The 102,424-nt window shown below is 40.5% G+C and overlaps 2 protein-coding genes across 3 annotated transcripts; one reads left to right on the forward strand and one right to left on the reverse strand.

Moving 5' to 3' along the window:
* Positions 1-25,689: 25,689 nt before the first annotated feature.
* On the reverse strand, positions 25,690-97,143 carry LOC108889175 (ras-related protein Rab-26). Its single transcript, XM_018685542.2, is given in 10 exon segments — positions 25,690-27,973; positions 30,615-30,691; positions 31,393-31,449; positions 32,403-32,468; positions 56,225-56,277; positions 65,627-65,693; positions 67,498-67,506; positions 67,508-67,540; positions 94,609-94,719; positions 96,645-97,143. Coding segments are annotated over 10 exon segments (765 nt in total). The 5' UTR covers positions 96,834-97,143; the 3' UTR covers positions 25,690-27,870.
* LOC108889174 (putative protein TPRXL) lies at positions 37,786-41,443 on the forward strand. Of its 2 annotated transcripts, none has more exons than XM_018685541.2 (3): positions 37,786-37,888; positions 38,685-39,791; positions 40,726-41,443. In XM_018685541.2, exons 2-3 carry the CDS (start codon positions 38,723-38,725, stop codon positions 40,791-40,793), a joined length of 1,137 nt encoding a protein of 378 aa, XP_018541057.1. In that variant the 5' UTR covers positions 37,786-37,888; positions 38,685-38,722; the 3' UTR covers positions 40,794-41,443. The 2 variants fall into 2 exon arrangements, with proteins under 2 accessions (XP_018541057.1, XP_050922268.1); XM_051066311.1 differs by having other exon boundaries at positions 37,788-37,884.
* Positions 97,144-102,424: the final 5,281 nt, after the last annotated feature.

A 102,424-nucleotide genomic window follows, 5' to 3' on the forward strand; every position in this document is an offset into this window, starting at 1 on the left:
TTCATTGCCTAAGTCCAAAGTCTATTATCAAAGCAATAGGGACGATTGAGCTGTTGTTAGATGCTGTTGAGAGTAAACACCTGTTATTCAGTGCAACTTGTGTTCAGTTAATGATTCCACGTTAAAGGGGGAGTTTGTAAATCATGGGTTAACTATGAGGTGGGAGGACCTGCCTGCTTAGTCATATATACTGGTGTACAAATCCTGTCACCACTTCAGCAGCTTTGGCGTCAAATTGATCATCTTGGCAATGTGCAGAGGAAGGAGCAACACTGTGCTTTGGTCCCAATGTAGCATCAGAAAATGAAACACAAGAACTGCTCCATATTTGAAGAACTAAAGCATAACTTTGGGTAATCATCCACGTCACAGTATGTCCACTAAAGTGCTTGTTTAGTGCTTAACCAAGAGGTTGGTTTGGTCATACCATATACCACATGAGGTCAGTAGGTCCTCATAAGTGTAGTAAAACATGTTAAAACACTAAGCCACATTATGCACACAGTCACAGTCAGACACACATGCACACACACACACACGGCGTTCAGCGCAGGTAAACACTGTCTGTCAAAACAGCAGTTCAGCTACATCATTTCCTCCAGCTTCCTCTCCTGTTTACAGTCAGGCGCTTTCGAAGAAGACAAGAGCAGGCAGAGGCAGAGGGAATAACAAACAGCGGAAGGCTCTACGTTTGTACTCCCACAATCCCTCTGTCCCCAGTGGAAACACTGAACTGTCAGAGACAGATGAAAAATAAGCCTGATTTGATTCAAAAACACAGAGGGACACTATTCTCATGAAAACACAGGGGAGAGACAGACAGGTGAGTGGTGCTTGGTTACTGAACACTCATTCAGTGGACATGCAGACACACTTCACAGCCAATATGATGATTTTTTTTTCTGACAAATATTGCACTTTGTTACTATACTTGTTGAAATGCAGTGATTCACAGTGTCACTTTTGATTCTATAAGTCAGTGGATCCCCTCCTCATAGTTGAGACACCGCTCTGTCCAAAGATCAATCTGAAGGGTTGTAAGGTTATTTATCATTTTCTTACCTTTCCCAGTTTATCACCACCAAGCCTCTAAAAAGATTCAAATGAAGCTCTTTGAGAGCGGAACGTATCATGGTCCTAAACAGAATCACTGCCTGGATTATGTTCAGAGGCAAGGGTTGTTGGTTTTTTTTGTTTTTTGTTGCTAAATTTACAAACTGTACTGAACAGCGAGCATACAGGCTGCATGACCGTCACACCAGAAACCACATCCAAAATTCCAGTCTGTGGTTAGGTTTTGGCAACAAAAGCGCTTTGGTTAAAGTTAGGGAATGGTCATGATTTGGGTAAAATGTTAAAAAAACATGCTGTATTTCAAGTCACTGTGAACTTTTTGAACATGAGCTTTCGCTAAACTAAAATTAGGTCTATGTAAACTTTATTCCTTAGAGAAACTTATACCCATAAGAGTGTTGGTGAGTGACCAAAGCTTCATCTTAGCCACAAGCTAAAAAGAATGAGAGCTTCTACATGTAAATGTAAAAATGTGGCCAAGTGGAAAAGAAAAAGTAGCAAAGGATGCATTTTAAAAGTGCACTAGAAAAAATAGTGACAGCTGTAGCAATCATCTCATGACCTGACTGAAACATTCATGATCAGAGGATCCATTAGGTTCAGTGTGCTCTCGTAACTCATTCATTTGGTAAGTGTGTGGGTGTAGGACCTGAGGCACAAAGCCCTCACCTGTACTCTGATTTCACCTGCTGTCTTTTTAAAGTGTGAATTTCAGTTGGTCTGTCATACTGCAGACAGTCAACAGGTTCATGAAACTTCAGACAAGGAACAAAGCTGCTGTGCTGCCTGTGCTGCCTGTGCTGACAGCGGAGGGTATTAATGCACTCTCCCAGCAGACATCTTTGGCACAAAAGGTGAACAAGCTGTACTCAGTTAAGAGAATGAAGTATTATTGTTACACGTGTGTCACTAGGTGGATGGATGGACATAACCCAGCAAGCAAGTTCATGGAGACCCAAACACAGCTAACAGCACTACAGCACAACACACTGTGGAGACATGTTTCTAAACAACAATCAGGTGTCTCTACACAGCCCTGGCCCTAGAACTGGGATAGAAATTAAGTGGATCAGAGCGATTGATTCAAGACAATCACGGTGTTCGTGCTTGTGCACAGGAGGTGGGAAGGTATGAAGAGGGCAGGGGGCGTGAGATTGACAGAACTTCTGGTGCATGCTAATGTAGACATGGGATATTAGCAGGTAAACAGCCTAGGATGAAACGAACAAAGGAAAGTAAATTTAAAAAGAAGGCAGTGACAGAGCCACAAGGACAGCATTGTTTTTCCCTGTGTGTTCTCGGTGTAGTTAGACCAGGAGGAGAGTTGTGAGTACCGCTGTCTGCTAGCTCTGACAAAACCGTCTCATCCGTTCTGCATGTTAGCTTTGCTGCAGCTAACGTAACACAACCAAAGACCTCTGTTGTTTGTTTTGTACTGTGATATTTGTCCTTCCAATGTTTGCATTGGTCAGAATAAGAATCATTATACAGCACATGTGAAGTGAAATAAACTCATTATCTAAGAACTCATGATATGTGCAATGTTAAAGTTCCTCTTCATTTTGGTTTTCACCAGGCTTCAGTCTAATATATGAAATGAAAACTGTGTTTTTTTATTTTTGGCTCTGCCTGCAGTTTGACAAGGACCATGAGATTATTAACTCTATTTCCAAATCTGCACAGGAAGGACCTGTAACAGTAAAGTCAGTCCTTCCATTCATTCATCCACTGTGCTGTATTTAGCATCATAAATCTATTTTCCAGCTACTTATCCATCCACCCAATTACCCAGCTACCAATGATCCATTCATTCATCCATCTATCCATTCACCCTGTTCATCCATCCATCCTTCCATCTGCAGCAAGTTATGAGAGCTGATGTGAGCTGAGCACCATTAGCTCTGTTCACCCAGTGAAATTACGAGCTTTAGCCTGTTGAGCTGCTCTCTGCACAGTCAACTGCACAGCATCAGACCGACGGCACAATACATCTCAATAGTGAGGAATCAGATAACGCAGCACAGGAAATTGATAAACATGGCAAATTTATCAGAGGAAACAATGGAGATAATCGTCTTGTTTAAAAAGCTCATCACTGTCTGGTAGTGGACACCTCATCCATTGATTTGTTACATGTTATCACACTAACAGTAAGTTACGCAGTGCTCCCTACATACACGTACACACAACAGTTAGTTATATTTGCCAACGCAATATTTGTTCACAAGATGTACTGATAGACTATATGTGTTCAGGAGTTTCTTGTAATCCAGGAGGAAGGGCGTCATTAGGTTAAACATATCAGTCTTATGATGTGTAGTAACGGATGTTGTTGTTTTGGTACAGGAGGTGGTTTCACGTGCTGCCCACTCTTCCTCTTTCCTGTTGGCAAGTAAACAAACAGAGAGAGCTTCATTAGATTTAAGTTGCAACCTGCTGCTACAGTGATGCAGCGGAGGCTGAATGTATCTGTGTTATTTTTTACATAACTCGAATAAAAGAGCAAAAACACACGGAGATCACAGAAACACGAACATGGCAACTGCATTAACAGCACAATAAAGACAACAAAACATCATTTGCATAAAATACCTTTAATGGAGTGTTAAAATCATCATTTAAATAAAGAGCGAAAAAACATTTAAAGACATAATTAAAAGTGCAGTAATCACAACAGGCAGTGCACAATGGTCCACCTCTTCACATGCGTACATCAGCCTACGCAGCCACTGTCCATTTATAAGCAACAGGTAAATAAAGGTCACACAAATAAATGAATGATTTCCACTGCTCTTCTTGATTTGTAGCTAACGTCGTAGCTTGTGGTATAGTTAAAGTGGCAAAACAATGCACATTACTTCAAGATAGAAATGAAGAAAGAACAGTACAGTGTGTCTCCCTTTAAAAATGTACGTAATGTGTTTGTGGAGAATATAAAGCTTTAATGGCAGTGATGTCAGCTGGTCAGATCTGTGCCCAGTAGTGGACCAGTAAGCGACCAAAAATCAGTTAATGCAGGTTTTAAAAGACGCCTCAGGTTGTGGTTACTGCAGTTAGGAAGCTTGACTTAGATGCTAATTATTATGTAAGCTGTACAGATATTTGTACTGATTAAAACAGATGACTCCAATGCTTTTTGTTGCCTTTAGACATGGTAGGAATGACACACACTGGGCCTAGCCATTTACCACAATTTTGAGGACTTGTCCTCTACTTGACTCTCTCCATTTTCTGCTACTTTACACTTGTTCTCCACAACAGTTCAAAGGTAAATACTGCACTTTTTACTCCACTACATATTAGTAGCAACAAATATAAACATAAATTATGATGTGTCGTTATTAGTTAACATAGGATAAAAAATTAAAAGCTCCTCAGCAGTAGATTAATTAATTGAATCAAAGTGAGCTCCACCATTACCAGCTGCAACATTAAAGTAAGGTACACACTGATTCATTAATACAGTATATATTATTCTGAAATAATAAGTACATGGATTAAAAGTGCTGTTATTTTAAATACATTTTGATGCTAATATTTTTGGGTATTACAACCATTACTTTCCCACCACTGCCACTACCCACTGTCTCCCTCCTTCTCCCAGTCATTACAGTGTAAATGAGGCGAGCTGAACCCTGTATGTAAACAAAGAGTCACCTGTCACTGTGAATCGATACAGCTGATGGCTGCTGCATGATTGCAGCAGCAGATTGATGGGAAATGACAAAGGCAGGACGTCTGCACACAACCAGACTCATGTGGGATCATTAACTGTCACATGAGGAAAAAATAATGTCTGCATACGTCAGTTACAAGCTGGTCCCCATCAAATATGAGCATAAAGTCAAAGGAAAAGTTTGCTACATTTTTAATAAGGCATGATTCAGTCACAAATGAACTATAAATAGATTTCTGAGTGCAGTTATTTTTACTGCAGTCCTTAAAAAATGGCACCAGTTCAAGACATTTAACAGAGACAGTCCTCATTAAATATATTAAAGGTGACACCTTGTTACAGTTACACCCCATCAAATCCATTCTCCCATTAAGAATGAATGTGAGAGGAGAGTCCTTTACTTCCTAATCTTTTCCTACGTTGTCACCAGGAAACATGCGTCACCTCCCTGTGGGAGACTCTCTTCAGTCCGTGCAGGGAGGGAGATTAACGCTGTTTTCTAATTTGATCATAGTAATTTTATGAGCCTGTCAGCGAAAGGCCTATGTAGCGGTGACGGAGGCTGGTTGCAAAGTGGTCTTTAATTTTGGCTGCCAGTCTGAGAGGGAGGATGAGTCACACCGAGCACAGAGCAGCAGCGTTCGATCAGTTGGTTGGTCGGCCTTCGGTGGCAGATTTGACACAGACTCATTTATGCTGTTTATGCTGCTTCTCTCGCGCACTCTCTCTCTGTCTTTGACACACAGGCACATACCAGAATAAACACATACAGTTTGCATTTCCCTTTGCTGTTGTTACATCGTGATTTCATTACCCTCTGTCAGTCACTCGCACTCACTCACTGTTGCTACTTTAAAGGACCTTTACATTCACTCACTGACTTTTTAACTCTTTCACTTTTTCATTCACTCACTCCCTCATGCATTCCCTTGTTGCCTTTTTAACTAATTAACTCTCACTCACTCATTTTACTCACCCACCTGCCCTCCAATTCACTCGCTCACACCATTATTTAGTCCCTCACCCCACTGCTTCCTCCTTCCTCTTCTTTTCTAGCACACTTTGCAAAATATGCTTATTGGCTCCCATTGGCCTGAAAATGAACTGGGCATAACTCCTCTACACCCTATGCAGACACACACACATCCTTATCCACCAATCTTTGTGCGACTGTTCAATAATAGACCCTAGACCCTAATACAAGCCTTAACCTTCAAACAGCCATTTAAACTTGTGGGGTCCAGCATTTTGATCCTCACAAAGCTGTGGGACCCCACAAGTACAGTGGACCCACCCATGAATAGAATAAAACAAGGCCTTCCCCACACACACACACACACACACACACACACACACACACTTCTGGCCCTGGATCTGTCTTGTCAAGACACGCGAAGCCCACAGACAAACACTTTGTCCTGATTATGCAAACACATTACGCAGACTGTTTAAAATGCAACAACAGTGCTGATCCTCCATGTGAAATTAGTTTATAAACATATGACTGCTAAAAGCACAAATTGTTTGATACTTAGCTACGTCAGTTGTGGTTTAGTGAAGATGTGTGTGTGTGTGTGCTTTTTGTGCTTGGCAGAGGAGTGGCAGATATCCCTGTAAAACCGAGAGACCACATTTCTGCAGGACAGAGGAGTCATACACAGCTGCCACCACACTCTTGCACAGGGACTTACAATCATGAGCCACATGTAGAATGAAGCTCAGAAAGACAGTGCAATCATATAGGAGCACAAAGATCAACATACATGCTGCATGTTACTGTATATTACCAAGCACAGCTGGATTGAATCTCATGTCATTGTTATGTTTCTGTATATGTATGTGGACATTATGCACATGGCATGTACACATAGTATATTTTTTAGACATAATTATTTCTAATAAAGCTGCTATGGGATTTTAAAGACTTAAAAACAGTTCCAGGACTAATATATTCACATCACATTAACAAACTTTTTAACCTGTGGAATCTTTAACCACTTGTTTACTTATTTATTCTAGGGGTTTATTTATGTCTATTCAACATGAAAAAATGTAACATATATAAACATACAGCTGCATTGTGAGGGCAATAAATTAGGGCATACTGATGGACAGTAAAGACAGCTGAGGTCATCTGGGTACTTTTGTGAAACTGTCACAATGAGAATCAGTTACACCTGAATCTAAACTATAAAAGAGCAAGCTAAATATGTAAAAGGCCAGCAACCGTGTGTCTTAGATTAACAACAGGGTTAAGTTAGCCAAGAAAAGAAAACAAGAGAAGACAAGAGGAGGAAAAATGGTTTTATATAACCCGACATGGCGGATCAATCATCAAGCTGTCATTACTTAAAAGATGTCTGAATCACAAGGTGAAGACAAACACCACTGCAGATCAGGCCTTGAAGAGACACAAGATGATCACCCTGCCATCATTCTGTGAGTTCTTGTTGCATAACACAGAGTGAATCACAGTACTGTTGAGGATGCCCACAGCTGCAAGGTGAATGGTTGCGTCTGATGATTAATGATGCAGCACTCATTAATTGCAAAGTTCTGAGAGAACTTTCAACAAGGCTCTCAGTGTAGTCAAATCCTTTTTTTTAAATAAAATTTGTTTGAATATAAATCATGCACAGAGTGGTAAGACTAGCTAGCATCTCCTCTCTGTGAGGTGCGTGTGTGAGTCAGCACATCTTGAAATATAATGAATGTATGATGTAAATCAGTGTTAATGTTAGCAAGCTAGGCTAACTAGTTTCTACTTTCAGAGTGGAAGCTATTTGCCCTAGCATGCTAACTTCCTTTCACTTAGTGGAATACAAACTAAACAGTACAATAGGCATGCTAATGCTAGCATGCAAGACCGATGCTATGTGTGAAAAAAGGGGAAAAGCGTCACATATCAACGTTCCTCCAGGGCTCCAGTTACAGAGGCAAGGCAAAGCAAGGCCAGTTCATTTGTACTTTCAATCACAAGGCAATTCAAAGTGCTTTACACAAGCAGACAAGTTGCCAAAAAAGCCTGCACAAAGGCAAAGTTAAACGTATTAAAAGCGTTTTATAACAACATTAGAGTTTATATTTACTTTGACTGTAGAAAAAGAGAGGACAATTCAGGTATCTGTTCGACTTCAAATTACCTCTTCTGATTTATCATTAAATGCAATGTTTAATCATTATTGTCCATTTTATTGTCCATCAAACCAGGAAATGACGAGATTACATGGTTTCATATAATTTGAATTCACATGCTGAGCAAGAAACTGGTCATTTCCTCTTATAAACAGCGGAACAGATTACTGCAAACAAATTTGTTTTTGTGTTGTGATAACTGTTAACTAGATAAAAATCTCTGCTTTAATTTATACAGTGGTAGTCATGCATGCAATATTAGGTATGTTGAATTTATTTGGCTTCTCTATTTTAATTATTTTCACTGCTGGGGCAAACATTTGCAATAACCAGACCCTGTGAACTCATCCCTCATTTCCTTTGCAACTGTGATCTCATTTTCCCATGGCAGCCTCCAGGCTCAGAAAGACAACAAGAGCTCAAAGACAACAGAACAATTAGTAGTTTCTACCCTCTACAAACTGGGCCAGTCCTGTGTGTGTGGTGTGTTCATCATACGTGATGTGAGTGTTTGAGTATTTATGCATGTCTGTCTATCTTGAAACCATGCTTTGGATCAGAGCCATCAATTACTGTCTCTTACCATAATCTACTCCACCAGCAGCTCAGCATCTGTCCTGCTGTGAAGTCTGAGGACGAAGACAAACACCAAGTGAATCAATCTGTTTTCCATCCACAGGAGAAAAAAACACAAACACTGTGTAAGCCCTTGATGGGCCAGCTGACTTCCTGGTCTAGTCTCATCTAAACACTTTTTGTTTTTCAATAACAATGCAATGAAAAAGCCCTGAGCATAGTTAAAGCTAATGAAACTGACGTATCACATCAGGTTTTTGACATGAAGGATACAATGTTCAGCTTGAACTTTGGTAGGAAAATAAAGATTTACTCCCGGAAAATGATAAAAAAATAAAATGAAATCCAGCCAAAGTTTACATCCCACACAAGCTAAAGTGCGTCTCATGCCACAAAATGACACTGTAGAGTCCTACACAGGTCACATTTTGTAAACCCACGCCTGCCACAAACCTCAGTACTGGCAACATCCTGTTACCCATTACGTTAATTACTGGTCAATACTCAACAGCTGCTGACTCTGCTGCTGCTCTGCTACCACGCTGCTCACACTCACGCCTCATGTAGAAATGTCCTTGTTTTAAACAAGTTAGCTGTAAACTTTAAGGTCTTCCAACCAGCTCAAAGCAACGTCTGCTTTGAGCTGCAGCAACAGTTCTTATTTTCACAATTTATGGTTGTAGGTAAGAAATGAGAAGCCTCCTTTTATTTATTTCTGTGAGAATTCAAAAACCCATAGATGCATAAATTATCATGAATTTCTAGCAGCATAGCAACAGTGAGGACGGGGCAGCATAACTCAGGGTCAGCTTGCTCTTCAACAGTAATATTTCTCCCTGTTATTAGCGAAATAGAACACAGCAAATACAGCATCAGTACAGTCACATGAACGTTTTGTTCCAGTTGTGAACAGAGCAGAACACTTTTCATGTTATTACCAATTACACACATGCTATAATGGGGATGTGACCTATGTAGCCTTCACTTGAGTGTAGATACTGCATTCAGTAGGTTGTCATCAAAACTCTTATGTAGCTGAGGGCTTAATAGGTTACCAAATGACAGCACAACCTTTTCTCATTAATGTTGTTGTGTGACTTGAGTGCAGAAAACGGATCTCTTCATGATGTCGTGTCAATTCACGGTTTTCAAGAACTATGCCAAGGTTGTCCTGCTCATCCAACACAAACATCATGCTGTTACATTACTTTCAATGCCACAGAATGAAAGCATGAGGTTCCAAGGATGGTGATTTGAACTATTCTAGACATGAATTTGTATCAAATATCCAATAACTTGTAGTGTCCTCAAGGAAACTGACATACACTGTTCATGACTCACATTTCAAGGGGTCAAAGACATGTCATGAGCAATTCAGCTGTTGACATGATGAAAAAGGACAGGAAAGTGTGAGAGATGCAAAGAGTTCCTGAAACAGACTGAGGTTTCTCCTCTTTTCCAGCCAATGTAAGTAAGCTGTGACGTGGTTTAATGAGTCCGCTGCTCTGAATGGCTGTTACGCCATGTTTGAGTGACAGAGAGGGGATACACAGGGTGACGTCTAGATGAATCAAAGTGGAGTGGGAGTCACCTGGTGAGGCCTGGGACGTAGATGGAAGAGGCTGAACAAACAAGAAAAAGGGTGAAGATGATTTGGGGAAGGTAAATGTGGAGTGAGTGCAAATGATACAAGCGTTGGTTATGTTTATGATTATGTCCCATCCTTTGCTGCATCCTCTCCTTTGTTCAAAATTCAACACTGACAAAATAATTGTGGCACCACTGAGGAGCAGAGGGACCTTTGAAACCAGGTCATACTGCATGTTGAAGCAAAATGAAATCACCTACAGTACCTATAGACTGATCAGTCCTTATTTGAAGTGGTAGAATACTTCATGCTCAAACGTATGAATGTAGGGATCATTGAAGGCCAACTCACCTCGATCAAAAGGTGTAAATATTCCTACCTATACAGTACACAGTAATCTGATGTATTTAAGATTGAAGTACAATAAACTGGAGCTCAAAACTATTTTCAACATTTCTTTTCTCTGACCTCTTTATTGTGATCATTTCACAAATTTTACTCGAGCTTGTTTTGGTGAGAAGTGTAACTTTTAATTAGCTCATGATAAACTGAGATCAAATGAGAACTTAAAAGAGAAAAATGAAAAGGAGTCAAAGGAAGACTTCATATTTCATTCAGTTACAGAACTGATTCTTTAATCCTTCTTTGAGAACAGTGAGGTTCAGCAGACAGGCAACCAGGGTAGAGAGAAGGGGGGCGACACACAGTAACCGGTCTGACTGCCTGGGAGTCGAGCTGGGGACATGGTGTTCACCCTAACCACTCCAGCATCGGGTCAGCAGGGACCATGATACATACTTCACACACAGTATAATGTAGTAAGCATCTAAATACTGTGCGTCCTTACATCACGTAGTGAGAATTAAAAAGTAATGAATCAACATGGGTCACAGGATTTTACCATCACATTTTCAGATCTGTAAAGGAAACATCAGAGAGAAAATCAACATAAACTGCAGCAATATTTACTATTTCAATGAAAAATCTAAATCAACTAATACACATTAGACACAACTTGTTGAATAATGGAACAAAATCATTTAGGTTAAATGATTAATATATTACTTTGCTGTATTTGGTAAGCAGAAGTTCTGACGACTTTTGAAATAATTATCTACACCTCTCCCTACAAGCTCATATCTCTGTGGGAATCCTCCGTTTATTACAACTCACATACAGAACTTTCTACTTTGATATCTTCCTTCATTAACTATATTAATCTGGAGAATGAACTCATTCACTGTGTGGGTGTAGTTTTGTGTATATTTGTGTGTCTGGATATGTATCTTGTGTGTGTGGGTGTTTGGGATGTAATAATACTGTCTGTGAGAGTCTGTGTGCACGTGTAGTTCTATCTCTCACTGTTATTTTCTGCACGTGTACTCTCAGTTCGACGTCTTTGAACATTTGAGGCTCAATAACTTTTGCAATCTGTATCTCTCTGTATGTCAAACAAGAAATCCCACATTGAGACCGTAATGTGGCTATTGTTGCAGCAGGCATCCAAAAGAAAAGTTGAGGAAAAAGGTTGCATGTTAATGTGCAAAACACCAATTTTTCTCAAGAGCTCTTGTGCTCACTTTTTTGGATGTTTGTCCTCTTATCACTAAGCAGTTGCATTTGTGTGGAGGTGGGAAGACAGTTGTCCAAAACACAGTACAGACTTGAAAGTGAGTTTTGAAGGTTTACCATCTTTGAGAAAATTTTACATTTGATTGATAAAATTGCAGCAGCTTGATGTAGTGAACAAGTCTTGTAAGCTAAAGAGCAAAATAGCAGACTACCCTGGAGAAGCAGCACTGCTCAGAGGATGTGTTTATGTATTTTTGTCAGGTGAAGTCTCTGTCAGACATTCCCACAATCAAGGACACACCAAAGCAGAGAAACATTGTGTCACAACATTGTGGCTTTCGAGTGGACGCGATGTTCTCTGTCTCACCAACAAAGAGAGAACAGCACACAGTGGGGCTGAGGCTCCAGCTCATGTGGTGCCTGCATGTGTTTCAAGTACCACATATCCATGCTCCCCGGGGAGTCAGTCTAGACTGACTGAGCCGTGATACGGGGAACTTAAGTGTGGGGAAACATATAAGTCCTTACAGCAGACAACTATATCAGACTTTAAGAAACTTTAAGAAAGAATGAGGCCGAATGAGAGACAGAAAGTTAATGGGCACAGAGAGAGAATTAGATTTTAAGAAGAACTAGCTGCTTCCTATATCATTTCTTATCACACTTCCGAAAGCTACTGAGCTACAGTGTGCAATGGAAAGAGTGAGGTAAAAAGAGAAGGAGGTCAGCACAGATGCACACATTTAGTCATCACATGAATTGTAAGTAGCTCATGCTCACATCTAGTCTTCATCTTTAATGAGGTCGGACCATGCTGCTTTGGTGATATATACCCCGTTGCCATGGAAGCGGTGGCCGTAGCAATGACTCCACTGAGAACAGTGAGGCCTGGTTTTAAGGAATAAGTCCTGTTGTTTGGTCAGAGACTGCTACAGGAATTAGCTTTAGTTTATTCAGAAAGAATTAAGACCTGCAATGTATGAGAGTGACAGAATGTGCAGTCCGAAATAAAACAAAAACAATACACAGTACGTTATGATTAAAAGTCCATCATATCGAGCATATCAGTGTATTATTCTAAATAAATAAACAAATCTACAGTTACATGACATAAAGTCAGCTGTGTAGATGCTTTGTATACACTGCTGAACACTCTACTGTGTATATCAAATTGGAAAAGCACAATATATGCCTTTCATTGCAATTTGTCAAACAAACCTGGAGGCCACTGAAGCTTAGCTATCCATGTGTCTGTTCATTTTAATGAGTGTGTCCTCACCCTGACCTCCAATGACCAAACTACTGTTCATACTTAAAAAAATCTGCTGACAGGCAAAGGAGAAGAAAATATTGTTGTGCAGAATTCAGTGTCCTTTACAACGATAGATGCTCATCACTCTTATTGCAGTTTGCATGCAGACAAACCTGGATAGCTACACTTGAAAAGCTGTATGCTATCCGCTATGTGTCTGTTCATTTTTAATGGAGTGGTGTCCTCACGCTAGAAAGAGAAGAGTCCATAGATGATCTGTAAAGAAGTATTACACAAATCAAAAAAAATAAATAAATAAAAGCAAAATATTTAAAGGGACAAGTTCTTGAGTAAAAGAAACAACTTGAAAATCAAAAACAAACTTGATTATAAAAACATACCAGATTCCATTTTAGTCGTTATTTTCCTCACTCTGTCTGGTCTTTTGCATATAGATGAAAAGAACCTTAATTCCTACAATGAATCATCAATACAGAGAAGTGATATAACACTAACCTTCTGATATCGGCTCAACAAACATCCCCCCATTTCCTTTTACAGGAACATTTTTATACATACTACAATCAAACATGTACGTAGAACTTTGCACTATAGAAAACATGATGCTGACATCCTGACAACAGGTGTGTGCAGCTGTTTCATAAGAATAGGAAAAGGATGTGGAATACAGTAAATACATACAGCATACAAACAAGTTTACTTCTCTGCAGTCACCCTGGTTGTTCTATGTACAATAAGAAAAACCTCACACAGGTGAAGGTTAGGTGTGCTTAACATTAGTTCGTTATGGTCCATAATGCTAATGCTTCACAACCTCCGTGTATGTTCATTTAATCTTCAAGTTTTTCCCTGACATAAAATTCAGGCTGCAACAAAAGTGTATTTTCATTTTCAATTGTTGAGGTGATGTGATGATCAGTTAAAAGTGTCCACAAAGCCTCTAATTCTAGATGCTGAAACCAAAGAATGTGAAGCATTTTTCACTGTTTGTGCTGTTACTTGGCCTGCAGCATTGTTTGGGTGGGTGTATACGTGTCCAGATGCAGATGAATTCCAGGATCCAGCAGAACACTGTATTGTGACAAGATGATCAATGTTATTCACTTCACCTCTTTGTGGTTTTAATGTTGTGAGAAGAAGAATGTTCAAACACAAAAAATGAAAATGAAGCAATACAAGTTCAGCCAATTAGACAAAGCAACATTATGTAACTATTTTTCCTTAAAATAACAGCTTCAGAATCATTTTGATGGTTCACTGACTTGTACTGGGGAGAATGGTTCCTCTGTCATTCCACTGCCCTGAACGCCTGTTCTTGCATTATGTAACTTTGGTGAGTGGGTACAATCTCCCATGAAAGGTGCATAACTGAGTGATAGTCAGCTGCTTAAACTGCCAGAATCAGGCTCCAAAAGTTTAACAGTAATGCTGAACTGTGGATCAGCTAGAAAGACGTCTTGTTCTGAAAAGGCAGGGATCATGAGGAATAAACACTGTTCGGCCATGTTTCAGACTACGCAGTCAGAGCTTGTCAAGCGATTTAGGCTTTGTCTTCTGTACATGAAAACAGCTTAACTGCTCAGACTTGGAGGCCAACAGAACTAGTAACCACTGCAATGTCAACAGATCGATTATTGTCTCTGGGACCTTTGCTGCTCCTCTCTCTCGCCTTTCTTTTTTTTCCTGTCTCTCTGTACACTGTTAACCATCACATTAAAGAAAAAAGTGCAAAAAATGTTTAAAATAACACAGAGGATAATAACGTAGAATGTAAAATATAGGTCACTGAGGTCCAAAGGAAGTTCAGTTTGATTCAAATGTGTCCACAGTTTCCTGTCAGGCACAGTGGGCCAGCCAGGTTCATAATCACTATATTCAAAAGCACAGCAGATGCAGACTGAGAGCAGCAGCAGAAACGGATCGAGAAAATGGAGAAAACTTGTTACTTGTTTGAGTGTTCTGCTCTCAGCGATCTTTCGAAATGAGACTCTGCCATGATGCAATGGCTAACTGCTGGAAACTCTACAACAAACACGTGCTTTATATTCAGTGGAGTGATGAATACATGAATCACCACAATGTTGTTTTCTAGGTTAACAGGTTTACTGTGTTCTCACAGGGTAATCCCTCGCTGACTCAAGTTACTGGGGAGCACAGTGACAAATTCTCACTGTGTGTGTGTGTGTGTGTGTGTGTGTGTGTGTGTGCTCTGTACTGTAACTTAACACAACGTGTCATGTCATTCTTCTGATTTAATGACACTCCCCCACAAACAACAAAATCATTCTCATGTCATAAGGGACCCAAATGATTTTGTTGTTTGTGTTCTCATTATAGAAAAGACATAGTTGGGGTTTTGAGTGGTGTGTTGAATCTTAAGATTAGTAGTTTAGAAAACTCATTTAGGTAGTAACTCCTAGAGTAGACTAGACCAGATATTGACATAGGGATGGCAACGTCTGTTAGTTGCCTAATCACTTTGGTTCAAACTTAACAACATCAACAACTATTGTCTTGTTAAGAAATGTTGTCATCCATGACGTCCATGGTCTCCAAAGTCCTACCAGTTCTGGTGATCCCCTGACTTTTCCTGCAGCACCACCAGCAGATTAACCTTTGTGGTTTTCAATAGGGATGTCCCCTAAAATCTGATCAGTCGATGCATCAATCAGGGAGACCCTGACCGTGATGACGTGCACGTTATGAGTCGAGTTATAGTTGTGTGTATGTTGGCGTGCTGACGTTAGCATTTAGCTCAAAGCACCACAGACTAACCAGAACAACACAGTCCTGGCACATTAATAGCAGAATGTCTGGTGTTCACTGGCAAACATATTTATAGGTTCTCAGCATGATCATCACGAACAGTTGAAAACCGCACATGTCCACTGACAGAAGTGTGTTGGGAACAACGCAGCACGAACGCAATAAACAGACTTGTTCTGTCACAGCCTTACAGCTGAAGACGAAGGAAAAGAGGATGAAGAGAGAAAAGAAGGTGCTGAAAAATCACATGACAAAGGAGGGAAACACACGCCCATACCTTCAGCCTCTGTAATTACCATCTCCACTCATCTGATTGTTAGATTGACAGACATCGACATTGCTAGCCACCTGTACAGATGTTGCTATGACAACTGTCTATATTTACACCTGTGGCAGGAAGTTTGAAGAAGACAGCTAACTGTGTATCAGTGCCAGACATCTGAAGCTATACTGTGTGTCTGAGGTGATTCACTACATATGCCAGACCTTCTGTCACCTCAGATCATTCTCCACATGTTCTGACCTGCGCCCTGAGCTGGGAATCCAGCGGCTGACTCTCCCTTTGACTTCTGTTTATTCACAAAAGGTTATGAAACATAAAGTCCACCTTCTTGTTCAGCAGCACCCTGACTCACACTCATACAGTACATTGTATACAGAGAGTGCTTCCAATGAAAAAATGTTTGTCCAAAATGGATTCTTGAGAGCAAAGTTCCAGTATTATTTATTTTCTTATTGTTGAACATTTTTAATGAATCTTATTCTTATAAAAGAAAGTCTATTTAGGAAGCAGGAAAACAAGTAACCAAGAAGAGTATGGCTGATATTTACTAGTCTTAGGAACATATTAACACTTCTTCTTTGGTGATCTGGTTAATAGTTACTCAGCATTAGTTACAGTAGCGAAGCAGCAGGGAAGAATCTTCACTTTCTGCACTTAGATGTTCAAACTGGCAGCCTTCCATGCACAACACACTCGTCTAACAACTGGATTTTCAATGCTTTTGAACTTGTGTTGTTTATATTACTGCAACACAACTTCCCAGACGCTCCTCTGGGAATTCAGCCAGAGTTTATCATTGAAGTAAAAGGCCCCAGGGGACCATCATCGAACCCAGACTGATGAGATTCTTCTCTGCGTGCTGTGCATTTTGGTGAACAGCAGCTTCTTCCAGTCTGTGACTCATAGTCCAAAATCTAAATCTAATTTTAGCAGCGTTGTGAGTGATGAGTGTAACAAACTTCCCTGTACATGACTGCTCACTCCATACTGCATCTCTTGCAGTTGCACCTAACCTTGAAACAGGGTCATAGCTTTATTATTCTTGCAGTACTGAAGGAATCCACAGGGAATTTCGTTTCCATCCCAAAGCTAGAGAAAAAACAATAACACATCTATTTAGTTTTATCTTTTCTTAGTCATTCTTAGCCAAGTAGAACTCCCTGCAGCAATCACTCCTCCACCAGCTCACTCATCAGCTGCTGACAAAGATGCATCACATCTCCACAGACATCAAGGGACCATATCCATCTAAAAATGCATACAGTGCACTGTATACAGTCCTTATCAAAAGCAGAGCTAAAAATAGCGTCTTTGAAATCATGCCCCACTGGCACGGCACTGAGAGAATTCATTCTCCCCTCTGGAATTGCTGCAGGATTGAAGCCCCAGAGTAACACAATCAGTCCAGAACCTGCCCCACATTCAGACTGCTACCCTCATTTTAAAGCAGTAGGGAACAGTAAAAATAAATCCAAATGGTCCAAGCATCTACTGGGATCAGCAGGCCCGCCGAATCCCTCCTCCCAATGCAAACAGTTGTAAAACATATTGTATGACACACACACACACACACAACTTAGATGCACGCCGCACTCTGACATAGATTACAGAGTCAAGAGCCTGTCTTTGAGACCAAGTGCCCTTACTCACTTGACAGGATGACAACTAGCACCTCAGGCACGTCACACTGTAAAAGAAAAGTGGCCCAGACCTCTAAAGAAGAGAGGGAACATTTGGATCCAGTCACAATTTAAGCCAAATGGAGAAATCTAGGCTACACTTGTCTGCAGCAGTTTACGGGAATAGGTTTGCTCCAGTCCATCCACCTCCGCTTCCATGTCTCTCTGAGCTGTGCATTATATTGAAACACATAATGTACAACTCAAACCAATCAGCAAGGAGAGGATGCTGACAGGACAGTGGCCCAGAGCAGGATAAGTTCATTTTGAACCACTTACAGAAGCAAAGCAAAATCAGCCATGCTATTCATTTCTTAATTGTACAAACTGAATACCGGACTCAAACATAGCACTGATTCATTTATGTCCTGTCAACTATTTTCCAGACATCTCTCTTTGTTTTAATGGCAGTATGAAATGGTTTTTGGGTCCTAAGAGTTCTTTGTTGTGTGCTGGTGCAGTTTTGCTGAACTGTATCCAGCAACAGCATCCATGAAATCCATGTAATAACAACATACACCCAAAATAAATCAATCTGCAAGAACATAAGACGGCCATGTGAAGTACCTCCCCCTCATCATTTCACATTGTGTGTTGTTCCTGCCTCTTCCTCCTCTTCATTTGTTGTCTCATCTTATCAGGTAAATGTCAGCGAGGGTGGAATCGTGGATGAAAACACAGTACAGTAGATACACGTGGCCCGTCCTGACCACTCCACAGAGAAAGTAAACAAACAGAGTGTGTGTGTGTGTGTGTGTGTGTGTGTGTGTGTCACAGCAGGAGGTTTTCAGCAAGGTTTGTTGACGTTCTTTGGCGGAGTAGAGAGGACGCTTATCTTAATGGGACTGCATAGCTGGAAGGTCCAGTCGTCACCATAACACAAACCAGACGCACACTCACACGTGTGCGCGCACAAACACAAACACGGAAACTGATGTCGCTCCATTCACATGTGCCAGCAACAAGTAAATCACCCACATTACTGTCAGCCCGGTCACACACCCGTACAGATTAAGGAAGTGTTTATTTCCAGTATTGATAATCAGTCTATTTACATTTGATCATTAGGCTGCACTTACAAGAACTGAGGCACATCTCCCTCGTCACCAATAGCAACATTTAAAACAACCAGAGGGAGAGGTCAGGGGCCCTGCAGTGTGATAACTGAAGGGCCAGAATATTCCCATGATTCCACAGGAATCTCTCACGACAGAGGGAGCATTTGTTGTTCTATGCATTCAGCAGTGCTGCATCACAAAGCCAAGAAATTATTTCCCTATGGTCTCATTCCCCTTCCCTTTCTTTCTATTGGACAGTTTGAGATTCATGTCTCTTACATCACACTCAACTTACTGTTGTTACATGACCACACATGACATGACATAAAAAACACAATCCAGACAGGATCTGGATGATTTAATCCAGTCCAACGCAGTCTAGTTCCATCAGACAGCCAACACAGGCACAGGGAGAACATGCAAACCCAACACAGAAAAGCCCCGGGCTCAAACCCAGAACCTTCTTGCTGTGAAGCGACAGTGCTAACCACTGCACCACCATGCCACCCTGTATTTTGAAATGTATTAGGAAATTGAAAAGCACTTTATACTGAAAAGATCCAAACGCCTCCTGGTATAGTGTGTGAACATTCATACAGCATATAAATACAAACAGGGGACAACAATGAAGATGAACCTGGGCTTTAGTGTTTTTAATTCTCAACAGATGCAATGCCTTTTATTACTGTGACATCTGTAAGATGGTAATCATGTTGCTGAGTTCACTGAGAGTCATCACATCAAGGTCCAGTGACTCAAAAACAGAGACAGACAGACTGAAACAGACAAAAATACCACCGTCCTCCTCGATTCACTGTCACTGTCTGATCACCGTCTCACTTTAAAAATAACTCAGAGCTGCATACCTGGTGGTGTTAGTGTTACTGCTCCAGGCTGTTACAGTAACTGTGAACTAGGGTCATTCAAACTAGCACAGGTAGGCTGTGCTCTGTACACAGTCAATGTACACAGTTAGTGGGAAGACTTTGGATTTTCCAGAAACATAAGTGATGATGTCCTCTTAACAAGGTATTTCCATGCACGCACACACACACACACACAGCACACACAGACAGAGAGAGAGAGAGAGACCACATGGCTTTGTTTGGGGTTCCTGGTCACTTTAGCCCAGTGCTGTGGACTGCTTGGCAACTAGTGAGGGATGAGCACACAGACAATCAGACTCACACACACACACACATTGACCACTACTAAAGGGCCATCGGGGTTATGGTGCCCTCAGGTTGGACTAATGACACGGAGAGCAACCGGTGCAACAGATGGCCCTCGCTAAGTCATATGAGGGCCTCCGTTAGCATGTGTCATGACTGTGTACTATTTACTTATTCACATCATTGAGCACATTTACACACATGCAGGCAGCATGACCACTCCTGGACCCGGTCTTTGTATTCTGCCTCTCTCTTTTTCCATGGATGGAAATAAAAATTGTGGAGCAAACTGTTATCACAAGGAAGATTTGTATATGGATAAATATTTAATCATTTTACAATAAGCCAAGAGCATCAGCAGAAAGAGGGGCTGGGGCTGAGTTTGTGTGAGTGCTTTATGCATGGCCAAGATTTACCTGTTAGGTAATCTCGGGACAAATTTTTACTATTGGGTTCCTCTAATATACACTGCTTGCCCACTCGTCCAATGCTGAAATAAAACCACTCGTCTTAAACTAAAATAATCTAGAAATAAAATAATTTAGCCAATAGTTTGACATTTTTGGAGATACACTTATCTGCTTTCTTGCTAAGAGTTAGATGAGAGGGTAGGCATTACTTTAGCCCAGTGGAACACTAATACCATGTCTGGTAAATATAAGACTACAGCTAGCAGCTGGGTAGCTTAGCTTAGCATAAAGACTGGTAACAGCTACTTCAGGCATAGCCACGCTAGTTGTTTTCCCTACCTTCACTCTTTACACTGATCTTAGCTAACCCACTGATAGCTGTAGCTGTATATTTACCAGACAGATATGACAGTAGCATCTCCACCTGTAGCTCTTGGCAAGAAAGTAACTGTGAAGATTACTTCTTTAAGTTTGTAAAACTGCAGACCAAAAACCAATTGACATACAATGATCATGGAGCTTGTGGGGCCCCAGTATTCTGCTTTCCATAAACTCTGTAAAAAAAAAAAAAAAAGTATAGAATAAGTCATTGTAAAGCGATAATGTTGCTGAAAGGGAAATTCTGTCCAAACATGGAGTTAGATGAAATCTAGTTTCTGGTTTGAGCAGGAGTGAGCAGCAAGTGCTGCTCGGGGCTATGGAGCAGAACTGTGATACGAGTGTGACCCCTGCTGAGCATATGAGGCACTACAGTTTGCAACAGCTGATTCACAGAACGTCATTGTGTTTTTTTTTTTCTTTATCATGAGGCAACAAAGTGTGAAAACTAAAAAGATCTAAATGTAAATCTCCTGTATTATGACTTTGAACAGAATTACACAGAATGGAGCACAGTGAGTTCAGTCTTAGTAAAACGTAAGCCACAGAAAATCAGCCAAGCATGCTTATCAATTATATTTGATTAGGGTGACTTTGCCATGATACAGTATGTGACAAAACTCCTCTAGGTCATATTAGCAGGTCGATCTGTTCCTCATACTGCCCACTAATTAATAAAGAGACAGTGGGAAAATATTTCTGGGTGTCATTATCATAGTGTTCCAGACTGGGATGTTTTAAGGAGATTGGAATAACTATTAGTCAGAGTCTGAGTCACAGCCTGTCTGAACACATCGTGTTGATCACGTATACATGGAAACATATTTTCCACTCACAATGGACAGGACACAAAAACACTGAGACAGAACACTAGCTTGAACAAAAGTGGACAGGAACACTAATATCCTAATGCACAGATTTGGGCAAATTTAAAAGGATGTGCTGATTTCCTATTATTCAGAGTTCTCCAAAGAGAGAGGTAACTTATTCATGACAATAATATTTTCTGTATGATGTGCAAAACTTAAACAATACAGAAAAATCTGGGACTCTAGATGTCTCCTACTTCACTAGCTAGTATCAGTATGGACTGGAGGCTTCACGTCTCAACACCACACAAAATCATAGCAGTGCATCCATGTGTTAAACCTTCTCCCTCCAGCAGATGAAATGAGAATAACCTTCAAGCCTTTCAGGTATACACTCACTGCTGAATAATTACTTATTTTCAGCAGCTTGGTGATGAGACTGTGCAGAATAATGCAAACTTTTCATTTGAAAAGTCATTCATGTCAAATCTTTATTATTTCAGTGCTGAAACAGTGATAGTTTGCTTTTGTGCCCTCACTTCCTGCAGCAGGTCACAATTTTTTCTTTGTCCCCTCGTCCTCACACTGATTCTTCCATTCTCTTTCACTTTGTTCTACGCTGTTACAGAATGTCACGGCATCAGACACTGTCAGACTAATAAAAGCTCACTATTGACTGATAAAGAGAGGTACTCAGGTTAAAATGTCCCTGAACTTCTCCAGTGTTCCTCGCCCACACTCTTACGCAGCATTGTTCCAGGTTAGCCTGGCCTGGCAGTCACTCCTCACAGTCTCAGCTCTCCCTCCCACCTCCATGCAGAGTGAAGATTCAAATATCATAAACATTTTTGGAAGCAGAGATAATCTCGAAGAGGAAGAAATATGCTTACATAGCAGAGACTTACAGTAGTAGAACATTTTATCTAACACAAGATGACCTGCAGGTTTTGTCGTCTGTTTTATTACATTTTCCACAGACTTGCTCAGTCTTGTCTTGAGTTGCACGTGGAGCTGAATATTAGAGAAGATAAGGAGACCAGAGACTGCGGGGAAAGATGTTTTTTGTCTGGTTATGTTTGGCTGCATTAAACATGACTCTACAGCTCTCAGGTGTCCCCGTTGGCTGCTGTGGTTGGAAATCGGTAACTTCAAGACTTCTAAAGACTCAAAAGATATTAACTGAAACCTGGGTGCCTGCTCAAATAAGCTACATAATAATAATCACAATAAAAACTTTGTTTATGTTGCAAAGATACAAAGTGCCTTATACCGTTTAAAAACTAGTTTAAAAATACGTTTTTCAAGACAGAAACGAATGGTTCCTTTACATCAATCAAGGGCCGATTTACGGCGGTACAATCACGTGATCCGGGAGTAGACGCTTATTGGCCCACTCACTCGCGCGCAGTGTGTTTCGAACCTTTAGTTAGTATCAAGACCTGCTGCTGTCCTGAGACACAAAATATGGAAATGCGCGTGGAAAAGAAGAAATATAATGTGACACGTGTTTTAGACGTTATCTTTGACGACGAAGACCAAGAGGATAGAGACAGTGGCGATTCAGAACCTGACGGCTGGTCCACAGATGAGGAGTACGAGGAGAACTCGATCGAGTTGAGGACGAAAAGTTAGTGAAGTAACTTCAGGCTATGTTGTATCAATTGACTGACCTCGTTGTGCAGTAAAAACAACCACATCTTTTTACATTGTTTACTTATAATACTTTAATTCATTCACGTGTGTAATAGTGAGTTAGGTATTCAGTTATGATGGTTAAGAGTCGGCTAGGGAATGCATTATGCCAATGATGAGTCCCCAGGAAGATAGGTACAAGGTTGTGTCTGCCTGTATCTATCTTTGACAAAAAATACTCTACTGAAAGTTGATATCAGCTCTTTAGACGCAATGAAAATACAATTATGAATCAAAATAAATGAGAACTACAGATATTTTGTATTTTTGTTTTCAGTTTTGATGAGACTGCCCCACTATCCTCCACACCCCCTAGTACGCCATCTAGCCCACCTTCCACTCCAACAACACCAAAAGCAACACCAGGAAGGCGTCGGCGATGGCCTGGAAGACGGAGGAGACAGGGGTGCCTTCCATCACAAGTTGAAACTGAAGAAGGAAGAGGACGGAACAACGTTGAAGAGGGGGACACCCTACACAGGTTTCCCAATTTCTGTCCCAAAAGGACTCGTGGTCTGCAGACCTTGATCGGTGAGAACGATCCACCGGTCAGTATATTCAAACTGTTCTTTGATCTCAAGGATGTAACGACAATCTGCCAGGACACAAACCACAACGCTGCTAAAGGGAATGCAAAGGGGAGAAAGTTCAAATGGGCTGAACTGAAACCCGCAGAGTTTTTTCAGTTTGCAGGACTGTTGTTCTACATGGCCATCCTCAAACTGCCAAGAGTAGTGGATTACTGGACCCAACGTTCCATTTTCTCTGTTTCCTTTCCCCGCTCTGTAATGGCCAGAGACCGGTTCTTAGCCATTGCAAGGAATGTGCACATGAGTGACCCAGATAAAGATATTGTCAATGACAAGACAAAGAGCACCCCTGACCCTGACTATGACCTACTGCACCGTCTCAAGCCGCTCTATACATGTAAGGCTTTGTGTCAACCCAGGAAAAAATTTTCCATTGATGAGCACATCACCCAGTACTACTGTGTGCACAGGAAGACCAACAAGCGATACAGAACCCAGCTGTACCACTTTTTGGATATAGCTGCAACAAACAGCTATATACTGTACAGTGAGCAGTGTTCAACAGCAAACAAGAAGCCCATGTCTCACCAAGAGTTCATGGAGGAGCTGGCTGCTGGGCTGTGTGGTGTATCGCAGGATTGGCCAACCCCAAACAGAGGAGCAGATTGTCTACCAGTCTGCCTAAACACCAGTGTGATGCGGATGAGGAGGGGCCTGAGGGGACCCCCATAGGACGGGGCAGGTCAGCTGGTACGGCTTCAAAAGGACGCAGGCGATGTGCAAATTGTGGCAAATGTGCCTCCTGGAAGTGTCGTCACTGTGACGTTGTGTTGTGTCTGGTGGCGCACAGAAATTGCTTTACAGACTGGCATGACAAGAAGGGTGCTGAGGTAATGGAGCCTTCTGCAGAACCCTGAACACAAGTAATGTGTGCAAGTAATTAGTTAAATAGTTTACAGCTCTACAGCGGCCCTGTTTTCAGCCACAGCAGGCAACTGTTGTAGCTTTCAGAACTATTGTTATTGTTCATGCTGCTTCTTAGTCTAACCCTTGAGGCTTTTGTGTCCCCAGTGTGTGTACAAAGCATGCATCTTTTCAGGAGGTTATGTTATTGACAGATTGTTGAGGGCTGTTGGGGCCTATTGTTACTTTGTGTTTGGAAACTTGGATGCCTTTTTCTATTTCAGTACCATTACAGCCCCACTGTGTTACCTGCTCAGCGCCAAACAGGTGACAGAAAAAGTTAGCAACTATCTGGTGAACACAGTGAATTATTCAGCTGCTAAACAGACAGATACTTCCCCCAGTGAGAGGTGAAGACCATAAAGAGAAGGATAAAAAGAGAGTGAATATTAGACTTTATATTCATGAAATGGACAGAAACATGACTCTAATGGCCAAAAGTAATCCTGATGCCAACCCACTTTTCATACAATGGATGAACTGTGTGCCATGGCGAAGGTAACCACTAATATGATGTGAAACAGCCAAGAGGGAAATGAATACACACCCAATATCCAAATCCTGTGGGATGTCATAGTGAACATGAAGACTATGATTAAACCTCTAGGCTAAAATATCATTTTCAAAATACCCACGTATACCTGTATTCAAGCCACAAGATGGATTCCTGTCCCAGTGAAAAGTGCTGACCGCTCTTTCTTTTAACACAGATCATTCCAAGAGTTCTGATTCAATGCTTTTCCAGGCCTGAGAGCATGAGAGAGTCTGAGAGCTAGGATGAAAAACAAATAAGATGAAGGCAATAAAGCAGTAGCATGTGAGTTGTTATGTAAACTGCAAAAGCACCAAGACAAGTTTCAGTATATGTCACAGTTTTGTGCAAGAGCTATTTTGATGCAAGTTTCTATTTTTCAAGAAATTATAAATGGATTGTACTGTACCAGATAAACTAATTGTATGATACTGCAAAAGTTCATATTGTAATAACAAGTGACAGCCACATGATGGTGCTGCAGAGCTATATCACTGCTCATCCACAGGTAAGAACAAGTCATTTATTGTTGATTGATTCTTTAATGTCAATACTTGATTGATACAATACAAATAATTTCAGTTAAGAGACAATATACAGATTACAAGTTAACAATAAATTAATTACGTCTGATTTATTTTAAATTGTAGGCATTTCAAATCTGTATTTACAGTATTTCCAAATAAAATGTATAGTATTTTTAACATTAGCATAACTATTTTTGATAAAACATCTGAAAAAAATAGTCTTCCTACCACTGGGTAGAACCAGTGGAAAAAATGCCTGTGGCAGGTTATTGATTCAAAGCAGCTGTTGCTCCTCCTTGATACCAACACACAATAGCAGCATCTCTCTCCCACTATCAACGTTCCAATTACCTTTCCCTCTACCATCCTCTTGGGGATTGTGCAACATTAGTTCAGCAAAGACCCAGTAACAATGGCTACATCTCTGTGGAATGACAGGAACTACAAAACCTCAGGAGGTGAAAGCAAGTGACAAATAGATTCAACCAAACCTTCCTTTAGTTTGAACAAACTGCCAACACCTCTTCAAGGTCGAGTTTCCTCAATTCTGTGATCTTGGCTGGAAACTACCAGAATTGCACTCTGAATGTCTGCTGTGCTCATGTTTGCTTTTACACTACAGTTTATATTGTGTTGTTTCTAACATTTCTATGCACTGAAATAAAACCTGGCAAAGTATACAAAAGTTGACAATATACCATATAGTTTAAATTTCACTGTGATACTTACAAAAAGTGGAGAATAATCTATAATATCTCTCTCAACAACAGCAATACTCAATTTCAAAATAAATCTAAAGTCAAAGTCCAATTACTAGTTTAATTAGGAGCTTTCTGCCACATCTCATGGTCTTCACCCGAAGATGGAATTTATTTGGCGTAATCGTTAGTTAAGTCAATCTTGCTTAATTTTAAAGCTGATGGAGCTGATCCATCAGCTCAACCCACTGATGAAGACCATGGATTGTGATGGAAAAGATCCAGAAAATGCAAGTAAGTAGACCTTGAGTAAAGTTTTTTTTTCTTTTTTTTGTGTTAAAGTACTTATCTTCTAAACTCCAACTTATTTTTTTAAATCCAGGTTTAGACCAGATTTCACAACAAAGTCAAAAAAGATATTTGTCCTTTGCATGTTGGAGCTGTAAGCCAGAACTGTCTTCCTGTTATTTGCCATATAATACAACTGATTTCTCTCCAAATAATTAGAATGCAAAGTACAGTATCGATCAATGGACACCTACAGGTTGCTGATGATGTTTTTCTTACATTTAATATACTCTAACAATTACTGAGGGAGATTTATTAATGTTAAATGCTTCACATAGCAGCTTTAAACTCAAACTGAACAATCTGTGTACAAAATGTCAAGAGCTCAAATCATATTTCACAGACACATCAGTATGATGATAGTCATGATCACAAGTAAAAACAGTTTTCATATTTTATCCTGTACATAAACAGCACACAGTGCCATTCAACAGCTTACACTGGGTGCATCCGTACAAATGTGTTCATAGGATCTATTTCTATTACTTTAACAAGATTGATTGATGTAATATTTGTGTCGATATACTTTAGTTTCAACAAGACAAGCATTTACAAACTACAAAGATTTCAGAACACAAAAGTAAAATTACATTTAAAATATGTACATCACACTTATGGAAAACTGCACAGACTGAATTAAACAGGAAGTATACTTACAAACATAGCCGTGTACGTGTGTGTTTTACTACATTTGTGGGGTCCAAAAACCGGGGACCAAAATTCTGGGAGGGTTAAGCCTTGGGTTAGGTTTAGGTTAGGGTTGGGTTAGGGTTAGAGTTAGGGTTGAGGTTAGCCAGTTAAAGTTCGGGTGAGTGGATAGGTATTATGTTGATAAAGGTTCTTCACAAAGATAGGTGTGCAACAATGTGTGTGTGTGTCTGTGTGAACATGCACGTCTCTGTGCAAGCATGTAGATAGGAATTATATTACATTCACAGTTGCAGAGGAAAGGTGGGTTAGGAGAGAGAGCATATCAGCCAGATCACCACTAATAGAAATATTACAAACACTGAGAATTTCATGATTATTCCCAGACACACCAACTCAGATTTATTACATACTCTAACAGAATGTACCTGTTCTCTCTCTCCTCTCACACTCATGGGCAGACACGCACAGATAGGATGGGGTCTACGAGCGGCAGCAGCCAGCAGTCCTCACTTCTTTGTTGACGTACTCCTGCAGCTGAAACTTTGGCTCGTCGGGCTCCTTCATGGTCCTGTGCTTCAGTTCTCTGAGACAGAGGCAGAGACAGTAACGTGAGGCCATGCTAGCTCTGCTAACTGAGAGAGGTGACAACTTTCAAACTGTGCTGTGGTTTCTGAGATTTATCACAATTACCTTTTTGCCACGGTGATGAGGTTTGGCGTCAGTCACAAAGATGGTTTGTTACCGGCTGGCAGATTAATCTGATTTATGTGAAATTTGTTTTTGTAGGCACTAACATAGGCCTGCTTTGAAATTAATGATTACTGCAGAATATTTACCAAAATATATATTGTGTTGCTGTCCTTGTTGTAAGCTTCAGACAATTTCATCAATAACTGTTTTTTTGCCTCCTTATTGGGTTTTTACATTCATTTTGTCGTCTTTATTTCCTTGTGCAATCATTCAGTTTTGTAAAGGTCACAGTTTGGAATATAGCTAAATATGAAATATTGCTCTGTGCTAGTTGTCACTTTTGATGTGTGATTGACAAGTTATTAACTTTGACTCCACAGACTGACTGCTGGGCCCAAGGTCCTAGTTTGGAGATCCCAAACTTTCCAAAGAAGCCAAATTTGAATTGAATGGTTTGAATTGAATTTTAGGACAATGTGTATAAAATGAGATTCCAAGAATATTTCTGTTTGATGGAATGCACACAACAGCAAAAACATGTACATGTTTATATTATGAGACAGTGTAAAATATGATGATTTTTCACAGTCAAACTTATTCAGCATAATACACTTACTGGCTTTCTTGTCAAAAGCAAAATGAGAAGCTAGATACAAGAAGAAAAATAACATTTACATAGGACAACAGACATAGGTCGGCGGCTAAAGAACACAGTAATCACTGAAGTATAGATTAGTGCTGTTGTCACAATTAGTGTTGTTGTTTCCATGTGAATCATGTTGTTGCTTTTCCTTTCAGCACACGTGTGTTTTGCACTAAAGCACAAAATGAACTAAAACATGGGGTGAGGTGGAGTAGAAGAGGTGGGAAAATGGTAGAATGACAGATGAGAAGTGATGGAGAGATAAAAAAAAACAGAGACAAGAGATGTAAAAACTAAAAAGGCGTTAACATGAGCAAGAGGACAACAACAGGAGAAGATGTGGTTTCTATATTCTGTATCTGCAGGTTGTTATGTGCCAGACTGTCATGCTATTCTTGGCAACACCCAACCATGCCAGCTTGTTACCATAACAAGGCTATAAATGTAAAACAGCTCCCACACAAACTGTCCGACACTACACATTTGAGTCAAACACTCACTCAAAATAGAATTCTCAGCATTATTTTTGTTCTTATTAAAGACAAGTAGGACGATTTGGTCTTCTGTTATCAAGAGAACACATTTGTAATTTGGGTCCCTGTATCTGAGTGCTTGAGTTTGGCATTTTCTGTTATCATACCATGACCACAGGGAACAAATGCAAATGTACATCAATAACAATGCATTAATAACCCTGCTCTCCCCTATCATTACCAGACTGCTGCTGGTTTTTTTCCTGCTCTCTGCTTTTAAATTCAGTCCTCTCTCACCTGTCCTTCATCAGAAGTGCAGATTTCTCAAAACTGAATATGGACTCATGCAGCATCACACAAAATGTAATGCCTCTAGTTAAAACAAAGCATTTCTAATGTGTTTTAGTGTTACAGAAACATTTCAGGTACAGTTCATATGTGCAACACAATCTTTGACCACCACAGAGTAATTACTGCACAGCTAAACTGTTTAAAGTGTTTGGTGTCCAGCCAGACTCAACATGCCACAGTACATGCTGCTGCTGTTAATGGGCCTGTTTTTACTGCCTCTGTTGATTAAAAAGCACTTTTCAACACAGCATCATCAGTGAAACCTAATGAATGTTCCTTTTAGCGATTTTATAACTGAGTTATAAAGAGGGGGAAAGTAGATCCAGAAAAGTGCAATATATTAAATCAACACATTAACCTGTCAACAAAACAGTTAACATTACGTATGCATCATTCCAAACTACCGATGAGTTCCCTTTACTTCTTCTACAAGTCTTCACTTGGGGCAGTGGGTGGGTTTCCATCCACTTGATTTTTAGTGGAAATTTGAAAAAACCTTGAAAAATGTTTGGCAGTGGTGGAAAAGTCTGTGTATTGATAACAGCAAAATGTTATCAGACTTAGAGGATAAATCGTGACATACATGAAGCATGACAAAAATACTGTGGACCAATGAGGAGAATGTAATGTTGTGCCTATTTCCCGAGATTCTTTTGAGTCTTACTTTAAGACATCCTCCTGTCCTGCTGCAGCATTAGCTAACATTAGCTAACATAAGCTAGCAGTCATACCAGACCAAGTAGCAGAAAACCCCTCAGTGCACTGACTGGAGCCAGGGAGTGTTTTATTGAATTAATTCAACTTTGTATTTCATTTAAAATGACTGGGTTACTTTCTCAAAACACTGTGCAGTGTTATTTTCATGGAACACCAGACCTACCAGGGACAAATGGATGATTTTGATGTCCTACTTCTTTATCACTTAATAGGCAGAGCACACAAACTCTCAACTCAACATGTCTGTGTGTTCCTTCAAAGTAAAGTTATAGTTCAGTCTGAGGACACAGGGATCCTCACTGTGCTCCTCATACTGTGCTGTTGTGTGTGTTTGTGTGTGTGTGACTCACTTGGCCACAGCGGTGAAGGCCAGCTCCACATTCAGTCCAGATTTAGCGCTCGTCTCCATGAAGGGCACTCCAAACTCCTGCACAGAGAAACACATTTATTAGGGTTGTGTTTTTGTACATGTGTGTGAACTTAGCACTCTTATAGCATGTCTTTTCCTATGAGGAGAAAATGCCTTGACGCTGACAGAGAGATGAGGTTTATGAGTAGAATTAGGAGTTTAGATTTAGAGCTATGGTTTAAAGTACCTGGAGAGGGATGAGAGGGCTGCTGATCAATACCAATAATTCAACAATAATTCAGATGGGTGCTGAGATTTCTGGCTTTCAGATATAATTTTCTCCCCACTTTGTTGTAATTTAAAAGAAAGAGAAAGAGCACAGTATGCAGTCAATGAAAGATGCTCCCAGGTATAATAATCTCATTCTGTGTGTGTGTGTGTGCATGTCAATATTCTTGCTGTTCGTGTTACCTTGACAGCTGCAGTTCCTTTGCCACACCACTCCCTACCACTTGTGCTCATACTTTATCTAACATGCCTCTCAGAATTTATCTGAGCGAAACGGCCTGGAAAATTAAGTTAGCAAGCCCCCCCCCGCCCGTCATTTACTCCAAACAATAACAACATTATGTGCCTCCATGAATACATAATTGCACACACTAATCAAGATACTGCAGCTGCATGGGGGGAGTTGTTAGGTCCATGTGGGCAGAATGAGTAAAGCATGTCTGTTATCCCTGTCACATGTGTCACACTTGTGTGTGTATCATGAGGCTTACCTTTGCCAGCTTCTCTCCCTCCTCTCGTTTCACCACCCTGTCATGTGTGGAGTCAGCCTACAACACAATGGACACACAATATAAACCAACTCTGTCACACAGAGTTGAGAGTGACTAATGCTGACATATCCATGTACATTTCTCTGAAATTTTCCTTTTTTACAACATAAATTTCAATACCTGCCAGTTAGTTTCTCATCTTTGAGCAGCTTCTTCAACATTATGTCTTATGTCTATTTTTATGACCACGGCCAGGCAGGTGATGCACAGTTTATCATAGCTTTAATGGCTTGCTGTGGCTAGAAACAAGGCTGTTGAGCTAAAAAGCTATTCCCCACATTTTCTTACCTTTCATGTCATAAATGCAGAGATTAAAAAAAATAATAAAACAACTAGTAGTACTACTACTTTAATTTCTGGCCTCGTGAAATAACAGAAACATCACAACAACTAAGATAAATGTGTCTTTTTAACTTGTTAACATTAGATGTCTGACTTCATTTAGCAAGTCGCTAACTTTATTTGCTGCTGGGCAGATTATGTGCAGCAGAGCTTTTCTGTTGAATATGGCTTCCCTGTTTCCTGGCTGGAAACAATGCCGAGGGTTTCTGAGTTGTAAATCAAGACTAGTTAAAAGAAGGTACCTGACTTTAAGTTGAACATCCTGTGTTCAGTAGCTAGTTGCTATAACCTTCTGCCTAATTTCTGTGGGTTTATCACTATGTGTAGTCATTTGTTCAGTTGTTGATTTATAGTTAAACTTTAACAATACCTGTGGTCACTTAACCAACATGATGCTATAACCACTGAAATTATCATTAACCTCTAAAACGTGACATTTGAGAATCCTGTCTGTGATGCATAAAACAAAGTACTTCTCTCTCCCTGCTTCCAAGCACATCCATCTATTCATCCACACACTCCGTCTCCCACCATACCTCCCTCCATGATCCCACCCTCTATGAATCCATCTGTCCATCCATCTCCCAGTGTTGGCAACAAGGTCTCACCTTGTTGCCCAGCAGCATGACGACCACGTCCTGCTGAGCGTACTCATGGATCTCTGTCAACCACGCCTGGAGACGGAAAGAGAGCACAGAGTGGTGAAGAAATCCAAAAAAGGGGAAAGGAAAAGAAGGACAAGGAGAGAGAGTATAGGCAATAGGCATGATAGAGCCGAGGTATTAGAGACAAAGAGTGGTGCCAGAGGTTATGGATGGATTCACAGCAAAGGAGAGAGGGAGAAAGACAAAAGACTAATTTATTGGTCAGTGGCTGCAGTTCATCTTGCCCTGCCCTTCTCCTCCAGATCTTCTCCTCTTCACTCCTCCTGCCTCTCTATCCATCCATCTTCTTCCAATTATAGGTCAGTAGTCTCTTGGCTCTGTGTTACCTGTCTTGGTTAAAACGCACTTAGTGTCTCTTGAGGACTCCCATACTCTTTGATCCACACACTCAGACATTGTACGCCTGCGCACACACCAATTTCCTCAAGATATATTGTAGATCTCATTGTTAGTTTGCTAGAGCAGTACACATGAAAACAGAGGCTGAAACAAACGGTTTCCATCCCACAGTCAGGAGACTTTCAGGCAAAGTTTGTGTCCAGTGATCAGTGATGTCACCGAGCAGCTACGACAAAGACGACGAATGCAGCTTAAAAAAACAGTATCGGACAAGTCTGTCTTTACCGTCAGCTAATATTTCAGAATTTCTTCCACCAACAAAAACAAATAAATGCACTTGGCAATATTCCACTGATGCACTGATTGAAGGTAATACAACTTTAATGGGCTCTATACAGAAAACAGCAGAAGTGACATTTGTGAAAGGTTGTGATGCAGACAACATTTTATTACTGTTTGTCAAATGAATCATTGGTAGCAGTACATATACACAACATGTCTTTTATTCTGAATCTGGAATAATGAGGTACAGGATGCCTCAGGCAACCCTGTCTCCAAGAAATGACATTTATATGCAGCTAATTTACAACAGAAACTATGTTTAGAAGGAATTATAAAGTCGACAGGTTTACATATTAACATACTGAGGAAATACTATTAATCAATGTATTTGGCAAGTCACACAAATACTCATACTGAATGAATCAGATGTTTTTGGCCAAAATATTTGCTCTTGCATGACTATATCCATTTGTAGTGAATACAGCAATTTTATATGAAAGTTATAGAAAGACTGTGGTCTGGTTTAACACAGCAAATGTTCACTTCAGACACAATCTGTTTATTTACATTTAACCTAAGAAACTGCAAGATGCAGTTTGTTGCATCTAAACATGTACTGGTCTCCTTTCAGAGAAATGGGTCCTGTTGTTTATTTATTTACCTACACTCCCCTACAGTTGAACATATACATGTAGCTGAGCAGTGTACTTGGATGACGATAAGAATGCGTTAATAGTAAAATAGGATTATTAACGCAGGCTATCAATAACTTACATTACAGTCAGGTAGCTGGCCTACTTTCACGTTTCTAATTAGCCCATATGATTATGGACATAATTTCAGTTATGGTAATTACTGTCCCTTTACATTCTCTAAGCAGATACTATATGCCTGTGTGCTTTTGTGTGTATGATTAAATCTAAACCTTCAAACATTTTAAAAATCCTGAAAAGTCATAATTTTTGGCACCAAAAATACTAAAATAATGAGCCACAGAGGATCATTAGGATTTGTTGTTTGCTTTATTTTCTGTTGGTGGGATCACGAAGGACAGGTGAGGTATTCTGAGATTCTGCTGTTAAGCCTGGATAAGAATGAGAAGAAGATGGAGTTAGGTGTGATGAAATGGAGAGCTTATGCAACAGTGAAGTCAGTGTTTAGGAGCGGTTCAAGGTTGTGTCAAAACACCTCTACTGTTTGAGAGATGGAGAACAGGAAGATTATGCAGTATGAGAGTAAGAATGTACATTTCATCAGTACTGAGGTGAAAGAAAAAAATGTCCTCCGCCAAATGTCTACAAATGAAAAGCTCTCCTTATACAAGAACACATCTGACACTGAAAGTCATAGTATAGATTATAAAGGCAGGTAAAGTGGCCTAGGCTGTATATATACACTGATCAGCCACAATACTGAAACCACTTACAGCTGAAGTGAATAACACTGATCATTTCTTTACAACACAATGTTCTGCTGGGAAACCTTGGCTCCTGACATTCATCTGGATGTTTCTTTGACATGTACCAGCCACCTACACACTGTTGCTGACCAATCACAGCCCACCATATCAACTGCACTCAGCAGTCCAATGGGAGGGGCCCATCACAGCACAAAAACTGCTCAGAAATGTCTCGAGGAACACGTTGACGAGCCCAAGGTGTCGACCTGGCCTCCAAACTCCCCAGATCACAATCTGATCCAGCATCTGTGGGATGCACCACAACAAGCCAGATCCATGGAGACCCCACCCTGCAACCCACAGGACCCCGCTGCCAGACACCACAACACCACAGGTGGTTTTAAAGTTGTGGCTGATCAGTGAATATTGACTGAAAACATCTAAAAAAATCACATGTAATAATAATACTAATAATAATTTCACCAGATAAATCAGATGATTTGGGTTTATCATACTGATCAGTTTGTATTCAGAAAACTGTGTATTTTATTGCAGTATTTAGTGATGTTAGAAAATGTTAGCAATTCTACCCTTGCTATTAACAGCAGAGTATTTGTTACATTATTCTGCTTAACAAGTCCTACATGAAAACTGCAAACCTCCTGAAAGGCAGCTACCTTAAAAGATCTGGTTTTGAAAACTGCAGTGCACCATGGGGATTTTTTTGGGAGGGCCTAACAGACTTCCGTCGTGTTGAGTTAAGTGGAACAGATTCCTCAACAAGACATCACAACTCGAACGGTTCCACTCCTCTGCTTTACCAAACGGTTTGAAAACCATTAAAATCTGTGACATTTTATACTTGCAGGGGTCCAACCAAACCCTTCCAGTCTGGTGCACTGTCACACTCAGATCTCTGAGTCCTTCCTCGAAAAATCTGACAGGTTTCTTTAATCATTTTGCTGGCAAACCTGAGGGGATCAGCCTGCAAATCGCTCCATTTTCCACTGAGCTGTACAGTACATCTCCACTGAGCCTTTCTGTGCTTACACATTGTGAGAAATCTCTCTGTCAACTTCAGAAATAAAATAAAGAAACATCATAAAATACTCCTCTTGCTCTTTGGACATTATTCCCACTGGTTTTCTGAATGTTTCGCTTCATAGTATTGTACGTTAAATCCTGTCTATTCCGCTCCAGATTCACACAGTCCTGTTTCAAATTAACTTCTGTAGAAAAACAAATCTTTCCCAGACTTTTTTAATAGAACAAACTGAATTGAAAGTTCACAGCATGAGTTTTTACAGTGATGTGGTATAAAAAAGAAATATAAAATAAGTAGAGACGGGCAGCTGAGCAGAGGGCTGCTGTTACCATTTCAAGCATCAATAAGCAGATATTGACCACTTCTGACCGGTGGTGAGCAGAGGCAAATATATTTCATTGCTATTGAACGAAACAGCAAGAGAGAAAGGTCAGGTCTCCCTCTCTCACACACACATACATACTGTATGGTACACACACATTTCCTCCTGCATCCCCCCCACCTCCCTCTCTGTGTATCGTCAGATGAAAACCACTCAGATCAGCGGTAATCCCTCCCCCTCGTCTGCAGGTTTACAGTATTCTGCGCTGCCTCTCCAGGGGTTTACATCACTTCATTACACAGAGATTAATGTACCGAGCCCTCACCTAGCAGCCCCGACTCTCGACAACATGTGAACCTGCCAATTACTCACACAGCCTTGAAAGATCTCGGCGGCCTGTGGGTGGATTAGGAGGAAGGGAGAGAGGGAGAGCAGCCTCTGAGCAGATCAAACTTCAAAGGACTGACTGTAAACTCTGAGCGTTAGAGTTCATAAATGTGTAGGAGCATTGAGAGGAGGACACGTGTATGTGCTGGTCTACATGTGATAGCTTGTGACGTGCTGTTCAGATAGTTCTAAGCTTACATAAGCTTTCAGGTTGGCACTTTGGTTTTGTGTACAGCCACTGCATTTTGTACAAAGGTAAAAGTATCTTCAGCTGTCAAGAGATGCAAAAAAAAGGTGCAAACAACTTGTAACAAATGTGTGAGCGATGCAAAGAAAATAAATGTGACTAACCAATTAAACTGACCGCTGCAGAAGTCACCAGATAATGTCACAGTCTAATTTGCATATTGCTACAGCTCCCTGAACTTTGTGCATCTCTTCAAAACAGATAAGCAAAAAAATGTCATCACTAATGTTAAGTTATATCAAAATGCTCTGACACTGCTCCAGTGGATAGAATAAGTTGCAAGAAACAATATCACCAGAAAGACTTAAAACTCACAACTTTCTACGTTTTTTTTGTTTGTTTGTCAATAATAAAGTTGCTATATATAGAATTGTTATGTTTTGCGTTATCACACACATATGGGCTTTAAGGTCCTAAATTTTTTAATTCTATAAATCACTGAGACCAAAATAGCTGCACTTTAATGTTTTCCAGGATGTGAATGCAGTTACATTCTACTTGCAGGTTTCTGTGTAGTAACAAGACTAAAAATCTACAGCCATGCTGATCTGTGAAGTTGTATTTAGGCACAGTGGTACTAGGAGCTAAATGCTAAATGCATATTTAGCAGGTATAATGTTTACCATGTTGACTGTCTTAGTTTACCAAGTTAGCACGCTAACATTTTCTAATTAGCACTAAAACAAAGTATGCGTGGGATCTGTGAATGTCTGCACAAAATATGTCAATTCATTCAAAAGATGTCAACAAGTGATAATGTTTGACGTGTTGGTGGCACTAGGTGAAAAGTTAAGGGGTTAAGGAGGTAAACAGGGTTCATCCTCTGGTAACCATGGATGTCTGTACCAAATGTCATGGTAATTCATCTGATAGGAGTTGAGATATTTCAGTCTGGACCTACTGACTGACTGACATCCTTAAAGCAATGCTGCTAGCGAGGCTGAAAACATTCTTGCCTGCAGCTGCAGCTGAGTTTGTGAAGCAGAAAGCGATTCATTATGACACACTTGACTACAAATGCCAGTAAGTGGTCAGGCTGTTTATCTGTGATCCAACACAGACAATGGCCACACAATCAAAGCAAAAAATGTTATGTTCACTCAGACTTAAATATTACTGAAAATAGTTTAATATCAGTTTCTCATGAAGAAAATATACACTTTCTTATACTGTTTGTGTGTGTGTGTGTGTGTGTGTGTGTGTGTGTGTGTGTGCGTTTGCGCATGTGTGAGTGTGTGTGAAATGAGAACTCTGTGGGTTTCTGGGCGTTTATTTGAGGAAGCTGTGGTCATATTTTTGGGTGGGCTGCTGGGTGAGGAAACACACTGAGAGAGAGATATTTAGAAAGAGATACGAGAAAGAGATTAGTTCAGACTGAAGGAGGACTGAGATCAACACGGCACTGTAGGTAAACTGTTTTACACGATACATATTTACATCTTGGGCACAAATTATGCAGATAATAAACATGACCGTATTAATTCGCAAGTTCTTGTGTATGATCATTTGAGGCTGTCAAAGTAATACATTTTAAGTTATGTACTATTTTTGGAGAATGTTATGTTTGTTTAGTTAGCATGCCCAATATTGTAGTTTAATCAAACCAGCAACTTTATTTATATAATATATAAGTATAGTATAAGTATTACTGTGTAACTTTTAAAACGTAAAAAATAACACAGTCTTTCTCTTACAAATGAAAAGTATAATACCGGTAAGTCATAAAATTCAATGCACCCGGGGTTTTTGATGTGACAGCCTTACTTTCTGCCTTACTATTCTGGCATACTTTGCTTATGCTGGCTAATGCTATCTAACATCTGCAACACTTTAAGCTATTATATTGCTGTATGAAGGATATTACTGACTCAGTTTGCCAACTTTATGAGTTTTTCCCACTTGCACTACTGTTACAATAGCTTAGCCTTGTAACTAAAAGCTAAACAGTAGTTACACATTTATTTGTGTACTATAACAATGACAAAATTACCTTTTCAAATTAAAACTGGTGGTTTTCAGTTGATCAACAAAGTCCTTTTAAATACTGCTGGGTGTTGGCACAGCATCCAGCTTTATTGCGAAAGCGAACTGGTTCTGAAACATGTGAAACCCTGTGTGAGAAGTTGAGATGGGCGTCTCTTGTTCCTCTTTTCATCTTTTAGACATCCTGACCCTCCTCACTCCCTCTATGTTTCTCTTCACAGGGTTAGCAGCATACCTGCCAAACGCTGAGTCCCCCAAGATGAATAAGGGCTCCACTGCTATAAAGGGCACTGTTAGTCAAGCCTGTGTGAGTGGTGGCAATGCCAAGTGTGGCCAGATGAGTAAAAAAGTGTCTAATGGTAATTATGTGAGCCACAGAACACAGAATGGAGACTGCAAGGGCAGACAAAAGCCAGGACAAGTCGTATCACACAGCCAGGAGCCCAGAGAGCACTCTTTGTTAACTGTCTCCACCTCTACTGTGGCCCCCAGTTCTCACCAGCGGCGGTGGTCAGCTGACTTTGGTCAGTGTTTGACCTCATCTGTCATTACAGTGAGTAAGAACAAGAAGGAACCACGGCCTCCTCAGCGAGGAGTATCTCTCTGCACACCTCACACAGCACCCCATCCCTCATTCAAACGCTACTCCTGCCCCCCCATGGGGATGTATAGATCACCAAGTCAGTCCTCATCTTCCTCCTCCTCCTCCACCTCATCCTGCTCCTCTCCACCTCCCGTGAAGACATCTGTTATCACTGGCCATGACCCTCTAGGCTGGAAGTTGCAACCCAAGTCCAGCTCCACCTCCCCCCGGTCTCGCACTAACAGGCTGTCTCTGCAGATTCCCCTACCTGTTATCTTTCCTGATCCTGAATCTAGTCCTGACCCAACCTCTAAATTAGACAACACTCCTAATCAAGACCTCTCCCCTAAAACCAAACCCCCTCTCAAACCCAAACCATCCCGCCGGCGCCACTCTGACTCCTCAGCCTTCCTCAGATCTTCGGCGTCCCCTCTGCCTGTGGTGACGCTTGAGGAGCTCTGTGCCGTGCATCTTCGCCCGGTCACCCATTCAGATGAGTCCGATAATGTCTTCAGTGAGGAGAATGAAGAGGAGGTGAAGGTGACCACTCAGCCACGTAAAATACCACCACCTGTTCCAGAAAAAACCTCCATGGCCAGACAAATAGCACAACTGATTGCCCATTCGTTGCAACGCCATACGCCTGTTACCACCAAAACCAAAGACAAAGATATTTACTCCAGTGTGATGAAGCCAAAACCTAAACAGACTGTGAAGCACAGCAGCCTGCATGATAAAAAAATTGGTAAGTAAATCTCCCAATTACCATCGAGGAAGAATAATGTTATCAGTCTACAATGTGCAGATTTTGACATAGAAACTTGAACTCACATATTTTGGTGCTGCCCTCTAGTGGCACTGTTCAGGACCAAAATACAACCATGGCTAAGGGAGTGTGGTATAACAGCAGAAGTATTATAGGGTCAAGTGGGAGGAAAACAACAAGAATAAAGATATCTGTTGCAAGATTTGTCATTTTAACAGGTGAAAACAGCAGCTAGCGTTACATGCGTGAGAAGCTGCGACCTGACAGTTTCGTACACTGCTCTTCGTTAATGATAATTAGCAGAGAATCTGTGAATTTTGCCAACCTCAGTGTCTGAACTGAGTCACACTCTGGTACTTTCACATAATTTTCACTTAGATATGCAGCAGAATGTTGCACTGTAGAGCGCTGCTGTGGGAAAGGAGAGTAGCTCTGCAACACTAGCAGGCTGAGATGCATACAGTCATAACAAAGACAGGATCTGATAATTATCAGCTTTATTTTAGCTGATACCACGCCATTAAGATACATTCTGATCGGGCCCCTAACAGCAGTCCTTAGGGTCAGCTCAGGACATGTCTCTTCATAACTGATGCAGCAGAGACAGTAATATCTTTTCTTTTAGTTCCTAGTTTGGATCAAGCACCAGAAACACTGGATCCCATACTTAACATGATGTAACTTGAGTAAAAGTGTTGGTCCTCCCATTTACACAAACAGTAAAATTATTTTATTGTGTATGAAAATGATGGCACAACACTGTCTTTAAAGTTTGAAGAAGATCTCATTGCAGATGCTTGAGTGCCTTTCACCCTTGATTAGCTTTTGATTGATTTCCTATGTGATGTGCTGAGAGGAGAGGAGGGGCTTCACAGTGTCAGTCAATAGTAACAACATTTACTGTGTTCTGCAGGGCTGCGTCTGGATACCAGCTGTGACCGGGAGAGGTCCACTCCACGCTTCCCTGGCAGAGAGATCTGAGAGAGGACGACTGAACCTTCGGTCTTGATCTTTCAACCTCTGACACCATTTACTACAAGGCTGTTCAAAATATTTCACAGATTATTTTTTAATCAAAGTGTTTTAATTTTTAAAGTACATAATACACTTTCCAAGCTTCGCCCCACAGAGCATATGAGTGTTATCACACCAGTATTCTGTATTCTGTTGTTTTACCACTTTATGTACTACAGTCCTGTTGGACCTCTGCTGTAAATATCTGGCTGACTCCTCTCTGTTGTAGAGATGTGACTTTGTTCTTCCTGTCAGTCACAAACAAGTGTAGCTTTCAGGGGATGTGGAGCTTGTGTAGGAAGAAACACACCCTGTAGATACTGCAGTTCCTGCTGACTACTGATACAAATCATAAATCACTAAATTGCCATTTCAGTTACAGTTGTATATCTCCCTTTACAGTTACCCGTGATAGAAGATATATTCTTTGTAACAAAAATAGAAATAATATGTATAATATAGTAAATTTGAACTTATAAAGCAGACTGATATTAGTTGATAAGTTGATGGATTAGTTTATCAACAGCAATATTTTTTTTTCAGTTATGTTCTTGAAGCTGGGGGCTGTTAAATCCCCCTTAAGTCTGTTAATCAAATAAAAACCAAATACTGTTGAAGCTTCTCAAGTGTGATTATTTGCAAACTTTGCTGTTGTTTTTTTAAAATGATTGTTAGCTGAATATAATATTCTCAATAGAACTTAACTGAAGGTCAAACAAACCATTTTACTTTAACACATCACTTTGGTCTCTGGTAATGTATGAATGGTATTTGTCATTTTTTTTGGCATTTTACAGAAGTGAAACCTGTTAATAGACAGCCACAGCCCTAAAATTAGTGGTGCCAACTGAATGTGAGAATATGATTTATTTTTAATAAGTTCTGTGCAAAATTCACACTCTTTTGTTTGTTTTTATTCATGTTTCCCACAGTCTGATGTTTCTGCCTCCAGATGAATTTCTGCTGCTATGTTGCAGTTCAGCCTCGGCAGCCTCTTACTATACACTATAATACTTGGGTGAATTTAGTGTGTTTGCCTGACAGATGCACAAACTCACAATGCAGCAGCAAAATCTAACTTGCTTGTAATGCTACAATGTGATTGGAACAGTTTGTGAACTTTACACAGGTGGAAAATTCTGAGAATCTTTTCTTATCATTTAAATAAACAGGAAAATGGGCTCAAGACGGCAAAATGTATATAGATTGTCTAATCACAAAGAGACAGCTGCTCAGTGGGAAATCACTGGGAAAACAGATAGAAAAGCCAACTATATTATCACTGTGTATTTACGGACTTAAAACAATCTCAGAGTCTCACAGATACCCAGTAATGCTCATCAGACTGTTGACATGGTGTGCTTTTTCAGATATTCTACAACAACAGCGGGGACATTTTAGCAATTAGGGTGGACAACATGATAGTAGCAGCCAAAGACTAGGGCTTGTTTACCTTCTGTTATCTTTGCACGTTTGTATTGAAATTATCATCTTGTGCCACACTTGGCAGAGTCGGCTCAGACAGAATTAATGGTCACAGTGACCTTGACCTTTGACCTTGACACAAACATAATACCTCTAGCAACTACTGTCAATGATGCAGAGGCATAAATACAATGCCCTCAACAATAAGGCATCACCAGCCGAAGTCTCTTTTTGGGACATCATCTCTTCACGATTTTTGTGGCATATCAAAGATGCCGGTTCCAGCCTGATCCAGTGATTTTATCTGAATGTTTACAGGAATAAAAAGCTCTTCATAAAAAGTGCGAAGTATTGAAAACACCAGCATCCATCATTTTGGCCAATGTGAAGCTTAAATGTAAATTTCTTTTGTTTGTACACTTTTGTTTATTGCAACCTAATTAGACCTTAGATCTATACTAATCTACTACAAAAACACATCTTTCACAGTGAAATATTTGGAAATATTTCAGCAGAATATAATGTGAAAAAAAACCTCTTTAAGTGTATTAGTGTCAGTGTGAAGTAAAAAGATGAAGAAAGAGAAGGAGAACTAGATGGAGTAAGTTGTATGAATCTGGGTTTGGTCCGCTGAGATGAGCTGCTGTGTGTCAAACAGAGAGAGAGAGAACTGCAGTGTAGGCTGGAAGCAACGCTGCAGGCAGGTGAGTGGTGGGACTGCAGATCATTATACATATACACATGCAGAAACCCCACGCACACACACTCATCATATCATGTGATGTCCATGCAAATCTGAAGCTGACGCATCTCATATTCCTTCCTTGGTTTCATGTTTTCCATTTGCTAAACAACAAATAGAATAAGTAAATAAAAGAAGAAGTAAGAAAAGTTGTGCTTGCATGAATCACACTCACACAATCTTAATCCTAAATTGAAACTTTATACTAAATCCATCCCTTTAGGAAGTCAAGACCAGCCTGGAGGATTAAATCCACAAAAATATCCACATTCTTAAGAGGACCATTTATACATTTTCTTTGCTGCTTGAGTGTGATTTCTTGCCGATAGCAGGTGGTGGCGATGGTCGCTTGCCAAGAGCCTCAGCCATCTTTATATTTTCAAGAGGTTAGAATACACCCTCTGAACAGTGCTACTTCTTCAGAGCAGTCTGAACGCTACAGTGAATTGCTATCGGAAGATGGTGAGACAAGGCGACCGGGCCGGTGCTAGGTGGTTAGCAGTGCTAACTGACGTAGAAGAAAAGAAATGATAAAACTAGAAGTGAAACATTGTGGAGATAGCTCTTGTCGAGTAAAGGAATGACGTTTGACGCAGAACATTTCTACTACACCGATAAGCAAACAACTGTTAGTGCAAACAACGGCTATGTAGCAATCAGCAAAACTTACGAACAGCTCCTTTAAGGTCTAAAATTGGATAAAAGTACAAAAATACAAATCTTCATGCAAACTCAGTTAGATGAATAACACAAGGAGGAGGCTGGTTACCATTCACACTTGGATTGAGAGGTAACTTTTTTAGCATTTTTGTATTGGCTTAATAATGTTTCCTAAGAGTGAAGTCAAGGACCTCAAAGTTGAGTACATGAGTAAATGTAAAATGTTGGCCTGAATACAGGACGAGGTATAAGATGACCTCCCTTTTGTAAAAAGAAAAATACTTTTTGAGGGAAGGAAACACTTTGACATTCTTTGACAGTTTCCCTGAGATCCCTTTAATCCAAACAGAGAAGAGTCCTCATCACTGAAGCCATTTCTATGGCAGCAGCATAACAGAGATGACATTTATAGATGGCACTAGATGAATGCAAGTTTGTTTGCCTGAATACAGAATGAAAAGATGACCCTCAGTCTTAAGAAACATGACAATGACTGCCGCCTCAAAAATCACACAGAAGTTTGTATAGCGGAAAACAGTAAAACTCTATGACCTGGCCAAGTATGTCTTCTATGTCGAATCCAGCAGTACACTCTTTAGTATTTTAAAGTGGAAGGTACAGCAACAAACCCCCTCCATCAAAGAGCAGCTGAAAAGAATAATCTGTGGAGAATGGCAGAATATCCCTCCATAGATTAGTAGTATCATCCATTTCCAGGAGGATTGAATCTAGCATTAAAAATAAAAGCAGACATTCAAAAGTATTTAAAACAGAATTTCACTAATGCAATTTAATTTTGTTGCAGCAGGTTCTTTAATTTCATTGTAGTTTAATTAGTCAAACATTTCTGTGGGGATGCTTGTGCTTTGGCAAATAAAAATGTATTAAATGGACAGGATTTGTGTTTACTTAACATTTTAGTGATGAAAAATCTCTAACCAGTGCTCTGAAATGATATTATCCATGAGACTTCAGTGGTTATACTGCAGGTAGACTACAAGTTTAGTAACTATCATTAAAAAATGGAAACAAAACAGATTTATAAACCTAAAAAAGACCCAAAAAGAATGTTGGTGCGTGATCCCAATCAGATCCACACAGTCAGGTTTACTGAGTTTACGTCAGAAATGGTAGTGGGAAAGAAAAGTGGGTCTGGTGCATCTCGATAACAAGCCACAGAACTGTCTTTTTTTAAGGCATCTTAGTTTTATTTGGTGCCACCTGAGTTCAAAGGACATTGTTCTCACGCTGCCAAATGAAGTGAGCTGAAGGATCAAACACTCCAGGGTTTGACAAAAACGCTCTGAACACGCTTGGTGTGAATGAAGCTCAGATATAAGTTTTCACCCAAACTGAGTGACTAATAACGGAAACTTGAAGAGTAAAAAGGAACAAAAGTCTCTGGAGTCTAAATGAGATGGCTGGATACACCCCGCCTCTGAGGAGGAACAAGAGGAGAAAGATGAAAAGGCAGAGAAGAAGAGATCTTTTCATCCCTCAGAGTGAGGAGAGCAGCGGAGGCAGAACAGACCGACACTTATTAGGCTGCTTATCCTACTGCACACTGTGTGTGTGTGTGTGTGTGTGTGTGTGTGGTTTGGGACAGCATCAGGTTGTGTGAGTGGTCCATGATAATGTGGGTCTGAAGTCTTGTGGCTGGTACCACAGCAACAATAATGAAATCCTGAAAAATACAGCTCAAATTCCACAGTGAGGACACACAGAGCTCTGTTTGTCTTCCAGATATCATCTTCCTGTCAATATCAAATTAAGTACTCAACATATACAACACATCTTTGAGTGTATCAGTCTCTGTTTCAGTCCATTATGGTAAATTCACTGCATTAGATGTGCACAGGTTCAGCTGCTATACACCCCTCATACACTCATAGCTGTTACAGCACACACTTCCAGTGTGCTTCTTACAGATTTCTACGTCAGCTAAGACTCAAATGTACATTATCTCCAGGATTATGGGAGATTGAAAATGCCTAAATGAAAGGCAAACATGTCACCATGAAAAACAATTCATTCAGCTGTTAAAGACTTACTTAAATGTATATACATATAGCAGTTTGTATTGTATTTTGATTTTTACTTTTACTTTATTTGATGTGTTTTAATTTAGGCATGTCAAATCTTCCATGCGTTATAAGTGACTCAGAGCTACTATAATCATATATTTACAACTATTCTTAACTGTACTTAAAGTATGTTGTATTTATTTTTCTAAACTTCAATATCACACCAGGCAAGCTAAAAAATATCTTCAGTATGAAACAAATATGTGTGTTTTTACATATGATTCTGTGTGTATACTGAATGTATGTGAGTGGGAGTTCGCATTTAGGGCATTTAGGGTGACAGGACATTCAAAGGCATTATTGCAAGTACATCTTTCTGTGTGTGGACTCCAAGCCAAATACAGATAGAGTATATATAGTAATATTTCTGTCTGAAATCCCCCTGAAAGACTGAATAAACACTTAGCATCCAATCATCACATCTTAATCTCTGCTACTTTATAAAAAAAAATAAAAAATCATGGGACACATGTTGGCCTTTTCAAGCTGTTCTCTGTTCTCCTGCCTGATAAGCGACAGCGACATGGGGAATGCTTTTTGTCAAAAATAAGAGGGGAGTGAAAAGCCAATGTGGACAGAAGGAGAAACCATGACAAATAAACAGAGGAAGAAGCAGAAAGTTTAGACAAAGAATGAAGGCTGGAAGGGAGGATGGATAAAATCAACAAATGGACTGAGTAGAAAAGGAGAGAGGAGGCAGAGAAAAGGACAAACATTATTTGATTCAGAGCTATAAACAGGCAGAGGGCTGCAGAGTGTTGTTGCATCGTTAATTTTCTGCTTGGCAAAGGAAAGGACCTCGAAGAGCAAAGCATCACCACCCTCGCCTGCCAGTCAACTGTGTGGTTTTGTTTCTTTGTTCACCCAGAAGCTTTTTGGTGTCTCTGCACCTCAATTAGGCAAATTGGCAGAAATTCATCAACTTCTGTGTTGATGAACGGAGAGGCTGTCCTGGAAATGACTGCAGAACCACAAACATTTTTTGTCTTTTTTGTAATATGTGCAGTTCTTTTAGTGAGTCATATTTACTGTGATTCATACTCATAAACATACAGATGATGACTGTGTAAAGATTTAGATTGATACTTGTTGACAGAAAGGTTGTTTTTTTATGTCTATCATGTCTATTTGTTTTTGCTGCAGCAGTTTAGCTGTACACAAATAGAATTTCTAAGAGACAAGGTTGAGCCACCATACTCTGTCTGAGGCATTTGTTCATTCACTGTTTTCAGAGTGAATTTTCTGTTTTTCCTTGTGGTGTACGATTATACTCGAGCAGGCAAGACTGATCGACTGTGTGTGTCCTGTATCTGCACTGAAAGTGACCTCCACTTGCCTCTGAAGTGCTTCTGTTTCTGTGGGAATAAAACGAGCATATTTGGCTCTTTCCAGGTTGTTGCTCGCACTGCTGTAATAGGACATTTGCATAAAGTTGATCTTTTCTCAACATTCCCTTATAGTGTCACTGAGTGTCTTTTAAATCTCTGGACCTCAGCGGACAGCTCTGAGCTGCGACGGCAGGTTCCATTCACAAAGACTAGCAGGCTATCGCTCTCCCTGCTTTTGAGTCTCTATGTGTGGAGGGCCCATTATACTGAAAACAGCTTCAGCTATTTCACTTAATTCCATCCAGACAATCCATTTCACCTCCTTTACTTGAGGACATAGGTTTGGTTTCATACAGCAGTCTAAAGAGAAAAATAGCAATTCTGTCTAAGCCGTTGCTTTCATTACACTATAATAACATTATTTTACTATGTGCATCTGTGAGAGATGTTTCCCTTACTGCCTCATCTTTGATTGATATGGAACTGTTTTTAGGAGAAAACTGAGTCTTTGTTTGCCTAACATAGACTGCCCAAGGCTCATATATATAATATATAATGTAATATGCCTGAGGACTGTTGATTTTGTTCCTTATTTTTTTTTTACAGTGTAGTAACGCCAAGAAGGAGTCACTTCATGTCACCACTGTATTGAGGATAGACTTTCATGGCACGAACACAACAATATGTATTAAATGCAACAGAGAAAAAAAACTCCACTGATGATATTTGCACAAACACACTGTAATTCTGCTCCCTACAGTCAGCTCCATTTGTCTAAGCTCCTTGAATATTTATTTGACCGTGTGCCAGCTGACACTGGGTGTACATCACATTGATTTTTACTTTACTGTTGTGGGAATCTTTTGAACAACAAAGCCTCCCTGCTGCGAGAAGGCTTTCAGTGATTTAAAGAGTTAATGATTTTCCTCGGTGGCCTCTGTGCCCATACGTCCTGGTCAATACCAATAAAATCTGTGTCTGTGTGTGTCTGTGTGTATATTCATGTGTGTGTGTCTGGTATTTGAGAGAGTGGAAATCTGCTACTGAGCAGTGTCTTTAGCCAACAGGGTGTACGGTGCCACAGCAGCAGCTGTAAAGCCCTGATATGAGGTTGTAAAAAGATTCAATGGTTTAAAGGCATCAGGCTCCTGAAGAATTACAACTACATCTACATGCATGCAATAACACATCTAGTGCTTGCAGCCTTGGCAACAGTCTGACAAGCCGTTATTTAGCTGCTGCCAATAATTTTTCTATTCATCAGGGTTTTCTGATTATTCAGATGAAGTTGTAGAATTTCAAGTGTTACAATCACTTCTGCATTATGATAATGGATACACTGGTCACACCAGAATATGTGTGTCTCGAGTGCCCTCATAATGTACATTCTTTATTTTGCTATTATTATTAACCAGCTGTTATGGGCGCCATAATAAGACACATCAAGGTCCAATCAAAATGCTGACAGTGATGGTGAAAAGAGGTTGCTGCACTGATGGTAAAAACTCATCATCATGAACAGGTTGGCATGACAACCAACTTATCATCAACATGTCCTTGAAGCAAATTACAGCCTGTATACCAAGGCCTGTGAGATGCATGTGTGTGCACAGTACTGTATGTGACTGAGCATATACTGTATATCTGTGTGTCCATGCTGTCAGTGAAAGCACAGTAGCCTTGAAATGTTTACACTGTGCTGGTCTATAGATACAGCATTCAGGTGTAAACAGCATTCCTCTTTGTTATGACAGGACAACGTCACGCTGTCACATGAAAAAGGGGCAGAACTGAAGACCTTGTCAGATTAAGACCTTCATGTTTCAGATGGCAGGCTCACTGTCAGCTGCACTGAGCGTCATGAGAGTTCATTCTCTTTACTGTTAGCAATGGTGCAAATTGAACAGGATGTAATTGGAGCAAATTGAGACGGGGGGGTGAGGACGGAGCAGTGGGATGATGAGACCAGAAATGAAGGACAATGAGTTGAGCAGCAGCGTCACTCACTCAGATAAACCTTCTTAGAAACAACATTTTGCACAATTACTGCTGAGAGATTTTGACTATTCTAGTATTAGGTCAATAAAAGGATGTTGTTTTTATAGTCTAAAATATCACACTGTAGAAGCATCCTCTCAGATATGGAATATGTAACATTGCTGGCTTCATCTGTGTGTTTAAGTGAAGGCTTTTTGTCACTCTGACAGAGGTGCCTGATGTGTAAAGGTTCCCTCTGGCTTCATTCAGACATGACAGGACATTTATATAAAGAGCCACAATGCTCAGGCCATATTTAGTATCTGACATGAGCCAGGTAGCAGACGAAAAATGATGATATCAGCTCGGAAAAGTGATTTCTGTTCTCTCATAAGCTGCATCAGTGATGGATTTTAAACTTAACAAGACACTCACTCCCTCCTCCTCAGAGCACAGCCACTCTAAGCAGCTTAAAACTGTAAACACATCTTTTTCTCTCAGTTTCAGTCTCCATCAAGAAAAAGTGTTTGTCTCTGCCCAAAAACTGAGCTTTTCCAAATTAGTCTACAAGCTGCATAAATGTTCAAGCATCAGCTTGGTGTTTTAGTGTGCACAGGGAAAACTGAGGGTTTTAATCAGTTAGGCTGCTCAGTGTGGGTCAGGGGCTGTGTGGCAGTGAAGATTCATTTACCCCGACTTTCCTTCAGCACACAGCACTGATGTTGTCAGTAACCTGGATTTATGTTGACTCTGTCGGACGACATTGTAAAATAATGATTTTATCACTGCAAGGCAGCAGCCAGGAAATGACTGCTGATTAACAGCTAGCATTTATTGGCCGCAATCAAATAAATATTTCATACCCATTGAGTTGTCTGACAAGAGAAACAGAAAAATATGTAAATGGCATAAATCCTGCTGCCTTCTTTATAATATCTAAAGTGCCCAGACAAAGAGTGACAAGACATTAAATCAGGATTCTCATTAAACTCCTATTTGCTCACATTCTGTATATAAAGCAGCCTGCCTTCAAAAATACTGGGAAGGAGACTGCAGGTCTTATTATCATTATTATCATTGCAGTTAAATGATGATTAAGCGATGTGTTTATTACAGTGCTCTTAAAAAAAAAAGAGAACACGTCTTGCATTTATTCTCTCTGTGCCTGTCTAACCTTGTGTTGCTGTGGCTTTTATGTTAATCAGACAGCATTCAATTTGTAAGTTTTATAGAACTTGGTCCGACCCAGTAAGATTGCCCTCGTGACTATGTAAATATGGTGAGCACTTATTCAGACCTGAGACTGACTTGTTAAATTGCCATCCTATCAACATAATGAGGTGCGTGTCTGAAAGTGGCTTAAGAGGCCAAATGTAAAATTATTAATTTTATTTTTTCCTTCTTGATTTTGCAGTGACGATGTTCATTTATCAGAATTTCCACCTAATGTTATGGAAATGTAAAGCAACGTACGAAACCAGAAATAGCAGGAGCTATACACGAGGTAGACAGAGGTAGAAAAGAGGAACAGATAGAAATCAGCAGCAGCTGTGGTCATGATTACAGATGATATGGAGACTGAGAAGAGGAGTGAAGGAGCAAAGAAAAACACGAGAGAAAGAGTAAGAGAAAGTGAGAGATGGAAAGAACTGGACGTCCTGTCTCCATCTCTATCATCCAAATGGTTTCCAGCCCTCACCCTGAGGCTCTGCTGCTAATGGTTTCACACTATGGGAGACATCAGTGTGTGCAGCAGTAGCCTTGAATGCATATGTATGTGGTCAGAGCTGTGTGTGCTGCAAGTATGCATTCACAGGCCCTTAAACTACTTAAACCATCTAAAACCTTTTAATAGAAATACATGTGTGTTTTTTTTCAATCACTGCTCTCTGTAAAGAGTTTCTCTTCCTTCTATGACGACTCGTCAACTGAAACTGAACTTAGATTGTTGTAATCACAATTCTATGCTCTTTCATTTACATAGAATAAAATGTATGTATTTACTTTGTGTGGACAGGCAGACTAACAACTGTTGCATAGCCTGTAGGCTGCTTTGTTTATGTGTGTGTGCTAGGAGCACAAATAGTGGAGTGCCAGTGGATCTTTTGAGCAGGGCCTCAAAAGCAGTTGAGGAAGGAAAATCAATTAGGGACATGGCACAGGAGCTGAGCGTTCCCCTTGCTAAACTGGCCGGGGGATCGATGGATTTCTTGCTCCATCTGTGGCATGTGGTCACATGTAGAATGAGCCAACGGAGGCCACAACTACATTTGCCAGCACCATGAGTGACTGAGGTGAGTGAGTGAGTGAGTGACCATTATTTGTTTTGTTTTTATGGTTTATTAGGCTGCTGTTAGTGTTTGTATTCGTTGTGTAGTCAGAGCCTCCATCTGTGTTATTAGAGCTTTCTGCGCTGGTTCAGTGTCTTACAAACTAACTACTTTAACTGATGTTCAATAAATAAAAAGAATGAATAAATTGGAATTAAATATTTTTTAGAATAGTAATTTTTAAAGGTATTTAACATTATTACTTTAGCAGCTTTACAGGAATAGCAGAGGAGTGTCCCGTGGTATTCATAGATATCACTGATCATTAGCTTTTTAGTGGACAAGCAGAAGAAATATAATTTCATATCAAATCACATTTGCAAAATGGCTAACTATTATTTTACCCATAAACGCAGACCTGGGGCCTTTAGCAGTCAAGGATTACATGACACTGTGATTCAGTCATTTCATTCAATTAAGCATGAACATTTTCTTTGACAAGGGAGGTTATTTTAATGACAGCAGCTCTACAAATGAAGATGTCCCTGAGGCTACTGATGATGAGGAAGTTTTTGTGGCATTAACGAATCAGATCGTTTAAAAGCAGAACTGCAGCATGAGAATGACAGAGCTAGCTCAGACGAAATGTGCTCTGACTGGAACAACGGTTAAGATATTTCCAATTAGCCATCCCAGGAGAAGTCAGGACTGATGAAAGAATCTCATTTAGTTTTCTCAACTGCCTCAGTCCTGCTACTAAAACGCAGTATTCCTTGCTTCTTGGAATCTTAAGTGCTGTCTAACTTGGATCTGGTTGGTGTCAATCTATGAGAAGTTACAGTGACTTATGTGGAAGATGAGACAGCTTAAACATGAAATACAAAACAGTCTACACTGAGAAATATGAATGAATAAAACTAATTTTTCTGACATCTAAAAATGACTTTATAAAGGACTAAATACACCTGTGTATTTAATGTAACAGTGCATTATATGTCACAAAATCCTTATGTGAAAATCTTCATCTGAAATGCAGTGGAACAGAAATATAGAAATAACTTACGAGTAATATAAACATATGCACAACCTGAATAAATGTAATTTGACATAGTTTATGAAGGCCCATAAGTATAACATGTATAATATGTGTGGTTTTGGAAAGGTCAACTCGGAGCACACGCTGAAGTGACAGAAATGAGCTGTTGACCTGCTCAGAGCCGGTGGGTGAGAGGAAGCACAACATGTAGTAAATCTTGACACCACAATTTCAATGCACCGCTGGTTTGCCAGCGACAGTGTGTTTCTCCTGCCACTACAGCACACAGTGTGTCACGAAAATCTATCAAACAGGTGAGAGTGAAGAAAACTGCACACACTGCTTCTCTGGGGTGTGTGTGTGTGTGTGTGTGTGCTGTCTAGGTATTCCTCATGTTGTGGGGACTGAAAACGGTTTACACAGTCACATTATGGGGACTGAAAGTTAAGGTTAGGATAAGGGGCTAGGGAGTGAATCATGTCAGTAAGTGTGTGTGTGGTGTGTGTGTGCACAATCTGCACTTTAATTGTTGTAATTAGAATTGATTAACATTAACAAGCCCAAATTGCCTTTGTGTGTATGTGTCCTGCAGGATGTAGTTCTGTACCGAGCTGAACAGGTGTGCTCTCTCACCTACTCCGCAGGGATTACAGCCCATACAGTATATTCATATCTCACACACAGACACACACACACACACACACAGACTGTCCACTAGCCTCCCACTGTGTTTTCATCTGCTCTGGAGCATTAGAGCCGTTTTTGTGCTAATGCTGTCATGTGTGTAACTTAAAGTGCTAACTGACCCTCATACGTGGAGAAACCCCTGTGTGGAGGGAGGATGGATGCTGTGTACGTCATGACATGATGGATGGTGATGGATTTACTCTGGAGAATAATCATGTCAGGATGAAGAGGATTTATCTTCTGAGCCCAAATGCCAACATTTGAAATACGAAGTGATAATTCAAACAGTACACAGACAGAGTGCTACTGCTTCATAATTTCAAATTAAGCAAAAAAAACAAAAAAACAAATCAAAGTGTGGATCACATGTGAAACCTTCAAACTTGCATACACCTCTGAATAAACCACCTGTCATAGTACAGTCCCCTGCATCTCCTTTCACAAAAGCTTTCTGATTTCAAATCATCTACTCTCTTCCTGCTCTTTGTGCTTTCTTTGATTGCTTCAAGGCAGTCTGATTGGAGGTGCTCCTGTGGTTCTCAGGGATGCTAACAAACCAAGGTAAGACCCATGACCTGTCCATACTGTTTGTAGCTGCGGGGCAGTGTATCTCAGTCTTTCTAAAGTCATGCCATACGGCAGAAAAAGAAACTTATAACAAGAAGGTGTTACACCCTGACCAAGAACCCATTTCTATGCATTTATACAAGTGGTCACAGAGCAATATTGTGTTTCATCCAGTTTGCAGAGTTAAAAAAAAAAATCTATTTTCCTCTCTCTACCCCACCCCAGATCTTAATCTTGGTGAATCCTCGACTCACTCGGCCAAAACAGGCATCACACCCAAACACTGGGTGACGTGACGTTGTCTTCACATAGCATCCTTCATGACTTTTTGTGCCCTCTCAGCTTTTATACACCTCCAATTATCCTGCATTATAACCTTAAACAGTGTTAAAAACTCACTTGAGTGCTGTGTGACTAAATTTTGTTTTAAGCAGTGCAGCTGCTGAGTGACTGAATCAGGTTTTCCCCTCGGGGCTTTACCTAGCTGTTTGTGCTTTCTCCTGAGACAGCTCAGTACTACAAATGCATATAATTGACTTGACACGCCGCTGATACCAGCTGTGGTACATCCCTGCTTCCCTCGGTGCTTCCAGTACGTGTCAAACTACAATCTGTATGCTGAGGAATACCGAAGAGGCCGACTGGGGAGCCAACTCTGTTTGTTTGCCTGTTAGACCTGGTACCAACACCTGGCTAAACACGTTAGATGTGGTTCCATGACATTTCATATGAAGTCTGTTTCATCCGTACCCTAGCTTTAACCACTCACCTACTAGTTTCTATGGTGGGAAGCTGAAAGCTAATCCAAACAATTGCTAATGCTAAAATAAACTGTACACGCATCAGTGTCAACAGTACAGATCTGAAAACCTGGGTGCTTTGCTGCTCATTGCTTTTTACTTATGAGGTACTCACGTATTAATGTTTTTTTTCTCATTAATGTTCAACATTTGAGATAATAAGCAGCACAACATCATCATCTGCTCTGTCTGTTACATTGTCTTGTTGTGGACACCAAGATAATTTCCAATTATAACCCCATTCTCTGCCTCCATTTGTGGCCAACCCACCTCATGGGTTGTAAGCAAGAGAGATTTTTTACTGGTGCCACGGAGCAGCGAGGTATAATGACTCAATCGACTGGTAACTGGAACAACATGATGCTTTGCTAAAACTGAATATGCAGCTTAGACCTGACAATTATTTGTTCTAAAGAATAACGTTCCGATCCGAGGCTTCAGATAAAAGATAGAGTGATTTAATAGAAACTATTAAAAGCATAATGATGCTAACCAGCTGTTTGGAGAGAAGCTAAGCTCTGCGTCTGTTTTCTGCTCCCAGTCCTCTGTTAATGAACCTACACACACACCTGCGTGAGCACACACACACATTCAGGTCATGCAGGCACCACACACAGGCATACCATACACACACACACACACACACCACACACACACACTCCCTAACAAATCCACCCACACACACTGACTCCAGATGTAAATGCGTCAGGCCTAGCAGATGGCCACAGAGCCATTCTTCTCCTTGATGTGTAAGACATACACTTTTATAATGGCTATATTCTGCTCTTAACTCTGCGCTGCGTTAATCAAAGGAGAGTAAAATGCACCTACAAGGGCTGAGGGGAGTGGCTCCAAATGGGGCAGGAGATGGCTGGAAAATCACAGTGGGAGCGGAGTTCAGAGTAGAGACAGGCTGCAACTACAAAGAGACGAGTCCATTTGGGGAAAAAAGTGAGTTCTAATCTGCCACCCCATGCTTTTCAGTTTCACCACCTCCTTTCATTTGTTGCCACCGGGGTCATCGTCATTCATCATCCGATCCCTGCTGTAGGTATGAGCCAGTACGGGCACCTTTGCAGATTATTCTAGGGAGTTATGCATTCAGCTGCACACGTTCGGTGGATAGGAAACTTTTCATACGCACTGCATTAACGTGTTTATACCATATTAAAATTTTTACATCAAAGTCCAGCAATATGCAGAATTTGACATTACACTTGTTTGTGCCAAAATCTAACACAAAGATTCATGCAGGTGTCAGAAGATTGTGTAACCTACAGACGATAGCACAGAACCTCAAGTGATATCCAAAGTCCAAACCAGATGAAATACATTGTTTGTTCTGGTTTTACCCCAGAGTCTCCTACCATGGGAAAACCTCCAGGTACCCAGATCAGATGGGTTCATTTTGATGAGAAAGAACAGTGACTCAGGTCGCTCCGGATGATTGAGATCCTTACCCTGACTGTAAAGCCGAGCTCAGAGGAAATTCATCTCAGCCACTTGCACCCAGGTAGTGACCTTGTACTTTGGCCACAACCCAAAGCTCATGATCATAAGGGAGGTTCAGACTCAGGTCTCTCTTCACCTCAATAGGCATAACTGCTGACACTACACAAGTTCATCAACCTCATACTTTATTTTACCCTCACTTGTGAACAACCCAAGAAACTTTAACTCCTTCCTTTGGGGCAGCAACTAACTCCCAACCTGGGAGAAATCATTTTTTGGGATTGACATAAAACAAAATGAGCAACACTGCACTGTATTAAAGAAATGAAGGAGGAAGGGGAGAGTGACAGACAAGTGTAGTTGTTCTTACCCGGATGTTGTCGAAGGATGCTTTGTTGGTGACATCGTACAGGAGGAGAAGAGCTGAGGAGAGAGAGGGAAAAAGCAGACACATTTGAAATTTGTATTTGACTACTTGCTGTTCTAACAATCCACATGTCAGATGACAAAAACCTCCGAGCCACTGCTCCCCACCCGCCTGACATGGCTCCCTGCTACATCTTCCTCTTCCCCAGAATGACATTCAAGCTGAATTGTTGCCATTTTGACACAGTGGAGGAAATCCAGCACAGGCTGCAGACGGTGTTTGATGCACTTACACAAAGGGACATCTAGGAAGCAAGTGTGGCAGGAGACATGTAACGCTGCACATAGTGACCTCTTTGGAGGGAATGGTGGCCAAATCCTCATCAGCTTTTCTTCTTGTAGTCTCTGAGCTCTGTGACTGCACCTCCATATTTAAGGTTTTGGATCTTACGCAGGAGAAATGCATGAAGAGAAAGTCTAAAAGGGTTTCCACTGATAGTTGAGAAAAGTTGCTGAGCTCTCCATTTCACCACAGCATTAGTATCACACCTGACAACATAACCACACATGTGAATTCTAATTATCTCCAACTGCACCGTGCTGCCATACAAGAGAATATAATCTCAGGTATGTTTTAGCACAAACTGGAGGGTGCGCGTTATAAAGCTCTGTCAGACAGAAAAACTCATTACACCTACGAGGGCAATTGTAACTCATTTTCTCAGCTGGATCAGCCTTCACTTGGAAGAATTAGCTTAAGCTAATTACCTCCACAGCACCTCTCCTCCCACTACTGCATCTGATCCCTCCAGCCATCTTCTTTACTTACATCTCACTCCATCCTCATTCATCTTCATTTTTTTCATCGTCCTCTACATATCCCTCCCCCTCACTTTCCCTCTCAACACCCCAGCACCTCCACCCCTCAGCCATGGCCACATTTTCACCAATCTATTTTAGATTAAGTCCTCTATTTGTTTATTCCAGCCAGACAAGTCCATGAAGGGTGTTTAATGAGTTGTAATCACCGTGAGCATGGACTGCCTCTGTCAAACTGAGAGGAAACAGAGAGGGGGAGAAAGAAGAAGGTGGAGAGAAAAAGAAACAAAAAGGAGAAAGAGATGCCCTGCCCCAAGAGTTAATTTCCACTCAAGTGGCTCCAGTGTTTATCAGCCACCAGAAGACCAGACTAAACCACAAGGAGTTGCTTTCCTTCACCCTCCCGTAATCCAATTACATCTTGCCTGGAGCACAAGACAGACGAAGCTAGACAACTTTCTCACAGCAGCAGAGGCAGAGAGTTTGTGGCTGCAAAAGAGAGGGCAGACATAACAACTTTGAAAGGCAGAGGGAGCCAGGCGAAAGGGCAGCGGACGCTGGTGGTAGTGAGACAAGAAGGACAAGAGGTACAGACGGACAAAGACAAAAAGGTGAGACAGGTAAGATTAATAGACAGACCTGGCAGAGAAATAGTGAGACTTGAAGACAGTGGGTAGAAACAATAAAAACATATTTGAATTCATTATTTTTAATTTTACAGAAGCCCATACAGATACTAAGACTTAAACTGCACTGTCTGCTGACCAGAAACCAAGAAGCATTAAGGATAGAAGAATTGTATTCATGTCTGTTTGTCCATCTCGTCGTCTCTAGCTCACCTGGCACCTACAGCTTTACTGACTGGTTCACTCTCACCTCTCTAATAACACAGTTTTCGGATGAAGCATGCAGCTGTTTCCAGGGAAAAAGCAGCGCAGCCCAAAAATAGAGCTTAATGAGAGTGAATATTGGACATTACATTCAACAGGTGGACAGAAACGCCTGTTGCAACTGCTGGATGTATAAATAAGCAAATGTTGGCAAACACGTTTCCCCATATAAACTTAAAAGGTGATGTGTCAGTGTTGTGTTTACAATGTTCCTGCTGCCACCAAATGGCCAGAAAAAAATCAGTTATTGTAGATTTAAACATTTGAGCCATCTTCTATAACCTTACCCTCAACAAGCACAGACCAGAAAAAGCTCATATGATTAGTTATGTTTCTTTGAGTCGCTTGGGAAGGCAAGAACATATTTTGTTACTTTCAGACCTGTTCAGGAGGTTAGGGTTAGGTTGCAGGTGATCTCTGAGAATGACATTTTGATTTTAGTTTGATAGGCATTATCTTCCACTGCAAATGCTAAGTTTATATTTTATGGAAACAGAACAATACAACTTCCACATCAGCACATGACCCAAACTGCCAACACACCAATAACTATTTGACTTTGTGAGCCACTGCCACCTTGACTATCAAAGTTCCTGCAGGAGAGGCTGAGCAGGAAGAGATGGAGTCTGATGGAGTGAAGTGATCCATAAAGAGCACAGCCATCCATCATCTCTCAGATGATAATCTGCGTCAATAATCACCAACTGACCTTGGCTGCTCTCCTTCCCTTGACAATAAGTCACATAAATAAGCAATGCACGTTGACATATGCATACAAAGGCAAATAGACATAAGCCTGTGATGCACTGACGGGTTTCATGACTGTTGAATTTAACGTTTTGCACAATAATGATCAGAGAATCATTTTGTCGGGAGTACTTGACTAAAGCCAACAACATTAACAAGTGGTTGGCAGGAGTCATGGAAATATACAGTACATCAAACAATGTTTAATCGTTGCAATGGCCATAACAACCCATATGTGAAGCATCTTTTTTTAAAGGGATTATTTTATGGTATCATTGGCTTTTATTTGATAGCTGTGGTAGGGAGAGGGGGCTGATATCATGATATGGATTTCAGGGAATGTTGTGGTTCTGATGTATGTGTAACCTCTTGACGACACAATCTTTGTATGGATTAAACAAAGAAGACATACATAATCAATACAATATAGTTGTTTTCCATTTTTATACAAAGCCAGTTTTGCTGTTTTTGGATTAAGGCTAAGCTACACAAGTCACCTGTTGGCTCTAGCTCACAGTGGTATTGAACTCCCAGTGCAGTACTTTTACTTGTTACGGCCTGTGCTTATGATGATAGTATTTCTACCTAAAGTAAGGCATCTTAAAGCTGCTTCTCAACTGGAGAATTTCAGAGTTATGACAGACATCAAGTTTAAAATGTGATTTCAGACGTGGCTTTTACAGACTGAACTGATTTCCATGCACACTAAGAGCACTGCCAGAACACTTCCATCGGCTTGCAACTAAGTGCCAGCAGTCACTCTTCTGGTCCATTACTGCCTTGAAAATTAAAAGCTCACCAATGATTACTTCACAGTGAGGACACCTGCTAATGAAAATACTATGTGTGTGTGTGTGATCTGACTGATGAGTTTCACTTTAGCCCTTCAGGCAAGTTGCTGCCCCAGCATTGATGTTACTGTACAAACAAATGACAGAGAGCATGCAAAACTGCTACCAGCGTCCCCTTCCTTCATTATTCCTCCAACAGTTCTAGCAGCAGTTGTCATTCCTACCTCTTCTTCTGGCTAAGCACGGCCCAGGGGGCTCTTTTCTACGACATCCATTTTAGAGAGCGGTGGATCAATCACCACGACATGCGATTACTAAATTCCCCAGGCGTAGTGACAGCTGAATCCATTAATATTTGGAGACGGCCTTTTCAGATAAACGTTATAGAGGAATGAGCAGGTGAAGAATGCAGAATGTGAGGGATGGATCGATATCTGAAAACGATAAATGAGTCAAGATATTATGGTGTATCAACAATGAGTTCAATGGAGAGTATAAGCAGGCAGATACATTAACGTGCACACACACACACAGACACACACGTCTTTTTGAGCTTCCTCTCAACTCACTTCACACAGATGCCCAAGAATAAAGGCCTCAGAAATGCCTTTGACTGTGACCTTGCATAATCACTTTAATATGCAAGAAGCTAGCAACTGTCTCTCTCTCTCTCTCTGTGTGTGTGTGTGTGTGTGTGTGTGTGTAAGAGACTGAGAGAAAGTTTGATGATGGATTGCAAAGCTCATGGCTTTCCCTATAGTGGAGCAATACCTGCAATGTTTTGTTTCCAATTGCTATTTCCCTCTTCTTCATCCATCTTCCTCCTTCCTTCCCTTTCTGTTTTTCTCCATCTCTTTCCTTCCATTTTTCCTTTCTTTTTCTGTACTTTCTCTGCTAGTCTCTTGATCACTGTTCCCTCTGCCGGTGTCCATCCTCCCTGTCTAAGTTAGGGGAATGTTTCGCTCACACAAGCTGCTGCTGATTGAGGCTCGTAGTCGCTCATTAATGGTGAAGGTGATGACCCAAGAAGGTGGAATAGAGGGAATAAAAGATGATGCAGGCAGGATGGAATGAGGCAGAGCAGAGCAACGACATGATGAGGTAATGACACTGATTTAATAAGAAATAGATGTAGCCTCTGTTTGTCCTACAGTTGTCATTCATCACTGCTTCTGTGCATACACCTTGCAAAACACAGATTTAGTGCTGAGTAACAGTTTTTACACTGCCCATTAGATGTGAAGACCCTGGAGTCAGCACCATCACCATGATCTAAAGGCACTGAAGATGGGATGGTTGTCAAACAGGTTCTGGAGATGTAAGGAGCATCTATTTCCATTTAACCATGGCATCGGAGAAAGAAAACTAAACTATGTGTTTCAAATATGTGCGCTCAGATCTGACTCAGTGATGACTCTGAAAAGAAGGGTGATTGTTTGAAGCAAATTTCAGCGATCACGAGTGGGCAGTTTTGCTGCGGTGGCCACTAAGACAATTACAGGATATAAGTAAATGCTAAAATACATGTTATTCCTTCTCTCAAACGTTGCATAGTCTCTCTCTAAGGTACTTTAATGGCCTCCCTGAGCTGCATGTTACAGCTTCTGCTGCAACTCAGACCATTAATGGTGTATGTATGCACTGGCATGTACCTGTCCCTTTGACCTCAAGCAGGCTCTTTGCCTCATGTCTCCATGCGTGCCCTTCAACTCTCCCACGCCCCCCTGGGGAAGTATGCCTCACACTTTCAGAAGCTCTGAAATAGACAATTTAATTGTGAAACTGAAATATTAACGAGATGATTTCCTTATTCAATAAATGAAGTTAAGTGTTCAGGAAAATGGTGAACACACTGGACAAAAGATCTGCAATCCCCTCATGCAATTATTTCCTGAAAGTGGCATTGCCTGCACTGTGTGCGAAGTGGGAAATAGAGAGGGGTGTCACAGCTGTCGTATACTTGGCGACCACCACTGACCTATGGTCAAGCAGAACTATGGGGCTGTGCATAAGCCTGACAATTGCAGAGATGGTGATTTTACAAAGAGGAGTTGATGCTTGGAAATGTCATTTTTCCCACAGGACCACACAACAGTCAACTGCCCAGGCACTGAGGGAGGAGATGGCCTTTTGGAGTCTGCAGGAGGATTTGGAGATTTGTCTGCATTATAACACACAACAGATGGGTCTCTTACAACAGGCTGCTGGGGCCTCCAGAGCATGCACTGAAGACGAACTGCCCCACAAGGTGGAGAGTGGGGCAGGCCATGATAGGAGGAGTCCTGGAGCAGTACAGGGCCATTGCTCATGTCCTGTCCACTGACAAAACGACCTGACACTTCATCCCCATATGGCAGGACACAGACATCCTGAAGGCCGACAACAAATCCCTCCACCCTCTGTTTGAGTTTACTGATGCACTGTACAGTGCGAAGTATGTCAGTGTTTCCTTTGCAAAGCCAGTCCTCCATCTTTTACTTAATACTGAATCTGTGTGTTTTCTTTTGACACATTGCTTCATAGCCATGACCCCCGTCCTCAACCCATGGATAACAAAAAGGCGATGAAGGCCATTACAGAGAAATGAAGCAGCCAAAGCCTCAGTTCTGGACAATACAGCCAAAACAACCCTTTCAATCATATAAGCACCATTTGGAGCCATCACCTGTAATGCAGCCATTACCTGTTCCATAAAATATATTAGCTGTCATTCTGTTTCTTTAAATCCATCAGTGTGATAAGGTAATGGGAAAGGAGTTTTCATTCTGAGCTGAAAAGTCCATCATTTGCTAATGTGACAAAGTGTCTGATCCAACATTGTTAACGGTAAAGATGGTGCTTCTTTTGGCGGTAGCGATTTATTAACTCCATGATTTCCGTCTGCACGTTATTTGTCGTGAAAGGATAAGTGCATGAAGGGGCTGGAGTGAAACCACTCACGGTCTTCCATTACCTGGGCACTCTTGACAACCTTGAGCTCCATTCTTCTTTAATTCCTCTGTGCCTGTTGTGGTGCTGCCTACTGCATAACGCCACTTCATTACAGAGCGAGCTTCTATTGAAAGCTCTACAGTGATTTCACTCAAACCTTTTATTCACTCTCCATTCTTTCTCTACATTAGCTGATTTGTGCCAGTTGCCTTTTGTCTTCACAGTGGGTCTGGCCTCAGCCAACCTGGAGAGAGGTGAAAGCTAGTTGTTTGCATATTTGAACCAGCGTGTCTGCTTTGTTCCTCTGGACCTCTTACTTTTCTTTCTTGATTTGATAAATCAAATTATCTTACCTAATCTTTTTCCATCTTTCCCACTCATGCTTGAATTAGATTTTGATCTCTTTCAATATTCCCTGTATTACTGAGCGTTTCTATCCCTCCCTGTCCTGCCTACCCCCCTCTTGTTACTTGTCTCTCCCTCGGAGTCCGCTTTTCCTCTTTTTTAACACCCTGTGGTTTCGCTCCATGCTGTGGAAATGACAAACTGTCAGCTCCACTGGGAGAGAGAGGGGAAAAAACAGTCTGCGGCTGGTGTCTGGACCCAGCTGGACTTTCACAGCGCCCTCTACACCAGATGGGCCTGGCAGATTGCACTGAGCTCACTGTAACCACCAGCTCATTTGCTCGGATTGTCTGGATCTTCTTGCTCTCTCATTAAGGCCTTAATGACAGTCCAGATCAGGGCCAAAGTCAAAATAAACAAACATCAATAGCTGTCCAGGGAGCAAAGTAAGTAGTAAGAAATGCTCTACTCTCACTCAACAACCTTTAAGCCGTCAGTAGGTAAAGCATTTGCTGCATTTAAACAATAAAAACTGCGAATGTCTTTCACCAAACTAGTCAGACTGGTCCAGACTGAATCATCTAAACAGCTATGGGACAGATTGCCGTAAGCTTTAGAATAGTATGTCCATACTCTCCAGAAAATGAACAATAATGACTTTAGGATACCCTGACTTTTCATATAGCGCCATGTCTCAAAATGTAACTGATGGCACAATATTTTGCATGAAGATTCATGGCTCTCATGCGATTTAATCCTAATCACCAATATCACCACCAAGATCACAGATTTCTTTCTGCTTTCACTGTCATGAGGTTGACATTTATGGTTTTGAGTAAAATGTCTTGACAACTTTTGGAAAGATTATGTTGAAATTTGTCACAAACATAAATGTTCCCCCCAATTTGGCCAATACTTAACTGACCAAATACCTACCTACCATCAGCCTCATCTGTACTTGTGTTGAGTAAATTAGCGAATGTTAGCATGCTACCATGATCTGAACTTTCCAGAGCTGTAAAATCCTGCCTGTGAGTAATATAAATCACTGTGCTGTGTTTGGGCATCTGCTAAGCTTTTAAACACATAGATTGATTTTCCAATTGGACTGTTCTAACAATACCACCACCACTGCAATCACCTAAATAATTGCAAAGGTCTTACTACTTACTAAACTTACTAAACACAGCTTGAGGCTAGGTATATATCAGTCTCCAACAGAGAGAAACAGCCCACAAAGTTGACATTTATTGGATTTAATGGATTATGTCGATTCATTCTGATTTGTTGTACACTCAGCTGTTAGCTTGAGTAGTGACATACAGTAACTGGTAGTCTGGAGATGTTCCTGTAGCTCTGAAAAATACTGGCAAGCCTTTCAAATGACATTTTCAGATTTGTGTTTCAATTTAGCACCTTATGTGCTTAAGTCTTTTCCTTAACTGTTAGCAGATGGCAATGGAACTGCTTGGTGGCAGAAAACTTTGGCTATAGTGAGGATCATCAAATAAATATGTGTATCTGAGATGGCAGAGCATATGTGCTGAGCTAATGTTTCACGTGGAGATGAAAAAGAATGAGAAGCACTAGGAAGCACAATTTAAGTGTACGTTATCAGTGACTCTAAAGCAATTACTGCAACATATGTAACCCATGGTCTTATATGGTTTTGTGAATACTTCATGATAAACAATGGACTTTATCCTCCATTCAAGTTTTGAAGTGATGAATTTATGAATTTTGCAATGTTTGTCTCCTAAATTGATGTGAAATGCTTTGGACTATAGATCCAAAGTTGAGGCACAGTAATTACTTTGTCTTTTTTTAGTATTTGGACTTGCTCACTTCTACCTGTCAACGCTCAGAAACAAGGCAGACCATCCAATCTTTACATTTAAAAGCCTGAGTCACGAAAAACAGTCCATTAGTTCACAGGAATCGACAGCTTTCGTGACAGCTGTGTTCAGACTGCATCCTCTCCCCTGGTCCTGCCTGTCAGACTGAATGAGCTTTATTTAAAAGTCAGTAGCAGACGGACAACTCGGAGGAGTTGCTTCGAGGCTCCCTGGGTGCCTTGTTAAAGATCAGCGAGGGTTAACTGTTGCACTGAGCTATCAGAATAGCACCGTGCGAATGGCCAGCCACACACATTCACATCTACTCACTCAGAAAAAAAGGAAATTCATACATGTGTAGATACGGATAAGAACACACATGCATTTCCATACACGTCTGTACCCATTAAGAATACATTTATACACTTGTACAATCACACATTCATTAAGATGCAACAGGAACACATGCACATTCACAACAAGCACCCATTACAATTCTATTTTGTATGCTGTTGAACCAATTTATGTTCAAGATAATGCCTGTACGGCAATGTGTGTGTGTGTGTGTGCGCTCCCCAACACCTGCTCATTCAGGGTGGCCCGAGGCACACTGCTATCTGTTTTCAGTAGGGTTGTTCGAGATATAACTGCTACACACACACACACTCACGTACATACACATGGGAACAGCTCTTAGCTGTCCCACCCCCCGCTGTGTGAGAGGCAGGCTCATTTTCCCACCCAGTGGTTAGCCTCTCGCTTAAGGGAACCTGCACATCACGGAGCCTCTGGCAAATTCCCGCACACACACACACACACACACACACATACATACATACATACACACCAGTCAATGAAATCAGGCTGCAACCTGGGTGTTTTTGCTATCCCAACAGGGACACTGCTGATGTCAATCATCCGTTTGATGGAAACAAAGGCAATGGAATGTCAGTCAGAACAGTCTGGCTGTGTCAGGAGGAAATAAAAAGTAGAGTGAAAAATGTCGGTCACAATCAGACTCACACCAACCAACACAGAGGAATCTTACCGTGAGCATCGCGGTAATAAGCATGTGTGACGCTCCGGAAACGCTCCTGTCCAGCAGTGTCCCAGATCTAAACAGGAAGAACAAGAGGTCATCTGGATCATTATCATCATCGTCAGTTAACAAAATATTTAGCATGTCTCTGTGAAACCACCTGTCCCCTGAGCAACACTGTCCAAAAATTAGCAACTGTAGCTACAACTCATTTCAATACCTGGAGCACATTAGCTTAATTAGCTGGCTAGCTAGTTGCAGCTGCTTTTTTATACTTCTGTGTAAAGTGTTTTTGTGTCATGTGAGAGCAGAAATGTTGATTGGTCTGTACCACATAGAACAGACCAGTGATGAGCCACATTTTGCCCCTAAAGTGGAGTTATTCATACCTGCACCCGACCTAATCATTTTTTGTTTTGTACTGCAAGACAGCACAATTAGAGTCAATAAAAAGATAATGGCAATGACAATGAAGACTCTGGATGTCATAAAGGGCATTTACACGTTTACCTGACTCCATGTTATTCAAATTGCTTCTACACACTAGTGTAACTGCTATTAAGTTTCTCGGAAATTGCTTTTCCTCTCCTCAGTGAATCTCCAGCATGTGTTTCACTGATTCTGCTCCCATTTTCACACTTGTATCTTTTTCAACAGGATCTTTGTTTTCCATTTAAATTCAGTTAATAATGTAAATAAAACAAATAAAAGGAAATGATATGATAGAAATCAAAAACAAATCTGCATTATCTGCTCTGCTGCTGCTGATAATGATAATGTTGGGACTGAGTGGGTAAAAAAAATTCCCAGGCTTATATGTTCCCTAGCTGATATGGGCTATTGTGGGACCTCGTCAAAGTGCCAAATGGCTTTCAATATAATAGGCCTACACTTCAGGGAACTTATCAAATTAGCTGGGGTTACGGTTGTCGTGTTTATATTGGTGTTTTGAAGCCTTGTTTCAGTAAATGTTTTAAGTTGTTAATGTGAATAGGACCATGGGAACATACCACACTCCTGTTCCCCTCAGCTCTACAGACATTTTTGTGTTTTTCAGCTCATTGTGTTGGTTTAATGGCCCATAGCCTTAATGTTTTGATTCAGTCTCACCACTCCATCACTTTCCAGAAGCATCAAGCAGCTGAAAAGGCTCTGATACACTACCTGTCCAGAAATAGAGGTAATTACTCATTACAGTGCCCACTCAGGCCAATTTGTGTTCTTTTATGTATGAAAAGAGAGCAAAAAACATAATCCTTTTAAGGTTTGTCAAAATGGAAGTAGCATGTCTGAGACATCAAAAAACATTACGATATATCATACTGTAATGTCCCAATTACACCAGTCCGTGCTCCATTTTTAAATAAGTTAAAAATTATCAAAATGCCTTCAAGTTTCATTAAACTTGCTTCTGAGATATCACCTGAAAAATCACGTTTGACAGATAGACTGATGGATGAACACAGATCCATTAAAAAGGAGAAAGATGAGGGGAGAGAGAACGTGAGCGTTGTGTAATTGAGGTGGAAAACTCATCAGACAGTATCTAATGCTGTTTTTGAACGACCAAGATTCATCGGCATCTCTGCCTGTCTGTGTTTCTCGCTGATAACTTCCAGGCTTGATAATCTGATGGAAAGTCAGCTATTCCCTCTAGTGTCTTCAGTCAGGCAGAGCAGCAGGCTAATTGACTGATAAAGATTAACCAAGGCCTCATTAAGTCATCGTTTGGGCTCCTTCTCCCTCCCACAGCGAGCAATGAAGATGTATGGGAGGAATTTCTGCCATGAGAAACAGTTGCTGGTGATTTGTTATTAAAAAGAACACACACACACATACATACAGAGTCACACATTCATAGAGATACATCTTGTTCTTACCTGTAGTTTGCACCTTCACAGCATCAATGCTCATAACTTTATTCTGAAAGACATAAGAAAAAAAAACTAGCTGTAAACATAATTGAAAATCTGCAGACACAAAAAGCAAGGCAGCAAGAGAGAAGGAAAAAACTCAGACACTTGACACAAGTGAGCAAAAACAGCTATTCAAAATAAATAGGGAAGCATCAGAAATCTCAGCTTTCAGGCGCTGCTGCTCTTTTCTAAAAGGAAACAGAGTTCGGAGAGCAAATCCAGTGGTGGATGGCGACGCTGATGTATAATGGTCGGCTTTTTGTGACCACAGTTGGTGTAATAAGGGCTTGGCCTTTGCCGCGAGGCTCTCTTTTATCACTATGATGGTTGTATGGCAATGTACAAACACACACACACACCTTTTGTTATGATGAAGACTTTTGTTTCAGGGAGTTGCATCATTTACCAATACCATGGCTGCCAGACACTTTAGCATAGTGTACACACACACACACAGACACACACACACACACACACACACTTTCTAATACCTCTGCAATATCATTTCACAAGGAAAGTAATTGGTTGCAGGCATCCTTTCAGATTGCCTCCAGGTTGATGGCCAACAGTTGGAGCAGCTCCTGAACGATTCTCAGCTATTATACTAGATACGGAGCAGATCTAACTTTGCCGTCTATCATTACACAGGATGTGATAATACTGGCAAACAAGATGGATGAGCACATAGCCTTGGTCAGGACCCAGTGGGAATATCAGCAGCTCTATCTAATGTGTTTCACAGAGATACAGGCAAATCTGCGTCATGGAGGCATGTTTCCATCTGGTGCGAGTGCAGAAATGCTTTTTTCCCAGTGCATTTTAAACATGTCTCCTTATTCTTTAGTGAAAAGTTTGAAATCCAACACACGTCTCCGTCCACCAAATGCTTGCTGGGCTGCTACTGCTGTGCCTGTGCCTTGATGATGATCCCCTGGGCACTTTATACATTTGCTCCATCCTTACAGTCATCCAGTACCTGCCTCTAAAGACAGAGTGGAACAGGGCGATAGAATTTCTGCATGCAAATGCACAGAGGGTGCTGATGAGAACACAGAATTAGGTATTCAGTCACATGCTTTGAGGTCTCTGTGGGGTGAAAGATGAAGACCTTGGGGGAGCTCTGCGACTGCATAAGCAGATACAGTTGTTTCTGTTGCAGAAGTAGACGGTGGCTTTAAAGGGGTTCATTAAAGTTTCCTCTGCTGCCAAACATGGTCTCTTGCTAGGAGTGCATGGAGGTGATGGTCGCCAAGAGATCCAGCCACTGTAGCATTTGCAATACAAGCAGTTAGAATATGCCCTCTAGGCAGCACTCACATAGACCTAGGAGCAATACATTGCCACTGCTTTCCACAGCTGGAGGCAGCTCATGGCAAATAAAGGAATTAAGTTGGATGCTGAACTTGCAACATTTCTTCTAGACTAGTAAACAATGCTAACACTGGCTATGTAGCAATAGCAAAACTGGGAGCATAGAGGAAAACTCAGAAATCTGAGTCAAGCTTTAGACTTCTCCACCAACCAAACTCTGAGCTCAAAGGACTCTTTCTTTAAAAAATTACCAAGAATTTCAAGTGGCATATCCTCCACAGTTATTACTGTAAACTGCTCACATGCATTGGGAGAACAGGACACAGGTGTAGCAACAGAACTAAGGGGGCAGTGTTTACTGAACAGGCAACTACACTCGAGAATGGAGAATCCACAACTCTCTCTATCTGTATCTTCAACATACACAACACATTTTAAAATCTGCACATACAGTGCATGTTATCCATGTCCTAATGAGACAATAATTTTAAACTACACAAGTCCCTCTCTATAGGCTCATTAATATGAATAAAAACACATATTCAGATCTTATGCTTGAGGTGCAATATTCACATGTCCTGAGACCTGAGCTGAGGGTACACGATGTACAGAAACTGTGGTGAAATGGTTCTGCAGTTTCTCTCAGGTAAGGAGTGTAAACATGCTGACCAGTAGTTCAGTGACTAGTCCATAGACGTTTGTGTACATTTAAGGGCTGAGATAAGAGCTGAGTCAGTTGAACTGGGAGAAACCAGCACAACAAGAATAATGAATATGACAAGAGGAAAATATCAGGTCAGTGAGGGTTGAAGGTTGAACCAAAATCCCAGATGAAGACCTAAAGGACAGATCATTTGATTTGTCAAGAGAAACAGGAAAAGAGCTAGCAGCAGTAAACATCTGCTCTGTTGCCCCAGTCTTAACAGCAGAGAAGTTATGAAGTTTTTCTCTGGCAAATGAAAAAGCCTTTTCAGTGAGGCAGCATCCTCTGACTGTCAAACACAGCTACACACAGTGGGCAGGTTGCCAGGTCAGACAAGAGGAAGACCTCCCCTGTAATGAAAGAGGGCTGCTGCATTTGGAAGAGTGAGCAGTGTCATATGTTTAAAAGCACGTCAACACACACACACACACACACACACACACACACACACACACACACACACACACACACACACACCACACAAAATGACACTTCAGTAAATAGGACCAGCCAGGTTGAAGTTGATTACAGTTTCAAAATGGAGAAACAAATCAAAGGTTGGAGGAGCCCTGCTGGCAGCCAGTTCTACCAGTGGCTCAGTGCAGTGTGTGTGTGTGTGTGTGTGTGAGAGAGAGAGAGAGAGAGATAATGAGCCAATCACAAGAACAAATAAATCCTGATTTATTTGGTCACTCTACTTAATGCTGCATCACCTGCACCAAAAGTTCCTTTTCTTTTACATACAGTCCTGTCATTTAAACTGTAGATCTGCAGGGGGGGCGTTGGTGGCCTTGAAGTCTTGAGTGATTGCCTCATTCACCAACAACATACTTTTCCTCATTCTTAATGCATTTCATACATATTGCATGGGGATATTGTGAGTTAAAGTTAGTTTACCTTACAAATGGGGAGCACTTAACAGCTCCTGAGCCTCATTTTGACTGCAATATACCACTTTAATGTCTGGAAAGAGTAAATGCTCAAGGGCAGCCTCTGGAAACAAACAATGAGGTTTTGCAGTGCAGAGAGGTTTTTGCCCATCCAAGCTTGGGAGAGGTCTTCTAATGATGACTTGTGCTGACATAAAGTTACAGATTGTAACATTAATTAGTGATCTGGCTGTCAAGCTGTCAAGGTTAGCTCACTCATTCCTGCAGAGCACTGAAATGCACAGGTATGTTTTTTGGCCAACGAGGAAGGAACCAACAGTCCCTCCTTATCCCAACCCAGCACCAAAACTCGACCATTTGGGCAGTATTGAGTCAAACTGCATAACTTTTGTTCGAGTTCTCTTTAAGTCGTGACTACAATAACAATGACAACAATTCCTAACCTTAACAAAGAGGTCATTTGAACCTGAACCATAACTTTTTCCAAAACCTAACCTAAACCGTAAGCATACTATTGTCACATCAACTCTATAACTTTAACCTGTGGCGTTCCCCAAGTATCCATCCCTGGCCCCTTGTTGTTCTCTATTTACAAACAGTACTTCCATTAGAACATGCTATCTGAAAACAGAATATTCATTTTCAATTTTATGCAAACAACACCTAGATCTATGTGCCTTTAAAAGCCAATGAAAATGGCAACCCATTTTGGCAACTGTCTTGATTTCAGATATCAAGTATGTAACATAACTTACTGCAGTTGAATTAAAATAAATAAGAAATTGCTACATCCTGAGCCTTTATTTGTCGTTTAATTTAGAGGATTTGAGGTGTAGAGCTAGAGGCTGGGTACCTGAACACCCTTTCCCCAACAAGGACACCATTACCTTGGGTAAAACTGTGGGCCACTGCTTTTACACCATTTTCTAGCAGGGTCAGGACATTATGGTCACACTAACTGGAAAAGAAAATGACTTTAGACTGCACCACAAACAGGGTTATATAAGACTCCACATCTGACTGCAGGGAAGGGAGCCCATTGCATTTCATTCACCTTGGATCAGTTGTGCTAAAACTCCACCAGGGAAATTAAAGGGATGTGACTGTGAAATTCAGTATTTCCTATTTTTCTGAAATTGACACAATAATTACATTGTTAAATTGCACCAAGTAAACAGCAATATGTTTGGCATTATGTGTAATGGACCAAGATGAAGCTGAACATGAATAAAAACTACACATTAGGTGAGATTTACAGGTGCAACCATTCCAAATCCATTTGTTACTGTACTCTGGCTCCACCACTGAGGGGAACACTCTATTCTGCTGCCCAGGAGCAGATGTTTCAGGGCTTTCAACCATTACAAGTAACCAGTAATGCTTATTTGGATTCACTGGAGGTTTGTTGTAATATGCAGTTTATTTGGTTCTTTTATGCAACAGCCACAGCTGAACGACTGTGTTAATGTCTGATGGGTGCAGCACTAACAGGGATCGAAGCTGGAGTGTCACACTGACGCACAGTGTTACTAATGTTTTACTTTACACCAGAGTAAAGATGTTAGCAGCACTGTGTGTAGGCTGGGTGTTTACATAACTGTGAGTCCACAACACCATCCTGCTGAATGTTTCAACTTTGATGTGAAATCAGTGGTGAGCAGATGAAAATATGTAAAGCAACTTCTATGGAGAAATTAAAGAATGAAAGAAAATTCTGTATTTTCCCAATGAGGTTTTGTCCTCAGACTCAACAGAAGCTTTTGTCCAAGTCATAGTGGAAATACATTTGGCAGATTACAGTTCTGTTTCAGATATTTCAGTCTTGATCAAAGTGGTGGACCGACCCAAAAACAAATACTGCTGGTCCTGGAGTCTAAAAAAATAATCTGCAGCATCATTTAAACGGCATCTAATGTCTCATATCTACTGTGCTGCTAACCTAGAAAAACACATAGAAACTGGGCATCTGGTTTTGTGGCTGTGTGACAGACAGAAGGAGGCACATGTGAATCACACAGCTGTACACATGTAGAATCAAACCCATGCACACAAAACATAAACTTTGTCCTACCTCTGCAACTGCTATAGTAAGTGATTTGAAAAATGGATCAAAGTTCTTGGCAGGACCCACAGAGAAGTTTCTAAGATCCTTTTGATCATAACCTTATGGATGCCGCAGTTGCAAGTTAAAATATAGCAGGCTCCCAGTTCTGGAATATACTAAAACAAGGCCACACACACACACACACACACACACACACACTCCTGTTTTTTCTCTCTCCCTTTCTTACACATGAGCAATAATCTGCATGGCCACTCTGGTAATGATTTTTCAATAACCTGAGGCTTCAGTTCCATCTCATCTAGCCTAATCTTCTCTCTTATCCCCACGCTTTTTCTCATTGTCCCCCGACCTCTTTGCGTACTCTCTGTTTCTCGCTCTTCCTCCTTTCCCCTTCTTTTGTTTTGATCTTCTTATAATGTGATGAGGTCCGCCAGAGCTGCTCAATAACCAAAGTGATGGAAGCAGAGACTGGAGGACAGAGGGAAATCTGAGAAACTGCGAAAGAGTTTGAATAATTTAAAAAGGTGAAATAAGAGTCTACTGTGTGTGATTATAAGAGGGATCTTTCTTTGTCTCTCCATGTATAGTATCACAGGATCTCCAGTTTTATGAAGCAAACAGCCATCTGTTATGCAAGAAATCTAGCACTCCACAACAGCAGCGGCCTCCCCAGCAGGACAACGCACCTGCCACACCACCAAACTGCTCAGAAATGATTCGAGGAACACATCAAAAAGCCCATGGTGTGGACCTCTGCCTCCAGATTTCCTAAGACGAAACCAATATTCCTGTTTGGTGTGTGCTGAGTTGCAGGCATTTACAGCAGCCCAAATATTCAATTTGACCTGCTCCAGGCAGGCAGGCACCAGGCAGTAAAAAGCATGACATGCTGTCAATCTGAGCCGAGATTGCAGTAAGCCACATTACTGTGCCTCTCCTCCAACTGTGGAGTATCTTGAGTCACCAAAACACAAACCTGGGGAAGTGCAGAAATAACTGCAGTGTGCCTCAGAAAAGTGTAGTTTTGGTGGAGCAGAACAAAGTTTTGCACTGTGCACTGAAACCATGGTGTAAAAATGCAGACTGCGGGCCAGTAGATAAGGCAAATATTTTCAGTCATGGTCTTATTTGCTTTTGGTTATAATTTCTCAAAATGACTGTGGGAAAATTTCAGTAAATGACAGCTTTATAGTCAATGCCAGCATTTACATATCAGCAAATATACAATTACTGGGACATGATGAGACACATTCTGAATCATTGGAGGTGTTAGAGCCACCATCATACAGTGTTGATAGTGTGTTCTTCTTTTTTTTTTTCCTTTTTAAATAAAATATCATCACCTAAATGGTGTGCCCACTTTCCCTTTGGTGCTTCATCCCTAAAAATGAATGAAGGAGGTTCAATGGGGAGCTGTGGAAATTCAGTGTTGACATAAAAAAGGTCTTAAGTCCTATTTCCTGAGGTGTGTGTGTTAGCTGATAAGCATGGCAGCAGTGAAGTGGCAGATTTTAAAATGGGCTTCGACAGACTGACAACTTTTAGTGTGCTGTGCAGTGTAGACACCCACACACTGCTGTACACGTGTACACACACACACCAATGTACATGTAAGTAAGGAAGACTGGCACAGACAAATAGTAGACAACAGCTACACATACTGACCGATTTACTACAACACAAAGACAAAAATACTTGACAGACACAAGAGGATAATACACACACAGGCTAAGAATAAACATACAAATACCTACGCACAATTCTGGGATATTGACAAATGAACATTAATATTCAACAGCAGCCATAAGAATCAGACAGCTCTAAGCTATCTGTCAATCAGCCTGCCAAACCAGGCCGTACTTTGAATATATATGAGTAATCAGGACTCACAATAAGTCCTCCAACTCAAAAAGGACAGAAAACCTGAAATTTACCTGAAACTCTGAAAGCCACTGACAGCCTGATCGATAGGAACATCTTCCACATAAACAATAAACTGTGCTCTTAATATTCTATCTATAATATAGTCATGGTAATGACAAAGAGCAGGAGCATAGGCCCAGCTGCTGCAACAGTGTAAAACCTATTCAACATGAAATGCAGACTGGATGGACAGACAGAAAAAAACAAAAAACCTTTATGTGACTGCTGGTTGGTCCAGTCCATGTACAGTTTAAATAAAGGTTATTCAAACCAGACAACCACCTCCTCAGCAATGCTGACAAAACAACAGACAGGCAGTGTGGCTGATGTGAAATTCTATTATGAATGGAAAGAAAGAAGAAAAAAGAGAAAAAGATAGAGGTACAGATGGGTGGAAGATAGAGACAATATGGTGCGTCTGTTCTGCAGCACAGTCACATCACAGTCTCAGTCCAGAGACAAGACTTACAACATGTAAACTGCTCCAATAATATAATAAAACAAACTCACCACAGTTTAGAACAGATCTTTTGACAGCTGCCACATGAGAAATCAGAAACTGCTCAAACTGTAGATGATCCATTCATCCATCCATGCATTCATTTTCAAATATAAAACTGAGCTGCAACTAACAGTTATCTTCATTATCAATTTATCTGCGCATTATTTTCTCAATCAATTAATAGGTCAAGAAAATATCAGGTGATGGATGAATGCCAAAGACTGAAAAAGGGCACCTGAAATGCACCTGGTGTAGACAGATTGGTAACCATTTTAATTGGGAGTAAATCTGAATGCGAAAGCTCTGAATATGTCAGTAAAAATCCGTCTTTGAACAGGGAAGAACATAAACAGCTTCCATTTCTTTTCTGTTCCAAAGGAGTCTGGCTAACCTGGGGCTTTGCTGAAAACCTGTCTGACCATCTGTCTGACTATTTTTTTAGCAGTGTCTATGTGCTCCAGCATCTCAGCAATTAACCTACAGTGTCATTATTGCTCAATAGAGAGTTGTCCAAGTCTACAAAAATAAGACCTAAGTTGGAATAAACCTGAATTATCACTTGTCATTTTATTCAAATTTTCGAGGTTTTGCTCTAACGAGCAAAGCTGAGACGAGCAAGGCAGCATGGGGGTTTTGTCTGTGTTAGGATTTTAACGTTGATCAGCAAAATAGGTATTTAGAGTAGGAAAACAGCCAGGTGCTTCTCTGGCAGTGGCAAATCAGACAAAACTTTACAGACACAAACAAAACTGTCAGCATTTGGCTTTCAGCTGCTGTTAATTTTCTCCCTGGCTTCTACCTTCCTATCGGGAGGTAAACCGTGAAACAGCCGGCGAACTCTATCAAAAAGCTTTTACAACAAACATTCACACACACATATGCACACACACACATGCATTACCCATGCATGTCTCAACAGCGCTCTCTCTAATTAGCGCTGACTTAATGAGAGTTAATTATTTCAGTTTGCTAGCTCTTCAAGTTTTCAGGAGGAAACGAGGGCTCAGGTAAAGATAAATTAAGAGAAAACCCAGAGTGGTTCCACAAGAGATGAATACAGAAACTACTGTAGGCATTTATTTGACAATGACAGATGTGACCTATTGCGTGTTACTGAAATCAAAAGTTCAGAAATAAAAGGAAATAAAAGAAAGTAATTTCCTCTTGCTGGCCTTGGGTTCAAATAAAGCACTGTAGCATGAACAACCATTTGGCCAAACTGTCAGAGAAACTGGTCCGGACAAAGACTGCACAGAAATAATGGTTAATGAAGGACTTATTTCACCGATGAGAGGAAAATGAAATCAATGAATCCCTGGTGTCTTGCACACTAATCAGCATAATTTGTCCAACTAATTTTGACTGGGAACAGATCTGCCATAAAGGAATTTAATTCTCTAAATGGTTTCTCTGTTGCATCTATGGTCATAAAAATATAATGTTACAATATCTTTATGATCCATCACTTCCAAATTAAATATTGCAAACTATTGCTATTTGCCTTTTTTGGCTGCTTAGAGGCAGCAAAACAAACTATAAATGCAATTTTAACATTTTATTACCGTATAAAGTGTCAATATTAGCATTAATTTGGAGTTGTGTATTTCTGGACACCTGGTGGATTTAGCTAGTCGCTAACTGTGTCTGATGGTGGTATGGTGAGCTGGGTTGTGTGTTCTGGGTTTGTCAGACCTTTGTTTTTTTGTTTGTCGCAACTGAAAACACATTTTAATGAGCTGAAACAGTAAAGCTGCAGGCCCCAAAATCACAACAACGGGCTGAAAGACACTAAAAGGCTTCATAGAGCTGGAGAGAGCTGAGGAGCTGTGGATTAGTCTCTACAAGAGATCTCTTTCACATCACATTTGATCCATTGTTAATGCAGAAATATGGATTAGTGCAGCTAATCATCATACATTCTTCCAGCCCACCTCAAAAAAACCCAACACATCCAGTTGCTTTTAGGTGTATCTAGCTGTACTTCCTCACCTTGTATCACTGGCCACACACATACACACTCATACACATGCATCTTAAGTGAGCTCCTCCAACAAAGTGGCAGCCTGCCATGTTAGCTTAGCAGTCTGGAGGAAATGGACATTTGTTTTTGATAAAAAGCCAACACAGCCAACATTTAGAGTCAATAGGAAAGCACATTCACACACCACATAGGCAGCACATGAAAGACAAAGTGCCAGAGGCAGTAAAACACAGAGACATGTATATTTGTTTTCTGGTTTCTCATTAACTGCAAGATTGTGTATAGCAATACAACAAGCGGCAGGAGTTTAAGACGTTTTTCACTCTGCTGACACTTTACACGATTTGCTGCTGTTAATCAGGTTGTCTTTCAAATGGTTGGTATTGGGATGTTTTCCCCCCGGACTCTCTGTTGATTGAGTTTGAGTCTGTGGGTGGCACAGTAACTGTCACTGCTCATACTAACCATTCATTTATTTCCCACTAATCATCCCAGGTGTGATCACCTGTGCTCACCTGTTTAATGCTAATTACAACAGTTAATGTTAAAATGCTAACATGCTAAACTAAGATGGTGACATTACACCTGCTAAAATCAGCACATTAAGTGTCATTGTTAGCATGTTTCCACTTAGCCCCACTGTTCACTTCCAATTCAAGCTACCATGCTCCTGTTCCCACTGAGTTTGAACACATTTACAAGTCACCTTGGACGACACCAGATGAATGAAATGTAAGGTCACTCCAAGGTTAAAGCTACTGAACAGACTGAACAGTGTATAGAAAATAAAATGTGAAGGTTTTAAGATTAACTTTGCATTAGGTTTGTGTTTTGGGGAGAGTTAAGAGACAGCTGTTCTTTACACTGTCTGTTGCACAGGTTGGTGTATACTGGCTTAAGGTTGATCCAGTAGGTCTCAAATCACTTCGTCCACTTCCGTAAAAGACACACCTACCCCAGGTAAATGCACATAGAGCTTTCCTACACCACAGCAAATGCTGCTCAGTATGTTAGCTGGCTTTGCAGGACCTCCCCTCCTCTACCCCTCCTCCCCTCTCCTCTCCACTCATGTTGCAGTGGTTTGGCACAGAATGGCTCACACCCTGTATCTGGCAATAAGACCAGCTAATCCTGGATTTGTCACCCTCTGTGACTCTCTTTCTCTCCCACTCCCTCTTCTTCTCTTCCACCTTTCATTTCTTTCCTGTATGTCCCTTTTTATTTATCTTATTATGAAAGCACCCCACGCCCATCTTGCCTTTCAGGACTTCATCTTCCCTGCTCAGCCTCTGTCCTTTCTCCCTCTCCCACCTGCCTCAGACTCTTGTTCCCTCGTGCTGAGCTCTGGCCTGACCTCAGTGATTTCTGTGCAGCTCCATCTGTCGATCAAGTCTTACAATCTTTAACCTTGTGTTCCTTTTCAGACATCAAACTCCTCCCACATTACAATCCATTTCTTACTGCTCCTACACTGGCTATTCCCCCTAAAGACTAGTATAGCTGTGTCTGATAGGAGATATGTCTCTCTGTCTGTCTGAGCTCTTCCCCTCTTTGTCTTGCCACAAATCTCAGTGAAGATTTAGAGTTGGGGGCAGCCAACCACAGTGAGTCCACTTTAAAGCTAGGTTTGTTCCACTTGTCTTCTCTATTCTCTTCTCTTTCCATCACAGGAGGAAGCTTTATCACTCCCCTAACCTGTATGTTTACACAAGCTCCCAGTGGAAATCATTTACTGTTGCAGTGAAAGAAACTGAAAGGAGATTGACATCATGATATTCCATCCATGCCAATTTTATTAAGGCACAGTTGTGTTTGATGTGCCTCCACTGTAATGATTATGGTAATGAAAAAGTAGGCAATCTTTCTTTTTCATCTATTCACTTGCAACAGCCCTCATACATGCAGCAGGTAGTGAGCACGTAATACATGGAGCAAGCTTTGTACAGATAACTAATTACAGAACATCACTATCATTCATATGATTACATATCACTAGAATCTCATACTAGCTGGCAGTGCCTGAGTAATCCTGAAAATGCTACAATGGGATATGTGATACATGCAGGAACAAAGGCAGAGAAAACAGGTCCCCTTGTGGAGTCCCTCAAGGATCAATACTTGGTCCTTAGTCTTTCATTCTTTGCATGCTACTGTTACTGAAACACTATTTTAGCATGTTTATGCAGATTTTATGCAGAAATTAATATAACTATTTGACCAGACCTTCATTAGACTGCTTTAATCAGTTGCTGAGGTAGCCACTAAAGTCTCATTGTTGTTAATAAAAAGTGATTGAAATCTAGATTAAATCTAGATACCTTCTCTCTCATAGGTTTCAAACTTTGCAAGGAATGATTGGACTTTATTATGCTTCCAATACAAATGCAACTGTTAAGAGTAGAAATTAATTTTACCAAAATGAACACCATGCAGTCATTAAATCTGCCATAACACATTTTTGGCCACTTGGGGGCAGCACAACAACCTGTCATGACAACAATGACATATCATCACCTTATAAAGTGAATCTTGTGTCTAGTGCCTGAATACCTGGTGAATCAGTGTCTAATATTGCCTCTCCTTTTAACACTTTTTGTCTCTCACAGCTCCAGAATGAAATATGCATCTCTTAAGTTGCTAAATACTCTATGTTCATCACTTGTTGCTAACTTTGCCTGCCTTCTGTTTGGTGCTAGGTAGATTCCATAAACTCGTTTGTCAGAGCTTTTCTAAAAACAGCCGCCTCCTGTGGCTGGAAACGAGCAGCAAGGCAGAGCTGAGGGCAAGTGTCAGGTGAAAGGGTTTTTTTCCCCCCAGCTTTAAATGTACAGTGTACCTGTCCAAACATATAGCTGAATGAGGCAGCTGTTCACAGATATGCTGAACTCACCCTCAAGGAATTTATCTAGGATATTTTTTTACTGCAAGGTACCACAAAGTGCTTACTGGCTCTGTCTGGGCGTTAGAATAGACTCAACAGAACCCCTCATTTTAAGTGTGCACCATGTAATTCCCCAATAAACCATTCAATCCTTGCCCAGACAAGATAGTATTATCCAAACAATAGGCTGGAAATCCTATTAGGGCATGTGGCGTTCACCCAATAAGTCCTACTGGGCTTTAAAACTTCTGCTTAAGCCCAAGTGTTATCTCTCTGTATTTAAAAGGACACAGTGGGCAAGCTCTTTTAGTTGAAGTATGCTAGGAGCACTGTGTGATACTGCAGCATTTTGTTGAGGCTTTGATATTGTCAAGTAAAGAAAGTAGGGGCTGACAGCTTGATGAATAGTCACTCTGCATCTCTGCGTTTTGACAAAGATGAGGGAGTTTTCTAAAGGTTGCTGTTCTCTAGATGCAGTCCTCCTAGGCTTGTATGTGTGGGAGGGAAAGTGTTTGCGTCTGATAATCAAAAGCCGGAGAGTAAATTAGTTTCACATCTTGGTAGTTGTCGCCTTACTTCATCCTCTCCGCCTTTATTTTCTTGGAAACTATAGTTTGATTATTGTGATTACTGGGTAGTGCTGACATTTGTCATCGCACTTTCAGAGGACTGAACAAGAAAGAAAAAAGAGTGTGTGTGTGTGTGGTGTGGTGTGTGTGTCTGCATACAGCAGAAAATTAGTGGACAGAAGTGAAGATATGAAGGGACAGAAGATAAAAACAGTCTTGGGCATCAGAAAATCTTTATTCTGTACGTGCAGTCATGCAATTCATTGCTCTGATGCTTACTTGTGTGTGTACATGGCATGTGTGTGTCAGTGTGTGTACAGCACTGCCCTCCCACCACCAATCCAACCCCTCTGCTCTGCTGCTCATCCGTCCCTCTCCAGGATCAGTAGCGAGAGGCAGTGTTACGCTGAGATAAAGAAGTAGCCAGAATAGAATTACACAGTCAACACACACAAGTTTGTCTTATGCAACTACTTCTGCTTGAGCATTAATTCAGTGAAGTATTATGCATTTCAAAAGATACAGGTCCACCTGCAGTTCATCTGAAATGGGCTTTTTAAATAGCATTTAACTGTCTTTGTAAAGGAGTTCATCAAGGAACCTCCTGAGGACCTTGGGGAATAGTTTGAACTCAAACAAACGCTTGGAGTTTCTGTTTTGCCCTTGGACGCTAATCCTGAATGGCCTTACAGTCTGGGTATACTGACGGTTTTATAAAACTTGTGTTAAAGTATCTGAAATAGCTAGAGGATGACTGAAAGATTTAGACTTAGACTTAGACTTTAGATTTTGTGGGTTTGTTCAATTCAATTCATCAACTAAGTATTTGACACGTATAATAAATATCAAATTATTGCCATAGATTTTTTTTTTTTTGCTGAAATACTACTACTACTGCATTTGGTGGCTCAAAATGAACTGAAACAAAATTCAAATACTGGCATTTCATCTCGTTGAATTTACAAAGTACATTTCCATGGCGACAAGTTGGCTAAGAAATACTCAAGTTCTGGTCGTGGTTCAACTGTTTAGTATTCAAGTGAGTTGTTTCTTCAGTACTGCTCTGTAGAATGCAGATTAAATACAGAAAGGCTCTTTTTTTTTTTTTACAGTGGTTAACTCTGTAGTTTGTTCTTAAATGAAACCACAATGACACCAGTGTCATGACTTTTGGGACAGTTGATCTTCAAGTAAAAAACAAACAAACTGAAGGGTACATAGGATACTGCTACAGGCACAGAACACAGGAACAGTGATTTGCAGAGCGCTGAGTGTTCTGTGTCGTATTAGCCTTGAAATAGCTACAACACAGAGCAAACTATTTTCAGCAGTATGTTGATGTGCTTGTCAGACCTTTCAGCTCCAGACCTCATTGTTCAGATCAAGCACCTCTATTTATTTTTCCTGTGTCCTTGAGTTCCACTTGTCCACCATGGGAGAACTACACAACCATATTATCAATAAATAAATAAATAAATAAAAGGTTCAAATGTTGTCACTTTGTTTCTCTCTGACAAAACCATAGTTGATTTCCACACTGTGGGAGTCTGGTCTGATCATAACACGAGGATACTGCTGTAGAAAACTAAACCCAGTATTACAGACTGCAGAATGTATTATTACGTGAGAGAGGAAGAGGCAATAATGTTGAAATGTTTCATCGTCTTGTCATCCTTCCACCATCGTGTTCTCCTCTTTGTAATCAGTGTCAACTACTCTGCAGACAGTCTGTCTTATTTCCTGTTACCTTATCCATTTATTTTCGGATCATAGCCTACAAGGATGTCATATCCTGACATGGAGGTCTTAAAGACAATAATAAATGAATATAACCTGGTGAGCAACAGTTTAAAATTCAATCAAAACCTGAACCTGGAGCAAAGTTACAAACAAAAAGTCAATTTTCAACAGAATGCTGTAACAGTGATTCAACCTGCTGTTTACTTTATGAGACAGAAGCTGTAGTGATACACCTGGTGTGTGGTAGATGTTTCTGTTCATAAATCTCAATGACTTTACCAAAAGAAAAGGTACACAGATTCATGGACGCAAACACATAAAAACATGTCTAAGACTACAAAAAAGAAAACAAATACTATGATGAAAGGACTGAAGATTTTCATCTGTACACAAAAGCTAAATTATAAAGGGAAAAACAAATGAAGGGAAATAATTATCATTTTAATAGAGCAGCATCTTGTATTTCAATTATATGTTGTCTTTACCAGTCACATTAGCTAAAGTTGTTGTTGTACAGTACTTTAATAACAGAGCTGGGACAAAACATGAAAACATGTAGCCTGCGCACTAACATTAATACAAAGTTTAGCTAATGTTGTAGCTGTGAATGTGGAGGTAACACTAATATGACTTTTGGTTCTTGTCTTTTTGTTTATAGGAGTGAGTGCAGGGTAAATTAACAAATCTTTGTTGACTGAAACAATAATTAACTGACTCAATTAATACACATTTTCTTCAAAAAAGTGAACACTGAATAGTGCACCCCACAACCATGCATTTGTGTGCTTGTGTGTGTGGAACTGTGCTCCTAAACTCGCAGAAGGAAATTAAAAGCTCAGTCTGTGCCAACTTCAGAATCACATTAAAAAAAAGAAACACAACCCCGCTGCCATCTTCAGCAGAGCTTGTCCACAGCCATGATTTGTGAATATCATTGTTATGGGATTAGAGTTGATTCATTATGGTTGGAACAAGCAGGCAGAGAGGGGGAGTACATTATTTCCACAGAGGATGCTTCGCAGGAACATTAATTGATCACCTCGGCACCACCCTGCCCTTCCACCACGTTCAAGATAAGGATTAAATATGAGGGGGGTTGATCTATGACATCAAAAGGGCGGGAGTGAGTAACACACATGCTTGATTCTTCTCCCTAAATAAGTGTTAATAAATACTAGTTTTATTTAGTATCTGATGGAAGGAACTCTAAATTCAAGCACACTATATTTCATCAGTTCTGCGACTGATGATACAGCATGCCTGTTATCCTTAATTTCAAAACCTGAGACATCTGCTTCTCCGAGTCCATGAATATGTATGATTGTCGTGCAGATGCTCGCTTACGGGTCTACCGGTGCGTTCTATGTAGTTCTAACGTGCACTTTCTTGAGGTTAGTCAGGGTAATGGATTCTCAGTCTCCATCTGAATTTAGAAGGTTTAGAGAAGTGTTCCCTGAATTCGTAATCATAAAGTTTCCCTGAAGGTTCCTCCCTCCATTAGTCCTCCGGAAAAAAAAAATAGCAAAGCAAATGAAATGTTCTGTGTCTTGTAATTGTTTGTGGACTGTGATGAACTCCTCACACAGTTTTTCCTGTCTATGGCCAGTAGGGGTTTTATACTGAATTCTGTCTCTCTCTTGAGGGGGATTGGGATATTTTGCTCTCCCAGTTTGTAATTAAGTCTGGCAACGTGGTTACATTTTTACATAAAAAAATCTTGCCTTGAGCAGCAATAACAGTGCAAAGTAACTAAGAACCTTGCCTAACAAGTGCTGCAAAATGCTGATTTATCTTGTGCCCCTAAATGCAGCACTGGCTATATCAACTTAATATGCCTTTTAACAAGCAGAAACTTTGTACTGTTGCTACTGATCCAGAGAGGGTGGCGCAATACAAAAGGCAAAGGTGAGTAAGCAGTTGGAGTTCCAGCAGCAGAGAAGAAGAGAAATGTGTAGAAACAAAATGTTTTTTCTTTTTTTTAGATGAAAGGGGCATTTTTAGTGATGTGATTTGTGTGGTGTTCCAGTGAGAGGTTTCTGTCAAACATAACTTGTATTCATTTTACGGAGCAAAATCTATGAGCCAGTTAAGGTGGATAACACATACTCCAACCTCCACAGCAAATATCTAATAAAAATGTGGCCTATTTCAACTCCTGTTTTAGTCATTTGATCTTCCGTGCAGCGACTGCACATTTCATTTATCTACTGTAACACTGCTGCAAACACTTCCTGCCAGTGTTACTGTTGCTGCTCATATAGCTCTGCACTGAGCTTGCATTCAGAGGACTGATGCTCTGGATTGTCACTTTTGTCATGGGAGCTTCTTACTTGGAAGGCCAGATTCTGATTGTTTTTCTACTGTTAGTGGTTCTTTGTGTTAACTTGCTAGCTTATGCAGTTAGCTTGATGTGTCTACAACTATTGTAATATGACCATTTTAAAAATTCTAATTTCTGAGTGATGCCGTGCCTTGCATAAAAAGCCATCTAGTTATACACTATCTGTGAAATTATCTTCAATCCCATTTAAAAGATAATTGAACTTCCTCCCTATGGACAGACATTAAGCATTTCGTTGGTGATTTGCTCTTCATGTTCCTAAAAGCCTTGGTAACCACTTTGCCAAATATTCTGGGATAGACTAAAGCCTGTGTATATAATTTTTTGAAACCAAATTAAGTGTACTGTAGTGTGAAGCTGCGCACTGGTGAGACAAAGCAACAAATTCAGATGAGATCAATCCAGATGGAGAGAACAGAAGTGAATACAGCTGTGTTGTGATTTCTCATAACTGTGACAAATTACAGATAGAGCCTAATTCACACAGTTTGAAATGAAGAGTTTGTTAACCTTCTTCTGTCCATCCATCTTGCACTAATTTACTCACAACACACACAGACAAACAAAACTAACTCCTCACACAGTAACATCATCTGGCATCTATGAGCACAGCAAGAGCCAGATAATACTGTGCACACACACCTGCTGTTTTTGAATTGGAAAGCAATTCTTTTGATTAATTTTCCTACACCACCTCCTTACTATAAAACTTCTAATTATAAATCTCATCTCCACCAGTGATGACAATAACCTGAGGGTTAGCTGCAGACTTCTCAAAGTCAAAGTCTGATTTATTTATAAAAATACATGTGAACAATTTGATCAAAGACGGTACAAAGACAGTACAAATATAAACTCACAGGGGCATGAAAGACTGCCAGTCGCCAGTTTGGAACCCTGGACTGGCAGAGAACAGATGAATTGGGGTGGGGGGTGAATGAGGAGTGTCCTTTGTTTCAACACATACGGTTGTGGTGCGCTTGAGCAAGGCACCATACTGCCAACTGCTCCAGCTGAGCTGCTCAGTAGAAAACTGTGGATGTGTGTAATTGAATTGGGCAGCTAACAGATGTGCATTTGTCAACTCTATGGAGAAGAAGCAGGATGGCTCTCATAACTAGACACATGTTTAGTCATCTCTTATTGTCAGTGTCAACTTCAGTATCAAGTCAGGGAACTGATGTTTTAATAGAAGGTTGGGCTGTTAGATGGATGTAGTATTGGCCTTCAACACCACTGGTGTAAGATCCCATTCTGTGTGATATGGTTTTGGTCATTGTATAATTTAACTATTAACATGGTCTTTCCCTAAGTTGATCAGCTAGTTTTACTTGGCTCAACCATTCTTTACCAAACTAATCTCAGTACTCTGCTTTAGTTTTATGGTAGTTTTGGTCAAGTTTAGTCATGTTTAGTTTTAGCTGCATTAATGAATATTTTATATGATCAATGTCAACAAACCCACAAAAAATTGCAATCATGTTAGCAGTTCCCTCTAACTGTATGGACGTTTTTAGCATGTGTGTGTTCTGGCTCAGTATCAGAGCTGTCATCAACCTCATTTCCAGCAGGAGCAACAGACAGTTAGCAAATACTTGATGCCATAGTGGAGCATTTATCAGCTGCAAAGCCAAGTATTTCTCTCAGGAGTTGGAGACGAAAACATAGCTAAAATAAAAGTGAATATTGGACTGACACACATCAGATAGCTGTAAATGAATGCTAATGTTTCTTGCTCCATGTTGTATTCATGTGTAAACAGGCAACATCTCTTAATGTTGCTTCAACGTTTAGCTTTACATATTCACATTCTCTTGTCCATCATGCTTGGTATGGCTTTTTTAAACTGACAGCAGATTAATTTTTTCCCCAGCAAATCTAAAAATGTTAGTGAAAGCTACTGCACCTCTGGTCTGGTCTCTGGTCTAATTAGAATGTGACATGCTGCAGCCATTGTAGTTAATTTGGGGTTAACTGTTCCCAACTCTTCTCATTGTTCCTATCATACTGGGGCTGTAAACAGTACTTTCTATGAGTCCAAACTCCCCAATGCCTCCCATGTCTCTCTTTGTCAAAACAATCAGATTACAGAATGCTGACTCTATGACAAATAGCCTTAAAAACTCACCACAGTGTAATTTGCGTATAACTGTGGAATGCAATCGCCTTGTCAGGTTATTAAAACCCCATTTTAAGCAACAATACTGAGGATGCATCCTTTGTATCCTAGAAGACAGCCACAGTTACCGACACTTTCATCATGTTGTGTGCAGGCAATAATTAGCCTCTCACAGAAACATCAGTCTCCATGTGAAATCTTATGTGGTACACAGATCAACTCTTTAACCCTGACTTGCTCCACTGGAGCTGTTCAGCATCCTTCAGTAGACTGTGATTGAGCTGGAATGCTTCCAAATCCGAGCGCACTGGGCTGTGAGAGTGATACAAAGCGTTTCTTAGGCCAACCTGCCCAGAATGAATACGGTCTAAAATCCCATCAAAAACCCACCCATTTGTCACCACATGCAGATTTCAGTCATGGCTTGCTCTGTGGCTGCGGCGACGACAACTAAAACATTCCCCGTCCCAAGCTGATGACCTCACTCAACCCTGAAGCTCGAAAACGCAAGAAGCCATCTGCCAGCCGGACGAGCAGAATCTGGTAGAAGCAGTTTCCACACATTCATTGCTTTGCTTCGTTGTCACGGTTACTGGTCCATAACAACAGTATCCTGGGAACCCAACAGGCACTTGAGGAGTCACGTGACGCAAAGGGAAAAAGGTAAAACCAAGCAGACCAACGCACCTTACTCTGTGGGTTCCTTTGTGAACTGGGCTCAAAAAGAGAAGCAAAGTGAATGTAAATGAAAACTTAGAGCGCAGAGGATTAGGGATGAAGGGAAGAGGAAGAGGAATGATAGGTTATGTAAGAGTACAGAGACTGTGGCTTTGACTTTGCACTGTTCCTGGTGTTGTTGTCGTCCCGTGGCGGCTTATTAGCATGAGTGTGTTTCATCATTTTGCTTATTCATGAATACTGAAGTGCATCTGCATATGGCTTATTTTCAGCCAACACTGCAGGAGAAGAGCAGATCCTGTGGTTTAGACTGATGGGAAGCTTCTGACAGGGACGATCCACTCTGCGCTTTGTTTGTTTGGTGGTTGTTAAGTTCGGCTTGACTGTCATTTGATCTTATTTTCTCCTTCATCACGGTTGGTGCGTGGTTTGAGGTTTTTATTTTTTGTGCAAACAAGCAAAATTCAACTGAACAAAAACAAAACACTGAACAATTAACCAACTTTCTCTTACACCACTCAGCACTTATATTCTCAGTAGGTTCACATTATTAGCCTGCATACGCTCTGTTTGGCTTTTCAATTTTTAAAAATTCTTTAGTCATTTCAAATCCAAATTGAACTTCCAATCAAGATTCTGTAAACAGCTTTGTTATTCAGTTTCTGTCCACCAAGACAGGCATGTGTTCATTAAACTACCGTTTTGAGTGACAGATGAAATCATCACATTTATAAATGTATCTACTTTTACAGCTGTATAAATGGTAAAAGAAAAACCATGCATATGCCATTTCTCACACATAAAAGAATGTACAATACTGCAATAAAAGCCTACAGGTGTTTGTGATGAATTAGTGGACTATCTGCACTATAAAAAGCCACAGCTGTGTTTAATGAAAACTGCTCTAGTGCTCAGAGAACCTCAACAATACGACACAATCAGTAGAACTGCACTTCTTCTTCTCATTCTTCTCACTGACAAGTCTAATTAGCAGTGGAATGGGCACAAGCATCGATGTGTAAACAGATGTTCTACATCTGTCTATGGCAAAAGTCGGAGTGGAAATGAGGCTTGTACACCAGCCCAGTCTCTCAGTGATTAAAACTGGCCAACAAATACATTTCGAGGATAACTAGTTTTGTTTTTTTTTACCTCATTTTCCCATGTTTTTAGGTGTACATGATTGATAGGGGCAAAAAAAATCTTTGTAATCAGTGCAGTATTGAGCAAGAATACTATACTTGGCAACCACAAATAACTAGGAAGCAAGGCACTGAATCCCAAATTCCTCACAGTGATTAGGCCAGCTCCACAAGACCTCTACATTAATGCAGTCCATTTACTCAATGTGTATTTCACACATAAACACAGAGAAAAACAGCTGATATAGCGAATAATGTCTGACACTACAGTATTATATTTAATTAATGTATGTGTAGTGTCGAATCCACAGTCATCTCACAGCACTGATGAGAGTCTACACTGCGTTACACGTATTGTGGCCTGAAAATTGCCTTTGGTGGACCTGTACATCGTTACCTTGACAACCAGTGTTGTCCAGTGTGGTCAGTGGTATATTTCAAAGCAGACAGTCAAGCATAAAGATATGTTTTGTTTTGTTTTGTTTTTCATCCTGAGATTGGCCCACAGCCTGAACATCGCTGCGGTCGTTACTCGGGGGAATTAAGATTCACAGCAACAAAAAAAGGCGTCCCTGGATCGATGGACGACGTCTGGGAGCCTGAGGAGGGACTGAGGGACTGCAATCACCATCAGTCTTCTGCTGACTGATTACGGTCTGTTGATCAGGATACTAAGACAGCATGTTCTAATAGGCTTATACAAGTGCCTGCACACTTGTTTGTAGTCTTGCGTAAAATGCAGAGAAATGCAGATGCACACACACATGCAGGTGCAGGTGGCTAAAGATACAAGGGGCAAAAAGAAAAATGTGATCTTAGAAGAGTGTGTATACTTAAGATATGATTTGTAAAAATGAAATGAACTGATTTAATTATAGAGACCATGGCCAGGAGTAGTAGCTTCTATCTCACACCGGCAGTATGGATACAGCCTGTTTCATAAAGTAAGTATAAATCTGTCAAGCTTGATGTTCATTGCAACATTTTATTTCTCAATACATTAAACAGGCTGTTGACAACAATACACAACTGAATTCACTGCCTGTAAAGCCTCATCAGTCTCTTGATAAACTACCACACTAAACTCAGCACTGTAGACCTGAAATTAAGCATGGCCTTTTCTGTGCCTTAACATTTTATCCTCCTTGTCCACCAGTTTGTGGAACCTTCACCACAAACAGCAACAACAACAACTTCCAGGTATGTGCAGTAAAACAATGAAGGAGGGTTTTCTCCAAAGTAAAATGCAGAGTACAGGCTTGACTTCCTTGCCACATATTTTTCTCTGGCTGCGCTTTACTGAGTCTGATGTACAACTTAATGACCAAATGCAAATTGTGAGTTCATCCAGTCATATAAGCTGCTTTCCAAAGTTGAGAGTTTTGTCTTAATCTTTAATGGATACAGGTGGAGATGTTTAAATATATTTTCTCCCATATCCAACCCAGTGGCTTACAAAATTAAAATGACAGAAAAAGTATTCAGTCCAACTTTTAAGTCATGAATATTACACAGTGTAAAAATGTTTAGTTTGTATAAATTTACTGATGTTCATCAACATGTTGTACCTTTAACTCAGATGTTGAGTTATGATTTACACTGCATATACAGTACAGAGCCTTCTGAGCCTTTCTATTGAGGGCAGTGAAAAACAATAAAAAACTTCAGTAAAGAACTGATCTGAAGATCAGGCTAGTTCAATTTTTAAAATCTTCTCAGTGAAGATGTTGCTAAACTTGGCTCACGCCAGCTGTTTCCTACAGCTGTTCCCCCTCAGAGTTCGGTGCTAGTGGTTGTATGCACAAAACAACAATAACATATACAAACCATGTCACATTGCAATTAACTCAAAAGGGCAGTGAGGGTGGTCAACATTATTTTCCTGTCATGCTCTAGCAGGCTGTTGCTCCTCCCAGGCTGCACACACAAACACACACACACATACACACAAACCCATATGCGTCAGTGTGTGCGGTGCAGCAGTTTGTTTAATGATTAACCGGTCCGATGCTGTGCTGCATCATTTCAAGCAGAGTGAATAGGTGGCCAAAGGGAGAGCAAAGCCATACTATGGAAATGAGAAGTAGCACACATAAATAAAGATGCACACACACACACACACACACATCATGAACAGTAGGGAGAAGAGGCAGAAATGCAGCCTGCTAGTCCTCACACAAAAACAGATAAATCTCATCAGCAAATCTAATAATTCTCTCCAGGAAAAGACGGAAAAGTGGAGAGGCAAGAGGAGAGCAGGGTTTGATGTTTGATTTCTGACTCACCATTTCATTCTGTCAAGAAAAAATATAAATAGATGGGGGAAAAAGCAAGAAGTAGTTAGGTTGTGCCCTCTTCCAAAAACTTTTTTTTTCCTACCGGGTGCTGACTCCTTTTCCTCATTATCTTGAATGTAAAAGGTCACATTGCTGCACATTCCTGACAGTGCTGAAAAGTGCAGGCTTTTAATGCTCAGAGCTTCACTCACAGCTGCAATATATTAACTTTTAGCTAAAGAGCAGCACTTAATAGCATAACTTATTGACAACATTCCTCTCCTTTTGTTTTTTTTTTATGCCTGATGCACACAAAGGCTGCAGCACAACTGAGTTTAGCCCCATATTCACACTGTGAGAAACACCCATCAGCTCAGAGCTGAACAACTGGGTGATTTGGCGGACGTGTGAACAGATAACAAGCTTGTTTTGTTTCTGATATGTGTCAGAATGTGGTAGTTTTAGCTCCTCACACTGCCCACAAACAGTCCGAAAACTGCAAATAAAAACCATCAACCAAATAACGGAACAACATGAGAGTAAACGGATTTGGAAAACTATAACTCTAGCAAAAGATACACATACATCCTGATAACTGTCCTCTGCAACTCAGAATCTTATGTTGATTTTTTTAACATAAATCTGGATCAATAAACAATTTAATTCTGAGGAAAACACTTGCCACTCATTTCAATTAAGCATGAGGTGAAATCAAGATGACCTCTGCTGCACTGTGTCGGCTACAAGCTGCCAAAAATTAATTACATCATTTTAAATATCAGTGAACAGTGTCAATTAAAAGAAATTCACTGAGCTTTTCAGGGATTTGCCCTTTGGTCATACACCCATGAAGTTATGAGAACACTGCTCATCCACGTGTCCTTGAAGATAACAAGCTCTGGTTCCCATTGCTGACATTTTAACATGAACTGATAGCATTATCCAAAGCAGGAGAGTTAAACATAGAGAAGTGGCTTCTGCTTTTTAAAAATAGCATCATCTCATGTCCCATTCACTACACGAGCCTTTAGCAGTGGAGTAGCCCCAATTTTCCGTTCTCAATACGGAAAATGCTGTTCTTCAAAATTATTAGTACAAAACAAAAAGTGCATATGTGAAGTATATATGAAGTATCATTTTCGTGTCTATGTACATAATGGTATTAACATTTTGAATAAGTATGCTTTCAAAAGACTGTAAGAGTATATTTCTGTCTCTCTCCATTGCCCTAGTCACAGTGCTAATAATAAAACTCAAACCACACAGATATGTTACAAAGAGCTCCAGACATCAAAAATATATGGAGATTAAAGAGAAGTGAGGTTGAACAAGCACATTAAAAGCCAGTGGAAGCTGATGTCTGACTATGTGTGTATTTTTGTATTCTTGTGAGAACCAAATTCAAGTTTGAGGACATTTAAGCTAGCCCTTACTTTTTCAAAATGGAGGTAAAACTGGAAAATGTAATGGTTAAGACTTGTTTTTAGGTTCCTATTTTGGGAAATATGTTTATTCGCTTTCTTGCCCAAAGTTAGATGAGAAATCCAGTAGCACTCTCATAATTGTATGCCAAACATGAAGCTACTGCCAGTGAGTGTTACCTTAGCCTAGCATAAAGACTGGGAACAGTTAGCCTAGCTCTATTGAAAGGTTAAAAAAATATGTTTACAAGCACCATCTAAAACTCACTGAGTCCCATATTATATCATGATTGTTTAAAAAACCAAAGTGTAAAAACAACAATTTGTATTTTTATGGTAATTTACATGTTGAACTTTTGCCATAACTGAGGTTACCAGGCAACCAGCAAAGATGTTATCATTTTATACTTTGTTTTTTTGTACAGATTCACATTTTGTGTGCAGACATGAGAGTAATATGAATCTTCTTATCTAACTCACAACAAGAAAGCATATAATTTGTCAGACTATTGCTTTAGGTTTAGAATTAGATTTAGGTTAAATGCTGTTTTGGTGTTCAGCATGTTACAGTTATGGTTTGGATTAAGGGCTAGGTAATGTACTGCATCAGTAAGAGGCCTTACAAGTGTGTATGTGAGTGCTGAGTGTACATTTGGCTGGTCTACAAAAGTGAGTAATAATTACAGAGGAATTAGAGGAAGAGACAAATAAAACAGAGGGACATATTTTGAATGGTGTTAAATAACCAAGAAATCCTTCATCATAATGATCTACAGTCACCCTTCAGATGGTTCCATGGTATAGAAGTAATGAAGGCAGAAACAGGAAGAGAAACAGGAAAAGCTTCCAATAGCATCCAATAAATTTAATGAAGCAACATTTCCATGTCACAGACAATCTCACTAGGCTTTGTCAGGCAAACAATGAAGCTTTCTGATCCAGGAGCTGTTAAGTGTTTGGATGTGCACGTTCTCTATTCCATTTTTTTATAATGGCGACTTTTTTGTGCTGCAAACTTTCTTCCATGAATGCGGTTAAAAGGCGATTATCTATTTTTACCTCTGCTGCTGATGTGAAAACGCTGCTCTGTTTTCTTTCATCCAAAAACAAAATCGTGTTGTGTGAGGCTGGATTCAACACCACTGTCCTATTTTCCAGCATTATTGCCCCAGGAAAGTATTTCTTTCAAAGCTGCATGCTTGTTTGGCACATCCTGCTGATTGTACTTCTACTTCTTCTGCTGGGTGATATGTTGCTTAAGTGGCTGGCTACCCAGGTAAGGAATCAGGTAAAATAACAGTCACCTGATTCCAGGGCAAAACACAAATTTATATTGCATGCTTTATTCGCAGTGTAGCCTAGTTAACTTATCACACAGTGGTGCTTCCTATTTGTACTAGTATCAATTAACACACATTCAAAAACATCCTGCTGGGCTGCATCAAGGTGTGTTTTCAGCTCAGCACTCCCTCCTGCTATTGGCTTTAATACACCACAAGCAAACCTCTTTCCACTGTTACACTATCTCTGCTGTAAGTCGCTCTGGATGACAGCATCAGGGCAGACAATATCTCCTAGGGGAAGGCTTTTCCAAACAGCTGTGTCAGAATCTGCAGTTATAGGGATCTTGCTTGGGGGAACAACAAGATAGTTTAAGACCGAAACAGGTCACTGCCTCTAGTCCGTGGCTGTGACACTTAAAGTGTGGTCGTTCTTTACTGGCAGTGTAACCCTTTTCCCCCAGGGCACAATGGGCAGAAAATGGATTAGCCATTAGCAGTAAAAAAAAAAAAAAAAAGGATTAGCCCGTCAATAAATGATTTCACTTTAAATTAGCTTTTTAATTTAGCTTAATTCAGTTTAAATGTGCTGTGTCCCATAGGGACTAGCAGGGTTTAAACACCTTGCAAGTCACATCCATATAGAAAAGAGACAGCAGGACAGAACCAAAACATCAGCTTTTAAATCCTGGTTGTAACAGCTGCACACACTTTTTAGAGAAACTACACTCCTTTAATCACAGAATAAAATCCTGACAAGTCCTGCTTGCTCCGTTTAATTTCTGGTGTTCTCTGCAAACACATAGTGTTCAAAGTTAAAGGGATTTTACATATAAAGGTGAGATTAGTCATCATAGGATGTATTACTCTTAGACTATGAAACTTTGGGAAAATAAGCCTGTGACTGGCTGCAACCACAACAGTCTGTACAGCTGGGGTCAAAGCTTAACAAATCTGAACTTTGGGCACACACCTGCTCCATCTTTGAGTCCAGTGTCCAGTTCCTGTACACATCCATGAGTGAACAGTGGACATCTGTGCAGAGCGATCACTAAGCACCATGTACACAGTAATGGGAAAACACCTTTAGGCCTGAGACTTTAAATATCTGATGGAAAACCTGTGTTATTGTAATTTGGGGCTGACAAAACATTTAGTTGGCTAGTGTAGAAATGATGAAAACATCCAAACCCCAAATTTCGTACTGAACTGTGGCATACTCTTCTTCAGAGTGTGTATGTGTTTGCACTTACCCTGAAGTCGATGCCCACAGTGGAAATGAAGCTCCCGGCTAGAAAAGCTCCATCTTTGAAGCGAACCAGCAGACAGGTCTTCCCCACACCTGAATCCCCCACCAGCATCACCTGAGACACAGACGAATGGAGAAAGTTATTGGTTAATAAAATTCAAAGCCACGTCTGTATGTGTGTGTGTGTGTGTGTGAGGGTGTTTGAGTTACAGGAGGGAAAGGGCTCAGGCGAAAACTTTTCTACAAATACACAGGAGTTTAGCCAATGCAAGACACTGACACACTCCAGTGGGAGAGAGCAGATTGTGCAGACAACAGGGACAGAGAGAAGGGAGAGGTGGGATGTTTCTTTCGAACACAAAATCCTCTGCACTTTTGTGTCATCTGATATGTTTGTGTGTCCGTTTGTTGATCCATGCACTGTATTAAAGTTTTTCTAGTTTGATATTTCTAGATTCTATTGGCAGCAATATATTCTTCTAGAAAAGTTCACTGTGTTGGATTTGGTGTAACTGGAGGTGATGTTTGAGACACTGAACTGTTACAACTGTGTGTATTATACATTTTCAGAGACGAGCAGTGATTCTGGCAGGGCTGTCACAGGAACAGTTGTTAATCAGGGTGCAAAATTAATACCAGCTGCCATCCACATAATGAGGATTTAGATTTGCATATGCTCAGTGCAGATGACCATTAGCCTTTATCATCTCAAATTCATAATTATTATGAATTATTATTATAGAATTGCTATTATTATTATTATTTTATTATAAAATGACTTTTATTTACATTGTAGAATTTGGTAAGAACAGGAAATGGCTTGTATATTGTGGGATGTGCAATATCTGCCAGATGTTTTGTCATCATGTCCACTGCTGCTAAAGAAAAAGCCTCCTAATGTACTGCTGTTAATTGATCTCATACATAATAGAAACCCCTCCCCATCATCTCCTCTGTTCTATTGCATTATTACACTATAGCTGAGGCGCACACCACTTAATGTTTCTGTTGGCCATTACGGTTCCTAAACTTCTGCACTTGAGAGGATGAGAGCGGAAACACACTGGATATACTTGACAGTATTTCATACATGTGAGAACAGTTTGGGAGTTAAACATGATGAAATTACAGACACTGGGGACAAATTGAACTATATGAACAAAACAATAATCCTTGTGATTTTTATTGACTATGCCCCCAGAGGAAAATAATGGTGGAATTATAATTTTCAGCAAGACTGCCCCAAAGAGCAGCATATCCAACACTTATCCACACAGTACATCATATTTTACAGCTACCGCAAAGACCAATATATGGGGGCCCATTTCTGCCAAGACATGGAAAAATAAATTCATGAAAAGTCATGAGTGTAAAAATAAATAATCATCATGGTAAGTCATGGTACTGGGTAAAAATGTAACTTTATTGGTCAAAAGTAAATAAAAATACAATATGTATAGCTATAAATTTTAAAGTCAAAAATCTGACCAATAAAACCACAATTTTGATTTACAATATATAGAATCAAAGATAGTAACATTTGATTTACTACATCAAAAGTATGAAATACTAGGTCAACATTATTTCACACCAAGTCAAATTTTAAACTCAAACTTACAAAATCTTTGAGTCAAATGATGAGAAAGAATGAGCTAATAAGGCCATTTTAACTTATTAACTTGTCTGAAGACAAGACATGAGAGAAGTCAAAACATCTTTGAACTTTTCTTTTCTTGGCAAATATTGGTTTCCATACACACCTGTGTGTGTCCACGTGTTGTGGACAGCAATATATCAAACCTTAGACACATATATATATATGCGTCTATATTAAAATGCTGCCACTTCGCAGTTAGAGAAAATGTCTTGCTTCAGTCATTTACATGAATTCAGTTTCAGCTATTTTTTACTCAAACAAATCTCGAATGACGCTACCTCGCACCTGTGGTACTTTACTACTTGTTTAATTGAATACATGCACGTAGAATCTTTCACTTGTTTTTAGTAGAAAAAGACATTAGGCTTGAACTCTCAGCTCACCTTGAAGGCGATGTCATAAAACTCTCCACTGTTGCTGATGGACGGTCTGCTGGGATAGACCAGTCCGGAGGACGGAGCGGCAGCGGCGGCCAGACCTTTCCCCGTCCTCCCGCTGTCTCTGCCGCTGCTCGGCGACGCCTTGGGGCTCTTGGCGCTCCCCTTGCCTTTCACTGCCTTCTTCCTGGACATGGCTCTAATAACCTGTTCACCTCCGAGCAATTACGATAGACGAGGCGAGGAGGAGAAATAGACGAGATGGGGGTTTTCTTTCAATCTTCGATACTTTCCTTGTTGAGTTGTGGTCGAGGCGCGATAAGACTAAAGAAGTTCACCTGTGCGTCAAGATCATGACCGTGCGTAAAGCGTAAATTGATAAAGGTTTTGAAAACTGACTCTGAAGCGAGACAGCTGTTCTCCCGGTGGTGCAGCTGGATGACTATAAACCTGAGGACTGGTTCACAATGTAAACAGCTCTCTCTCCTCCCTCTCTCGTATTGTGATGTTGGGAGCGCATGAAGGCATGGTTCTTACGGTGCGTTGATGGGGAAATCCACCCTAAAACGGCAATAACAGTATACTTCCTCAGTAATGTTGGCCTGGATATTAGACAATATTAACAAACGCAGACTCTCAGAGTTGGATTTTTTTTCGTTTCTCATATTGATGATGTGGCTTTGGTGGCTTATTAGTGCCAATAATCATCCCAGCTGTCAATTTCCAACATGTTTTCTGATAAACTGTGTATGAGTCAACTTCAGGATTTGTCAATAGATCATATTACTGCAGTTTGTCACTTCACTGTTTATCATCAGGAGAGACTGGGATCATTTTTATAAGGTAAAAACTGAGTTTTACATTGTAGTAGAGATGAAAGGTAAATTCTATTTTAGGGTGTATTTTTCTTTTAAAGGTGCAGCGTGGTATTGGCACTGATTCAGACTTGAGATCTGTATGACAGCTTGTAATGGGAAGCTTCACATTTTCTCCACAGACACTTTCAGATTCAAGGCTGCTTCAATCTTGTACCCAGTACTATTCATACACCTCCCTCTGGGTATGGGGCGCAAGTGCAGCAGACATGCTGTAAAATGTGGGCTGCATAGAGTGTGTTAGCATGTGTTCTCACAGTGTGTGACCTGCAGCTACATGTTTTACATAAAGCTTTGTGGAGGTGACTGAAGCCTAGCGACTCACCTGTTGTGAGGATAGGCCTGTACTGACTTGAACAGCAGCAGGAACGACCACATTTTCATGCATTTTAGAGGACTGTGGGAGTGTTAAACAGGGACAAGGGGCATCAAATGAAAACTCAAATTTCAAGGTTCAAGTTAGGTAGTGTAAACATGGTAGTAATTTTATAAAGTGATGTTTTTTTAAAAAAACTAGAGTCAGGAATAGACTAGACTAGTGTCAGGGATGAAAAAGGGTGGAACAGCAAGAACAGCAAGAGTTCTGTTCATTTAAACTTCTCTCATCAGCACTGTTTTTGGCTGCAGCAAGCAGCTGCTCTCATGCCCAGCACCAAAAGACAGATGGATGAAATTAGCAACTAGAATTCAGCAGCTAAAGAACCAAATTTTTCCCACAATAGTTGTTGTGGAGCAATAGATCTAAAAGTTCCTATTTATAGTCAATACTGAACATACATTGTTCAGCGACAGAAACACAGCTCCAACTGAATGCTCACGAAGTTCTAAATCTGCTAGGCGACTGTAGACTAGCTTGTCCTAAAGGGTGATAGTCAAAACATCAGCGTTGATGTTAGTGTTATGTCTACAGTTTGTTTCTGCTGCCCCCAAGTGGCCAAAAAAATCTTCCAAATTTAGCCCCTAATGTCTTATAAAATGCATTTATGTACTGTAAGGTGGAATTTTTCACATTAATTTCAAAACAGTCTGAACATCAACAGGAGGTGGTTACAGTTTGTTTGTACAATAGCAAAGATAGCAGGGATTTGTATAATGCATGTATAATTTTGGCTGTATTTGATGCCTCAGTATTGTATTTATACATTACTGTTCACACCCACAAAATGCTGCTGACAAGTCCAAACTATCCATTCTGGGTTGACCTATGCCAGTGGCATGAATGTTATGGTCATAAAAAGATGTCACTTTAACTTATGTTTTTTCACATGTATTTTCACCAAATCTCCATATTGGTCATTCATGTTTGCTTATTTTTAAAAGCATGTTTTTGCCTATGCACAATGAGATTTGACCCATGTGATTATTACTACCTGTGGAGCAAAAAATAAGAGCAGAGGTAAACACTATAACTGCTAGGTTATGTGAATACCACACAACTCATTCCTTGTGTTCAGTAGAATGCTACACCTTCTGTACAATCATTTTCCCATGTCCACTGTAATGATACATACTCTAAAAAGCATCTGACGCAACCATGAACAAAGGATGATCTGTCTACTGCACTGATGACTCACTTGCTGGGATGTATGCTGCATGTATTCTCTTGTAGTCCGTTTCTTTCCACTAGGGAAGATTTGCTGAGGATCTTTTTTTTCTGTCTATTCCAATAGACAATCTACTTCACATAGAAACTTTCACACCTGAGAGGTACCCAGTACAACCAGTAGGCGCTGAATGTCTCTGCTTAAAGAAATCTTTCCATTGATGCATCTGTGATGTGATTCACTCTCTTTTTCTGGCCAGACTTTCCCAGCAGGGAATCAAACCAACAACCCACACCCCTTTTGGGTGTCTTTGAGCCACCCCCACTTTCATATTATATCACAGAACAACTGGGAAAATGCCATGAGCCAAACTGGGACTGTGGAGATGAGCAGGGCACATGTCCCTGCTGTCTGTTACACAATCAGAGCACAAAATGGATGGCCATGTGATCCATCGTGCAATCTGTAAGTTAACAATCAAAGTCACATAAAACTGCAAGAAAGGCTGTGAAAGCAATTCTGCTGGGAAATTTATTTGCAGTCTAGAGGCAGGGAACACAGCAAACAGGATGTAGATACGTTTGATGAGGAGACTATTAAAAACAGCCATGCTGTGCAAGTGGTGCACTGTCAAAACCAATGAGCTGCGAACAACAGGGGGAGTGCACACACCCATCCACCAGTGATGTTATAATAGAGTTCCTGCCTATAACCACACTGATTGGATAATTTAACTGTTTGTTTAAACCCTTTGCATACAGTCCACAACATTAGATTCAGACAGTAACACATTTTTTGTTCTTCAGGCTCTGTACTTCAGCACATTCAATTCAAATAAAGTAATGCACACAACATTAAAGTTCCGAGTCTCAGCTTTCATTTGTGGAAGATTTACCTCTTTTAACCCTTTTGAGATTCAAAAGTAATTGGACAGATGCATATGAGGTAAAATAAAATCATCATATTTAATGTTTTGTGAAAAACCATTTGCAATCAACGACTGTCGTAAGTCTTTGAAACTAAATAGAACCATAAAAAACATTGACATTGTTTTATATCAGTGTTGCAATAACATTTCCTCATAGGATTAATAGAAAATGTAATTTGATCACAATTGTTTCCTACTAAACATATTTGCTGTTGCAGTTTAGCTGTATAGAAATGTAATTTTTAGGGTTGCACTACAGTGTATCACTTCGAACACGATGATAGGAAGACAGGTTATTTATCTAAGAGGCGAGCAAGGTGGAAATAACTTTGTCAGACACAGTGTGACTGCTCATTCTTCAAAGATACAGATCCACCGTTTCACACAAACACAAACAAATCGCTATGGAGTTTTATTTTTATTATCAGAAGAGACAGATGGTTTGTTGCTCTGAACATTCACATTGTTGGTACTAGATCTGAATGTTTTCCCCATCTACTGCTTCAGTAGATCACACGCACAGATCACACATGGCTAGATAAATATGTCTCTCACTCTCTTTTTACCACGATGAAAGGAACAAGGAAACAACCAGAATAATTTATATTTAAGATGCACTGCACGCACTAAATGTGTTTCAAGCAGCTCTTTGACAAATATCTTCATCAGAGCCCAAACCTTCAAAAGGGCTCAATTAATCAAATTCAAAGACACAGAAGAGTCCAAAGATTTTGATTACTGATGTCGAAAAACAGGAGTCAAAATGTATTACAATTAATTTAGCGTCACATTGTTTTGGAAAAAAATATTGCCAAAGACAGAGATGGCACAAACTAATGATGTTACTGCTTTGTCAGTCAAAAGACAGTAAGCATGTACACACATCAGCATAGGTTGGGTTCACATAAACTATGAATTGGGAAAGTAAACCAGTGCCTGGAGAACAGCTCCATCTAGTGACACCTTTGTGTTACTACACCTCCTATAGAAACCAAGAAGCTTGTGTTTAGTTACTGTACTCAAGTATAAGAAACTGATGGGCCCTCATTATGAAGAGAGACAGGCAGCATGGCAGCTGGAGAGTTAAGAGGTCTGCTAGACCTCCAAAGCTGATTCATCAGGGAAATGCACTTTGAAAAATTCATTTTTAATTAATAATTTTTAATTAATAATAATTCAGTCGATCAAATTATCTGATTTGACACGATTTTATCAGTTCAAATACCTGAACCCCCCACCTGTTTAACCTCTACAGGGACATTCATCTGTGGCAGAGGAAGAAAGGGATGGAGACAGCATGTTGTAGAACATTGTATGTCTTTAAGTAAGGTAAATCCTCCACTGTAAATCTAAGTTTACAGTATGCCAACAATATAATTAAAAGTAAAAGTGCTCATTAATAAACAGTACAGGAGTAAGACTCATACTACAGGTACTGTTTGTTTACATATTTTGGATATAGTTTACATATTTCCTCGCTCAGACGCTCCGCCCCCTCAAACTGGCAGACGCGCATCACCATGGAAACCGAAATGGTGGAATCGAGTGCTTCCGCTTTTTTAAAGCTGAAGTAAAACAAACGTGACAAAAACCGTAATCAAAGGAACGCACACAAACACGACATCCACAACAGAATGGAGTAAAATCTACCAAGAGTTAGTGGTTTAGGTTGTTTTTACAGAACTACAGTGACCGAAGACAAGTTTGTAGATTTGTAGCTTAGCTAACAAGGAGAGCAACTTCACTTAGCATAGTATTTCAATTTATGCATAATCCCACTGCGCTCGCAAACTTGTTTTCATGGCATCTATAAATAGCAACAAACGACGAGAAGTAACTTGTGTGTGCTACATTAGCTGCAGCGAAGCTAACATGCAGATCGGACGAGACGGTTTCTTAGAGATAGCACAGTAACTGTAGACAGCAGTACTCACAACTCTCCACCTAGGCTAACTAACATGGCACCAAGAACAAACGGGACAAACCAATTCCGCCCCTCTGGCTCTGTGAAACGCAGCAACTAATGTTACTAACCTGTCACGCAAAAGTAGAGCAACCTCCGCCGCTGTTTTCCTTTTAGGCCTTTCAGCCACCGCTGGAAAGCCGTACTAATGTTGGCGTGGGTCTCTCTCCCTGGATGAATCCGATACATTTCCTTTCAAACTACTGTTCTTCAGTCCCTTTCCTCCTAAGATATTTAGCTGCCATTGCCATACTCGGTAGCGTTAGCACGCACCGGAATCGCCGTCTTTCCCGCCTCCTTTATACCTGCCCATCTCCTGTGTACGAGTACGAACACGATGATTGGCTGGAATAGATACCTCATCGATCTATCCATCCATGATCTATACCGCTTATCCTTGCTAACCACCGCACCACCAACAGACCATTATCTTCATTAAAATCATTGATTTCCTCCGGGTTTGGATGAATGAAGAT

The sequence above is a fragment of the Lates calcarifer genome, linkage group LG23 (genome assembly GCF_001640805.2).
Source record: "Lates calcarifer isolate ASB-BC8 linkage group LG23, TLL_Latcal_v3, whole genome shotgun sequence".
Classification (NCBI taxonomy): domain Eukaryota; kingdom Metazoa; phylum Chordata; class Actinopteri; family Centropomidae; genus Lates; species Lates calcarifer.

Excerpts from the sequence above, each read along its gene's own strand:
- LOC108889174 (XM_018685541.2), top strand. The coding sequence starts at position 38,723 with ATGAATAAGGGCTCCACTGCTATAAAGGGCACTGTTAGTCAAGCCTGT. Across the intron at positions 39,792-40,725 it reads CCTGCATGATAAAAAAATTG|GGCTGCGTCTGGATACCAGC; the intron begins GTAAGTAAATCT and ends TGTGTTCTGCAG.